General features: G+C 33.5%; 3 protein-coding genes and 1 long non-coding RNA gene across 5 annotated transcripts; all 4 read right to left on the reverse strand.

Annotated features, from left to right (window-relative positions):
- Nucleotides 1-233: 233 nt before the first annotated feature.
- LOC145303787 (uncharacterized) lies at nt 234-30,906 on the reverse strand. Its single transcript, XR_013873818.1, has 4 exons — nt 30,833-30,906; nt 26,543-26,604; nt 3,571-3,637; nt 234-294 (listed from the first exon to the last, which is right to left on the reverse strand). It is a non-coding gene; the product is annotated as an uncharacterized LOC145303787 (long non-coding RNA).
- A 13,490-nt stretch (nt 30,907-44,396) lies between these two features.
- Nucleotides 44,397-72,879, reverse strand: LOC145303876 (phospholipid scramblase 3-like). Its single transcript, XM_080145531.1, has 10 exons — nt 72,811-72,879; nt 72,268-72,339; nt 52,145-52,173; nt 51,500-51,551; nt 50,076-50,143; nt 49,650-49,722; nt 49,144-49,182; nt 48,018-48,069; nt 46,019-46,080; nt 44,397-45,055 (listed from the first exon to the last, which is right to left on the reverse strand). Exons 1-10 carry the CDS (start codon nt 72,856-72,858, stop codon nt 45,014-45,016), a joined length of 537 nt encoding a protein of 178 aa, XP_080001657.1. The 5' UTR covers nt 72,859-72,879; the 3' UTR covers nt 44,397-45,013.
- A 704-nt stretch (nt 72,880-73,583) lies between these two features.
- LOC145335226 (phospholipid scramblase 1-like) lies at nt 73,584-85,843 on the reverse strand. The gene is made up of 5 exons (XM_080180959.1): nt 85,791-85,843; nt 83,424-83,511; nt 77,835-77,873; nt 76,475-76,525; nt 73,584-73,695 (listed from the first exon to the last, which is right to left on the reverse strand). The coding sequence occupies exons 1-5, from the start codon at nt 85,831-85,833 to the stop codon at nt 73,584-73,586; spliced, it is 333 nt and encodes a 110-aa protein (XP_080037085.1). The 5' UTR covers nt 85,834-85,843.
- Nucleotides 85,844-97,090: 11,247 nt separating this feature from the next.
- On the reverse strand, nt 97,091-128,934 carry LOC145335026 (uncharacterized). Of its 2 annotated transcripts, none has more exons than XM_080180702.1 (35): nt 128,699-128,934; nt 126,648-126,685; nt 126,081-126,164; nt 125,720-125,785; nt 125,325-125,375; nt 124,987-125,047; nt 124,426-124,485; nt 124,128-124,171; nt 123,569-123,771; nt 122,283-122,335; nt 121,495-121,765; nt 121,091-121,150; nt 120,454-120,500; nt 119,590-119,675; nt 118,369-118,454; nt 117,491-117,588; nt 116,732-116,752; nt 113,060-113,103; nt 112,687-112,781; nt 112,000-112,108; nt 111,228-111,311; nt 110,151-110,300; nt 109,101-109,155; nt 108,350-108,428; nt 107,355-107,430; nt 106,996-107,044; nt 106,601-106,635; nt 105,842-106,058; nt 99,857-99,919; nt 99,348-99,511; nt 98,957-99,026; nt 98,660-98,829; nt 98,163-98,567; nt 97,811-97,862; nt 97,091-97,220 (listed from the first exon to the last, which is right to left on the reverse strand). In XM_080180702.1, the coding sequence occupies exons 1-35, from the start codon at nt 128,753-128,755 to the stop codon at nt 97,158-97,160; spliced, it is 3,366 nt and encodes a 1,121-aa protein (XP_080036828.1). In that variant the 5' UTR covers nt 128,756-128,934; the 3' UTR covers nt 97,091-97,157. The 2 variants fall into 2 exon arrangements, with proteins under 2 accessions (XP_080036828.1, XP_080036829.1); XM_080180703.1 differs by having other exon boundaries at nt 123,569-123,681; nt 128,699-128,813.
- Nucleotides 128,935-135,142: the final 6,208 nt, after the last annotated feature.

The raw sequence follows: 135,142 nt of genomic DNA on the forward strand, positions 1-135,142 counted from the left end.
CAATATTTACTACTAGCTAAAAAAATCAAAATTTTAATTTTGAATGTATAATGTATAAATCGTTTATACATTATATCGCTTTTCCCTTTGACAGGAGGTGTTGAAAATAGTTTTTGCAATAGTTGGGTTATCTGTTGTACAACTTCGGGAATTAGGGGAATATTGGGTAATCAATTTTCAGTTGATCCATTTAAACACATTTTATCTTTTTCTTGATTGATTGAATTAATTTCCTGAAAGCCACGAGGGTGTGTCCAGAAACCAGCAGAATTAATGTACATGAAGTTAGCATTCCTAAATATTCAATAATGTATTATAGAGGGGAGTGGCTAGAAACCAGCAAATTAATGTACATGAAGTTAGTATACCTAAATAATCAAATGATATTATAGAGGGGAGTGGCTAGAAACCAGCAGAATTAATGTACATAAAGTTAGTATACCTAAATAATCAAATGATATTATAGAGGGGAGTGCCTAGAAACCAGCAGAATTAATGTACACGAAGTTAGCATACCTAAATAATAAATATGATATTATAGAGGGGATTGGCTAAAAACCAGCAAATTAATGTACATAAAGTTAATATACCTAAATAATGAATATGATATTATAGAGGGGAGTGCCTAGAAATGTTGTGTGATATCCTAGACGCACTAACAACATTAAACCAGATATTTCTTTAACAACATATATTTACAATAACCACTCCAATACATGTAACGAATCAATGATGATGTTCATGGATCTAAAATAATGACAATTAGACTATTTAAAAGATAATTAGATCAAAATGAAATAAACCAAATTAAATAAAGAAACTCTTACTTTTTGGTGGGCTTCTAGTAAATTAACATATCACAAAGATATCACAAAATATATGTAGCTATGCACATTCAATTATAAATAATGTGTAACCTATATTTAAAATACCCTTTCCCTGTCTAATTCTGGGTTGATATATTTACCCCTGAAATAGACTGGATGAACGGCTATTCAGGTAGAGAATCCCTGAATATAAAAGCCTTAAACTATAATTAAGATATCAGACGAGATTCTGATAAAAGTAAATTGAGTGTGCATTCTACTCACTGGTACAAAAGAGTTAGCAACACTGATTTGAAGGTGGTGAACTGAAATTAGTTTCCGAATGTGAACACATTTTCCTAGGTGTTTCCCAATCCTATCTCAATATTTGCTACTAGCTAAAAAACCTTCAAACTTCCAAAAAAAAATCTAAATTTGAAAAATTAAAACTTTGAATGTATAATGTATAAATCGTTAATACATTCAAATTTTGATTTTTTTTGAAGTTTGAAGGTTTTTTAGCTAGTAGCAAATATTGAGATAGGATTGGGAAACACCTAGGAAAATGTGTTCACATTCGGAAACTAATTTCAGTTCATCTTGAAGGTGTGTACGATAGTACTTTATATAGCCAGCCAATGTTTTGATTAGAACTGGTTTTGAATAACTTAAATAAATAAATAAAATATTATAATCAAAATATGAAATATACATAAAATGATACACTGCAAATTACTTACAGTTTAAAGTAAAATGATGTTAAAATTACCTTTAAAATATATAAGTAATATGTACAATTTAATAGACTAAAATCATAGACAATGTATATGTAACATAGCTCGGAAATTGTACAACAAGAAACCAGCAAAATTAATATACATGAAGTTAGAATACCTAAATAATGAATATGATATTATAGAGGGGATTGGCTAGAAACCAGCAAATTAATGTACATAAAGTTAGCATACCTAAATAATCAAATAATATTATAGAGGAGTGTGTCCAGAAACCAGCAAATTAATGTACATGAAGTTAGCATACCTAAATAATAAACATTATAATATAGAGGGGAGTGGCTAGAAACCAGCAAATTAATGTACATGAAGTTAGCATACCTAAATAATCAATATGATATTATAGAGGGGAGTGGCTAGAAACCAGCAGAATTAATGTACATGAAGTTAGCATACCTAAATAATGAATAGGATATTATAGAGGGGAGTGGCGAGAAACCAGCAAATTAATGTACATGAAGTTAGCATACCTAAATACATAAACAATTTATATGAGGAGTGTAGCTTTTAAACTATATATAATAATTCATTCTAAAGATATTGCTACAAAATAGCAGAATTAATGTACATGGAGCATAAACAATAATCATACAAAATACTAATTATTCTAAAAACTATTATTATACGGATAGTACATTTTTGTTTTATAACCTCATGATTTGAACCTAAAACAGAATTTATTAAACAAATCATTCAGGCCTAACATTTAAACTAAATATCTAACAAAATTTTGAATTTTTTAACATCAACAATAATACAGTTTTCCAGAATAATTTTCTCTTTTTCATAACAGTACTTTTTTCTAGTCATATAACTTTTTGATTTAAATCTGAATATTGGGATGGTTTTAGTCTATTTTTCTACTTTCCTTCCCTTAGCTGATAGGGTCACTATAAAGTGCAAACGTACTTGTTAAAAGAAAGTTGTAATATGATTCCTGTAGATGTCTCATTGTCTATTGTTTCAAGTAATGGGATATGGAATTTCATTCCTACCATCAAGAGATTAGGGATATGGTTTCTGAAGAAAAAAATTACTAATTTCTAACATTGAATGAGAATCTTTAATAAACAATGGCTCTGCTTTTTTGTATTACAACAAGTTTTTAAGGCATAAATGGTTGAAGATTTTCAAAGCTCATGAAGAAATTAAGATTTTTTAGTATTTAAAGAAAGTGGGTTGAATTAAGCAATAATTCCTTTACAGCTCAACTTATAGGCAAAGACGTCCATGGATGGGGCAATCCCCTCACCCCTTCTTCAAGTTGAATGAGAATGGAAATTACTCTAAAAAAAAACTCATATGCAATTAGTACCACTTTTTTGTGCATTTAGTTTTTACAAATCATGTTACATTTCATGTACTGTAACCTTTATTTTGGTTTTTAACCCTACCGCCCCCCTTCCTCCACAAAAAATGCTCAGATGTCCTTGCCAATAGTTTAACCATTTTGAAAATCATTAGCTTATTATACAAATTCTAACTTAAAATAAGGTTGTTAATAAAATCTTTTAGGTTTACAATTATGTCTAAAAAAATGTTATTTAAAATGAATACACCAACTAATGAAAATAAATCTATTTTCTGTTAAAATGGAAATTAATAGCTTAACACAATTTTTCCATTGAAAAAAAGACAGAAAATGAATGAAATTTATACAGTTTTTAATAAATATAATTATAATATTTTATATAAAGGCTTTACAATGTATTACTAGCTTGAAAATTTTATGTCATTTGAGAGATGTCCTTTTGATTTCAAACTTTGCAAGATAATTCCTGAAACACTTCTTATTTGCACTTTATTCATATAGCGTAGTATAATCTATACTCTTTATGAAAAGTCCATATGCCCATTCAAAACATGTTGGTTAAAGCCTTTCTAAAGTCATGGTCGGTCAATCCATCAGTGAACAGTTGTCATAGTTTTCTATTGATGATTATGTATTTATTTTTATTTATTAAAATTACCTGCAAAAAAATTGACATCACCAAAGTATGGGATAAAAAAATAGCACCAAGTCAAACAGTCTTTTCCCTAGATAATTAAATAGATATATAGGTTTATAGATGGACAGATATTTAAATGTGTTGTTGTATAGATAGGCTTTAAGCTGAACTCATAGATAGATTGATTGATAGACTGGTTGAATGGATGAATGGATAGGATGGTTATATCTGATGGTTAGGAGAGGAATATAGATAGTTGAATTGATTCATCAATGGGTGAATAATAAATGCATGAACATGTAGTTAAATGGATAGATATGGATATATGAACAGTTAGTTAATGGATAAATGTTCACAACACATGGATGAATAGTTGGATGGCTAGATTGAAACAAAATTAATGGGTCTATAGAACATAGTTTTCTTTTTATGAATAGATAGATGAATAGTTAGATGGATGGATAGATTAATGAATAGATAGATATATATGTATATTGATAAATAAATAGATGAATAGATAGATAGATAGATAAATGTTTGGATTCATGAATAGATAGATGGATGGATATATAAATGGATAGATGAAGGATTAGATGAATGTAAAGATGAATTGGTACATGAATGGATAGATGAATTATTTGATATTATGATGCAGTGATCTATAGATTTATAGATATAATAAAGAGTTAGGTGAAAGGGTTGATAGATAAAGATATTTTTTTAATCAACAAGAATTATATTAATATTTTCACAAAGTTATATTTAAATTCTTTAGATTTGCTAAAATTATTTGATTAATTTTATACAGAAATTTTAAAGTTCTTATCAAATCCAAATATACTTTGTGGTACATAATCGGTTACATTTATGTAAATATATGCAAATGTGTAAATTGCATACAGGATTTCCACACTTGTACTTGTTGTGTTAGGTAATAAAACAATTCTAACAGGTTAATTTCATTGTAACAAAAAATATTGCTTTTAGAAATTTAGCATTTTAATAGTTAGTTTTTAGGGTTTTGGATTTGCTGAACTAATGATTTCAAACATTGAAAGCTTCAACGCTACTATACTTATGGATATAATTGTTCTTATTCAAATAGGCTAAAAAGATATTTGATATTTTTGTTTATTTATATGTGCTGTTCTTATATAACCTTAGAATTTTAAAGCTATATCATGCCATATATGCTTTAAATATTTGTATCAATTTTTTTACATGAATATTAGACAAATTATAACCTTACTAGTGGCTACACCCCTAGCTGCCTCTAGTGGTACTGTAAATTTTTTTTATAAATAATATATAATATTTCTATGTTGTGTTCAAGTCTCTACGAGGTACCACCACCCTTGTGTCATATATTTAAGTTGCAGACAAGTTTAAGTTTTTACTCTCAATTACTCTCAATTATTCTGGAAGAGTTAAGAGAACATTTATTAAAACAGTTGCAATTGAGAGTCCACACACAGAACACTTCTGGTTTGGGGTCGAGTCTTATTAGACCAATTCAGCTATTTACAGACATCTTACTACTTCAACGAGTTTGCACAGGCAGATATTCCACCTCTTCAAAGTGTATAGTTAATCAATACATTTGTATTAATTAAACAGACAGCCATCCTACTGCTTTGGTGTTCTTACACACAATCAGACATTCCGCTACTTCAGAACTTTCCAGCATATTAAATCAATAGTTTTGAATCATTTAATATATTTAACCATTGCTAAATAAAGTATACATATTTAATCATATTTACCCAAAACTGCATTTAATCCAATATAAATAAATACTTAAAAAATCTGTTTGTATTTTGAATTAAAGATTGAATCTACTCTATCGTTAACTTGTGTAAGTCTGTCTACATTTCATTTGGCGCAGTCTTATTGTGTTACGTGTTATTTAGACCAGCTGCCGGGTTAAAGGTGTTTGAAGTGGTGTTTAATTTGAATTCAATCACTTTTTGAGATTGTTTATCTCGGATTTTTCACAGTTTTGTTATATATTTTATATTTATAACTTGGTTTATATTTCAGGTTTCTGTGGAATTTCACTCTTTAACGTTTTCTGGTCTAAATTTCACAGCGAACCTAGTTTTGGTGCTTGGATATGGCTGATGAAAAAGGAGAGCGGGGCAAACGTGAGGGCAAGCGTGGACGGCGGCCTCGGGAGGCTGAAAGTCAGGATGACGATGGAACTCCCGACAATTGGGAGGAGGATGTCGATGCGGTTGATGATGTTGGTGGAGGTGCAGGTGCTACTGCAGATGTGGAGTCGGCGTTGGGCGACGTGGAGAATGATGCTGTGCCTGAAAGTATGAAGAAATATGTTAGGGCAATGATAAAGGAGCATACGTCTGTTAAGAGTCAAGTGGATAAGCTAACGGCGGCGAATAAACGGCTGGAGAGTAAAGTGAAAGAGTTCAAAAGTTCAGATAAGCATAAGAAGTTAGGTTATGATGTTGATTTGGCTACTATCAAGAAAAAGGTGGCGCAATTGCCACTGGACGGGGATATTAGCGGTTTTTTGTATGAGACAAGTTTGGGGGCTAGCGTTGCTACAGTCAAATTGATGGGGGATGATTCATTTAATGCATCTTTTATTAATTGATTGAGTGTGGAGGCTAAATTGGATTCCACTAATTTTGAGGCTAAGAGGGTAAAAAGTGCTCCTGGACATCTGAAGTTTTCGCAAATTGATTTTTTGGGTCCAGCCGGGAATGGAAATTGGATGAATGTACGTGAGGGTTGTTTGACCGAATATGAGAATCAGTTATTGGATATATTTCCTTTAATTGAGGAAAGGGCTGAAATGCTTAAGGCTTATAAAAAGGTGGCTGGTGGTAGTGTCAGTCAACAGACTGTAGAGGAACAGTTTAGGGAGTTTTGTCTGGTAAGAGGAGTCAAGTGGGATAGTGATTTTGTACGAGATGCTCCATTTTGGGATAGAAACATTGATTTTGAGGATTATTTCCTATCATTATGGAGGGTTTCTCGGTTCGCAAAATTGGAGGATCCCATGCTTTTCAAGGACGTTTTGTACAATAGGATTTTTGAGTGCAAAGGGAAGAAGATGGGGAGGCTTATTACGCCGGAAGCTAATGCTTCCCTAAGTGCTTTAGTTTATTACCTGTTGATAAGAAGGTTGGTGATACCCTTTGCGGATACTGAAACGGCGACGGAGTACTTCTATGCCCTGAAACAAAAGAATGGTCAAAATGTGGATGTGTTCTTCAATGCGAAGTTACGGTTGTTTAGGCTTATGCATCCTGGTCATATTTCTAGACAATCTTGGCGTGATTTCTATAATAATGTGGCTAAGAATTTGTTGTTTTCTGATCTAGCTAGGGATATGGCCAACTTCATTGAATCTATGCATTACCTGGAAGATTACAGCGCTTTCTTGACTTATTTGATTCGCAGAGGTCAGCATTACATCAGTTGGGCTCGTTCTGGACACATTTCACCTGAAAATGTAACGTCCTGTTATTCTCAGGCTATGGAAGGGTTGAAATTGGAAGAATCCAGGGAGGTAAAATCTAGGCCTGTGATCAGTGAGGTGCACGTATCTGATTTGGATGACAGAACTGAGATTGGCAATAATAATGCGTGGATTGAGGGTGATGACGACATTCCTTGGGATCAGGTTGAGAATGTGATTGGGGCTTTGAATTCGAAGGCTAAGAGTATGATCTGTTGGTATTGCGGGAAAAAAGGACATGTAGTAGCTAATTGCTGGCAGAAGAGGGACGGTAAGCCGCCTGCTCCTGATTCTCGCATAGAAAAGACCAAGGCTAGGTTTTTCCCGGCAAGTAACGAAAAAAGGGAGGGGCCTGGAGTGCCTAATAATAGGGTAATACCTGAGCAGTTTCTGAAGAAAACAGTCAATCAGGTGGGGCCTGTTGTGGATTCTGAAAAAAGCAGGGATGAAAAACAGTATGAGGCTATGATTGCTGACATAGCTAGGACCAATTTTCAGCAGTATCCTATGTAATAGTATGATGATTGATTCGATATATAAATTTCATTCTAGAATGAGATTTATATATCGTTTCCTTATTCGCATATATTATATAGGTTATAATTGTGTAATTGAGTTTTTTTTAGCTATGTGCAATTCAATATTTTTGCTGTCTTGTATTCAGATAATTGCTCTCAACTCTATAAAGTATTTCTGTCTCATTTCTTCTTCAGTCAATGTGTGGTCGTGCTAGTGGCTGTCAATGAAAAAAATATATATTGTATAATATATTTTTGGTAGGTACCTAAGTAAAGTTTTAATGAATATTAAAACTTTTGAGGGGTACTTACTTGTGTGACAAGGAGCTTGGTGTCTAGTTAAGAGATACTAGTGGTCTGCAGGCTGTGCAGGACTTCATAAATGGAACAGTATGCTGGCGGCTGATGGTTGGCGGAGGGCTGGCTGCTGCGTTGTAGAATGATGGCTTTATATCTGAAATTAGTTAATTAAGTATATACATTAATTATTTATAACACGACATTGAAATTTTAATCTGACGGAACGGTGGTAGAAGTTACTAGGGCTTTAAAGGGATCGTGAAGTTTTTGAAGATAAAGAAAGAAAAATGCCTATTTGCGCGGATTTAGAGTTTTTCGTACCAGGAGCTGATATTACAGTGGAGGAGCTAGGAATTATTGATACAGGAAATAATTTTAGTTCTTTAATATCTAGAGAAATCCTTGATAAACATTCGGTAGATTTAAAGAAAGTTAATATTATTGGATATGTTGAGTTGAAATTTAGATTTGCTGGAACTCAAGCTGTTTTTACAGAAATATTTTTGGTACGGATTAAGGACTTGGGCAAGCCTAGGACAGGAAAGGAGTTACAGAAGTTTTTGGGGTTTACCAATTACTACAGAGGATATTTTGCTGATTATGCTAAGAGGTCGTGTATGTTGGATAGTCACAGGAATGACACGATTATTAAATGGACAGAAGAACTGAATAAAGTATGGACTGAATTTTTGAACATGTTTAAGACTGATATGTGTAAGGGTTATCCTCAATGGGATAATCCTAATCTTTTTATTGTGGATGTAGATTATAGTTCTCAGTATTTTGCAGGAATTATTTCTCAAGAACAGGATGGTGTGGAAAGAGTATTTGGTGTCTGTAGTAAGAAATGTAATGCAGCTGAGCAAAACTATCCTTCTTATAAAGGAGAATTAGGGGCATTAGTATATGCACTAAAGAATTTTGTACACTTTTGCAGGTTTCGTGAATTCTTAGTGCGGACAGACAGTATTTCATTAGTGCATTACAAACGTTGGGCTAAGGGATCAATAAATGGCGTTACCTATCGCTGGATAACTTTCTTGCAAAGTTTTGACTTTGTAGTTATCCATCGACAGGGGACTAAACATGTGAACGTAGATCATTTGTCGAGATCTGAGTTAAATTGTAAAGAACATCAATTGAAGGATTGTCAGAAGTGTAAAGAGACAGATAATAAAATTTTGGATCCTTACCTGGATGATTCACCATTTCTGGACCAAATTTATACTATAATGCAGCTACATTCTGCAGATGATGAAGTGGATGTTGAGTTTGTCTGGCAACGCAGTCTTCAACAGAACGAGATCTTAAATGAAATAAGGTTATGGATATTGGAAAGGAGACAGTTGTCTTCTTATGAGAGGGCTGAGTTATCTGGCAGGAAGGAGTTGTTGTACAATCTTATTAGCCATATGTATGTATTAGAAGGGGTTGTAATTTTCAGACAGCCTCTGGCCGAAGGGGGTTTTGTCGAGAGACCTGTAGTGCCTCTTTCCTTATATAATGATATATTTGATTCAGCTCATGGTGGATATGGTTCTGGACATAGGGGTGTTCAAGAAATGGTGCGTAAGATAAATGAGAGATTTTTTATGCCTGGCGTGAACAAGTTTGTGAAATCAAGAATGCGGAGTTGTATTACATGTTTGAAAAAGGCTGGAAGTAATCCTAAACATGTTTCACCTATCACTCATTCTGTCCAAAGTAGCGAAGTTTTTGCTAATATGTCAGTGGACCTGGTTGGTCCTTGGACTCCGTGTTATCATCAGGGACAGACGGTTAAGTTTGTCTTAATCATGATTTGTTATTTTCCAGGTATGTATTTACATGTCCGTTGGTTGATGCTAAGACTGAAACAACTGTGAAAGCTATACTGGAGAATTTTGTACCTACCTATGGTTTGTTTCGGGCTTTGAGATCGGATAGAGGTACAAATTTTACAAGCAGTGTGTTTAAGGGGGGTGATGAAAGGATTGGGGGTGGACACAGTTTTGGTTCCTCCCAGGAATCCAAATTCGAATCCTGTGGAAAGACAGAATCAAAGTTTGTATGCAGCTTTAAAAGTAGATGAAAATTATGGAACTTAAGATTGGGCGAAAAAATTACCTTTGGCATCATTGGTGATTAACTGCTCCAAGAGTTCAAGGACCAGTTATTCCCCCTTTTTATCTGGTTTTTGGCAGACAGCCACGTATTCCCCTCGATTTTCTGTTGCCAGCTCCTCCTGTTGAATCTCCGCCATCTCGGTTGTACTTGGAATTTCTGAAACATATGGAGGATATAATTAAGAAAATTTCTACAAAATCTAAATTATATTTAGAGGTTCAAAACAAACACAGAGTACAGAAAGAGGAGTTGAGAATGACAGATGTCTGTTATGCTTTTTTCAATATTGTGAAGAGTGACGTGTCCAAAAAATTACAGTCTTTTTATGGTGGGCCTTTTATTGTGGTCAAGAAATTTTCAGATGCTTTGTATGAATTAGCACCTTTTGGGAATAATCCCATCAAGAAAAATCAGGTTGTGGCTAGAGATAAAATTCAAAAGATTCATGCTCGAACTGAGGTTTTGGGGGAGGAGGTTAATTTTAACGTCTTTCCTTTACCTGAGATCTGTCCTTCCGATGAGATATTTTTGGAGGTGGACAATATGCCTGTAGAGAGAGAGACTGTGGAGGAGAGAGAGGGTGAAGATGTGGTGTATTTGTCACCTGAAGACGATGGTTTTGAATTGGCAGAGGAAGGGGAGAGTGATGAGGTTCAACAGAAGGAGAGTGAGATTGCTGTTGATAGTGACAGAGTTTCAAGGGTAGGAGATGAGTTGGATAGTAATGACGAAAATATACCTGCAGGAGAGACGGATGAATCTGTAGTACCTGTTTCTGTAGCTGGGGAAAATTTTGATGAGGTTGATCTCCCATCAGAACAGTCGTTTTTGACCAGGGCTCCGCCGCAATCTTCGCCTGAAAAATTGGTGACAATTAAAAAAAGTGGGTCACGAGTGGCAAAATATTTGTGGGATACCGGGAGGAGATTAAGATCTCAGGTAGGGGGTCCTGTGGTACATGTACAGATAGGGACTTGAGGACGGAGAAAGTAGGGATAGGAGAACTGATAATAATAAATAATGTCGAGTTATAATAGTAAATCCAAATCAGGTAAATATTTTTACTTTTTCTTGATTTGGGGATTGAATTTAATATCCTTATGTGGGGCTGAAGTTATACCTGTGTTAGTGAAGGAGTGTGTTGGCGGCGGTCCTGAATTGAGAGCTTTGGAGTGTTCGGTGTTTGGACAGCATGAGTTTAATGGGACAGCTGGTGGCCACCTGTTAAAAAAAGTAGGTGTGAGAGTTTTGCCTTTGGTACAATGTCACGTCGACAGAATGGTTCATACATGGTATTGTGGTAAATATTCCCACATTCATTTAGGGGCACCAGCTGTGGTTAGTAGAGATGAACTTATTTCAAGAGAAAATTGTGAAAGGATGGAGGAGCAAAGGGTGTTAAACATAGATGGATGACAATTGCCTGTAGCCTTTTATGACCGTTCAATGACTTATTTTATAAATGGGACTATTTTGTATGATGACATGTTTACGTATGGAGTTGATTCCCAGTGCAGAGAAGACGGAATTTATTTAAATAATACGCTAGTGCCAAATAGTTTCCAGGAAATTCAAATTACATTTATTTGAAAAATGTGCAAATTACAATGTTACCTGATAATAGTTGTTATTTGGGGGATCAGTTTATTGGCGTTCACTGCTTGGAGTCCGAACTGCGGCTGGAGCTCGATCGAGTCATAGTTCACAACAAATCACAAGAGGATAGACGTCATTTTAGTAATTTTCGCACTGTAGAAATTGTAAATTTGACTTTGTTTACTATTTCCAATATGGCGTCTGATGCTAGTAGTCAGGGTGGCCAAAGTTGGCTGGCGATTTCTCCACATTTTTCGTTAGGATTGAAATTGGGGGAAAAAGCGGCATTTTCTGACTTTTTGACAGATTTGTATTATTTTCATACAAATGTTCCGGATGTATTTTTGTGGATTACAACAGCTAGGAAGAATTTTATCCCTTGGATGCATAAAAAGGAGGAGGATGGTGCTTTATTATTGCAGCTGACTTCTTCATATCATCAGGTGGAAAGGATTTTACAGGCAGAACAGGGATGTTGAGAAAATAATTTATTTCATTCCAACATAAAACAAGTCGGAAATTTGTTGGTACAACATCTGGGTGAAATGGAACTTGTGTCTGTGTGTAAAAAAAGATGGTTGAATGTGACTTTAGGAGTGAACCTGCCTTGCTATCTTGGTCATTTTTCTTTGTCAATGAATAATAGAATTGTTGCTGTAGAGCCGTTAACAAGATTGGTTAAAAATGTTTCATTGTTAACGGCAGTTGAGTGCAGGAAAAATCCAGTGTTTGTAAGGGTTAAAACCGGGTTTTACTTAGGCAACCAGGGGGCAGGGATGGAGCTGGTTCAGACCAAACAGTTGGAGGACAGTTTGTTGGAGGTACCGGTGAAATTTGAACATCTGTTGGACAAGGGGGAGATAGTACAGGTGTTGCAGTCTGTGGAAGAGGCTAAACTTTCGGAATTGGCTACTAATTCACATGCCTTTACTGTAGAGGTTACAGAAGATTGGTTTGTACATCTGTATAATGCATCTATTAATTGGTTGACTGATAGCTGGCAGCATTTTGTCATGGCAGTGATTGGCGCTGCAGGCATGATAGTTGGACTGATGTGTATTGGTTGTCTAGGGAAATTGTGTAACTGCGTGAAATTTTCCTGGTATCCTTCGGGGTGGCAGTAATTTTGAAATTTGGCATCCCTGACAACAATAATTTGGGTAATGTATTTTGTTTTGAATGTCGTCTTATATATGTAAAATGTTAAAATATTAAAATATTTAATTATTGATTATTATCAGGAAATGGTGATGATAACGAGAGACGATATCAGCGGGCGCCTGGGCAGCGGCGGGAAGAGCATGAAGTGTCTGTTGAGATGCTGGAGACTGATAAAGCCTGCCGGCGACAAGTTGTGTATAGAAAGGATGATAGAGTTGGTCCTCGTAGACGGCAGTATGAGGTGGAGTTGCCCAGGTATGAGCCTGAATCTGAGGATGATGCTGGCAACGAAGGTCTTGAGGTAGATCTTGATTCCAGGGACAGATTGCCTAGTGACCAGAGTGGTTCGGAGCTAGATAGTTGGACTGAACCTCCAACTGACAAGCCTGAGCAAAAGGTGGCAGATTCCAGTTCTGGAGATGGTCGGCGGAGATCTGGCAAGTCTGTCGGTGGAGGAGGTGAACGGCCAAAACAGAGTCATGCAGCTGTGTCGGTCAGGACTAAGGGGGCCAGCAAGAGTTATGAGGACGTAGGTGAAGGAAGTTCAAGAAGGGGTGTGGCCAAGCGTCCTGCTGTTGGGGCAGATACTTTGGGTCCTAAACAGAAAAAAGATTTACCAGACCTACGAGTAGAAGTGGAGCGGAATAGGGCTGAGCGCAAGAATGACAGACGTGGTGAGAGAGGTTTGGTTCTCAGTGATGAAGATATAGGTCGTCTTAGTGCCTCTGTTGCTTCGACTTTAAAGCCTATAGTCGAAGAAAAGATCCGAGAGGCTGTAAAAGGGATGATTACTGAGACCGTCAAAAGTCTGAACGTTGCACAAAGTCTGTGGCAGAAAGATGGCCAAAAACGTATTAAAGATATGTTGTCACAGCATAAGAAGGATCTGATGGAATGCATTAAGAATGTAGATACTGAAGTTCAGCAAATGGTAACTACAGGGACGGAGGGGATGCAACAGAAGGCTTCTTATCTTGTGCAGCGTATACAGACAGCGGTGGCTGATATTTGTGAAAGTGATGGTGGCTGTGGATGATGCTGCTGCAGTAAACAATGCTGTGATGGTGGCCGTAGATGATGCTGTGATGGCTGCTGTAGGCGTTCCAGCTGCTGCTGCAGTAAATAATGCGGTAATGGTGGCTGTAGATGATGCTGTGATGGTTGCTGTAGGTGTTCCAGCTGCTGCTGACGATGGGGAGCTGAACACTCCTCCTCTAGCGGGGGAGGGAGATGAAGGACTTGATGCAGGAGTTTTCCATGATGTGGGTTACCCCAGTATAGATGTTGATCCAAGTTTGTTGGATCAGCCTGAGTCATGGTGAAGCCTTGACGGCTTCAGAAGGGGGAAAATGTCATATATTTAAGTTGCAGACAAGTTTAAGTTTTTACTCTCAATTATTCTGAAAGAGTTAAGAGAACATTTATTAAAACAGTTGCAATTGAGAGTCCACACACAGAACACTTCTGGTTTGGGGTCGAGTCTTATTAGACCAATTCAGCTATTTACAGACATCTTACTACTTCAACGAGTTTGCACAGGCAGATATTCCACCTCTTCAAAGTGTATAGTTAATTAATACATTTGTATTAATTAAACAGACAGCCATCCTACTGCTTTGGTGTTCTTACACACAATCAGACATCCCACTACTTCAGAACTTTCCAGCATATTAAATCAATAGTTTTGAATCATTTAATATATTTAACCATTGCTAAATAAAGTATACATATTTAATCATATTTACCCAAAACTGCATTTAATCCAATATAAATAAATACTTAAAAAATCTGTTTGTATTTTGAATTAAATATTGAATCTACTCTATCGTTAACTTGTGTAAGTCTGTCTACATTTCACTTGATCTCAAAAGAGTTATAAACCTTCCTGGGACCTATGAGAGGCTCCCCTGTTCAGGAGAATCTGATTGGGTCAGCAGTTATCGAGATCCTTTGGTACAAACAAACAAACAGACAAACACACATCCTGTTACTTTATTATACGGATTCAGAATGTTAAATCTTAATATATTATGCACCATACCCAGTTTTATTTAATTTCATAATGCTAAAAAAAGCTTTAAAAGGTAGTTTAGATTTTGACATTGTGACTGATCAAATCATCAAAAGTAATTTTATTTTCTATTGCAATTGCAAAAAAAAGTATGAGTGCAAAGAATAATCAAATGTAGAGTCCTTTTTCTTTTCATCTTTCTAATCAGATTACATTTTTACACTATTAACAGGGACAATGGATATATAAATGGTTAAAAAAAAAATATCTTTAACCTTTGTCTCCTTTAAACATCTTTTTAACAAAATAATTAGTAGCTTTTTTGTATGATGTAGTAAATATCATGTTGCAAAACTTTGTTGCAATTTTAGCTCTGTACAATTTGAGGGGTTTATTTTCAAGACACGTCAAACTTTCATTAAATTACAGAAGCTGTTGCTAGTATCGACTAATGAGAAAATGATTTTGTGAACTTTTTTGTCTGATATTTATAATAAGCCTTTATTTCTATCAGGATACACCCGAAACTCCTTTATTCCTTGATAACATTTAAGAGCAAAATATGAAAAAGAACTAAATTACTTTGCCTTAATCCAACAAAGTTCTTGTACTTACAACATAAAGTGTAAAATCTAGAATAGCTTTGCACTTTTCTCTATTGTGTTTATTACAATATGAAAAAAGTAAAGGAAATAGGATTATAGAATTGTGTTCTATCAATTACAAGGATTAATATGTGATAATAATAGCAAAAGAGTACAAACATAGATTACTAAATTTTCTAAATTCTAAACATCAATTCTATAAATTAAAATAGCAAGGTTTTTTGTCAGAAGTTTAAAATCTCTGATGCTGGTCCTAATTTGTTGTGCTTTTCATGGAAGCTTTATAGATGCTTGATGTGGTTTTATGCTATTTACCTTACCTTGCCCATGTTGTTTACTATAGGCTAAAAACAAAGCAGCCAGTATAATAAAAAGAAACATGTGTTAATGGTATTTTGTCAATAAATCACTAAATATGACTTTATGTTGATTTTAAGTTTCAAAACTTTATAAAACCCTCAATAAACAAGGAGGTTACAAACTTTTTTTAGATTTGAATCCAAGACATTTTTAGAGTTTTAGTAGAAAATAATTATATGTCTCTCTATTTCTTACATATTTATTGTAAATAGCCAATTTAGATTTTCTTTGTCAATGTAACAGCTCTTCAAAAGAAGTGAGTATAAGCTTAAAGAATAAGGGAGAAGGATATGGCGTCTGAAGAAAACCTATTTTTGACCCCTTATAAATAATTTTTGAGAAAAAAATCATTTATACCCATCATTATAATTTTTGGTGCTTAGTGGACCAATTAAATGCCTTGTTGAGGTTTTTTAAATCTCCCCCCCCCCCCCACTTAAAAAAGAGGACTTGTACATCTTTGAGTACACTTTGCTTGGGATATGGTACTGGCCGGGGAGTAAACCCCTACTACTCCTTCCATGCGTTTGAGTACATATAAGTTTAGTATGCTGCTGAATTACATGAAGAATGACAATCAATTGTCAACATTTGTAGCTGGAAGAAAAGTTTGATTCAAAATAACCAAATCCCTGTCCAAATAAAATTGTACTGTCAAAAAAAGTGTAAAAAAAAGAAAAATAAATGATAATATATGTATAAATTGAGTCAAATGAATTAATCTTAGAGCTAAATAAACCATTATGTAATAAGGATGACAACATCCATAAAAGTAAAGCCTTAAAATAAAAAGTACAAACGACCATTAAAACTTGTAGAGTGTCAAACTGAATAATTAGAATATAAATGTATAAGTACAAACAAAATTGTAAGTAAATTTGTTGCAAAATTGCGCAAATACAGAATACTGTTTAAGTATTCAGTACTTAAATCTAAATCTACGCTAAATCTAAATCGCACCTAAATATTATAGGAATCACCATGCAAAGTTTGAAAACTATAGGACAATTCTAACCTGTCCAAATCAACGAAAAGAGCTAACCGTTCTGGACGGACTTACGGACTGACCTACCCTAATCATAGAAAAGCTATGCTTTTTAAATGTTCGCCTCTAGACTATAGACGAGAATATCTTTTTTTATTTCAAATGCATCAATAACATCATTCCTTTTTTTTGCTTGGGAGTAACTTAAAAACAAACACTACAGGACCAGTAGGTATATTCTCTGAAAAGCACAAGCTTGTCAAATCAGGCAGGCTCCGCAGCCTACGCCACTTTCAGCTGCAGAAAACTCACCATCAACTGTGAGTACCAAACCAGCCTTAGCCAGCCAGTCACGCAACTTTGTGGCAGCTGCAGCTACTCATGTACAAAACGCCTCTCTGTAATCATCCTGTAGCTGCAGCCGCAGCCGCAACAAGATCCTAAAATTTTTATTTCAAAATTTGTTCATTTAAAATAAAAGTGGACTTTTACCTATGACGGAAGTAAATTATCTTAAATAATGCATGTTTTATTTTCTTCGTATTTTGAGAAATGCACTTTCCGTAATTGGCAATATTTTATACAAACAAATCTATCTATATACTCTATATGCTCTATAGATAGATTATAATTTTGTCAGGTCCATAGAGATAAGCTTCACAAGGACAAGTTTGTTTACAAGTAGCGCAACCTTGGGAATGAAATCCAGCTAAACTGCATTAGACTGAAGAGGGTGTTCACCGAAATATATCCTTTCCTTATATATAATATTAAAGTTACAGGATGTCTGCCTGTCTGTTTGTCTGTACCGAAGGATCTAGCTAACCGCTGAACCGATCGGGTTCTCCTTAACAGGGTAGCTTCTCATAGGTCCTAAGAAGGTTTATAACTATTTTGGGGGAGGGTACCACCACCCTCCCAAGAGAAATCGCCCCAAGTTTATAAATAAATCTATTATCTACAATATTATGAGGAAGTTTCCCTCAACGTTCTAGTTGAACACAGAAAGTACCCACCATTTATAAAATTAAAGTGGAGGGGGGGGGGGGGAGCTCATGTAAACTTATTTACTTTAGGTTAGGCTATCTATAATACAAAGTAGAATGATGTCTATTCGTCTGTCTGTCCGTCCGTCCGTCCGTCCGTCCCTTAAGATCTCGGTAACCACTGAACCGATCGAATTCTACTCTTAAGGGAATATACCTACTGGTCCTGTGGTGGTGTTAGGCTATTTTCTTCGGGGGTGGGACACCCCCAACCCCCCAAAAACAAAAAAATCCCCCCCAAATTAAAAAAAAAGAATTTGCTGAAGATTTCCTTGGTCCTTTTACGAATTTCGCCTTAATTTTTTTTTGATCACCTCTTGGGGCAAAGCCTCTAGAGGCTGGGGGCGAAGCCGCTAGTGTTATATACAGGCATAGGACCCGCAGGATTAGTACGAGAAGAGAAAACTAAAAATATAGAGAGTTAGGGATGGGGGGTTAGTGGCTTGCTAGATACTTTGAGGTAAAGCACCCAGCTTTTTGTCAAAAAAACAGTAAATCGTAACAAAGTAATACAAATCTCGTCATATGAAATGATAGAATACGTCAAAAAAATAACACTAAATATGAAGTCTTTGCTTTAAGCAGAGTTTTTTACTTTTATCTAGCGCAGCATAGAGTAGCTGCGCAATCGCATTTACTAAGAGAAGTACGAGTAAAAGCACGAGGAAACGAAAGTAAAATATAGATGTTTTTTAAATAAAATATAATATGATTAAATGATTATTTAAAGCTTTTGATAAATGCGCCAATTCTCAATTACATACGACAATATTTGGATTATTTACATTGATACTCTTTGAAACAAATTAACAAAAAAAGCTTAACAATTGAGACAGACAAAAACGATCATTGATAATATTTCTAAAAAATCATATGTACGTTGTATTTTTGGCTTTGATATGCAGTTAGACCTCTACAAAGCGTTTGATAAACTCTCAATTCTTCCAACAATTAATTTTTATGTATTTTTCATGCATGATTCTTCTTTAGTAAAGTTACTTTTTAACTTAGAGAAATGTATATCAACAGATATTCAACTCTTTTGATGAAAAACTTTTTTAGGAACTAAAAACAATCCATTCATGAGTTGTACCTGTTTATGAGCAAAGGAATTCCCTGTACCTATACTATTGTCATCATACACTTGAGATAGCATCAGTAAATACAATTTTTAAAATCTCTAGTATGATACAGCCTCGACTCAAACACCTCTCCTATACCAATAGGGCTCAATCATGCTACTTGTTATTTTTATTTCTGCACTTAATAACCTATTTAAATAATTAGAGCATATGAAAACGTAATAAATAAGAAAATAGTGAATATAATAGAGGGAGAGAGAGAGAGAGAGAGAGAGGGAGAGAGAAAGAGAGAGAGAGAGAGAGAGAGAAGGAGAGAGAGAGAGAGAGAGAGAGAGAGAGAGAGAGAGAGAGAGAGAGAGAGAGAGAGAGAGAGAGAGAGAGAGAGAGAATGATTTATTCCATTAATAGTAAGCTGTTTGAAAGAAAAGAGCTAAACATAGAACCATTTTAATAACAGGATACTTCATAATTAGTAATTACATTTTTATGATAAATATGCTGCTCTTTTAAAAGTATTCCCAATCGTCTAAGAATTAATCCTAAGATAAATATTTTTATGACAATTATATCATAACACAAATTGCTGTCCAAAAAAAATTAAAAATCATCATAAATCAGATAAACATACCGATTTTTTGGTAATGTTTATAGAGTTGCTACTCTTTTTAAATATACAGGAATCATTCCGCAAAGTTTAAAAATTAATGTGACAATTTTAACTTGCTCATAATGACCATCATAGCTATCAAGATATGGACGGAAATATAGACGGACGGACCTATCCTAAATGTATAAAATCTTGGCAACAAAAAAAAGTACTTATTAAGCATGTGAATGTTGTATTCCCTGAGCTATTAAGCTAATCTGGTTAATCCCATACACTATACAAATCAGGAATCTTAAGGGATAAGACAATGGACGATAAAATATACATCCTAAATGATAATAATCAAAAATGTCCCTTCTGTGATTAAAAGTATCTCAATTTAATTTAAGAACCAACAAATCAAAATATAATAAAAGTACCTAAAGTTTTCAAGCCAAGGAATACGAAAATTGTAATCAATTTAGGTTGTTTATATAGTCCTTAGATATTGGTCAATATGTCTCTCCATAATTAGGGAAGGGGTAAAGTCATAAGTGGGGGATGGGTGGGGAGTGTTACATTAGCCGTATGAGAGAAACATTTTATCAGGGTATGCAAAAATCTCTCACAATATCCACGTATTCTATATCCATTAGTAGACCTTTTTTCATTCAAGATGAATATTTATTATGGTCAGAGAAAAATGTGGTAGACCAAGCAAACAAAAGCATCCAGAGGCTCTGTACCGAAGATTAAAGAAATAGACTAAAACCATCAAATTACTTAAATGTAATAATAAAATAGCTCGTTAACCAGTCTGGGACCTATGTGAAGCTTCCTCAAAATAGATTTAATCGGTTTAAAAGTTATCAAAATCTTGAGCTTCAGACACACCCCTCCTTAACCGAACTTTAGATTAAAAAAATTTCCCAAACATTCGGACAATTGGGCGTTCAAATAGGACCTTGTGGTAGTTAGAATCAGTTGAGAACGAAATCCTAGCCGTTCCTTCTTGCCGGATATGGCCATTTTAAGATTTCAAGTCAAATTACACTAAATAACCGGATACAAACTTCACTCTTCTTTCTTAATTTTAGTGTAATTGTAGTGGTACAGACCCAAAACAGAGTAGATTTGCTCCTCTGGCCAAAATGAGTGCCTGGAGTTACTGACAGAGAGTGGCTTAATGTGTTAACACATGTAGGGATTCGAATCCATTCCCAAAACTATTCAAAGTGTGGAATAACTGTACATTACAGCATGAGGTCAGTATTTTCATCACTGATTGATAGATGGCCAGCCAAGGCAATGCCTGTTCTAACCGGAAACCTGACATTCATACCCAGGCCTAAGTGGAGCACCTTGGAGGTGTGTTTCTGGGGTGTAGTCCACCCGCACCCAAGGATTGGGCAGGCCAAGACCCAATGGTGCCCTCAGACTCCCAGTAACCCTGCCACTTGTGGGTGTGGCTGCCCAACCATGAATGGCAACACATAGAAGTAGATGCCATGGTGGACTTTGGCAAACACACCCTGGTTCGTGCCCTGGGCAATGAGATGCTCCCCTGCCAATACCAGATCAGCACTGCTGCCATGGAAGGAGAGCTGCAGGTGGTGGTCCGTATATCTTCACTCAAGATGCAAGTTAGCCCTACCCTGATCTTGACCCTGCAGGAGATCATAGTTGAGTGCACTTTAACCCTTGCCCTGAACCTGGGAGGGTTCTTTAAGAGGGAGTTGGGGACACAGTTACTGTTTGACAGACCTGAGCTGATAGTATGGATCAGTTGAGAGAGTAGTAATAGTTCGCCCTCACTCCCATTACAGCCAAGCCTGGGGAAAGCCTAGGGCCCCTCCCACCACCAGTGACTGAAGCACTTTAGCCGTACAATCAACTGTCTGGCCAAGGCAGCTCTCATGGGGCCACAGCTCTTGCCCCCATTAAATTTCCGTGGTCAAAGAGCAACTGTTCAGAGCTGTCCGATGACCAGGATATGGGTAGCTTGTAGTTGCTGGCCATTCTCATCAGGGTGGGGGCCAAGGCCCCCCAGAAGAAGAAACTGGACATGGGCTTTTCTAAATTGTACACCCCCATGGTGTTCAAGGTGCCTCCAGGAGGCACAAACTGGATAGGGGTGGGGTTTCACATCAAACTGACCCTCAGAACAGAGATGGTGGTCAAGACCAGGCTAAACTCCCAGCCAATGGGCCTGAATGTGGGGAACCCTAGGTACAAGCCCAACACGAAGCTGACCCGGCTGATCACCAACAATACCCAGTGTATCCAGAGAGGCATGCATTGCCTGAGCCCAATATGTTGTTGTTGTAGCCCTGATTCCCTGAAGTTAAGATTCAGATGCACACAGAGATTGGATGTGAGAATCCTTGGACCAATCTTAGATTGGTAAGCTTTGCACACAGCTAATTGTAATCTGTGTTACATTACAAGCTGACCCACGATTCTCATGGAAGCTACTTCATTATTGCATCATCCTGGCCTAAAGTTTTGGCAGGTGTTCCATGGTAAGCCATCCTAATTTATGGCACTCTCATACAAGGAGCAGGGGTGAGGGAAAGCATGGTTAAAGCTGCTCAATTGGTAGAATCCTAACTTCCTACAAATATCCCGCCTTACAACCCTAGGGCATCTCAGGGAAGATTGCATTGTCATAATCTGACAAATTGCCACAACATTTGTCAACCATATGCAAAGTCTATGTTGGGACTTGAACATGGTTTCTCCCAACCACAGCATAGTGTGCTAACCACTAAACTATGGGAACCCTTCCTGAGCCCAATATACAAAATTCCTGTCATCTAGCTGTAATATACAGCTATTCCACACATTAGATAGTTTTGGGAATGGGTTCGAATCCCCACTTGTGTTAACATTATAAGGCACTTCCTGTTAGGAACTCCAGGCAGTATGTTTGGCAAGAGGAGCAAATTTACTCTGTTTTAGGTCTGTCCCACTACAATTACACTAAAATTTAGAAAGAAGAGTGAAGTTTGTATCCGGTTATTTAGTGTAATTTGACTTGAAATCTTAAAATGGCCATATCCGGCAAGAAGGAACGCCCAATTGTCCGAATGTTTGGGAAATTTTTTTAATCTAAAGTTCGGTTAAGGAGGGGTGTGCAGACAAAATAAAACCCTACAAATTTATATAATAGAATATACAATCTAAATATTTCAATGCTTTTTTAATTGTCCTTTTTGTGCAACATTTTCCTAGGTAAATTAAGGGCAATTTCGAGAATAGTTATTCATCGCATCGTATTATAGATAGCTTTTCGTAAATATTAAAATGAAAAGAAAAAAGCTTAATTTAGAAAGGTCGGGACAACCAAATTGGTATTGATTTTTATTTTATACTTCGTAGAAAATTTTTCTAATTATATACGATACATTATTTTTCAGTATGGCTAAGAATCAGTTCTAGTCAAGCGGATATTAATCGGTTTAGAAGCCATATTGGATTATTACAATAAAAAAATTCACCACAAATATCCTAATAGTTTTGATTTAATAATATTTAAATATTTTTAAACTGTGAAATATTAAATCTTATTATTCATGTTAATTTTGTTTATGTAAGTTACAAAATTCGGATTTAATTAAAAAATATGAAAGCTACAAGATTTAGAGGTTTAATTATTTTACCAACTAGTTCCACCCAGCCCTATTATATTTTTATAACAGTTATTTCTCGCACCTTCATATAAAAATGTAAATTATAAGATTAAAACCAGTTTTTTTAGCTCGAGATGTCGTTGGTAAATTTTTATATTTGTAGAAAACTGGATATAATACGATGCTAGACATAATTTTTCAGTATGGCTGACAACCGGTTTTCATACACCGGATATTTGTCCGTCTGTCTGTCTGTCTCAAGCTTAAGATCTCAGTAACCACACAACCGATTGGGCTTTAGTCATCAGGGAATATACCTACTGGTCCTGAGATGGTTTGAAGCTATTTTCTTGGGAGTGAGACACACCCAAACCCTCCCCCCCCCAAAAAAAAAAGAAATCCCCCCCCCCAAAAAAAAAATTCCCAACCCCAATTTTTTTTTACTTTTTGTTTTTAAATCTAAATAACACAAAAATAGTATGCTAAAACCTCTTGGGGCAAAGCCCATAGATGCTAGGGGCGAAGCTGCTAGTCTTAATACAGCATGACCCTCAAAAAAGTATTTTTAAGCATCTGCAGCCCTTATTTCTCAATGAATTATTAAAAAATGCATATGTCCTTGTTCTCCATAGTATTCCACGTAAGTAGATATAAAAATATTTTTTTTACCTCCATTAACACCGGAGATTTTTAGAGCTAAAGTTTTGAAAAAGTGACTGAGAAAAAGAATTTTTTTTTGTTTCTCTTATTTTTTGGATGGTTATATTATGTTTTTCTGGCAACTGAATAATGAGACACAAAGAAAAACAAGTTAACTAAATATTTCTTTTTTATTCCACTTAAAAATATAAATCTTTAATGGCAAAAAATACTACTGAATGAATTGATTATTTGCAAATTTTAGGTTATTTATTAACCCTTATTTATAGAAAAGGATTAATTATGACAGTTGCTCCGCCTACTTTTCTGACATCTCAATTATTTAATAGGGGGTATATTAAGCTTTTTAGACTAAAAAATCATTATGTTTATTTTTATTTTCTTTATAACTTTTTTGTTATTAAAGTTAGGATTGTGAAACAAAAACAATTTTCCTGCTATATTCATAGAGATTTATTTGGTTTTTTAATCTTAAACAATTTTGCCTCATAAGTAAGTTTTTCAAAATATCATTAAACTAAAAAGACTCAAAAAATATGTGTAAAAAAATGCTTTTTACTCAAAAACTAAATTTTGTATTTCATTTTTGTATAAAGTTTCTGCTAGTAACAAAAATAAAAGGATTTCTAGCTTAATTTTGCTAAAAAAGTCGTTTCATGTTAAAAGTTACTTTTTCCTCAGTCACTTTTTCAAAACTTTAGCACTAAAAATCTCCGGTGTTAATGGAGGTAAAAAAAATATTTTTATATCTACTTACGTGGAATACTATAGAGAACAAGGACATATGCATTTTTTAATAATTCATTGAGAAATAAGGGCTGCAGATGCTTAAAAATACTTTTTTGAGGGTCATGCTGTATATATATGAACATAGTCATATCCATAAGATCCTAGCAAATCTAAAACTAAAAAAAGGGTATAAAAATTTACTTGAAACCTCTATATCTAATAAATGTGTATAGAAATCATGTAAAGAATGTTTATTAAAACTTTTTACATACAAAAATAACACATACAACAATAAATATTATCAAATTTTAACTTTTTTATATTAATTGTCAAGTTAGTTATTCAAGATTGTAATAATACTTGAAAAAGATGTTTAGTGCGGGTTAGGTTAATCTCAAACCTATGATTTTTTCCTCCAGAAACAGAAACATGGATGACATCATCAATAGATAGCGAAGTAAACGATAGAATGTACCAGCGGACAAAGTGAGTTATAGAGCAGATGTACAGTTACCATAAGAAAGAAAATATGCAAGAATATGCAAAAACGTAAAAGAACGGTTTATGTCTTCAGAAGCATGACCGACAGACGGGCGGACAAAACAATGCAAATACTAGATGGACATATGTCTTAGGAATCTGACTGAAAATTTCATATGTCTATCTTCAATTGAAGCCGAGAAAATCACATTTCCCCTCCAAGCGTTACGGACTGACTGATCGATTGACGGACAATGTAAATTATAGAGTAGCTTCGCTTCTAAAAAGAGGAAAAATATATTTTTCCATAAATGCCGCCTTTAAGATCATAGCCTAACTAGTTTTTTTTAGGGATTGACCAAACAACTTTCAAAATTCCTAGGCAGAAAACACATATGGCTAAAACCATAATAGAAGCACTATGAAGATTCAATGAAAAGCAGAACCTATCGGTCTCTGATATCTTATGCTTTAAAAAAGCAAACGAACACACGGACAAACATGTGTTATAGTCAAAGAAAAAAGTTTTTCTGTGTTATTATACCGTAAAACATTTGTAACAAAAGTAAACTATATAACTTTTGCTATATAAATCCCATGGGTAAACTAACAGCAATGTCCCATACAAGTCCCCCCAACCCCAACCTAACGCTTATTCAAAACAAGGATGACAATATCCAATTAATGTAATGAGCAGAATATTGATTTGTTTATAGAGATGCACCGCTTAAAATATTGAACCATGTTGTCCTAGGAATCAATGTTCCAAAAATCATCTAGATAGGATAAAATATCATACACAAAATTGGTTTAAAAATTGTTAAAATCTGCATGTTTTAAATGGACGGACGGGCGGACGGACTTTCTAATAACTATTATAGTTTTGCTACCTTCGAACCTGTTACAAGTATAATCGTGAAAAGTTTTAAATTAATAGGACAATTCTAACTTACCTAACTTCAAGATAAGAGTTATCCATAACGTATTGACGGTCCGACCCTAATTATAGAAAGCTTCGCTATGGAGGCCTGTTAAAGAAATAGTAATTAGTTAAGCATTGGAATTGGATGTAATTAAAATCTTTCATTGCCCTAAAATCCACCACCTTTAAGCTTTTGTTAGAGGCTGGAAGGGATAGGGTTTCAGAGGTCCACTAACTTATTAAAGGAAATTACAGTTAGAACAATCGACATCAAGAATAGTTATTTCTCGCATCGTATTATAAACGGCTTTCCGCGGATATAGAATGTAAAATTATAAGATTAAAACTAGTTTTTTTAAGCCCCGATTTGCCGAAGGCACCGGCTAAAAAAACTGGTTTTGATCTTATGATTGTACATTTTTATATTCGTAGAAAGCTGGATATTATACGATGCTAAACAGAGTTTTTTCGTATGGATGAGAACCGGTTCCTATCCACCGGATTCGAATGAATACAAGAAAATAAAGTTTTTTGATTGTTGGATATAAGTAAAATAAATTGTGTTACAATTGAAATGGACACCTATTTGTCACAGCGAAGCTCCTTTAAATGTAAAGCCAAACTTTATGCATTTATAATGCACAGAAAATCTTGACATGCAGGGCTTTTGTTAGACTTACTTCACCTAACCTAATTAAAGAAGCATCACAATGATAATAAAAAATCTTACCTCAAGACCAGATAGATAGTTGATCATAGTGAGAATTGGTTTTACTAGCATCAATACTGTATCTAGATAGATAGATATATATTATAGTTAGTGCCGCTTAAAAGGAGCAGACAAAGCTTACAGATCATAATCTTTACATATATAAGCAGCAAATAAAGTTCAATAGAAACAAATTTCAAACCTCAATTTAAAACTGGTTGGTTACCAAAAAATTATTAATATTCTTATAGTATCAGTGGTAAAAAAATCTACTGTGATACTTCTATAATTAACCATTCTAATTAGGCCTAATTAACCCCTATTTTGGCAGTATTTTGAAAGAAATTAACTTGTTTAAAAGTCATATCTTTCAAGATAACTAATTTTAAATATTTTTCTATGAACCCTTTCTTATCTCTGATTATCCAAATCTAATAAATATTGCTTTAAATATTGCTGTATCTCTGACAGAACCCACACACCCAGCTACTACAGTTTCTAGCACATGTAGTTAGTACCAGGGATCTAAAGGGATAGGACAAAGGCCGAAACATTGATGTATACCCACACTGAAGATTTTTAAAATTACCCCTTCTGTATTTTTCAATTAGTGGTCGAAACGTTTGGGCACTTGGCGTAATGAACCAACCAATCAAAATTGATGCTGTGAGTATTGGTGCAAAAAATATGACGTAAAAAAAAAATTAGCCAATGAGAGTCCACTGTAAATTTTATCATTGGTCAATAACGGCCTCTTATTGGCTAATTTTTTTTGTTACGTCATATTTTTTGCACCAATACTCACAGCATCATCAAAATTAAATAAAAGTCCTCAAAGACAAGTTGTTAAGCCAACGAATAAGAAAACTAGTGTAATTACCAGCCCAATGACACCCCCCTCCATGAGTCAGTACGTGTGTAAGTAATAAAAGATATGATTAACAAAAGGTCAGAGTCTTGATCTAATAAAAAAGAATTACGGACAATCAGCCTCTCATAAACAGAAGAAATATTTGGAGATATTAATATTTGGACAGTACACACACAAAGAGGTGCTTTCCCTTATAGTAACTGTTGGGCACTGAAATAACCACCCCTCACTTTATTTAAAACTAGCGGCTTCGCCCGTAGAATCTAGGAGCTTTTCCCTATGAGGTGATTTTAAAAAAATCAGTACCACTGGTGCAACAACGTCCATCAAATTTTAAAAAAATGGGAGGGGGGGATTTTTTGTTTTTGGGGAGGTTGTGGGTGTCACCCCCCCCCCCCCCTCCAAGAAAATAGCCCAAAACCACCACAGGACCAGTAGGTATATTCCCTAAAGAGTAGAATACAATCGGTTCAGTGGTTACCAAGATCTTAAGGGACAGACAGACGGGCGGACAGACAGACGGACGGACAGACAGACGGACGGACGGACAGACATCAAGCTACTTTGTATTATAGATAAGTTGAAAATAATAAGAGGGAGGGGTGGGGTCGTGTGTTTGTTTAATATTCTAGTTCGGGTTGGGTTAGGTTATTTTGTGTCCTGGGTAGGCAGAGTAACAACCTTGCAGAGTTAAGGTTAGTCATAGGAAAGAAAACCCATTTATTTTTAATTTCGGGGGGAGGGGTTGTGAGTGATCGACGGGCATTCTGAAGAAAGGTAAAAAATCAGATCAAACTAGATTATAAACAAGAATTGACAACATCCATAAGTAGCGAAGCTCCAAATTTATTTATAGACATCAAATCTTTTGAGTATGTTAAAAAAAAGACATACATGAAATAAATCACGAAACCTTTTAAAAATGTATAATATCTTTTGAAGCATTAAGCTAAGAAGAAAAACATAAAATCTAAGAATTGATCTAGCACCCCAATCAATAGCAAGTCTTTATTAAACTTGGTGAAAATATGTTTAATATTGACTTATTTAATCCTTAAAAATTCCAGCTGTTTATCATGAAAAGGAGTTGAAAAAATCATGAAAACTTGAAAAACTAGGAATCGATCTAGCACCCCAACCAATTATCATATCTTTAAAAAAAAACTTTATAGAAATGTGTAGCATGTTGACTTAATTAGTCCCTAAAAATTCCAGCCGTTTATCTTGAACAGGAGTTGAGATATTAATGAAAACTTGAAAAACTAGGAATCGATCTAGCACCCCAATCAATATACAAATTTTAATGAAATGTAGTAAAAATATGAAGAATGCAAATTTACTTAATCCCTGAAAATTTCAGTCGTCTGTGTTGAAAAGGAGTTGAGAAAATTACGAAAACAAAAAATCTAGGAATCGATCTAGCACCCAATCAACAAACAGATGGACAAAACAATGTATAGATTAGATGCGCATATGTTATGGGAATCTTCACTAAAAATTTCAGCTTTCTATCTTTAATAAGAGCCGAAAAAATCACGTTACCCCCACTTTGTCTCAGACGGACGGACGGACATTTCGAATTATAAAGAGAAAGTGAAATGTTATCATAAACTTTATAAAGTCTAAATTAGCAGGGATCTAAAGGGATAAGACAATGGCTGATAAATTGATATACATCCCCAATGATGATACACAAAATTACCCCTCCTGTAGAATAAAATTGGTGGTTGAAACGTTTGAACACTCAACTTAATTAACCATAACCAACAAATCAAAATTCAATCCCCATAGTTTTTAAGCCAACGAATAAGAAAATGTTATTATAAAACAATTTATGGACTATTGTAAAAAATATCTCGTTGTCCCCTCTATCTCTGCTAAATAAGGCACTTTGAAGGAAAGCACCAGAGGTAAAAATCAGATAAAACTGGATTCACTGCAAATTCAAATGTTGTCATAATCTTTATAGAGTCAAAATAAGGCAAGCTTAATACATTAAACCTAATTTTATGATCTCTTTTAAGGGCATACATAACCTACAAACAGACTCACAGCCAAAATCAGTTGAGGAACGGCAGTCATAGAGAGAACATGTCTCTCTGTGCAAACATTAAAATAATTAAAAATGTGATACTAGTGCGTGACTAAATTAAACACATTTCAAAATGAAACTAAATTTTTTTGCTAACAATTGTAGCAAGTTTTTTTTTTCAAAAGTACTCAGATCAACTCACAAACACAAAAGGTAAAATTAGTAAAATAAACATAAAACAAAAATATTATGATATACAAACTGAAATAGTAAATCTAAACATATAAACACAATATGCCCAATCCGCTGCTAATCAGACTATCTACTCTTACTCTTACAAAATCAAACTTTTTAAAATTAGAACAATCCCAAAAAAGAATGTTAAAATTGTTAGGGATGCACATTATTTGTCTGCAGGACAAGCCTTGATTAGAAGCTCCAGAAGTAAGTAATCCTAACTTAAACATCAAAAGAGAAATGTATACACACAGAAAATAAAGATGTTTATGTAAAGCACATTCCTTAATAAAAATGTTAAATATTTCTTTATTTTCATATATAATAATTCATTTTAAATGAAATAACAACTTATTTCTTTCTTACGCAACAAGAATTTGCTCAATAAGCATATCAAATATAACATTCATAAATAAAAGTTTAACACTTAAAATTTTTTAAAATCCTCTCATTTATTTCAGGAAAAAAGACTTGTTATCATTTAAAAGACAAATTACTAAAAATACTAAAATTACTAAAATACACTAAAAAAAAACAAAAAACTAAACAAATACTTAAACTACAAAAAATGACAAACATAAAAATAAACACTAAAAAAAATACCTTACAAAAAAAAATTACACTTTAAAAATACACTATTAAAAAATACACTTTTAAAGTAAAAAATATGCAAAAATATAGACCTACATCAAAAAAACTTGACTTAACTAAAAAATACTCTAACACAATAAAAAAATGAAATTATCAGCAAAAGTAGGTTTATATCAGCCTTCCTTTTCTCATCTCATAGGAAGCCTGCTGGTTTTCTTAAGCTTGGTGTAGCTTTAAAGCACTTTAAACTGTAGCCCTGTAAATTCGAACCTGGTCAACTGTAAGACTCCACTGATTGAAGCATATCATAGGAGGGTGTTAACCATGGTCTGCATGTAATATAAATTATAAATTTTTATAAAATTGTAATCTTATTAAATGTAGATTCAAAAATATATATATATTCATATTACTATTGGCTACGCCCCTAGCAAAAACTGAAAACCATCCCAAGAATTAAATCTGAAAATAAAATATCCATAAACCATCATAGGAACCCAGTCATTTAAGTGGTTTTTGAGATATTTTGCTACAGACAAAATAAACCTTACTACTTTACATTATAGGATTCCATACATACCTTTAAACAATAATCTTTCTTAAGATTGATGCTTGTATTATATTATCATGAACAGATTTCATACATTAACTGAAACAAAAAAGATTTCTATCAAACATGTGTAGTGTGTACAGATTTTATTTTGAGCTTGCGTGAAGCGTACAGAAAATGTTTAAACATTACTTATACACCCCGCTATGACCCAATCTTACTTAAAATTTAAAATCACTATTAATTGGGAAGCAAATCTTTATAAAAATAAACTCTTTCCTCTTTTAACAGTACATTTTACCGCAATATTTTATTCATTGGCTTAAGCCAAATCTTGCGTGCTTCTATTGAATTTTAGTTAGTTAGTTCCAAAAAAAACCTTGGTTGCACTTATTATGGATAGACAATGGACACGGATATTTTTCTTTTCGTACTGTATAAGCATGAAGAAAAGTACATTTTACGATTAAAAAAATGTTTTTTTTCCGCAACTTTTTTGTTTGGTAATTTTGTATTGTATATTTCAATAAAGCAACAATAACATTGTTCGAATTTTGAGATAAAAATTTTCAAAAATTGATTTTGGCACGCCGCACACTTAATTAAGAAAAATTAATCAACTTCGTCTGTACGCCAGTAGCCCGTCTGTCTGTAACGCTATACAGAAATTTGATTTTCTTGGCTGCCACTCAAGATAGACGGCAAAACGTTTTCTAGTGATTTTTGTGTTTTGCTACTTATTGTTTCTGAACACAGTAATAGTGTCTGACTGATTATGACGTAACAAAAAAAATTAGCCAATGAGAGGCCGTTATTGACCAATGGTAAAATTTTTAGTGGCCTCTCATTGGCTAATTTTTTTTGTTACGTCATAATCAGTCAGACACTATTACTGTGTTCATTGTTTCTTTGTTTTTCTAATTAATTAATGTCACTGAAGAGTTATTTCATTAAATAAATGAAAGAAAGTCTTTGATCATATACATTAAGGATTTAGAGATAAGTGTTAACCAAAACTATTACCCCCAAAAAAGATTTTTGAAATCCTTAAAAAAAAATTCTTCAAATCCATAGTTTTTACAAATTAAGTAAATTTTTTACATTTAACACCACACAAGGTTATGAACTTTTTAAGAAGTAAACAAAATTCCAAGTACACTATTTTACCACCCCCCAAAACTATGATTACCCTGTCCTCTATTAATTTTTGTACCGCCCCGCTTCCCATAAAATAGCTTCCTAGTGCTATGCATGATTATTAAGAACATAATTGTCCTTTTTAAATCTTGTATGATATTATTTAAACCACCTCTTGTCCGAGAATAATACATTTATGTAACATTTTATATGAAAGAAATACCTTTGACATGGAACAACAAAAATGACTTAAAATAAGGGTAATAGCTTGCAAGTGGCCGGTTGAACACTAATAACCCCCCTTCCACCCTTTTTTTCAAAAAAATTAAATATAAGGGATGGGGGTATTATTTTCCCTTATGCCTAACCTAACAATCAATTAATCGGGATGTTTGTAAACCTATCTGTCTCTACTCTGTACATATAATAGAAAAGCCCCCTCCCCCCTGATTAAAAACCATTTTTAATTTCTTTAGTTATGACGCGGTGTAGGGGCCGAGATTCGAACCTATTACCTTCTCGATAACGTAGCTGCAGTATGCATAAAAATAATAATTACTGGGGGTAAAAATATCACTTTAAAAAATATCACAGTAAAGTTGTATAGCCAATAAAATGCGATCTAAGATCCATAAATTATATCTTAAAAAAGCATTCAACTCTGCATTTTGTAATTGCTAAATTATGAATATTTTGGAAAGTATAGGTTCCAGACTTATTTAACCGTCATTATCCTATCCCCTCCCCCTCCACCCGACCTCTCCTCTGCTTCAAATATTTCATTTAAAATTTAGAATAAGTGTATCTTTGACTTTCACAAAGTACTTGATAAACTCATAATTTAGGTTTCACATAAAAGACTCAGGAGCATAGAATAAGGAGGAATAGAAATGAAAACCCTAAATATTTCTGGGAAATTTGAAGGAATCTTTGACTTGCGCAGTAAAGACAATAATGATAAAGTACAAATCACAATGACTAGTTGGACAAAACTAGAAAAGTTTAATTTGTATCAACATCTAATATAAGAAACATAAGAGCGCAACTTAGTTTTATAATATAAATACTGAGACCAATATTTTTTTGTAGATTTTCTTACATAATTATTTTTTTAAGGCTTAATATGCACATTAAATTCATTTTTAATCCATTGTGAATAGGGAAGAGGAAGCTGGATTCTTGGCTACATGGCTTTTAGTAAATCATTGGAAAAGAAATTTATTTGAATATTTTTTTCTGAATAATTACTGAAATCATGTTATTTACTAACAGCCTTGTAGCCGTTTTGGTCTTTCAAAAGTTCCAATTTTACTTCAGGCTAGCCAGGCAGAATCTTCTACCTGGATTCTATTCTATACTTTATCTTCTTTGCTCAGGAGTCTAAAGGGATAAGACAATGGCCGATAAATTGATTTACATCACCAATGATTTTCTGTAGATTACAATTAGTGGTTGAAATGTTTGGATACTCAACTTAATGCACCAACCAATCAAAATACATTAAAAGCGCCTAAAGATTTAAAACCAACGAATAGGAAAACGTTTTTATAAAACTTTGGGGACTGGGGTAATAAACAGTCCGTTGCCCTTTTCCTTCCTGTAAAAGACTAAAGTAATACTAGTGGCTGCTAGAGGGTCTTTTTTCAGGGGGAATGGAAATGGACAGAAAATATCCTTAAAAACAAGGATGATAACATCCATAAGTAGCGAAGCTCAAAAATTATAATGGGATATCGAAAAAAAAATTTCCATAGAGTAGAGTCATACAATAAACATTAAAGTTGACAAAATGGGGAAATCACTAAACGTTTAAAATCATGAAACCTTTAAAATCACGAAAACTTAGAATCTAGAAATCGACCTAGCACCGCAATCAATAGACAAATCTTAATTAAATTTAATGAAAATATGTAGAATATGAGCATATTCAATCCATGATGATTTCAGCCGTCAATCCTGAATAGGAATAAAGAAAATTACGAAAACCTAAAAAAATCTAGGAATCGATCTAGCACCGGTGTCCTGGATAGAAAACATGTTTTTTTTGACATACGTCTCACAAGACCTATGTAGTCATGACCGGGAGACAATGACGGTTCAGTACATGACTTTCGTTAAATCACAGCTGATCATTTTTGTGGATTTTTTTGAAAATTACTATTTTATCCAAAATTTCATAGTTTTTCCCAAAAAAATCTCAATTTTCTCACATTTGCTGCTTAGTTAGCCTAAATTTACGCAAGAAAAGTATGATAAGTAACAGCTGTACTGAAGATTGTGCTATCTCCTATAACAAGATCTCTCAGAATCAATGGAATAAGATTTGTAGTCTAGCAATTGAGTAAGAGTAAATTATTTTGAATTAATGTGCAAAAATAAATTTGCACGTCAGAACTGCTTCTTGCCTCCATAGGCTTTCACCTGGCTTTAAAATGATTCAATCTATCTGACTTTGCCTTTGATTCCACAACATAAAGTTATTGCCCTCAAATTTCTTTCACTAAAACATTATCTCCTATCAATCCACATGTTAAACTTCTTGTTTAAAGACGATAAAGTTACCGTCCCTGTCCTTCAACTTTAACAAGTATGCCTCATAATACTTTCCACTAAACAGGGTACCTCTCTCCACCCTGGCATAGCCAGACCTCTATTCTAGCCAGCTGACATGTTTCACCCAGCCTATAAATCTTGATGGAAGTCAGTTTAGAATTCTGACCTTGTTTGTTAATCAACAATTTCACACACTTTTGACTCTTTCTTTATGGCACTTGTTTGCTATTGAACTTGTGGCTTGACTTTTGCCATATAAAGGGATAACCTCAAGATTCAGAATAAACTTTTAAGTATTCTTACTTTTTACTTCCTTTGGTTTCCTATGAACCAACTACTGTCATGAGAGATCTTTCCATGAATGAAAGCCAAGACTGTCATGCATCTAGCTACATGGTCTTTAAGACTCCCTTGCCTTAATTACTTCAGCTAAGAGCTCATATCCTCTCATTCTCTATTACTCAGAAATTCACCATGGTTTCCGCCTACTCTGCTGATTGAAAGTCAGTGGGTCTATGATTCCAAATTTAACACCACTTGATAGACAAACTGACCTTTATTTTTGCTTTGCTAATCCTACATTTTGGTCTTCCTGTTCAACACCTTCCTAGGTCCCTTTACTACTGGTAGCTTTTAGGAAGGGTAGTATTGATCTGCTTAGGACAAAGAACTTGCCTGTGTTTATTTTCAAATTGGATTTTAAAGTCGCCATTGGAAATCACACTTGAATAAAATACAGTTATGATCATGTAACCAGCATTCACATTCACTCTAGTAATAAGCTACTATTATTTTCTTCAAGCTATGAGCCAAGTGCTTTCCTGTTAGTTAGCTGCTCTTACACTATCTTGAAAACACTATCTTGCAAATTATTCATCCAGCTTAGAATCCAATATGTATCTATAATCATTCTGTAGGTTCACCTATGTAAAACCTTCCATGGTTCTCACTATGACATTTAATCAGTAGTAAAGACAAGCAGTGTATACAAAAGGCAGAGACTCTATCAAGACCAGCTATAGACTGGTCTTTACACGGATTCCAAGTTCATGTCAAACACTTACAAGTGATAATCCCACTTGTTAAAAATATTAACCTTCTACTAAGCTCTTTTGAACCAAGGACTGGTTGTATATTCTATTGTAGCCTGGTATATATGGTAATATAGGACTTTAAACAGGGCAACTGTGGTTGTGGATATATATGTTATACTCCAAGCAGATATTGTTTTGATGTTGAGACATCAAATCAGCCAGGAACCAATATTGAGCAGGATAACTTGTTAATATTTCAAGAAAACTTGTTTTAAAAATATAATATGCCATGAGGCATGCAACAGGGACATGAAATATTTTTTAAAAAGTTAAATACAAGAGTTGTTTAGACATCAATTCAAATATTTACTTCAAATAACTCTTATTTCATTTCTAGACACAAATCTTAGATTATTCAAGATTCTTAAAGATTTTGTTATTAATGATAACGCAGTTTTTTAGTTCAGCTGTATTTATTATACTTTTCTTGTGTAAATTTAAGTTAACTAAGCTGCAAATGTGAGAAAATTGTGATTTTTGAAGGAAAAACTATGAAAATTTGGGTATAAAAGTAATTTTCAAAAAAAGCCACAAAAATGATCAGCTGTGATTTAACGAAAGTCATGTACTGAACCGTTATTGTCTCCCGGTCATGACTACATAGGTCTTGTGAGACGTATGTCAAAAAAAACCTGTTTCCTATCCAGGACACCAGTGCTAGCACCCTAAATAATAGACAAATCTAAAAAAAACTAACAATACTAAGACTAAAATTCTATGTAAAAAAAAATCCTGATACCTATTATAAGATTCTCAAAAATTGGGTATTATTAGTTGGTGAAATCTTAACGGACAACCAAACATTATTTCTTTATATAATAGGATATTTTTTTTTCATGTTAAAAATAAATATTATTCAATAATTATTTTTAATATGTTATAAAACTATATGAGATTTAATTAATTTTGTGCATCGCTGTGGTTTTGTGGTTAGTTTATACAAGGGCGTTACATGAAATAATTTTTAGGGGAGTTTTTGTAACTGATCTACTTTATATATCGTTTGATTTTTGTCCTGTATATATGACTTTTAACGTAAAAAAAGTGCCTAACAGATTTTTATATTAACCTTACCAATACTAACACATATCATTTAAGGGGGAAATATTTTAAGATTGTTGTTTTTTTTGTAGGGGGGGGGGGAGGGGGTGAATACTAATAGCCTCATAAAGATAGGATCGAAAAAAAACACCTCAGGACCAGTAGGTATCTTCAATGAAAAGCTTCAGATAGACGAAAAGACATTGTGCTATTTTTCAGTTGGGGAGGGGTCGAATTCACACCACCTCTTAAGTACGCTCTTGTAATGAAACATTTATTTTCATCTAAAATTTAATCAAACTTCAACTCAGCTCTCTAATAATTTTATAATTTAAATCTAATAAATGAGTTTTTAAAATATAATGAAATTATTCAGTATTTTTGCAATTTATGATGATAAAAAACAACTTTACAAAGTACTCTTTTTTAAAGCTAAGCTTTTCTAAATTTAGGGATGGTCCATCTGTACATCTGTAACGGATAGCTTTGAGTGTCAGAATAAGCAAATTAAGATAGAATTATCATATCATTGCGTGATGATTCATTTAACTGTTGTTTGTAATGTAAAAAAGCATAGCAAAATTTACTTTATTTTGTTATTGATGATTCATAGATCTTTTAGGCTAAAGGTTATAAGCAAATAATCTATTAACAAAGTAGTAATATAAGTAGGTTTATTTAAAAAATTCACAACTTTATCATCGAATTCTTGCTTTAAATTATAATAATTTGTATTAGTGTTTAGACGATTTAAAAGTTTTAAGAATAAAATTATTTTATGCATTTTTACAATCAAATTTTAGAGTATCTTTGCTTCACAAAAGTGTCCAATAACCTATTATACACAAATTAATACCTTTCACACACACCACACAAACACACACACAAACACATGTACCCCAACACTTATTCAGGAATCATTATGTTTTTCTTGGAAAGAAAAGTAATTTTGCTAAAAAAAACGTGTTTGAAGCTCAGGGTTAAAAATATAGGTAAATGAATCCAAGTTCCAAAGAAAAACTTCCATAATAACGAAGCTCTGAAATGGTAGGACAAACGAACATTATCACTTGTAGAGTGTCAAAACTAATCATCAGAATATAGATTTTATAGGTCTAAAATAAATTGTCGGTAGATCTATTGCAAAATTGCCTAAATTCAGGATACTGTTTAAGATAGGGAAATACTTACATTTTAAGGACTTTAATATTTAGGACAGAATAATAGAATAGTTAAATCGTATAAAATTATGAAATTGGAAAGAATCGACTACTCTTCTTTATTCGTAGAAAATAATCAATTTATGTTTATTTATATTTTCTTTTATTCCTGAGATATATCAGTCAGCAGATTTTTGTCCTAATTATTACAGCGAAGCTACTCTATTTGTTGGTTAGTAGGGTTGGGCCGGATATCCGGTCTGGCCGGTAATCAGGTCATTTTCAATATCCGGCCGGATACCGGATATTAAAACTATCCGGTTACATGATATCCGGCTGATTTTTAATGCCGGATATCCGGTTATCCGGCCAGATATCCGGTAATTTGCCGGATATCGAACGTTGGCCAGATATCCGGCCGGAACCGGATATCCGGCATTAGAAATCAGCCGAATATCCGGTGTCCGGTATCCGGCCAAAAAAGTATCCAGCCCAACCCTATTGGTAAGTACCTTTTATTCAACACATGAAGCGTCATTAAAATGACTGAACGCTATTGCCAGGAATACTTTTTGGCATGTAAAATTTCAAGATCTAAGGTTTATATTTCTGAAAATATTTTTATATGAAGGTTGTTTGTCTTAAAATCAAATAGCAACTACTATTATGATTGAGCTAAAAACATAACTAACACCATTTATCGGCGAAAAAAATATTTTTGGTAAATAGCTGATTCAAAAGTAGATTTAAAAGAAACAATTTTATTTGTCCCTAGAGGTCTCTAGGGGCGTAGCCGCTAGTAATGACATATAGCATTTGAATATTCACCTTTTAGAAAGCTTTTAAATGACAAATTTCGTATTTTTAAAAACAATGCAATATTCAATTTTCCCGTGTTCATTCGAAACTGATTTTATCCGATAGATTAGAACAGTTTCTCAGCCATACGGAAAAATTGTGTCACCCTATAATATCCAGTTTTCTACGAATATAAAAATGTACAATTAAAACATTAAAACCAGTCTTAATCTTATAATTATACATTTTTATATCCGCGGAAAGCTGTTTATATATGATAAATAACTTTTATTATATTTTAAACGATAACGAATTAAAAATAGTTATTTCTCGCATCGTATTATAAACAGCTTTCCGCGGATATAGAATGTACAATTAAAAGATTAAAACTAGTTATTTTAGCCGCTAAAAAACTGGTTTTAATCTTTTGATTGTACATTTTTATATTCGTAGAAAGCTGGATATAATATGATGCTAGACATAGTTTTTTCGTATGGATGAGAACCGGTTCCTATCCACCGGATTCGAATGAATACGAGAAAATACATTAACGCTCAATACACAACAGAATAAGCTAATGTATTTTTATCCCAGCTACAATTTTAACAAAATTAGTCTGAACTTTAAAAAATTCTTAGATCACCCAGTTTTCTTACTTTAGAGAGTCAAATAAAAACTCTATGTTTAAAAATATTTTATGGGATTAATCTTTTTTTTAAACATTTGTTATCAGAGATCTATTGGGATAGTACAATGTCCAATGAATTGGTGTACACCCCCAATGATGATACACAAAATTACCCCTTCTACAGATTAAAACTTTTGGTTGAAACATTTGAACACTCAAATTAATGAATTGAACAATTAAAAATCACTAAAGTGCCCAAATTTTTATCAATTGCTTTGCTAAGGTCACGGAAATTCAGCCTTAAATAAATCATATATAGAGAGGTTTTATGACTGACTTTATAAAAGCAAAGTTGTCCAAAATTTTAAATAAATAATCTTTGCTTTTCTTGTCATGATTATGCAGTTACTTCTAATGGGTGAAAATTGAACTTGAAATTTTTAAATCTAATTTTCTCAAAAACCACTGCATTTTAGATTTTATTGAAAAGTGAAATGAAGTTACCTAACCTAGGGTAATGAAATGCACTATGTCCCAATTTAGGTTCTGTCAATAAAGTCAAAGCACCTTCGAAGGCACTGTGTTTAGTCTTTAAATAACTGACCGAGAATAATTTTGTTTAGCAGAGCAATATTTAGCCTAACTTAAATTATGATGTGAATATAAAACTAATATAACTAAAAATCATAAAAATTGTCATCTAAATGCTTTTTATTTGCACGTACATTAATGTTAAGAGATATACGCCTCCACAAGCTAGTAACCTGACTTTAACTGGGCGCAAGGATTTATTAATACGGGACTCTACCACTTTCACAGAGCAGTTCGGTATAGAGAGAATATTTACGAGATAATAGGAGAGATAGAGAGAGAGAGAAATAGATAGATAGAGAAATAGAGTGGAAAATAATACTAAAACAGAGGGGGGAATGGGAAGAGGGGACGCAGATATATAGCAATAGAAAAGAACAACTACATATCCGCGACATTTTAAATGACTCAAAAGTTATAAAGCAGTTTGTTATTATAGCTTTTGCAATGGCCATACCAGGTTATGAAACTACAAAATAAGGCATGTAATGTATTAATAATAAAATTTGGAATGGTTCTGTTGAAGTACATATATTTTTCTATCTATTTAAAGAAATCTGACAGTTACCCAACTTACCTAAAAATATTGACTTTGCTGATTACAAAACAAATATTAAAAACTTATTATCCTTGTTGTAGCCATTTTATCATTAAAGTTTACAAGAGTAGAGAATCAGACAATAGACCGAGAACTTATCACATCAAAGTTTTTGAAAAACTTTTGTATTTTCTTTCATTATAGTTATAAAATTGCCTTTATTTAGATTAAATTAAAAATTCTACAGGGATGAAAAATGCGAACCTGGACATGTTTTGAGAAATTTTGTTTACCAAAAGTCAATTTAAAACTATTATCTGCAATGTTTGGTTAAACACTTTTGCAAAGAAATATTGCACAGAATATAATTTATTTCAAAACTAAACTAATTTTAAGAAAAGAACATTTTTGGGCTGTTTTATATATATATATATATATATTGGCCATTTCAGGTCATTTTTATGATTTCTTCTTACTCCTCTGAAAAGGGATGCTAGTATACAATAAATCAAGATAAGCAAACTATTATAAATAGTTTAGCTTGCCAATAAAAGGGATTTTTGCAGTGAAAGCCATGTTTACTATAGTGTAAATAGCAAAGTAAATTGATGTTTCAATGACAAAATAGTTTTATTTATTCTACATAATTACATTTTATTGTTAAATTATTTGTAAAAATCTTTAGGAAAAAGAAATAAATACTTTACTAATAATTTTGTTAACATTTTTTTGCAAGAAATTTATTTGGCATTGAATATACTGTAAAATGGAATAACATACTGTGAACAGAAATATTATAAATAAATTTGTAGCAAGGATGACAACATCAAATAAATCAAAGATCAATATAGGACAAAGTGACAAACAAACATAATGACTGATAATGTTTTTTTTATAATGAACTAATAAGCAATTAATAGTTTAAAAGTTTTTTAAAAAAATTCTTTTTTCTTCAGTAAATTCCCAGCTGTTATAAGAATCACTTTATATGTTATCAACTTTAAGTTTATTAAACAACATTAGGTTTTAAAACAAGGATGCTAATGACTAAATCGATATGAAATATATAACATGATTGAATTAGTGATCAAAGAAATTTAGCAGTTCTAACAAATAAAATTGAACAAATCCGAATTGTAGAAAAGTTTTGTTATTGAAAAAACTGTTTATATTTTCTGCTGAGGCGTTGTCAAAGTGTACTGTTTACATTTATTACTTTTATGTAAAAGGTTTTTTATCTAAATTTAAAAGGCACTAAAACTTTTGCTGATATAAAATTCCTGCACATAAGAAAAAAGTTTTCCTTCATCCTACTAATACACTGTAAAAACATTACTTTGTATTAGTTTCTTATTTATATGGTATTCAAGTAACCATTATGTTCTTATTATAAGAAACTTTTCAGACAGCAACAACATGTTTTTCATATTAAAAATGCATTTTGTGATATAAATAGTTTAAAATATAGATATTATTCCAAAATGAATCTTGATTACTATGTAAATAATTTATCTTGTAAATTATGCTTGTGTTTGCTTAATAATTGATAAGGTTAAAGTGGCTAGTCTGCCAAAAGGAAGTGTCTATAATGTCAATTATACAAACAACAAAAAATGATTATTAGTTTACACTTACATGTTTACTCAAAGGAAAACTCTTATATTTATTAAATTAGAAATGACAAAATAATTCTAGATTAAAAATAAATTGATTGCACATTATAATCCTAAAAGAATTGGCTGTAGTCTAAAAGGAATAATACATGTTTTGAAAATACAGTTTTAAATAAATAATAACATCACATCTTTATGAGTGTATCTTTTAAAGTAAATGCATTCTAGCTCAATAATAAACAAGGAAAAGGTGCATGATGCTTATTCAAACTGAAAGGATTTCTTTGCAAGAACAAATTTATTTTCTTTCTATAAATTTTAGTATATTTAACAGATAAAGTAAGACATGGATATATGTTTTGTTTCTTTTAAACAGGTTTAGATATTATACTCTTCTTTACCAATAATTTATAAAATAATAACTTATAAAACTTTTTTTCATAACTCTTTGGATAATTCACTCAATGACTTATGTATTGTATATTGTAGGTAAACCTTTCCATAAAAAATCAAACTCATTTTTTCTCAGAAAGTTGTGACTGCATACAACAGAAATTATTTCTTATACAAAAAATATAAAGATTAAAAATATATTTATTGAGTAGTTAGGTTAGTAACGATTTTTTACTTTGTGAGTTTGCTTTTTTGTGAGTCTCTTTATTTTGAAATGTCATTAATTTGTCTTTGAAGAAGCTTCATAATTACTGTTTTTCATTTTCCTCATACTTATATAGAAACCATGGTTGTCAATGTAACACATTTCTGTTCAATTCAGTTGAGTAGAATTAATTAACTTTTTACTTTAGCAAAATATCTCAGACTTTGGTTATTTCAATGAATTTTACATGCATAACGCATATAGATTTGGATGTTATTAAAACATCCCACAACCTTCATAAGCAAAGCCCTGAATGTTAGGGACATACCTACAAGTCTACATTATAAAGTTTCAGGGTTGTTGTTTATTTGAGGTAAAGAACAGTTAGATTTATTGAACTTTTCTTTTATAGAAAGCACATTACTTTTATGGTATTCATATAAAATATCTGTACTTAAATGAATCTGGCAACATATCTGCCAACTAAGTAATAATGTTCAGGATTATAAGTTACCTTTATATTTGAAATGTTAATGATGTTAATAATGTGTATTAATTTTGAAAGGATATATAACACAACAAAAAAAAGTGTTTGGGCTATAAAAGTTAATTTCTTTTTTTTATCCCAATTACTTGTTATATAAAAGATTCTTAAACCTTTTCCCTGACAATTTTCTTTACCATTTTAGAGTATTTACTTTAGATCTTTAATTGAAATGTCTAAAACACATTTATCCTTCAAACTGTTACATACACACACATGAATCTTTAAACAAATGCAAAGACAACTTATTATAGTAACCAGACTTTTAATTTTATTTACCTTTTAGTTTTTGCTTGTATTCAAGTGAATCTTATTTCAGAGGTACTTATTCCTGAAAACTCACATGATTTTAAATTGGTTTAAACTGAATTAAAGATTATTTATCAAAGATATTGAAGTTCATTATGATTTCTAAGTTATATTTTTTCTGGTGGGGGGGGGGGGGGGGGGGGGTAGGGACCTGTCTTGGATTATACAATTTTTGTACAATAATTTCTCACTTCAGCATTTAAGACTTCTCTGGCACATGCATACCCAACTGTTTTAGTTTATACTGACAGCAGTGCCCCAAGCATCTAGGGCAAAAAAATAGTCTAAATCCATACCCAGACTTTTTATAAAATGTAGTGTAAAACTATCTTGGGATCTCATGAAGCTTCAATATAAAGGAGGACCATAACTGTTCAGCAGTTTGCTAGATCCTTCACTACAGACAAAAAAAACTAAGTACTTTATATAATAGGATGATATAGTTTGTATTACAATTTTTATTGAAAGTAAAAAAAACATTCTTTTGACACATTTATTTTACACAAATAAAAAATATTGAGATTGATACACAAATAACACCAAGAAATTCTAAAATGATTATATAATGAAATTGTTTTCATACCAATTATAGAAATCTTAGAGATATGGTTTTTGATGAAATATTTATATCACATATTTTATTATACACATATAGAAATAATATTTTTAAATAAAAGTACTTGATGTTTTGAAAATTTCCTCATAAAAAAATATTTCTGTTGTTAATTTTTTTGCTTAGCAACTAAAATTTGAAATCGAAAGATAGTTTTACCTTGTTAATTTTTCTAATTAAGAAAACTTTTCAAATTTGCAACAGGAAAAGTTTTTAAAAAGGAAAAGAAAGTCAAACACAGATATAAATGAAAAAAACTTTTATGGACAATATATATAATAATAGTACAAAATAGATAGTTTATTAAATTACATCAATTTAACATAATCAAAAATAGATTTAAATGCTTAAAACAGGTTTTATCATTAAAAAGGATTAATAACAAAAAATATAAAAATTTGTCTGTTGTGAATTAAAGGATATAAGAACTAATGATTTTGGTCTTTTTTATTTGGAGTCAAATTTAGTTGCGCTAAGAAAATGGTAGATTAAAAAAAGAGGTAGGCTATTTCTTCAATTGATTTCTGTTAGTAAATTTTACTATTCATACAAAAATAGTGCAATTTACAATAAAAAATTGGCTTATTTGTTTTAACAAATCAAAAATATATACTTTTGAAGTATAAAAATATTATTAATGATTATGAAGAAATTATACAAAAATAGATCAATGTAAGACAAAATTTAATCTGTCCTTAGAACTTACATTTTATTTGAAAGGAGATTCGGGTAAAGCTTTAAGTTTTTATTTTTAAGGCCTCCCCCCTTTTAAAAATACATTTGTTTTCTTACATATACACTTTGACCATGTCAATTACATTATTTGTCAATTTTCAACAAATAAAAACATTGGTAAAGGTATATTTTTGGCATTGAGTAAGTAAAAAAAATTGCCAATTATACACCAAATAATCAAATTGACAAAAAAATCCCACTTTTTGTCAAAAACATACTTTTGCTAGTTGTATAAGGGGCAGCACCCTACAAGAAAGGTTTAGTAGTCATTGTCTTCTGTATTTTCATCTCCAGGATCAGCCTAAATAAATCATAAAAAAATCATAAAATGACTTTTCCATTGCAAAAATTCAGCTCTTTTTTGCAAGCTCTTTTTGTCTAGTAATGCACAAAATGTATTGCACATGGCCAATGTATTTTCCCAAACTTTTTTTGGTGAAAAATTTTATCATCCTTGTTATGACTCAATTCTTAGCAGAGAATTTACTCTAAAATTAATCATGTCCGTTTGTCTTTTCTTCCTTCTGCCTGACAGTCTGTAATGCTAATTTCTATACAGTTCTCTCGCCCTGACATTTTAATTTAGTTAATTACTCTATGCTTCTTTCTTTTCCTTATTTATTTCTTTCTCAATCTATTTCATTGATATTTCAAACAGCTTTCTACTATTTTATGTAATCAGCATAGTTATACAAATCAATAATAATCAATAAAGATTTATAATTTTTTACTGTTTAGACATACTATCATGAACGTAATACTTTTTTGCTGACGAAATAACTACGCATTTTATACATATTACACATAAATAAATCCAAAAAGGAAAATATATAAAGACAGGAAAGATTACTTAGACGCAAGTAATTACAAAATAAATAGCTTTTTTTCTTTGCCACTTTTTTTGTGAGAAAAAATACAAATATTTCTAAGACATAGTTTTAAGTTAATGCATATATAAAAGTAACATGTGTGTATTTAGCGAAGGATCTCGTTAACCGCTGAACCGATATGGTTCCCCTTTTCCGTAAAGCTTCTCAGTAAAGGTCCAGGTAAGGTTTATAACTATTTTAATAGAAAGTTACTTTTGTTTGTCAGGTGGATACTTTTAATTAAAAATACCTTTCAGAGAAATTATAAAGTACAGAGCTATTTATAGAGTTGATATGCTATTTTATTTCTATACAGGACGTGTATACTGTATATACATAAGATCCTTCCGCACAGACACAAAGACATCCTGTTACTTTTATATAAGGATACAAACCTCAAAGTGTAGATAGTCTATTAAGAAGGTGGCAGCGATAAGGGTTGCTTTCATACCAAGATCTAAATAAAACAAAGATATTCGTGTCAGTTTTTTTACTCCGGGCATTCGGTCCCAACAAAACTTGAATTAATCATATATGTATTTTTTAATTTACTATCCGCAGAGACCTGTCTATAATATGATGTGATGAATACATATCTAATGCATTAATTATGGAATTGCTTTGTAAGGATGATTGGCTAATTCAGGGCCCGATTTTGTACAGTATATTTTCTCGAGTTACACAGATATCCTAATACTAAAGAAACAGGATGTCTGTTTGTGTGTCTGTGTGATTGTACCGAAGGATATCGCTGACCGCTAAACCGATCGGGTTCTCCTTAACAGGGTATCTTCTCATAGGTCCCGGGAAGGTTTATAACTATTTTGGGGGAGGGTACCACCACCCTCCCAAGAGAAATCACAATAAATCGAATTTTTTTTCTCTCGAATACAGACTCCTACGTAACATTGCACGGTATCGTAGAATATTGATAGAGACTCCTACGTAACATTGCAAGGTATCGTATTATTTTTTAAAAAAAAACATTTAAAGTGCCACTAGATGCCTCTAGGGGCGTAGCCGCTAGTTTTTTACTAAAGTATAAAAAAAACATTTTTTCTTATAGAAACAGTATTTTAGTTGTTAAATGCTTTTGTACTTTAAGCTTTTGGAACTTTCGTACTTTCTCGGTCTCCTGTGTATCTGTCATTCCAGAAATGTGTCTGTGAGGAGTTTGTTTGTATTAGGGTCTATCTGTCTGTCTGTTATTCTATATATCAATCTTGATATCTATAGGTCAAATTTAAAGAATGTTTGTATGCCTGTTTTTTTTCTATCTATCTATAAAGGGAGGATGGGGTTAAAGGGATGTTTACAACATTAAAAATGTAAAATCCCTCATTTTATCCCCCTCAAAATTTTAAAATCCATTAGCTTACCCCACTAAAATTTTGAAACAAAAAAAACTTGAACGTTCTTTTATCTATTTATCTATTGTATTTTGTGTGTACTGTACATATATCCTCCTTCTTTCTATCTATCTACTTTTTCTGTATTATCTTTTCTCTCACTCTTTTTTATGGAAATTTCTCTGTTTATAGAGTCAATCATAGAGCTCACCATTTATTTACTTAATCTACCTACTTGTCAATAATATAGTTAGTATAGTGGCTATGCCCCTAGCATCTGTATAAAAAAAAGGAAAGAAAATAAGCCTTACATTTAGAAACTAAAAACATCCCCGGACCTGTATTGAGCTTCAATAAGATATCTAAACTCGAAAGTACATATGTAAATGTTAAAGTAAAATATAATCCTTTAAATATTTCTTTAACTAATTTAAAATTAAATTTTTTTATTCTTTATCAAGTTTTGGGCAATTAAAAATAATGCAATTTATTTTTTAACAAAAGTTATTTTCTTTATCTATAATACAAAGTAGAATGATGTCCTTCTGTCCGTCTGACCGTCAATCTGTCTGTCCGTCCTTTCGTCTGTCCCTTAAGATCTCGGTAACCACTAAAATGATTGCTCCTGTGGTGGTTTTAGACTATTTTCTTGGGGGGTGGGACACCCACAACCTTATCAAAAACCAAAAAAAATCCCCCACCATTTTTTTTAGGCAGATATTATAAAATAAGTGGCAGCACCAGAAGTATTTTTTTTAAATCCCCCCCCCCCCCCTATTTTTTAAGGTAGTTATTTTGAAATAAGTGGCAGCACCAGAAGTACTTATTTTTTTTAATTACCTCTTGGGGCAAAGTCCCTAGAGGCTAGGGGCGAAGCCGCTAGTATATTAATAAACTACGTCAAGTTTTATATGCAAGAATATTCTATAATATTTGCACGTCCGCCCGTCTAATATATCTACACTTTGACAAGAATTTAAACAGACGAACAAAATTACAAAATAGATTAAACCACGTGACGCCGCTACTCTATAAGAATTGTTACCTATATCCATTGGAAAATCCAGACTGAATCTGTCACCCTTAGTTACTACATCCTAAAAATAAATATTTGTAAATCAAGGTTATAATACAGGTCCAATAGATTTGTTACCCTAGATGTGCTGGCAGACACAATAATAAGAATTTATAGGAGACAAAGATTTTGAATTTTTTGTCACATATGATTTATTATAATAATAATACGAGCGATGAAATTTATGGACTATATATTATTTCCCGAAATCTTGCTTTACACTAAGAAAGTTCAACTATTTACGGCTGACATGAAAAGAAAAAAAATAACTCATAGTCGTATCAAAGTGTGTACACGTTCTAACCAAAAATATGACCAGATTGTTCCTACACTTATTAGTCGAAATCCTTGATTAGGGATCTAGATCTACTATAAGTAAAAATAAGGATTTTTTTGTCTGAACTATAAGATCCCATTAACTACTGAACTGATTGTGTATTCTGTTTCAAGTAAGCATCATATAGGTCCTGTGATGGTTCTAGGCTATTTCATTTTTAAAGTAAGTATTGGATTTCAATTTTTCTAGCCCCATTCTGTCCCTTTGTACACAGAGCCCCTATAATCTAGGGGCGCAGCTGCTAGTTAAAGATATATAATAAGAAGATACACAAAACTAAAAAAAAACTACAAGTCACTACTTATTACTTTTCTCAGTTCATAGAAAATTATTGCGATAGAGCTTTTCTGCGGATTATTAGTGTGTCAGTCTGTAACAATATTATATGTGTTTTATGTTTCAATTTGGGGGGCTTGAATTTTAGAGGGATTTTTTATTGAAAATTATCAAAAACCTCTCCTGATCCTATAAGAAGCTTCACTGTAAGTAGAACCATATCAGTTCAGCGGTTGCAAGATCCGCTTCAGACACACAGAGACAGAAATCAACCTGGTACTTTTATACAAGGTTTGTTTATTCTCTTTTTTACTTTATCTATTCTCCCCTCCCCCCCCCCATTAAATTCAAATTTTTAACCCATCACTTTCCAACATCCTAATTGAACTTTACATTCAGTTTAATTATAAGATTATCTTTCCAAAGAATAATAATTGCAAGAGTAACTACCTAAACATTGCTCTATAGTAATATATTTCTTACCCTTAATACTCCATTCCACTCTTTGTTGATACTGCCAACCTAAATAAACAGAACTGTTATATACTAATATGTAAGTACTTGTACTTTTTAATCTTAACTGTTAGTAAACTTTATAACATGTTTTCTTGTATGTAGCATTTACAGCATGTTTTATATGTTCCCTGACTTTTCTTCGTACACAAATGCATAACATGTTTTTTTCCGCACTCTTTGTTGCATAAAAAAATTCTTAACATGTTTCACTGCTTCACTTGACATCAGTGATACCAAAGACGACATTTATTTGTACACAAATGCGTAACATGTTTCACCTGTTTACATGGCTCGACATAAGTGATACTAAATATGCCATTTCTTTGTACACAAAAACATAACATTTTCTTTTATTACATAAAACATGTTTTACCTGTCTGCCTGACTTGTAATAAATTATATTAAATACGATATTTCTTTGTACATAAAGCACAACATGTTTTTGTATACTTTCATTTTACAACATGTTTTACCTGTCTGCCTGACTTGACATCAGTTATACCAAAGACGACATTTCTTTGTACACAACAACCACAGCAACAGGATCTGAAATAGAGTTTCGCAATGAAAATGGTGTAGAATAGTAATAAGTTACTACTACTGCTATGTCAGATGCACAACTCAGGTAGTAAGAGAAGCGGAATGCTTTAGCCCAAGACAGATGCAACTTATTTCTATTCACAATTATAAATCTCAGACAAAGGTTGTGCAATTAAAGAGCTTAATGATTGGTTTATCCTGTCCTAGGTTATCCAATCCAGGTTAACTTCTCTCTTTTAAAATGTCTAATCGTCTTAAGAATCACTACTTTAAGTAGATTTAACCATTATTTCTAATGATCATTGGAGTAGTCTCACTTGTAAAAATGAAAAACCTAAACTTTTTGGAAAAAACTTTACTTGCAAGGACTGCAGCAATTTGAAGGTCCATCAATCTCAAACACAACCTCACCATTGCTATCCAGAACCTGAAATAAATTATTGAGTTTTTACACCATTCTTACACAGTTTAACCTCCTTCCCCCATCTCCTTAAATAGGTATTAAACCAGGCTGTGAAAATATTTATATAAGGTGTGCATTAATAACATAAATACAACAAGGATGACAACATCCATAAAAGCCAAGCTCTGAAACGGTAGGACAGACTAACACTAATTCTTGTAGAGTGTCAGAACTTAATATGCAAAATATAAATATAAAAGTTTTGACAAAATTATACGTAAATTTGTTGCAAAACTTCTCAAACACAGTATACTGTTTAAGGATATACTTACATTTTTAAGAATTGATTGTAGAGATACTTTGCTTATAATATTTTATCTTGTTGTATTAGGAATCAGTACTCCAAAATACATATTAATCGGATTATTAGATCACATAAAAATTAGTTGATAAAAAAGTTAAAAATCAACATGTTTAGAATAGACGTACGGATATTCTGGAAACGATTATAGAGTACCTACGCTTTCTAAATTGCACCTAACTAGTACAGGAATCATCATGCAAAATTTGAAATCTACAGGACAATTCTAACCTGCCTAGATTAACGAAAAAGGCTATCAGTTCCAGACTTACGGACGGACAGACCGACCCTAATTATAGAAAAGCTTCGCTGTTAAAAAGAGTGAGAGAAAAGATAATAGGTAGAGAGAAAGTAGATAGATAGAAAGAAGGGATATATACACAAAAATAGAGTAGATAAATAGATAAAAAAAAGAACGTTCAAGCTTTTTTGCGATGGGAAGAGAGGGGCTTAAAAAATGTTAGGGGGATAAGATAATGTATTTTATAAAAGTTTGTGGGGGATAAGTATCGTAAGTTTAACCCCCCTTTGACGTCTATATATTTATATATAGATATTACAGATGATAAATCGAAATCGATAGGACAATTCTAACATGCCTAAATTAACGAAAAAAGCTATCCGTAACGGTATGACGTGCGGACGGACCGACCCTAATTAAAGAAAAGCTTCGCTTTTAAAAATTAAGGATGAGCTTCCTCACCCCTTGGTGTTTCTACACCTCATTCCACAAATCATTTTTTTCTTTAAACATAAGGTTTTCCTATGATTAACCCCTGTGAGGGGCCCTAACCCTGCTGGGTCTAAACCTGAGTTGCCCTAACTCTTCGGTGACTTAATTCTGCTGGATATATATACGTACGGTGGCCTTACCCTCTGGTGTTACCTAGTACCATTGCTCAAAAAGATACTTTTAAAAATGTAAAAACGCTGGAAATTAAATTAAAGTAGTCATTGATCTTACCCTTAATGTAGGACAGCTTTGCATTTGAAAAGAAATCAAAAGTATAAATATTAACCTGATAACTAGGGGCAAACAAAGTCAATTTCTGTTCAACTCTTCCAACTACATTTCCTGAATCCAAATCATATGATACTTATTCATATTTTTTTGCCATCATATATGTCTTATTTGTCAAAAAAGTTACATAATTACTGTGTCATAGATGTGTGCCGAACTTCAATCCCCCTCCCCCCTCATGCTTAAATGCGCCCCTAGAGGCCTTTAAGTGTCTAGACGAATATTAAAATATCTTAAATTATATATAACACAAATGGCAAAACTTGATAAGACTTATAACAAGGACAACTAAGTTTGATTCAGTGAAACTTTTTTTTTGAAAAAAACAAGGAGCTTAATATCCTTAAGTAGAGCAGCATCGAAAGTTGCGCAATATTTTAGATAAGAATGAAGAGAGAGAGAGAGAGAGAGAGAGAGAGAGAGAGAGAGAGAGAGAGAGAGAGAGAGAGAGAGAGAGGGAGAGAAATAAACAAAGAAAAAAAGAAGAGAAATAGAAACATGTACTGGCAAAAACACACACACATGCACTATTTCTCATTAAAGCTTCCATGTAAAAAATATCTTTAGTTGTGACATTGAAGAAATGACCGAAAATCTCATTTTAGAGTAGATTTGCAGCTAAAAACTTCAGTATCATAAATATTTTCCTAGTGGATACTCAATCTCCATGCTCTGAAATTTATAAATATTTTTACATAATTTAATAACACAGTGAAAACAATATATATTCATATAAAAACAAGACCGAAAACGGTCATAAATGTCTAGATGTTAATATATTTTACATGATTTGACCTAGAATACACAAATAGCATAAATATCATTTATACAGAAAAAGAGAAATAGAGATTAGTATAATTCTCATTGTCCTTCAACTCCTTAGAAATTTGAAAAACTAAAAGGGGGTCGAAAATTGAAAAAAAGATTTTAGTGTACAAGTAAACTTATTTTGTCACTATTATAAAATGTGAAAGGAATATTAAAAATTGGGCAACTCAAAAAAAAAATAAATAAAAAGGAATGTTATTAAACAATTACACTAATTATTCTTTGACTGTGGGGGAAAATTTTCCCCATATTTTCCATAAAGTTGTATGTAATCGTTTAGTCAAATGCGCTTATTAAGTCAAATTGTTTCTAATTGTGACCACTTTATGTATGTACGAAATGGTCAAAATTAAAAACAGTTTGACTTACACTCAAAAATACACTCAAAAAATTACCCTCTTTATAATACTTTTATTAAATGAGTCTGCGAGGAGAGCAGATACCTAGAGAGATGCTACTCAACTAATAACAAGATATAATCCATTTAATTATACGATATAAATAATGTTCGAGTATCATTTTTGGACATATAATCTTAAAAGCGCTATTACTCTAATTTTGCTCGTTTTTCTAACAATCCAATTTGCTGAGCTTCGCTTTTACAGATGTTATCATGTTTGTTTTATTAGCATGTTGTTGATTATAATTGTCTAATTATATGCAGGTCTAAAAAGTGCTTACACGTGAGGATCTCATAAACTAAGGGATATAGTATCAGAAACAAAATTAAAATATAAAAAAATCTTTTAAAATGATGAAAATCATAGAAACATAAATTTACATTTTCCTAGGTGATATAACCTATAAATTTCTTCAATTATTTTTATAGAATCAAAAAGCTACAAGCATAAGGTATCAATAGAGAGTTATAAGCATAATTTTTTATATGGATTTTTTTTTTTGGGGGGGGGGGAAGGCCTTAAGCATTATCCCTTTGTATCTGATCCATCTAAAAGTGCTTACATAATAGATCAAGGGGAATATGTTTCTAAAAATAGCATTAGAAAATTATCTACTTTATGTTATTGTTCCTTTTTAGTAAGAAGTTTAACAATTTGAAATAGCTGTTCGTATGAAAGAAATTATATTCTCTAAAGCAAGCCTTCAGTCACCCGTTTTAGAGGGTGACCACGAGTGCAGCTTCTTTCTTAAGCGGAGCGAGTAAGGGCTCCCTCTAAAACGGTTGCAACTGAAGGCACTTCAGAGATTGAAATGGTTTTGGATGGATGCCTTCCTTTACCCTGTCAACGAGGTGGTTTAGCTGGGTTTTCAGTACTGGTGACACTGACACGTTATGGCTTATCTACGGGGCCTTCTACCTTGCTATCTCCCCTTACTATCACGCCTCGCTTCGCTCGGGTTTCAAGGAAATTATCTCGGCTACTATTTAAGGTAGATGGAATTATTTGAAGATATTCTAGAACAAGGAGCTTTAACGATAGATGTGAAACCTATGAAAGACCAATACATTCATAATAATATATGAAGAAAAGTCGGATATACTACAGTTCACGGTAAAATATTGCTGGTAAGCACTATTTTTTTTTTAAAATCTATGAATTTTAAAGGTTGCTAGCTGCAAAACGGCTGAACGTACAGATCATGCCCGCACGCTGTTTTAAGCGGCATAAGAAGGCCTACAAATAATCTGAAATAGCCATAAATCAGTAATGCATAATTATCTCGCAGTGCAGAGAAATGCGCGAAAAAGACCTATTTTACGCGTTTTTTTCTTCAGTGAAGCTTTCCCTGTGCATAATTGGATCTTGGCTATTCCAGATTATTTGTAGGCCTTCTTATGCCGCTTAAAAAAGGTGGCCGTTTGGCAGCTAGCAGCCTTTAAAATTCTTAGATTTTTGGAAATATTGCTTACCAGCAATATTTTACCGTGAACTGCAGTAGATAAAATAAAAATAAAAAACCACTCGAGCTAAAAATATACATTGTTTGTATATTGATGCTTTCATAATAAAAAACAATAATAATTTTAAACAATTAAAAATCTAAGTAATATCTTAATAATTTTCTATTTATTAGATTTAGAAAACATCTTCCCCTCCTTCAAAATAATAAGATTGTAGTTTTTTTATTATTATTTTTGCGTGTATGTCAGAAAATCCAAAGCGGTCTTAACTGACACCCTGTCGACATAATACTATACCATTTTTTGTCTGATTTTTGTCAAGATTTTAACTTTAGTTTGTAATTTTGTTAATTAAAGGTTAAATGAGTACACTAAATTGATTTTGAAATGCGAAGTAAAATACTCTAAGTATCTGTTGTATTTTTTTATTGAAAAATTATTGAATATCATAATGGAAAAATTTCAGTATCGAAACAATGAAAAAAATATTTATTTAACATCTTTCTTTAGTACATTTGTAGATAAATTATTATTGATGATTTAACTTTTTTGTAGGGAAGCTATTCTATAATTCAATTTGGTTGTCCCATTGTCATTCCATGACGCATTGCTTTTCTGTTCGGCTATTTAAGCTTAATGATTTTTTGAAAGATAATTTTTTCCAGAGAGCATCCTCTATACAACTTATTTTGGCTGTCGGTTTGTCGGTCATGCAATAAATAAATTATTATATATGTCTTTTATTAGGGTTTCCTGATATTTCGTATTCTTCTGTTATCCCTTATTGATCGGAAGGGGGGGGGGGGGAGTTTCAGGATTAGATTTATAGGATTTTTTTATGTTAAAAAGACTTAGAAATAAGGGTTGCAAAATATGAGGGGTAAGGAAGTTATAGTCTTAACTTCTATATAACAAAAACAAACTGCACAAAAAATGTTTGGCTTTCTAGCTCAAGTAGAAGTTGTTTAAATAGGGGTTAGAAAAGGTGACTGAAAACGCCCCCCCGATAGATCGATTAAGAACTCGTAGATGGTCAGAACATTAAAGGATCTCTTTTTTGTGACCACTGAACAATTGCTCTACATTTCACTTTGTCCGTTTGTCAATCCATGATTATTTGTGCTGCGCTTTTGATGAATGTTGTCATACTTATATTTTTTTGAAAATAAAAGGAATAAAATATTTGTCAGTGTATCTATTGAAAACTTTAGAAAATATAAATTTTGAAAAATATAAAAAGATCTTGTTTTCTTTAAGTGTCGGTTATTTGATTTTAGAAATCCCCTATAAGCATAAGATCTCAATAACTGAACAGATTGTGTTTTCTATCTAAGGTAAGCTTCACATAGGTCCTGTGATAATTTTAGGTTATTTTGATTTTAGATAGTTTTAATTTATTTTTCTAAACTCTAGATGCTAGGGTCGGAGCCGTTAATTTACATTATATAGTGTACGTACTTCGTACAGACATACATAAATATTTCTAACATAATATGCCAAAAAACGAAAGATAAAAAAGTATGAGTACAATATATTATTTATTTTTGATGTGTAGTACACAATTTGATTGTTTATTGCCAATCAACATAATAACAAAAAGCCTAGTCAATGGACAGAGAAATAGCTTCTCTAAACAGGAATAGTTATTTCTTTCATCGTATTATAAACGGCTTTCCGCGGATATAGAAAGTACAATTATAAGATTAAAACCAGTTTTTTAGCCCCGAGGTGCCGAAGACACGGGCTAAAAAACTGGTTTTAATCTTATGATTGTACATTTTTATATTCGTAGAAAGCTGGATATAATACGATGCTAGACATAGTTTTTTCGTATTGATGAGAACCGGTTCCTATCCACCGGATTCGAATGAATACGAGAAAATAAATGCTCCATCGAAAAGTGTCATGTGTGACAGAATAAAAATACGTATATTATCTAATCCATTTTTAGGGGTTTCCTTTTCTAATTCTACTCTCATTCTTCCTTTTTAGACGTATATTTTTAAGGTGAATTTTTAAATACATAGATATTTTAACTCCAGACAAACATGTATGCCTTAATGTTCAAGAAATCCTCATTTTGCAGAAAAGTTTTTAAAGAGCTTTGTGCTTTCTCATGAAAAGTACCAAGCTTACGCTTAATAATCTATGAAAGCACAATTATCGGGTATAGTCCTTTCCATGACATCGCTCCATATGGGGCGATGATTTTAATTGATCGCCTCTTATGACAAGGGGCGATGTATTGGCTCCTTGAAAGGAGCGATTTAATAGCCCCTTATAACAAGAGGCGATGTTATGACTCCTTGAAAGGAGCGATTTGATAGCCCCTTGCCCTAAGAGGCGATTAAATGATCCTTTATCGCTCTTTTATCGCCCCTTCTAAAGAGGAGATGATATGTGCTCTTATCCCAAGGGGCTATTTAATTAAATATCGCCTCTTCATGGCCCCTTCACTATTATATATATCTTAGTCCCTTGATGGCCCCTACATCGCTCCTACATCGCCCCTTCATCGCTCCTCCATCGCTCCTTCTCCAAATTTATATTACATTGTACTTTGATGGCCCCTACATCGCCCCTCCATCGCTCCTACATCACCCCTTCATCGCTTCTTCTTCAAATTTATATTACATTGTACTTTGATGGCCCCTACATCGCCCCTCCATCGCTCCTACATCGCCCCTTCATCGCTCCTTCTTCAAATTTATATTACATTGTACTGTGATGGCCCCTACATCGCTCCTACATCGCTCCTTCATCGCTCCTACATCGCCCCTTCATCGCTCCTTCTCCAAATTTATATTACATTGCAACTTGATGGCCCCTACATCGCTCCTACATCGCTCCTCCATCGCCCCTTCATCGCTCCTTCTCCAAATTTATATAACATTGCAACTTGATGGCCCCTACATCGCTGCTACATCGCTCCTCCATCGCTCCTCCATCGCTCCTACATCGCCCCTTCATCGCTCCTTCCACAAATTTATATTACATTGTACTTTGATGGCCCCTACATCTCTCCTCCATCGCTCCTCCATCGCCCCATCGCCCCTTAATAGCCCCTTACCTTAATTTATATAAAAAAGCCCCTACATAGCCTCTCCATCGCCCCTTAATAGCTCCTTACCTTAATTTTTATAACATAGCCCCTACATAGCCTCTCCATCGCCCCTTAATAGCCCCTTATCTTAATTTATATAACAAAGCCCCTACATAGCCTCTCCATCGCCCCTAATAGCCCCTTACCTTTATTTATATAACAAAGCTCCTACATAGCCTCTCCATTGCCCCTTAATAGTCCCTTACCTTAATTTATATAACATAGCTCCTACATAGCCTCTCCATCGCCCCTTAAAAGCCCATTACCTTAATTTATATAACATAGCCCCTACATAGCCTCTCCATCGCCCCTTACCTTAATTTATATAACATAGCCCCTACATAGCCTCTCCATCGCCCCTTAATAGCTCCTTACCTTAATTTATATAACATAGCCCCTACATAGCCTCTCCATCGCCCCTTAATAGCCCCTTACCTTAATTTATATAACATAGCCTCTACATAGCCTCTCCATCGCCCCTTAATAGCCCCTTACCTTAATTTATATAACATAGCCCTACATAGCCTCTCCATCGCCCCTTAATAGCCCCTTACCTTAATTTATATAGCATAGCCCCTACATAGCCTCTCCATCGCCCCTTAATAGCCTCTTACCTTAATTTATATAATCCTTACCTTAATATATATAACATAGCCCCTACATAGCCTCTCCATCGCCCCTAAATAGCCCCTTACCCTAATTTATATAACATAGCCCCTACATAGCCTCTCCATCGCCCCTTAATAGCTCCTTACCTTAATTTATATAACATAGCCCCTACATAGCCTCTCCATCGCCCCTTAATAGCCCCTTACCTTAATTTATATAACATAGCCCTACATAGCCTCTCCATCGCCCCTTAATAGCCCCTTACCTTAATTTATATAGCATAGCCCCTACATAGCCTCTCCATCGCCCCTTAATAGCCTCTTACCTTAATTTATATAATCCTTACCTTAATATATATAACATAGCCCCTACATAGCCTCTCCATCGCCCCTAAATAGCCCCTTACCCTAATTTATATAACATAGCCCCTACATAGCCTCTCCATCGCCCCTTAATAGCCCCTTACCTTAATTTATATAACATAGCCTCTACATAGCCTCTCCATCGCCCCTTAATAGCCCCTTACCTTAATTTATATAACATAGCCCTACATAGCCTCTCCATCGCCCCTTAATAGCCCCTTACCTTAATTTATATAGCATAGCCCCTACATAGCCTCTCCATCGCCCCTTAATAGCCTCTTACCTTAATTTATATAATCCTTACCTTAATATATATAACATAGCCCCTACATAGCCTCTCCATCGCCCCTGAATAGCCCCTTACCCTAATTTATATAACATAGCCCCTACATAGCCTCTCCATCGCCCCTTAATAGCTCCTTACCTTAATTTATATAACATAGCCCCTACATAGCCTCTCCATCGCCCCTTAATAGCCCCTTACCTTAATTTATATAACATAGCCTCTACATAGCCTCTCCATCGCCCCTTAATAGCCCCTTACCTTAATTTATATAACATAGCCCTACATAGCCTCTCCATCGCCCCTTAATAGCCCCTTACCTTAATTTATATAGCATAGCCCCTACATAGCCTCTCCATCGCCCCTTAATAGCCTCTTACCTTAATTTATATAATCCTTACCTTAATATATATAACATAGCCCCTACATAGCCTCTCCATCGCCCCTAAATAGCCCCTTACCCTAATTTATATAACATAGCCCCTACATAGCCTCTCCATCGCCCCTTAATAGCCCCTTACCTTAATTTATATAACATAGCCTCTACATAGCCTCTCCATCGCCCCTTAATAGCCCCTTACCTTAATTTATATAACATAGCCCTACATAGCCTCTCCATCGCCCCTTAATAGCCCCTTACCTTAATTTATATAGCATAGCCCCTACATAGCCTCTCCATCGCCCCTTAATAGCCTCTTACCTTAATTTATATAATCCTTACCTTAATATATATAACATAGCCCCTACATAGCCTCTCCATCGCCCCTGAATAGCCCCTTACCCTAATTTATATAACATAGCCCCTACATAGCCTCTCCATCGCCCCTTAATAGCTCCTTACCTTAATTTATATAACATAGCCCCTACATAGCCTCTCCATCGCCCCTTAATAGCCCCTTACCTTAATTTATATAACATAGCCTCTACATAGCCTCTCCATCGCCCCTTAATAGCCCCTTACCTTAATTTATATAACATAGCCCTACATAGCCTCTCCATCGCCCCTTAATAGCCCCTTACCTTAATTTATATAGCATAGCCCCTACATAGCCTCTCCATCGCCCCTTAATAGCCTCTTACCTTAATTTATATAATCCTTACCTTAATATATATAACATAGCCCCTACATAGCCTCTCCATCGCCCCTAAATAGCCCCTTACCCTAATTTATATAACATAGCCCCTACATAGCCTCTCCATCGCCCCTTAATAGCTCCTTACCTTAATTTATATAACATAGCCCCTACATAGCCTCTCCATCGCCCCTTAATAGCCCCTTACCTTAATTTATATAACATAGCCCTACATAGCCTCTCCATCGCCCCTTAATAGCCCCTTACCTTAATTTATATAGCATAGCCCCTACATAGCCTCTCCATCGCCCCTTAATAGCCTCTTACCTTAATTTATATAATCCTTACCTTAATATATATAACATAGCCCCTACATAGCCTCTCCATCGCCCCTAAATAGCCCCTTACCCTAATTTATATAACATAGCCCCTACATAGCCTCTCCATCGCCCCTTAATAGCCCCTTACCTTAATTTATATAACATAGCCTCTACATAGCCTCTCCATCGCCCCTTAATAGCCCCTTACCTTAATTTATATAACATAGCCCTACATAGCCTCTCCATCGCCCCTTAATAGCCCCTTACCTTAATTTATATAGCATAGCCCCTACATAGCCTCTCCATCGCCCCTTAATAGCCTCTTACCTTAATTTATATAATCCTTACCTTAATATATATAACATAGCCCCTACATAGCCTCTCCATCGCCCCTGAATAGCCCCTTACCCTAATTTATATAACATAGCCCCTACATAGCCTCTCCATCGCCCCTTGATAGCTCCTTACCTTAATTTATATAACATAGCCCCTACATAGCCTCTCCATCGCCCCTGAATAGCCCCTTACCCTAATTTATATAACATAGCCCCTACATAGCCTCTCCATCGCCCCTTAATAGCTCCTTACCTTAATTTATATAACATAGCCCCTACATAGCCTCTCCATCGCCCCTTAATAGCCCCTTACCTTAATTTATATAACATAGCCCTACATAGCCTCTCCATCGCCCCTTAATAGCCCCTTACCTTAATTTATATAGCATAGCCCCTACATAGCCTCTCCATCGCCCCTTAATAGCCTCTTACCTTAATTTATATAATCCTTACCTTAATATATATAACATAGCCCCTACATAGCCTCTTCATCGCCCCTAAATAGCCCCTTACCCTAATTTATATAACATAGCCCCTACATAGCCTCTCCATCGCCCCTTAATAGCTCCTTACCTTAATTTATATAACATAGCCCCTACATAGCCTCTCCATCGCCCCTTAATAGCCCCTTACCTTAATTTATATAACATAGCCCTACATAGCCTCTCCATCGCCCCTTAATAGCCCCTTACCTTAATTTATATAGCATAGCCCCTACATAGCCTCTCCATCGCCCCTTAATAGCCTCTTACCTTAATTTATATAATCCTTACCTTAATATATATAACATAGCCCCTACATAGCCTCTCCATCGCCCCTAAATAGCCCCTTACCCTAATTTATATAACATAGCCCCTACATAGCCTCTCCATCGCCCCTTAATAGCCCCTTACCTTAATTTATATAACATAGCCTCTACATAGCCTCTCCATCGCCCCTTAATAGCCCCTTACCTTAATTTATATAACATAGCCCTACATAGCCTCTCCATCGCCCCTTAATAGCCCCTTACCTTAATTTATATAGCATAGCCCCTACATAGCCTCTCCATCGCCCCTTAATAGCCTCTTACCTTAATTTATATAATCCTTACCTTAATATATATAACATAGCCCCTACATAGCCTCTCCATCGCCCCTGAATAGCCCCTTACCCTAATTTATATAACATAGCCCCTACATAGCCTCTCCATCGCCCCTTGATAGCTCCTTACCTTAATTTATATAACATAGCCCCTACATAGCCTCTCCATCGCCCCTGAATAGCCCCTTACCCTAATTTATATAACATAGCCCCTACATAGCCTCTCCATCGCCCCTTAATAGCTCCTTACCTTAATTTATATAACATAGCCCCTACATAGCCTCTCCATCGCCCCTTAATAGCCCCTTACCTTAATTTATATAACATAGCCCTACATAGCCTCTCCATCGCCCCTTAATAGCCCCTTACCTTAATTTATATAGCATAGCCCCTACATAGCCTCTCCATCGCCCCTTAATAGCCTCTTACCTTAATTTATATAATCCTTACCTTAATATATATAACATAGCCCCTACATAGCCTCTTCATCGCCCCTAAATAGCCCCTTACCCTAATTTATATAACATAGCCCCTACATAGCCTCTCCATCGCCCCTTAATAGCCCCTTACCTTAATTTATATAACATAGCCTCTACATAGCCTCTACATAGCCTCTCCATCGCCCCTTAATAGCCCCTTACCTTAATTTATATAACATAGCCCTACATAGCCTCTCCATCGCCCCTTAATAGCCCCTTACCTTAATTTATATAGCATAGCCCCTACATAGCCTCTCCATCGCCCCTTAATAGCCTCTTACCTTAATTTATATAATCCTTACCTTAATATATGTAACATAGCCCCTACATAGCCTCTCCATCGCCCCTGAATAGCCCCTTACCCTAATTTATATAACATAGCCCCTACATAGCCTCTCCATCGCCCCTTAATAGCCCCTTACCTTAATTTATATAACATAGCCCTACATAGCCTCTCCATCGCCCCTTAATAGCCCCTTACCTTAATTTATATAGCATAGCCCCTACATAGCCTCTCCATCGCCCCTTAATAGCCTCTTACCTTAATTTATATAATCCTTACCTTAATATATATAACATAGCCCCTACATAGCCTCTCCATCGCCCCTAAATAGCCCCTTACCCTAATTTATATAACATAGCCCCTACATAGCCTCTCCATCGCCCCTTAATAGCCCCTTACCTTAATTTATATAACATAGCCTCTACATAGCCTCTCCATCGCCCCTTAATAGCCCCTTACCTTAATTTATATAACATAGCCCTACATAGCCTCTCCATCGCCCCTTAATAGCCCCTTACCTTAATTTATATAGCATAGCCCCTACATAGCCTCTCCATCGCCCCTTAATAGCCTCTTACCTTAATTTATATAATCCTTACCTTAATATATATAACATAGCCCCTACATAGCCTCTCCATCGCCCCTAAATAGCCCCTTACCCTAATTTATATAACATAGCCCCTACATAGCCTCTCCATCGCCCCTTAATAGCCTCTTACCTTAATTTATATAACATAGGCCCTACAAAGCATCTCCATCGCCCCTTAATAGCCCCTTACCTTAATTATATAACATAGCCCCTACATAGCCTCTCCATCGCCCCTTAATAGCCTCTTACCTTAATTTATATAACATAGCCCCTTCATAGCCTCTTCATCGCCCCTTACCTTAATTTATATAACATAGGCCCTTTATGGCTCCTGTACAGCCTCTGTAATTGTATTGCCCCTTCATTATAGAAGGTAGTGCATTAAGGTAAGGAAGGAATGTGACCCTCTACAGTTTTAAATTTAAGTTTTAAAAGGATGACAAGGATGACAACATTTATAAAAGCAAAGCTCTGAAACGGTAGAAAAAAGTTTAAAGGAAGCCTGCAAGAAATACCACGCTTTAACTGCTGAAAGACTGCCACAAGTAGACCAAATACCCCAAATTTGAAGCCTTCAGCTTCTATAACAAAAAAGTTCTAGGCATTTTAAAATGACATTTTATGTACAATGGAAATTTTGAAAGAATTGCAATGCTCATGTTGAAAACTTTAAAATTAAACTACGTGGCCTAGAAACAAAATTATAAGCTTATTTTTTTTGTCATAAATTTAGGTTTCCAGTAACTAATTATATTTTTACAATAAAAGTACCCATTTTTATAGTCAAAATCATTAAAAAAAAATAAGTTTTACTTGCGTTGTACCGAATGTACTGTAGCCAATCAGAAGGCTGAATCAGCTTAACAACCAATCACAGCTAAGCTTGTATTAGTTTACCCCTTTGTTTCCGCTATGATTTTTGTTTAAAAATGCAATTTAAATCGATTTTTTTTCATAGATTTTGACTATGAAATGTGGTGTTTTTATTGTAAAAATGTAATCAGTTACAGGCAATCTAAGTTTCTGACAAAGATAAGGTTATAATTTTATGTCTAGGCAACGTAATTTAATATTGTTTTTTCTTTTATGAGCATTGGAAATCTTTCAAAAATTCCATTGTACATAAAATGCTATTTTGAAATGCCTAGAACTTTTTTGTTATTGAAGCTGAAGGCTTATAATTTGGGGTATTGGGTCTTCTTGTGGCAGTCTTTTAGCAGTTAAAGCGTGTTATTTCTTGCAGGCGTCCTTTAATGAACATTAATAATGTAGAGTGTCAGAACTGAATAGTCAGAACATAAATTTAAAATTCGAAACAAAATTGTAAGTAAATTTATTGAGAAATTGCTTACATGCAGGAAAATGCTTAAGGACGTACTCACATTTTTTGGACTTGATTATAGATATGATTCGCTTATAACATTCTATTTTGTTGTCCTAGAAATCAGTATCCCAGAAATCAGATTAATCGGATAATTTTGATACATAAAAATTTGTTGTAAGTTAATAATTAGTATGCTTAAAATGGACGTATGGATATTCTGATAATGATTATAGACTTTCTAAATCGTACCTTTCTACTACAGGAATCACATGCCTAAATTAACGAAAATAGCTAACCGTTACGGACGTACGGACTGATCCTTAATATAGAAAAGCTTTGCTTTTAAAAAGTTAAAAAGATTTTTTGTGGGGATGGGGTAATATTTTTCTTGGGGTGAATTTTCTGGGAGGGTGGAGATACCCTCCCTCGAAATAATTATAAACCCTCTATGAACTTAAAAGAAGCTTCACTGTAAAGGAGAACCATATAGGTTCAGCGGTTAGCTTTTCTACAGACAAAAAAAAGATTACTACTTTATATAATAGGTTATGAAAAAGGAAAAAAAAGCAAGATAACAAGGATAACAACATTCACAAAAGCAAAGCTCTAAAATCAGGAGGTCAAACATAAATTTTGTTAAAATTAGCGTAAATCTATAATACAAAGTAGAATGATGTCTGTCCATCCGTCTGTCTGTCTGTCCGTCTGTCTGTCCGTCTGTCTGTCCGTCTGTCAGTCCCTTAAGATCTCGGTAACCACTGGACCGATTATATTCTACTATTCAGGGAATATACCTACTGGTCCTGTGGTGGTTTTAGGCTATTTTCTTGGGGGGTGGGATACCCCCAACCCCCCCAAAAACAAAAAAATCCCCCCCCATTTGATATGATATGATGTATGTCTGTCTGTCTATACCGTAGGATCTTGCTAACCGCTGAGTACTGAGATGATTTTAAGATAGTTTATTTTTTTTCCTTATAATAAAATAACAGGATATTTGTCCATAAAAAGCGAAGCAATATCTTAATTTTTGTTGTTGGAACTGTTATTCAGTTGATTATACCAAGGATCTAAAGGAATAAGACAATGGCCGATAAATTTTTATCCATCCCTAATAACGATACACAAAATTGCAACACTACAACCAAAATATGACAAAAGTCCCCAAAGTTTTGAGCCAACGAATAAGAAAACTTCATTATAAAACTTTGGAGACTATTGTAAAAATTGCCTAATGTTTCCTTTATCCCTGAGATTATACAGACTATCCTTAAACTAATATTTACATTAAAGTAACAGGATGTTTATCAGTATCAACTGAACCGATATGCTTCTCCTTTACATTGAAGCTTATTTTACTCGCAGGAAAAGTTTTCATTTTGGGGAGGGGACTAACACTTTCAGCCCCCGGAAGGTATCACTTCCCTTAAATTCTTAACCTTCCCCCTCCCCCCCCTCTCCACCACATCTATTCATTAAAGTACTCCTAGGGTCATCTATGGGATTAGCCGTTAGTGACTTAAAAATAATTCAAGTGCAATGATATATTTACCAAATTAATACGATAATTTTGTATACATTTTTTATGAAAAAAAATTATTTTGCCAAAGGCAGCCAAAAAATAAGCAGCAAATATTTCAAAAATGCTCTGATAATCAGAGATCTACAGGGATAAGACGATTGTCGATAAAATGATATATATACATATATACAGTGTGTTTTTTTATGAGAACTTTTTTGAAAGCAATTTTACCTTACTTATAGTTATTAGAATTTAATGATTAATGGCTTATTCTCTTCTTTTTTATAACCTTTAATAGAAAAGCAAAAAATATTTCAGTTTTTATTCAAAAAGTACAGTAAATTAAAAAATTTAAAACTTAGGTGTCAACATCTAAAAATGGTTTTAGTGCATTTTTCTTATAATCTACCTTTGCAAGAATGGCTGCAAAACGCTTCAAAGTTGAGATATTGAGCTAAAAATTTATATAGATACTACTTGTGACATGTACTAGAACATTTTGAAATTTGAAGGCCATATCTCAACCAGGGAGGGAATACTGGCCCCCCAATGTACTCCCTCCATTCTTGGAAAGGGTAGAAGATTTGAGCATAAGAAAAATGCGCTAAAACCATTTCTCGTATTCATTTGAATCCTGTGGATAGGAACCGGTTCTCATCCATACGAAAAAACTATGTCTAGCATCGTATTATATCCAGCTTTCTACGAATATAGATATGTACAATCATAAGATTAAACCCAGTTTTTTTAGCCGGTGCCTTCTGCACCTCGGGGCTAAAAAAACTAGTTTTAATCTCATAATTGTACTTTCTATATCCGCGGAAAGCCGTTTATAATACGATGCGAGAAATAACTATTTTAGATGTTGACACCCATGTTTTGAAATTTTGAATTTACTGTACTTTTTAAATAAAAACTGAAATATTTTTTTGCTTTTCTGTTAATGGTTATAAAAAACGAAGAGAATAAGCCATTAATCATTAAATTCTGATAACTATAAGTAGGGTAAAATTGCTTTCAAAAATGCTCTCATAAAAAAAAACACTGTATATATATGTATGTTTATATATTAATTATTCCCATTGATGATTCACAAAATTACCCCTTCTTTAGTTTAGAATTAGTGGTTGAAACATTTAGACACTCAACTTAATGAACTAAACAATCACAAAACAATAAAAAGTCCCCAAGGTTGTTAATCTAACGAATAAGAAAACGGTATTATAAAACTTTGGAGACTAGACAGCACTCTTGGATAAGCCAACTTATAACACTTTGGGAACTATCCTAATCCTCCCTGGCGAAATGACAATGAGATTTTTTGGTAAATTTGTGGCAAACTTTATTCTTAATAAATTAGCACTTGGCAAAATTATACTGGAGAGATATTTCATTGAAGAATAAATTTTTTTTTTGCCCAAACTTTTCGTCAGCCAATAATAACAGATAAGTTAAACATTGTAAAAATAATATAGTAACTTAACTCGAGTTGTCAACGGCAGAAATTAGGTCCTGAGATGGTTTTAGGCCTGGAAAGGTTTATAACAATTTTATCTGTATTTCTTAAAATAAATTAACAGAATCTTTGTCTGTATGTATGAATGTCTGTCTGTACCGAAGGATCTTGCTAACCGCTGAACCAATATGGTTCTCCTTTACAGTGAAGATTCCTATAGGTCCTGAGATCGTTCTCCTTAATAGGGTAGCTTCTCATAGGTCCTGGGGAGGTTAATAACTATTTTATTTTAATCCTTATAATAAAGTAACAGGATCTTTGTCTGTATGTATGTCTGTCTGTACCTTGCTAACCACTAAACCGACATGGTTCTCCTTTACAGTGAAGCTTCCTATGGGTAATGAGATGGCTTTAGGCCATTTTATTTTTAATCCTTATAAAAAGTAACAGGATCATTGTCTGTATGTATCAAAGAAGATCGCTAACTGCAGAACCAATATGGTTCTCCTTTATAGGGTAGCTTCCAATAGATCCTGGGAAGGTGTATAACTGTTTTGAAGGAGGATATAAGGGGCTATTAAGGGGCGATGGAGAGGCTATGTAGAGGCTATGTTATATAAATTAAGGTAAGGGGCTTTTAAGTGGCGATGGAGGGCTATTAAGGGGCGATGGAGAGGCTATGTTATATAAATTAAGGTAAGGAGCTATTAAGGGGCGATGGAGAGGCTATGTAGCGGCTATGTTATATAAATTGGCTATTAAGGGGCGATGGAGAGGCTATATAGGGGCTATTTTATATAAATTAAGGTAAAGGACTATTAAGGGGCGATGGAGAGGCTATGTAGGGGCTATGTTATATAAATTAAGGTAAGGGGCTATTAAGGGGCGATGGAGAGGCTATTTAGGGGCTATGTTATATAAAATCGGGTAAGGGGCTATTAAGGGGCGATGGGGAGGCTATGTAGGAGCTATGTTATATAATTAAGGTAAGGGGATATTAAGGGGCGATGGAGAGGCTATGTAGGGGCTATGTTACATAATTAAGGTAAGAGGCTATTAAGGGGCGATGGAGAGGCTATGTAGGGGCTATGCTATATAAATTAAGGTAAGGGGCTATTAAGGGGCGATGGAGAGGCTATGTAGGGCTATGTTATATAAATTAAGGTAAGGGGCTATCAAGGGGCGATGGAGAGGCTATGTAGGGGCTATGTTATATAAATTAAGGTAAGAGGCTATTAAGGGGCGATTGAGAGGCTATGTAGGGGCTATGTTACATAATTAAGGTAAGGGGCTATTAAGGGGCGATGGAGAGGCTATATAGGAGCTTTGTTATATAAATTTAGGTAAGGGGCTATTAAGGGGCGATGGAGAGGCTATGTAGGGGCAATGTTATATAATTAAATTAAGTGGCTATTAAGGGGCGATAGAGAGGCCATATAGGAGCTTTGTTATATAAATTAGGGTAAGGGGCTATTTAGGGGCGATGGAGAGGCTATGTAGGGGCTATGCTATATATATTAAGGTAAGGATTATATAAATTAAGGTAAGAGGCTATTAAGGGGCGATGGAGAGGCTATGTAGGGGCTATGCTATATAAATTAAGGTAAGGGGCTATTAAGGGGCGATGGAGAGGCTATGTAGGGCTATGTTATATAAATTAAGGTAAGGGGCTATTAAGGGGCGATGGAGAGGCTATGTAGGGGCTATGTTATATAAATTAAGGTAAGGAGCTATTAAGGGGCGATGGAGAGGCTATGTAGGGGCTATGTTATATAAATTAGGGTAAGGGGCTATTTAGGGGCGATGGAGAGGCTATGTAGGGGCTATGTTATATATATTAAGGTAAGGATTATATAAATTAAGGTAAGAGGCTATTAAGGGGCGATGGAGAGGCTATGTAGGGGCTATGTTATATAAATTAAGGTAAGGGGCTATTAAGGGGCGATGGAGAGGCTATGTAGAGGCTATGTTATATAAATTAAGGTAAGGGGCTATTAAGGGGCGATGGAGAGGCTATGTAGGGGCTATGTTATATAAATTAAGGTAAGGAGCTATTAAGGGGCGATGGAGAGGCTATGTAGGGGCTATGTTATATAAATTAGGGTAAGGGGCTATTCAGGGGCGATGGAGAGGCTATGTAGGGGCTATGTTATATATATTAAGGTAAGGATTATATAAATTAAGGTAAGAGGCTATTAAGGGGCGATGGAGAGGCTATGTAGGGGCTATGCTATATAAATTAAGGTAAGGGGCTATTAAGGGGCGATGGAGAGGCTATGTAGGGCTATGTTATATAAATTAAGGTAAGGGGCTATTAAGGGGCGATGGAGAGGCTATGTAGAGGCTATGTTATATAAATTAAGGTAAGGGGCTATTAAGGGGCGATGGAGAGGCTATGTAGGGGCTATGTTATATAAATTAGGGTAAGGGGCTATTTAGGGGCGATGGAGAGGCTATGTAGGGGCTATGTTATATATATTAAGGTAAGGATTATATAAATTAAGGTAAGAGGCTATTAAGGGGCGATGGAGAGGCTATGTAGGGGCTATGCTATATAAATTAAGGTAAGGGGCTATTAAGGGGCGATGGAGAGGCTATGTAGGGCTATGTTATATAAATTAAGGTAAGGGGCTATTAAGGGGCGATGGAGAGGCTATGTAGGGGCTATGTTATATAAATTAAGGTAAGAGGCTATTAAGGGGCGATTGAGAGGCTATGTAGGGGCTATGTTACATGATTAAGGTAAGGGGCTATTAAGGGGCGATGGAGAGGCTATATAGGAGCTTTGTTATATAAATTTAGGTAAGGGGCTATTAAGGGGCGATGGAGAGGCTATGTAGGGGCAATGTTATATAATTAAATTAAGTGGCTATTAAGGGGCGATAGAGAGGCCATATAAGAGCTTTGTTATATAAATTAAGGTAAGGGGCTATTAAGGGGCGATGGAGGAGCGATGTAGGGGCCATCAAGTTGCAATGTAATATAAATTTGGAGAAGGAGCGATGAAGGGGCGATGTAGGAGCGATGAAGGAGCGATGGAGGAGCGATGGAGGAGCTATGTAGGAGCGATGTAGGGGCCATCAAGTTGCAATGTAATATAAATTTGGAGAAGGAGCGATGAAGGGGCGATGTAGGAGCAATGAAGGAGCGATGTAGGAGCGATGTAGGGGCCATCACAGTACAATTTAATATAAATTTGGAGAAGGAGCGATGAAGGAGCGATGTAGGAGCGATGGAGGGGCGATGTAGGGGCCATCAAAGTACAATGTAATATAAATTTGGAGAAGGAGCGATGAAGGGGCGATGTAGGAGCGATGAAGGAGCGATGTAGGAGCGATGTAGGAGTGATGTAGGAGCGATGTAGGGGCCATCACAGTACAATTTAATATAAATTTGGAGAAGGAGCGATGTAGGAGCGATGGAGGGGCGATGTAGGAGCCATCAAAGTACAATGTAATATAAATTTGGAGAAGGAGCGATGAAGGAGCAATGGAGGGGCGATGTAGGAGCGATGGAGGGGCAATGGAGGGGCGATGTAGGGGCCATCAAAGTACAATGTAATATAAATTTGGAGAAGGAGCGATGAAGGGGCGATGTAGGAGCGATGAAGGAGCGATGTAGGAGCGATGTAGGGGCCATCACAGTACAATTTAATATAAATTTGGAGAAGGAGCGATGTAGGAGCGATGGAGGGGCGATGTAGGAGCGATGAAGGAGCGATGTAGCAGTGATGTAGGGGCCATCAAGTTGCAATGTAATATAAATTTGGAGAAGGAGCGATGAAGGGGCGATGTAGGAGCGATGAAGGAGCGATGTAGGAGCGATGTAGGGGCCATCACAGTACAATTTAATATAAATTTGGAGAAGGAGCGATGTAGGAGCGATGTAGGGGCCATCACAGTACAATTTAATATAAATTTGGAGAAGGAGCGATGAAGGAGCGATGTAGGAGCGATGAAGGGGCGATGTAGGAGCGATGTAGGGGCCATCAAAGTACAATGTAATATAAATTTGGAGAAGGGGCGATGGAGGAGCGATGTAGGGGCCATCAAGTGGGTTGTTATATAAATTAAGGTAAGGGACTACGGAGGGGCGATGGAGAGGCTATAAAGGAGCCATCATGGGGCTATAGCATAGCCTCTTATCATAAGAGGCGATATGAACGCCCCTTTAAAGGAGCTATTAAGAGGCCATGAAGGAGCTATAGCATAGCCTCTTATCATAAGGGGCGATATGAACGCTCCTTAAAAGGGGCTATCACATCGCTCCATATGATAAGAGGCTATGCTATAGCTCCTTGAAGGAGCTATAGAAAATCATCGCCCCATATGGAGCGATGTCATGGAAAGGACTATACCCCAATTATCTATATAACGTTTGTCTTTATTATGATCATGTCCAACATAATACCGACAAATCGACAGATCAATAACATTATATTTTTTTTAATATTTTTGTCTCTGTAAATAAGGCTTATATTACCAGACATTTTGACTATTTTTACTCACTTTACATTCCATAAAAGGTATATGAATTGTCTTTCTTCTTGTAGCACATAAGAAAATATTTAATTTTCTTTCTTATTGGTTATTGTTAAAATCGAGGCTCGGCAGCTGCGCTGCGACTAAGCCCCAAATTTAATCCATTTGGATGCTTTCAAATTTTTATTGAAATATCGTTTTTTTTTATTGTAAAAGGTTGATTTACCTGAGGCTTACAGGCGTTTAGCGCACGGCTGCCTAGACCTAGCTATAATTGACAATTTTAGGGAAAGCTTATTATTAGTTTAAGGCTCTTTGCAGGCTTTTTTACCTAAATTTTTCTTTCATATGAACTATAAACAAACTATGAACTATTGAGGGTTATGAATCATAAGTTATGGGAGCCCCAAGGTCGTGATAGATCCCCACAGTGCAGTTTTAGAGATCCTTGCAGGAGCTAAAAACATGTTTTTTCTTTTAAATGTTAAAATTCTTAAAAAATCAGGAAGGGATTGGACATTGACTGTAAAATATACTAGTGCCCAAAGTTTATAACCACAACTACTTTTATCATACTTTTATCATATTTTCATTGGTTGTTTCAAGACAAGTAGTGTCCAAACCTTTCTACCAATAATCTTAAAATACAAATGGTGTTATTTTGTTGCCATGAATTGGGATGTACATAAATTTATCATCCATTGTCATATCCCTTAAGATCCCAGAGTAAAAATAAATATTCTAACTAAATATAATTATGAGAGAAGCCAACCTGAGTCATACAGGGGCAAAGGATACAGTTATCACATCTGAATGGTCGTGTTATTCTCACATTGTCTTTTCCCTGAAACAAAACAAATATCTTATAGATCGAGACACAAAAAATCGTGGATGGACAAACGGACAAAGTGAATTATAGAGTGGTCAAAAAAGGAAATAAAGAAAGAGGAAGAAGAGTTTAAGAGGTATGATAAAAATGTTTATGTCTTTTTTGCTGTTGGAAAGTGCTTTATTAACAAAAAATCAGCAATCTAACTTTAATAGCACCGAGAAAATATAAATTATAAATATACATGGTAAATGATTGAGTATTTTCGCTATTGAAAAGTAGAAAATCAATTACTCCTCCCCAAACTCGGTATCATTAGCACTTATGCCTATGACGCTTTTGCTCTTTCTAAATGCATGGCATTAAATCATAAATTTTGATGGAACGGTTCTTGTATATGTTGGTTATATAAGCTAATACTATGACGCAGTATGTAAGAATCCTTAACATCTTGCGAACATGTCAACACATTCAAAGAAAACATACCTGTCTATCTGAGAGCATCAGATCAAAGGATCTGTTTAAGTCAAACATACATTAATTATCAATTATAATGGTAGGGTTGATTATTCTAGAAAGTATGTATTTAAAAACAGGTATAAGAAATCCCCATTGTAATTAATAATAAGTTTTATTTCTAAAGTAGTTTCTTAGCCCCTAGCATTAAGGGCTTTTTATTTCAAGGCGAAAAGAGGAGGGAAAAAGCTGTACCAAGTCCTTAATTCAATATAAAACTTCCTTAAACTAACCCAGAAATTATGTAAAGCTTCACTTTAATAGATTGGTGATTAATGATTGGCAGGATTAGGGCCCCCCAAAGGTATTATACAAGATATGCAAGACCACGCGATAAGTTTATTTTTATTCATTGGAAAAAATTAAAAATTAAATATAGCTAAATAAATTGTGGAAGAAAATTGAAAGGTATCCTAGATGACAAACATTAATTTAGACATGTCAAGGCTATCTATATTACAATTTTTAATATATTTTTTCAAAATAAAATAGTTATACTTAAATAAGCTTGATCGTTCTTTGGATAATACATTTTTTTATGTTCGGGAATAAATATACTTAACCCAAAATTAAAGGAATAAAGCCCTGCAATTAAATTATTAATGAAAAATACAAAAGCAGCAAACACTCGACTATTCAATTTCTCATCTTAGGAAAGCTGAATGGTATTCTTTTGGAATTTGTTTTAGAAATTTATGCGCCATATCTAAGTCTTATAGGATTGTTTTATGATATTTCTAATTTCAAAATTCAAAATATTCAAAATTAATTGTATCTAAGTTCCTTAATGAGTTGCAGCACTGACGCGAACAACAGTTCGAGTCCTCTTGTCCATACAGAATCTGATGCCCAAACCTACGAAAAAATGTAATATTGAAGCAATGAAATAATTTCGAAGATATGCTAAAATATCCTATTCAAGGTGAAAAATGTTAAGCAAAACTTTGAAAATAGACTAATGACATGTAGCCCAAGCATCTTATAAAGGAATAAGACAAAGGCCGATTAATTGATGTACAACCCCAATTATGATACTCAAAATTACCCCTTCAGTAGATTACAACTAATAAAAGAAACGTTTTCACACCACACATACTGAACCAACCATTTAAAATTTGATTAAAGTTCCCACAGTTGTTAAGCCAACGAAAAAGAAAACGCTAATATAAAATATATTTTTTTCAAGTTTTCAAAGTGCTTATATTGATTAAAGATAAATGTTTTTATTAAGTCTGAAGATAAAATGTTAGAAGTTGAAAAAAAAGAATATCATTGTTGAAAATTGTCTGGCTGGAAAAATTAATTTACAGGATATTGGGGAGACAATAGACTTTTGTCGGTTAGAGTGACCTCAGATATTTTTAAAAGACTGCTTATGGTCATTAAACTTAATAATTAAGTGAAAACAAAATATATTTATATATATTTCATTTAATACATTATTACTTGAATAAAAGTCTTAATTCTAATTTCAGAATGAAAGGTTGCAACAAAAGGGTAGGTATGGGAAATTCCAAATTAATACCAAGAAAATTAAGGTCACATTTGGTCAAGTTTAAATGGATTCATAAAATTATTTGCAAACATGTTAAAGATATATATACATTTATTAATACTAAAATCTCAGCCAAAACTAGACACCATAAATTTTGTACCTATTGCTATTATGTCAGATGCGGGATATCAATGAAAGAGAATTAAGGGGAAAATCCTTGGGTTAAGATGTGCACCACATTTTATGCACAATTAGTACGTTCAGACAAACGGTCGTGCAATGGAAGGGTTGGTTGTCTATAACAACTTATTTTATAAAACTCTATATCCCGAACATTTTACTATAGTTTATTATGATTTATTTAGGGTTAAGTCTAAAGTAACTCTAATGTCAATATGTTCTTTTTATAAATTGATAAATGGTCAATGAATTTGCTTTTTAAGATCCGTTATAAAATAATACAGAGGTGGATTCTTTAAAAAAAATTGGATCGCTGCATGCTAGTGAGGCAAAATTAGACATTTTTATAGGATTTTATTTGATTTTTGTAGATTGTTTATGTGATTTTGAGGTTTTTTCACAAAAACAATTTTGCCTCACTGGCGAGCAGCGACCCCAATTCTTTTTTAAGAATCCACCTCAGGCTATTCTAGTAGAGGCGAAGCTTTTTTAAACAAATAAGCTAACAACTAAAAAATTTGATTAATAATCAAAGTTTTAGTTATGTTTATCTAGCAACGAACAAAAATTTTGAACTTGAAGGACATTATTGCAGCTGATATGAAATTACTTTTGTAGTAATGCCACAAATTCCTTAAGATTTACTCAACCAGAATTTCTAAAAAGATGTGTGATTGTGTTATTTGAAAATTCAGAAAAGTTTGTACCTATACTTTTAACGCAATTATAATTTTCTATCAAAAATAATGGGATAATTCCTTCATCTCATTTCCCAAATAAGATTTAAAGAAACAAAAAAGATCAAAAAGCAAACATTGATAATAATAAAAAACAGTGTTATTGCATGGCTTGTAGTAAAATTTTGAAGTTTATATCAACCAACCTGACGATAATTTCAAACTATGGCTTGTGGTAAAATTATAAAGTTTATATCAATCTGTCAGTAATATAAAAACTATGGCTTGTAGTAAATTTATAAAGTTTATATTAACCTGTCGGTAATTTAATCTATGGCTGTTAGTAAAATTATAAAGTTTAGATTGACATGTAAGTAATTACAAAGTTTGGCTTGTAGTATATTTATAAAGTTTATATTAACCTGTCAGTAATTACAAACTATGGCTTGTAATAAATTTATAAAGTTTAGATTGACCTGTCAGTAATTACAAACTTTGGCTTGTAGTAAATTTATAAAGTTTATATTAACCTGTCAGTAATTACAAACTATGGCTTGTAGTAAATTTATAAAGTTTAGATTGACCTGTCAGTAATTACAAACTTTGGCTTGTAGTAAATTTATAAAGTTTAGATTGACCTGTCAGTAATTACAAACTTTGGCTTGTAGTAAATTTATAAAGTTTATATTACCCTGTCAGTAATTTTAAACTTTGGCTTGTAGTAAAATTATAAAGTTTAAATTAACCTGTCAGTAATAACAAACTATGGCTTGTAGTAAATTTATAAAGTTTATATTTACCTGCCAGTAATTTGAAACTATGGTTTGTAGTAAATTCATAAAGTTTATATTAACCTGTCAGTAATTTCAAAATATGGCTTGTAGTAAAATTATAAAGTTTATATCAATCTTTCAGTAATATAAATCTATGGCTTGTCAAAAATTAAAATTTATATTAATCTGTCAGTAATAACAAACTTCGGCTTGTAGTAAATTTATAAAGTTTATATTTACCTGCCAGTAATTTCAAACTATGGCTTGTAGTAAAATTATAAAGTTTATATCAATCCGTCAGTAATAACAACCTATGGCTTGTATTAAATTCATAAAATTTATATTGACCTTTCAGTAATTTCAAACTATGGCTTGTAGTAAATTTATAAAGTTTATATTAACCTGTCAGTAATTTTAAACTATGGCTGTTAGTAAAATTATAAATTTAGATTGACCTGTCAGTAATTACAAACTTTGGCTTGTAGTAAATTTATAAAGTTTATATTAACCTGTCAGTAATTTCAAACTCGTTTTCGCCTTCATAACAGTCACAGGAGCATCTTAAATTTAAGAATTGAGATTGATCTTGAACCCCTTTTTTTTCTTCGATATGTTACTTTACCAGCCCATAAACGAGAAATGCTTTACAAATATTTCATTTTATTAAACGAGGTTTAAAATAGAACTAATTAAAAAATGATTAAGCTAGTGTTGTTGGTTTAATTTAACAATAAACATTACAAAATATAAACTTACAAAATAATATAATTTGCGACTACGCCCCATAGATGTCTCTAGGGGCACTTAATTGTAGGTTGGGAGCGGGGTAGGGAGTGTTGACGCTTCAATTTAAATTTTAGTTTAAAAATTAAAAAATGAAAGAAATAGTTAATATCCTTCCCTTAACCGATAAGAAGTTTCACTGCAAAGGAAAATTATATCGGTTAAGTGGTCAGCGAGATCCTTTCTACACACATACACACACACACATAGGTATCCTGTCACTTTTATATAAGGATTTCCCTGTCCCTGTAGTGAGTTAGACACACATGGGTTAAAATATTCAAACTAAAAATCTAAGTATTCGCAGAATCATTTTTAATTCTCTCTTTTTCCCAAAATTTTTGTTGTATTAGATCTTTTCTCACTATCCACTTTTAAGGATAGACAATAGATTTATAACCCTAGATGGGCAATCAGAAACTATAATCCGTCAAATTTTAGTAAGTTACTCTTAGCAGACAAACATTTTCATTTTTTAGTGACTGAATATTAATTCAATAATAAACTTGACGAAATTTTTTTCACATAAGCTCAATCACTTTTTATGATCGTAGAAATACATATTTCATACAATAATTGAACCAATCTAGCTTTGTCTCCAAAAGTTCAACTATTTACAGCTAACTTATTATATAACAAACTAGCGGCTAAGCCCCCTAGAAGCCTCTAGGGGCACTTAAGGTAGGAGGGGGAAAAGTCGACCTCATCCCATTTTAAATTTGAGTTTCAAAAGAGTTTTTGGGAGGGGAGGGGTGAAGACTCCCTCCCCAAAAATAGTTTAAAACCTTCTCAGGACCTATAAGAAACTTCACTGTAAAGGAGAACAATATCGGTTCGGCGGTTAGCGAGATCCTTCGGGACAGACAAAAAACGCTTACTACTTTATATAATAGGATAGAAAAATACTGAAATTGCGAACCAAAATCTGTACATTTTCTAAACCAATAATATGGTCAAATTGTTTCTCGATACAATAACATCAGTATAAAATTTTTGCAGGTAGTCTTAGACAGATAGAAACAACAAATACAAACAAACAATCACCCTAATGGTCTTTTATTGACAGGATAGATTTTAAAAGTTTACCTGGCTTCGGAAAATTCATTCAACTGTTGGACTATAATCCTAAAATTAAATAGAAAAGTTAAAATGTTTCATTTTGATAGTGGATTAACTTAGAGAGAGAGAGAGAGAGGGGACAATGGGCTGTTTATTACAGTAGCCCCCAAAGTTTTATAATAACGTTTTCTTATTCGTTACCTTAACAACTTTGGGGATTTTAGTGAATTTTGATTGGTTGATTCATTAATTTGAGTGTTCAAACGTTTCAACAACAAATTTTAATCTACAGAAGCGGTAAGTTTGAGTATTATCATTGGGGAACTACATCAGTTTATCGGCTATTATCTTGTCCCTTTAGATCCCTGGTAAAATCTTCCCTACCCCTTCATTTTCATGATGGTATAGCGGCTGAAACCCTTGTTCAAGGTTTAATTTTTCTTGGAGAATGAGGCTACTCCCACAAAAAAATAAAAAATACATACAAATGGTAATTGAGATCTTATGGTACAAACAGAGACACAGATAGACATCCTATCTTCTTTGAATTGGGGGGGGGGGGGGTAGGGGTCAGTAATATCATCATTATGGGAAAGTGACATTCTTTTAAAGGTTCAGCTGATAGTATTTCACAGGAAAACAAATCTTTTAGAAAGTTTTTTTCTAGATTGACGAATTTACATTAGACAGTGAAAAATTTGTATCTTAAGAAAGAAAGAAAAAGAAAAATTAAAATTAAAAATTAAGGTAATAAAAATGTAAGTGCATAAACAAAATCTACTTTTAGTTTTTTTTTAAATTTAATTGGCTTACAATTTTTACTGATTGTTATTGCTAATTTACATTATGATTTGATTAATATTGAATTGAGAGTGAATTGCATAAAAATATTTTTCTCGTATTCATTTGAAACCGATTAATATCCGGTCGATTAGAACCGGTTTTCATCCATACGAAAAAAAACTATGTATAGCATCTTATTATATCTAGTTTTCTATGAATATAAAAATTTACAATCATAAGATTGTAACCAGTTTTTTTAACCCGTGCCATCAGCATCTCGGGATTAAAAAAAACTTGTTTTAATCTTATAATTGTACATTTTATATCCGCGGAAAGCTGTTTATAATACGATGCGAGAAATAACTAAATACGCATTTATATGCGCTGCTAGAACTATAGAAGATTTCATATAAATGTGTTAAACACCGTACTAAAGTCAAAGGGACAATTATTTACAAAATATATAACATCAATAATTTAATATAGAATAAATACGGAACAATGCAAATTGATTCTTAAGTTGAAATAAGATATATTGGTGTTTTCACTCAAAGTATCTGTTGAACACTGTTACCCCCCCCCCCCCCCCACTCTCGCTTTTCAAATAAATTGAAGAAAGAGGGGATGGGGATGGTTTCTATGCCTAACCTGTGATAAATGTCCTAACCCTACAGAACCTATAACTGCGGTGCCCTAACCGTGCGGGGCTAGCTGCTACCAAATATAACCTAACTTAACCTTACCTAAAAGAAACACTACAAATCTCTCTTATTTACAATTTAAAGAATTAATGGATCAATACTTAACAAGGCAATTTGTGTAAAAGCAATGCTTTTTAGAAGAAAAAAAAAGGAAAAAATAGTGAATTTATAGGGTAAGAACAGCTAAGCTGTACTTGGATGTTTAGCTTGTTTTAACAATAAAATCTCCTAAAAAATCTATTTGTATTAAAGCTATAATCTTGATAAAAGATAAAATTAATGAAAAATTATAACATTATCTGCTGAAAATCAAAATTATTTGAGAATTTCGAGGAAAGGTTGTGTGATTTTTCAACTTTTAGTTTTTGTAGAATCCTTGTATAAAAAAAAATGTCTGTTTGTGTGTGTGCTTTTCTATCTCTATTTGTCCTTGTTTCTCTCTGTGTGTTGATTTAGATCTCGCTAATCGCTCTCCTTTACCAATAGGTTCTTATTTGCAAAGGACCTATTTTTGGGGTTTGCAACATCACTCTCTCTGGTCTACTCAACCCCCCCCCCTCCCCTACTTCCTCTTCTTTTTCCCTAAAAAAGCATCTAGTTATAATATAAAAGATTTTTAGAACCATTCTCAAAATTAGAGAAGAAAAAACATCATTAATTTTCTAGCATATAATGTTCCAATTAACTATTGTAGATATAATTATCAATGATTCAATAAATTAGGCAAATTATTTTTAATCAATTTGATCGATTATTCATTTCCAGTAGCGCAGATACTTTACAACTATAATCAGTCTGTAAGTCGCTTCTTCACTTAGTCATAACATAAATTACTTTAAATCCAATTAGATATCTAATTCATATATTTACGATACCTGTTATTAATTATTAATTTAGTCTAAAAAAATAGATTACAACTGGCCTTTTTTACATTGATAATTCCGTCCCTTATATTTAAAAGGAAAATAAAGGGGGGGGGGGGGTCTTACGCCTAATCCCTGAAGGAGGACCTAACCTTGTGGGGCCTATACCTGCGGTGCCCAAACCATGCGGAGCTGCCCAATACCCAGTGTAACATAACCTAACCTAATCAAACAAATGAAAAACTACCCCATCCCATTATTTTTTTTATATTTTAAAATAAGGAGAGGTGAGGGTTAAAGAGAGTACTTTGTGTGTTTGCGCCTATAACTTTAACTTAAAGCTTGGGGTATAGTCCCTTTCGTGGCAGCGCCTCTTAAGGGGCATTTCGTCGTATTTTCAGGTTAGTTAGGTTAGGTTAACTTGGGGTAGTTGATTGCCCCTAAGGGTTAGGCAATTGGTAAGAGCCCCCCACAGGGGCTAGAAATAGGGGAAAACTACTGTTAAAATACGACAAAACGTCCCTTAAGAGGCGTTGCCACGAAAGGGACTATACCCAAAGCTTGTTATTGCTGCATTACTAATAGAAATATTAGTTCTTGTTATTTATGAGATAGAGAGCATTAGAAAGTCTGAAATAAATAAAATATATTAAAAGTAATACTAACATTTGATAAGAAAAAATTAGCATTCATAAAATAGAGTTAATTGAATATAATTATTTGGCAACGAAAATACTTACAAAATTTGGCATTAGAAATACTGGATTAAATTGTCATAAAAATATAATAAGGTCGTAAAACAAATATTGCATTGAACAATTGCCCGCATAGTTATTACAATCTAAAAATAGCTATTGCTTTTTTGCTAAACAATATTTTGAAATTGAATGTATTTAATTCAATTCAAAGTAATTTCATTAGTTGAAATAAACATAACTATAAAGTAAAAATTGACTTTAATCGTTGTAAGAAAATTAAATTTTTACCTCAAAAGGCATTTTAAAATGTTTTAAATTTTTATTTGTCTACATATAATTCTATGTAATTGTCCTTAATTACATTAATTTGGCATGAAATAAGTTGAATTTAACATTAATGAACTTGAAATTGCTTTTAATTTCTGTGAAAAAAATTTAATTTTTTTTACTTGTTTCTTTATATTTGTTCTAAATTGCATTAATTTTGCATAATTATTTGCCTAAAATGCAGGGACGTCTAATTTTTTATTTGGAGGGGTTAAAATGTGGAGTTTAAAAAATTTGAGGGGGGTAATCTCATGTATTTTAAAAAAAATATAGGGTTAAAATGAGGAGTTTCAAAGCTTGAAACACCCCTTTACCCTTTTAATCTTAAACTTTTAAAAGTTTAATCGCAAATATGGTTGCAAATGCAAGCAATGCAGGCCCCGAGCAGACAATCTTCTGCAACGCTAACACAACAGTAGCAGCAAAACAGACAGTTTTCATTCTCATTGACATTTCCAGGTGCAGGGCGTGATGCAGGATTATGCCTGTGGTACATGCCAGGGTGTAAATGGATAAGTTACTGGATATCTGGCACTTTCCCACTATGTCTGAACTGAACACCCCCCCCCCCCTCCTATTTTATAAAAAACTTGTTTATTACTTTAAGTAAGGTTAGGTCATTTTATTTCTATCGGGTACATAGAAGCCCCAGAGGTTTATGGCCCCCGCCAGGATTAGGGCTAGGAAAAAAACTAACCCCTCCCACCCTTATTTTCAATGAATTTTAATAGTAATGTTAAGCAATTTGTGGGAAAAAAGAAACTTAATTTTCGAGATAATTTTTTTTATGTAATATAAAAAACAAATTCTTAAAATCCCTTCACTTATCCATTTATCCCTGGATGCTTGGTTATGCTGCATTGGTTGACTGTGATAGAAAGACTGCGAGGGTCCTGCAGGCCCATGTATGTAAGCCCTAATAAGTATATCAACAAGGATGACAACAGTCATAAGTAGCAAAAGTAGTCTTGAAATATATATGTAAGTAAGAAGAACAGCCAAGCAGATAGATAGCATCTTACTATAAGGAAATTTAATAGTATTTATTCGTAATTCATTTTTAAATAAAGGAAGTTTAGAAAATAGAATTTTAGTTTTAGTTAATTTTCAGTATAATGTTAATTATTTAGCAGTTTTTCTCGTGAAAATGGAGTAAATGACTGAACCACCCCCTATTTTTTTCTTTTGAATATTATGCTGTGGGCTTTAATCCTGAAAGGTAATGTCCCTGCAGGGCACATTTAACCGTTACCTAACCTAACCTAAAACAAGCATTAATATGCGGTACTTTTTATAAAGTTTGTTTGTAGCAATATATAATACTAGCGGCTACGCCCCCTAGAAGCCTCTAGGGGCACCTAAGGTAGGAGGGGGAGAAGTCGACCTCATCCCATTTTAATTTTGAGTTTCAAAAAAGTACCTAAAAAATATTTTTTTTTTTTTTTGGGGGGGGGGGGGGTAAAAACACCCTCTCCAAAAATAGTTTAAAACATTCTCATGACCTATAAGAAGCTTCACTATAAAGTAGAACAATATCGGTTCAGCGGTTAGCGAGATCCTTCAAGACAGACAAAAAATGCTTAATACTTTATATAATAGGACTAGCGGCTACGCCCCTAGAGGCCTCTAGGGGCACTTGAGGAGGAGAGAGTCGAATTTGATAATTCAATTTCTTATTTTAGATTTTAAAAGAAAAATTTACGTTTGATGTTTATTTTTCGTTGAACTCTCTTTCTAAAATTGGTAAATTTTTAAAAAATTTAATTTCTCTAGGGAGGGTGGTGGTACCCTCCCCCAAAATAGTTATAAACCTTCCCGGGACATATGAGAATCTACCCTGTTAAGGAGAACCCAATCGGTTCAGCGGTTAGCGAGATCCTTCGGTACACACAGACAGACACACAGACAGACAGACAGACACACAGACAGACAAACATCCTGTTACTTTAGTATAAGGATATGTAATAACTTGGATGTTGCAACAGATTTTCATGTGCTCTTTTAAAATGATACTCGTAGATGGCTAAAATAACAATACCCCTTATCCACCTATTTTACCCAATACCCCTTCCCTCCTACTGGATAAACGAACTGATCAATAAATGAGTTCCGTATTAGCAACCTAAATTGGACGACAGATTTTACTCTGTAAATAAATACATAATCATATTCTGTATCCATTTTAGTGGCGCATTTACGCAATGAGGAAAACAACCGACAATGCAAATATCAAATATGCCTTACTTGTCAGTTTTGGCTAATTCCTCCATTCCAACTAACCCATTGGGCTTCGTCTCTGCCCCACCCCCGCGGGGCTGCTGCTGGATAACATCTAAAATAACCCAATTAAAATATATAAAAATAAATTCAAAATTTAAATGTAAATTATACTCGTCCCCAAAGTTTTATAGGGTAAGGGGGGGGGAAATTTCGGTAATTTTTCGGTTTTTTTGAAAAAAAATGGGGTAAATATTAATATTTTCAAATGAAACCAAGACCGGTAGAAAGCTTATGGAAAGGACTATCAGGTCCTAAAAGGACGTTATCCTAGGACTTTTAGAAGTTTGCCGAAATTGACCGCAAAAAAGTTACCGAAAATTCCCCACTAGCGGGGGAATTTTCGGTAATTTTTTTCAACCTAAAAAAAATCGATGAAAAACGGCCAAACGGCCAGTCGAACATAAATAATCATAATTGGTATAGGTTATAGGGATTATCCACAAAAAAATTCATAATGATCGGACTATTCCTTCTATGTTAAAAATGAATTTTTTTGAAAGACGCGAATTTTCGATTTTTGTTTTCGAAAAAATTTTTTTTTAAACTTAAAATTAATATAAGAAAAAAACGTATTTTATTACTTTTTAGGCCTGATCCTAAAAAAAGCTCACATTGAACTATAGATTTAGACCAAAAAACATGAAAATTGATTAAAAATTGACCTCAATAATCGAATTTGAAGCAAAAGTGTCATCTTTGCAAAAAATCTTGACTACATTTTAACCTTAAAAAAATCGATGAAAAAAGGCCAAACGACCAAACAAGCGTAATAAATCATAATTAGTATAGGTTATTGGGATTAACCACAAAAAAATTCATAAAGATCGGACTATTCCTCCTATGTTAAAAATATTTTTTTTCAAAGGACCAGAAATTTTGATTTTTTCCTCGCAAAAATTTGCTTCAAAAATTAAATTAATTTTTTTTTGTTTTTTATCTGTTTTATTCATTTTTAGGCCTAATTCTTAAAAAGTCCATATGGAATAATAGATTTGACAAAAGAAAACATGAAAACATGACCTTAAAAGTTGAATTTTAATTTCTTTTGAAATTACCGAAATTTCCCCAGCACCAACTTTGGTCATTTTTGAAAAAAATATTACCCCGATTTTAAAGCTCTCAACAGATTTGGAAAGAGCGGGCAATTCTTAGTTCAAAAGGTTTTTACGGATCAGCTCTAGGTCTTACCAATTTTTGTGTACGTCGATCTTTACACACATACTAAAAAATTTTTGAAAAAAAAAAAATTTTTCGTCCGACTTTGAGACCCAATAAGTACCCTTAATATTCATCATCATTTTGTAGGCAATTTAATAAGGAACAAATTTGCTTTTATGTTTTTTTCTGTCATTTGAAAGAAACATGGAGAAAAAGGTCATTTAATGAAGGTAGGTCGAAATTACCGAAAATAGCCCCTTACCGAAACTTCCCCCGCCTTACCCTAACAACTTTATAAGCCTAACAACTTTTTGTTTGTTTTAAATCTTGATTTTAAAACAGCTCTAGAGCGGCCAATTTTGCAGCTAGGATAACTTTTTCTGATCATCACCGAAAAACGGCAAATAACGGAAACCGCCATTTTCGGCGGTTACGGCGGTAAAATGGCGGTTGGCGGCGCCAATTAATATTTTTATCTGTTTATTGTTGCTCAAGGATTTGCCAAAAAAAATATAGGTCTCTAGCTGTAATAAAAGCCACGATATTCATGATATATGTCTATAGTAAAAGCCGGACAAAAAACCGGTCATAAAGTCGGTCTTGGAGCGATCAAACGGTCATAACACCACGTCTCTCAGAAGGTCATTGATATCTAAGTATTCACAAAAAAAAAATTAGGTTTCTACCTTATACACAAAAGTCATAATGTAGAAATTAAGATTTATTTAGAATTTTTTCTAATTTTGGTGCTACCCAACCGAGTTTGACCGGACACCACGACCGACACAGACCAGATATCCTAATAAAATCAACTCTTGCCGACGTATAATTACTAAACTTAAAAAGTCATGAAGTCACAGCTCTCCATCTTACCTACAAAAAAAATGAGATTGAAAAAACTAGAGGGGATGGGGGGCTCTTGGAGAACCCCCCCCCCCCCAATCTGTAAGGGTTAAATGAAAATCATATATTAGAAATCTTAAAAATTACTCTTAGTGGCGGCAGCTGTACTTGGCAGCTGCCGCAGCCGGCAGTCGACAGCTAAATGGCAGTTGATTTTTATGAAGAATTTTTTTGCTACTTCAATATCCGGTTATCCGGCATTAAAAATCAGCTGGATATCCGGTATCCGGCCAAAATAGTATCCGACCCAACTCTAATTAAAATGCTTACCAGTTTTTTCTCCAATATCAGTAGTTCCTGGCAAATCAGACATTGTCCTGTCTACACCTGAAACCCGGGAATAAGGTATATATAACCCATAAGCAAAATACATATAAAATCAAATTGGGGGGGAGGGGGGCAGAAAAAAAGTTCATCTTTAATACGATATGCAGTCCCAAAATCACGAAAAAGTGAGCTGTAATTGTTAGTTTTCCTTTAGTTTTTAAAATAATTTAGTTGTTGGTTACTAAGAGATATAAGTTTTCCGGAATTGTAATGTAGGGAGTAGATTTGAAATCTGCATCAAATTTTAAGGATTTTTTATAAAATTCGTTTTTTGTATAATTCTTTATCTAAAAGCGGAAATACAAATTAAGTTAATTAATTTTGGTATCTGTGATTGGTGGATTTAAAAAATCTGCGCTCTGATTGGATGTTGTACATCATTCAACCAATTAGAGCGCAGGTAGTTTAAAATCCACCTATCCTATTGGTCAAAATTAATTAACTTAAAATGTATTTTCGCTTTTAGATAAAGAATTTTACAAAAAACGAATTTTATAAAAAATCCTTAAAATTTGATGCAGATTTCAAATCTACTCCCTACATTAAAATTCCGGAAAACTTATATCTCTTAATGGTTACAGGCTACAGCCGCCTGAAACAACCCCTCTATCCATCCACTCTTTATGAAATTACCCCCATACGGACCATAAGGAACGTATTGGCCGATATCTTATACCTATATTAGCACCCTAAATTTTAAACAAAAATCTCCCTGTCTCAATATCCAAGTATTCTATAACCATTATAACAGCTGATTAAATATGTACTGATTTACAATGGTTTCTGAATCTCAGATATTTTTTGCTAACATTACCAAGTACTATTTTTAAAAACTTATTGGACAAAATGATTTTAGACTGATCCTTTTAATTGAATTTTAAAAGTTACACCTATAAGTCAACGCTTCACTTTTAATTTTAGTTTTAAAAGAAAGAAATATTTTTTGGGGGAGGGGTGGGTTACAGGGGAGGTTTCCTTTAGAAGGATGGAGGTACTTTCCTCAAAAAGTTATAAAACTTTCCTAGACATAAGAGAAGCTTTGCTTTTGCTATAAATGGGAACCTTTTCGGTTCAGTGGCTATTAAGAAACATCGCAATAAACAGACACACACACAGACATCCTATTACTTTACCATGAGGATTATTAACAATAATTTCTTTTTTGCTAGAAATGCAAAAGAAAAATTTCCAAAAACTTGTAGCGACGATTAAATTAAATGTACAGATTGATTTCTAAATAATGCCTACTAGAATGTAACATTTTTTTGCAGAACAAACTGTGGAGAAGAAAAGGTTTCATACGCTTCTAAATTACTCTAATATCAGTTTTTTGTTGACATTTCATCATGTCATGAAATAGAGTTTTCTAGGAAGGGGGGATAATTAAACTGAAAAGTATATATTATTTATTTGTGCTTTCCATTAAATCAAGTTTTGATCACCTAAAACCCCTATCCCCCTAGCTTAAATAAAGACACGTCAGTCTAAACCCACAAACACGATTACTTTTGCAAATTGTCTAAACGCCTTTTTTTTCATTTCTAAAAATTATTTTTCAGGAAAGCTTCTAATATGTCAAGAAAATTATTTAGATTTTTTGGGGAGTGTGGTTTAATAAGCAAATAAATAATCAAAAGTTTTGCTTAAATCAAAACAACATAAATTGTTCCAAATATTTTTATACTAAAACCAAACATCATGATTTACAAGTTTAGTTTTTAGCTTAGATCTTCCAATAAAAAGGGGGATCAACTGCAGTTCATAGGCGTCCAAGGGGGGGGGTAATGGGCCATTTGGCACCCCCAAACGATTTTGGGGGTGCCGTAGGCACCCCCAAAATTTTTTGAACAATACCCCCCCAAAAAAAAAATTACCCCTACCTTGGGGGTGCCGTAGGCACCCCCAACGATTTTGGGGGGGGTATTTACCCCCCCTGAACCATTTTTGGGGGGGGTAATTACCCCCCCCAAAATAAATGTTCTTTAAAAAAAAATTTTAATGTTCTTAAAAAAAAATTTTACTGAAATTTTTTTTTGTGGGGGGGGAGGGAGTAATTCCCGCCCCCCCCCCCCCCCTAAAAAAAGTCATAGTGTGACTCGAGCCTTGAGGTGTAATATATTTTATTAATATATATATTTAAACCGGCTTCCAAAAAACAGGTTTCTTACGAATACGTTCATAGCAGACAGATTGTTATTGTTTACAAATTTCATCATACACGCTAAACGAGAATAAAAAAGTGAAGTTATATTTTAATTGAAAAAAAAGATTTAAAGTTATTTTGGTGAACTGTGTTACCAAAAATAAAATAAGTAGTACATTAGTCGTTGAAATATCAAGCTTTATATCATTGCAAACTGTCAGTCAGTCATAAAATCTTTAGGGTAGGGCAGGGCCAAGTCAGTTGCTAGGCGAAATCATTATTATTTTGACATATCTTCATTAAATGACATTTATCTCCATGTTCTAATCGATTGACAGAAAATTACATGAAACATAAGTTGTTTGTTGTTAAATTGTTTCTCTCTCTTTTTATTGTCTTTTACATAATTTGCATCGTGGCAACGCCCCTTAAGGGGCAATTCGTCGTATTTTTAAAATGGCTTTTGATAGTTTATTTTAGGATAGGTTATATTGGTTTAGGTGATTGCCCCACATGGTTAAGCAATTGGCCCCCCGCAGGGGCTAGAAATAGGAGAGAAGCTTGTGTGAAAAAAACGAAGAAACGCCCCTTAAAGAGCGTTGCCACAAAAGGGACTATACCCCAATATAGTCCAACCAGTTAAAACAGTTCTTAACCATGATAACAAAAAATTTAATATTTTGATCATGTTTTATTTGCTTGGGCCTTTATAAGGGCTAAAACCATCCCGGGGATCTATGATGTAATTGTAAAGCACTGAACCATAAAATAGATACCTAACTAAATTAAATATTTCATTAAATAATGAAAAAGAATTTCTATAGGCGATTTCTTTTGGGAGGATGTCAGGGTGTCTCAAAACTAGTTATAAAACTTACCAGGACCTATAAGACGCTTCACTTTAAAGTATAATCATATTGGTTCATTGGTTAGTGAGTTAATTATTGTATTTTTATGTTCTAAAGAATGAGATACTACTATATGAATAGTAGTGGCGCCCTTAGCATCTAAGAACTCGTGTTTTCTAAAGGGTAAAAAGGGAGGAGAAAAATAGCCTAAAACCACTCAAAGGATTGACCTATAATAGTGTGGAACCATCATGGGATCTATGTGAAGCTTTCCTAAAAAGGAGAACTCAGTATTAAAAGTAATGAAATCTGAAGCTATAGTCAAATAAACCTTACTTACTACTTTATGTTATAGGATAGTACTTATTAACTTAATAGATTAGGTAGGTGCTTTTTTTACATAATTAAATTACCCCCCCCAAAAATTTTACCCCAGGGGTAAATTAGTTTGGGGGGGGTAATTACCCCCCCCAACAGATTAGGGGGGAGTATTTACCCCCCCCAACAGACTTTAGGGGGGGTAATTACCCCCCCCAATAAAATTTTACCCCCGGGGTAAAAATTTTGGGGGGGGTAAAAAAAAATTTCGGCGCGCTTCGCGCGCCATTTTACCCCCCCCAAACACGAATTACCCCCCCCCCCCCAAAAAAAAAAGCTTGGACGCCCCTGCTGCAGTTGACGGTAAAATATTCCTGGTAATGAATATTTCCAAAAATCTATGAATTGGCTGCTAGCTGCCAAACGGCTGAACGTACAGATCATTCCTGCTCACCGTTTTAAGAGGAATAAGAAGCCCTACAAATTATCTGGAATAGCCAAGATCCAATGATGCACAGGGAAAGCTTCACTGAAGAAAAAACGTGTGCATTATTGATTTATGGCTATTCCAGATTATTTGTAAATATTCGTTACCAGGAATATTTTACCATCAACTGCAGTTGATCCAAAAAAGGAAATACTATTTTAGTAGCATAGCTACTCTAAAACTCGAATTGTCTTCCGTTTGTAAGTCCGTCTACAACGTTATAGAGAAAATACTAGATTTACTTGGCTGGTATTACAGATAGCCATCTGTTTTAATCCATCTGTAGTTCGATATTAGGTTATTAAGATCTATGAGCTTCAACTCTAAAGATTTTTTGTCCGTTGGTCGATTTTAATATTAAAGATGTAATTTACTCTGCTTTTAATAAAGATGTCTGTTTAATCGTTGCGATTCGCAAAGAATAAAAGATATATATTATCCTGGTTCAAAAAGAATTTCTCCTCATTTTAAACCAAAATAAATTTTGCATAGACGAACTTACACACATCTACTTAATAAAATCTTTGCTTTCGGCAACAGTTTTCAAAACAACTAAATGAAATAAATACAATAATTATAAATTGAAATAATATTATTAAGTTGTCAGACTGCACTATATTGTAGAATTTATAAATAACCTTGTTACACCACGTAGCCTAACTACAAAGTTAGAGCGTAAAAACCATTTAACTAAAAATCCAATAATGAAGAGTGGGCTGGTGGGGTAAACAACTATGTGCTTGGTATATACAGAGAGAAATAGTTTAATATTTTTATATATTAATAACGTTTTTTATGCGTTCCCACCTTCAAATTATACTTTTACATGTAAAGAATAAAAATGACAAACATTTTTGACCAGGGATCCAAAGGGATAATGAAATGACCGATAAATTGATGTTCATCTCAAATGATAATACACAAAGTCCCCTAAGTTGTTAAACCAACGAATAAGAAAAGGGTATCATTAAACCTTGGGGACTAGTGTAATAAAGATTCCTCCTTGTATTTTTTTAACACATGCAAAACTTGAAAATCACATTAAGATATCAAAATATCATTAGCCGATTGTATAGAATTGAAAACATATTATTTATTTTTTTATTTTTACATTAATTCTTTGGAGTTTCAATTTAAAGATGTGCAATTAATTCATTTATTATAAGTTATTTCTAAATTTCAGCTCTTTGCATTATGTTTACGCAAATATCAGAAAATAAATACTACATTATGCTTACTGAGGGAGTGGTTACAAAACCGTGAAAAACAAAACCGCGAATGTTACAAAACCACAAAAATACAAAACCGCGAATGTTACAAAATTGAGAAATTACAAAACCGCGAATATTACAAAACCGCAAAATTACAAAACAGCGACTGTTACAAAAATATAACTATGTTGGAATCTTTTAAAATTTACTATTCAAACAAAGAGAAAACAAATTATACATTAAATCAATGAACAATACCCTTCCTCAATGGGTTAGGATTGGTGGCATGCCCAGTAGAAACTGAGTAGATAGAGTGGTTTGATATTCTTTATATATAAAATTATAAAAATTGGAAGATTTTCATTTAAAAGAAGGCGTCTAAACTTTTTTGCTTTTTATTTAGAATAGCTAGCCGGTGCTTTTAGTACGTAGTAGATGTAAAATTTTCCATAGAATTCAGATATGCAATCGGTTTTTGTAGACCTCTTATTTTTGAAGTAATTTAAGTTTTTCTAAAAAATAATTAAGTCGGTTTTAAGGTACTAAAACACAACAAAATAAAAAAAGAAAATTGCCAGTATGAACAAAAATAGTAAGATCTTTAATTTGACACCTTACTTTTTAAGTTCTGTTGAGTAATTATGGAAATAATCTATTTTTTTTTAACCTTGGTTTAATAAAACCTTTAAACTTAAATATTTTATCACACAGACATAAAAAATATGGGTTCATATATACCTTTAGAATCAGAAAAATTTTACAAATCCATTCTAAGCAAAATTGAAAAAAATGACCTAAAATATTATACTTTTACAGGCAACACTTAATTGTAACTATTAAACTAGCCAATCAAAAATCTCAAAAATTGACAAATCAAGAAACTTCAACTCAAATCCAATAGAATTGACAAAAAAAAGGATAATGTTCATACAATATATACAATAGATACTACAATAAAAATAGTGATACTTACATAACATGTAAAGAATGAAAAATTATGAACAAATATGCTTCAATCTGTTTATAAACTTCAAAACAATGCAGTTAAAAATGCATTATTGTTTCTTGTGTTTAAAAAATATCTGTTACAGTGTATGTACATTTGTTTAGGTTTTGTTCAGGTTTTGTTCAAGTCAACCCTTTAAAGCCGAAAATTATAATTCTTAAAATAAACTTATATTTCTTGTTATAATTTTATAAAACTTTTTCAATTTTGCTTAGAATGGATTTGTAATATTTTTCTCATTCTAAAGTCATATATAAACACATATTTTTTATGCCTGTGAGAGAAAATATTTAGGTTTAAAGTTTTGATTAAAACGAGGTTAAAAAAATAGATTTTTTCAATAATTACTCAACAGAATTTAAAAAGTAAGGTGTCAAATTAAAGATCTTACTATTTTTGTTCATACTTGCAATTTTCTTCTTTTATTTTGTTGCGTTTTAGTACCTTAAAACCGACTTAATTATTTTTTTTAAAACTTAAATTACTTCAAAAATAAGAGGTCTACAAAAAAAAACGATTGCATATCTGAATTCTATGGAAAATTTTACATCTACTACATACTAAAAGCACTGGCTAGCTATTCTAAATAAAAAGCAAAAATGTTAAGACGCCTTCTTTAGAACATTTATTTTCTATTTTTTATTGTAAATTTTTTTATATTATATATAAAGTATATAATTTTTTGCTGTTTTTCTGCTGTTTTGTTAATTCTCTTTTTTGTAATTTTGCGGTTTTGAAATTTTGCGGTTTTGTAATATTCGCGGTTTTGTAATTTGGCGGTTTTGTAATATTCGCGGTTTTGTAACATTCGCTGTAATGTTTTTCGCGGTTTTGTATCCACTCCTAACTGAGGTCTTATGATGAAAACAAACAGACAAACATCCTATCAAGAATATGTTCAAAACTGAGACATATTTTTCTGCCCACAATTACAAATTGTATTTGTTGGCCAAACTAAGTATGTTATATTCGATTCTAATTATTTACCATTCATACGGGGAAGGTCTAGGCTCTTGTGTGTTCATAGGAGGACACTCACAAACTTCATTTTTTATTATTTTTATAATAACTCCTTTTCACAATAAAAAACCTTAGGTTTCTTTTAATCAAAACGTTCGGGGTAAACCAAAAGCAGTATAAACTATTTATGCTCCTGTGGAAGTTTCTTAAATGTTTTTCTCGTATTCATTCGAATCCGGTGGATAGGAACCGGTTCTCATCCATACGAAAAACCTATGTCTAGCATCGTATTATATCCAGTTTTCTACGAATATAGAAATGTACAATCATAAGATTAAAACTAGTTTTAATCTTATAATTGTACATTCTATATCCGCGGAAAGCCGTTTATAATACGATACGAGAAATAACTATTCTCGTATTCATTCGAAACCGACTAAAATCCGGTGGGTTAGAACCAGTTCTCATCCGTACGAAAATATTATGATAGCATCGTATTAAATCCAATAATTGTACATTTTATATCCACAGAAAGGTGTTTATAATACGATGCGTGAAATAACTATTTTAAAGTTACTTTTTTGGTTGATTGTGTTATTTAAGAAACTAAAAAAAGTCTGACCATGATAATTTTTAAAAGAAAAAGTAAAATTATGAAAAAACGTAATTAATTGAGAAAATCTATAAAGCTTAAGCATTAAATAAGATCTATTACTAAAATGCGAAAATGAAAAATTCAAAAATAATCTTTTAAAAATTCGGATCTACTGCAGTTCACGGTAAAATATTGCTGGTAACGAATATTGCCAAAAATCTATGAATTTTAAAGGCTGCTAGCTGCCAAACGGCTGAACATACAGATCATTCCCGCACATTGTTTTAAGCGGCATAAGAAGGCCTACAAATAATCTGGAATAGTTAAGATCAAATGATGCACAGGGAAAGCTTCACTGAAGAAAAACCGCGTAAAATAGGTCTTTTTCGTGCATTTCTCTGCACTGCGAGATAATTATGCATTATTGATGTATGGCTATTCCAGATTATTTGTAGGCCTTCTTATGCCGCTTAAAACAGTGTGCGGGCATGATCTGTACGTTCAGCTGTTTGACAGCTAGCAACCTTTAAATTTCATAGATTTTTGGCAATATTTGTTACCAGCAATATTTTACCGTGAACTGCAGTAGATCCAAAAATTCTTTTCAAGGGGGAGGGGTTGGGTCTTGGGGTCTTCCCTCCATGGAGTGTTACACATTATTAACCATGATTTTGACATCATTTTATTTTGAACACAATATCCTAAGGAATTTTATGTAATATGCAAAAAAGTATTTAACTTTTTTGTATAACCACCTCGTACCTTGCTAAAATATCATGCTAGGTGAGAGGGGTAAAATACAAATTTTCATATAAACATAAATATAAAATAGAGTTAGTCTTTACTAAAATAGTATTAATTAAAGTAATTGTATGCAAAAATAATTTAAAATATTTTTGCAAAGTTTATACTTTATTGTGCAGTCAGGCTAAACCTGTGTGCAAGACAAAAGAGAGAGTGGGGGGGGGGGTAAGTAGGGAGGGTTAGGGAGTGAACCAGGATCTTGCCATGAAAAGAATGCCAGGGAGAGTCTAGGCCTAACTTTCAAAGAGATCAGACATGCCTAGTACTCTCTACTTACTGCATGATTTAGGCTAAACTTTTAAGCTTAAATATGTTGCTGTATGTAATTGAACTTATATTCTTATATCAATACTTTAAAAATAAAATTCTGAAATAATCATACATCTAGTGTTCAATAAGTAAGTCTTTAGGGTGATAGAAAAATCAAACATTTAAATAGGCAGTTAGGCAGTTGAACACAGGCCTTTAAACTACACACTCCAACCTAAAAATGTCTTAAAGAAAATACACTTGAAATTAAATATTCAATGTAATCCATTAGATAGAAAATAGGAGAAGGTTAATATTTTAGTTAATACTCTTTAAAGGTTTAATCTTAAAGATGTGTTAACTCTATTCAATATTCATAATGATTTAAATAATCAAGGTATTGAATACTGTTAGGAATTATTTTAGTTGGTTATCTTTTGGATTTTAAAAGTCCAAAAGAGATATCAACTTTGAATTATAAGCAAGTGTATAAAAAACCTAGTTTGTATTTCATATTGTTGTACATATTTTAGTTGATTATCTTTTGGATTTAAAAGGTCCAAAAGAGATATCAACTTTGAATTATAATCTAGTGTCCAAAAAACCTAGATTGTATATTCATATTATTGTATATATTTTAGTTGGTTATCTTTTGGATTTAAAAGGTCCAAAAGAGATATTAACTCTGTTTTTATTTGTATAATCTTAGATAAATGACATATTATATCTAATAGATATGTTATTTGATCTAAATGTATAACCCCTGTTGAATATTCATTGATAAACTATTAATTTTTAGTATAATATACTACATTTTACCCTGACTTGACAAAAAAGTTAGATGACTGGCTAAGGCTAGGGGGAGTGATTATATACAGCTCCCTTTTTAGAGTGATTAACTGATAATCAAAATATTAATAATAAATCCAATAACTTACCCCTTACACACCCCCCCCCCCGTCCTATCCTAGAAAGGCTGTCCATATTTTTATTATGGAGGCTTATGGGTAGGGTGGAGGTTGTATTTTTATGTGAGGAGGGGGTTAAGTTTAGTTGGAATATGAGTGTAAGATTTTACCAGAATCATTACTAAGTTACTTGTAAAAATATTGGACTGAAAATATCTAGCCATTTAAGAGAACTTACTTGACAATGACAAATAAACATTTATCCACATACATCCAACTACTTCAATACATTTATTTTAAGCATATTTTCAATAGCACCAACTGCCTTAGTTACAAGTGTAACCCACTTTCCACGGGTAACTATAAACATTACATTTTAAACATTATTACATGCCCATTATATTTTTACCAATAATTTCCTAGTTAAGGAGAATAGGACCCCTTTTTAGTGAAATAATAAAAAATCGACGATAAATGTCTGTACATCCCCAATTATGGTTTCCCCTATCTGTAGACTAAAACTATTGGTTAAAAAGTTTGAAACTGCTAGTCTGGAACCAGGCATTTTAAATTCAACACATGTGCCTATAGTATTGAGCCGACTATTAGAAAACTTTGGGTACCAGTGTTATTTGCAGACCAATGTCCCCTCCTTGACAAACAATAACAAAATAATAAACATATAAAGTCTAGATGACAAACTCCTCCACACCAATAGAAAGTTAGAAAAACATAGTCCTCAGGAATAAGGTATAACCAAGAAGCGAAATAAATCTAAAATAATATTTGGGGGGCAAATGGAGAGGTCGTCAATTTTAAGATGTGTTGCCCCCCAACAACAGCTGAAAAACACGTATAGGTTTCGTGACTTTTTCTGAATCAATTCCATTGTTGGTAGAAGCTGCAAAGTCCTACTCATGCATAATCATATAAATCAGTTCATATATTTACTAGCTGCTACGTTCCTTTTGAGGGGGTTGAGTAATTTTTTCTAGAGGTACCCTCTCATAAAATAGTTATAAACCTTTTCAGGAATAATGAGAAGCTACATTGTTTAGGAGGACCATTCCGGTTCAGCGGCTAGCAAGATCCTTTAGTAAAGACGGACAAACACCCATCCTGTTACTTTTATACCAGGATATAGAGGACACATCGTAAAAAGTGAAAGAAAAATACAATATAATTCTGAATGCTAGCGGACGATTTAATTTTACACTATGTACTCCATAATACATATTTCTAATAGGTCGTCTTGACTTAATCATAATTTTAGCACGTAAAACGTATTCTATAAAGTTTTTTTTCAGATACTACAACTTTTGTACGTAAATGTATTGATAATATTACAAATCCATTTCAAAATTTAATTGTTGCACATTATCTTTGATCTTAAGTTAGGATTTGTTAGAACCGTCCTATCTATGTCAAACTTTGCATTATGATAATTAATTAGATCACACAATATCAGCCATAAAATGTAAAATTACATAGAAATAAAAGAGTATTTGATGAAATCACCACCACCAACGTCCTCATCCTCCAAATCCCCATGGGCCGTATCCGCCACATCCACCCATTCCCCTGGGCCGTATCCGTCCCATCCGCCTTATCCACCCCATCCACCCCAAGGACCGAAACCGCCGTGGCCACCTTTTCCATAGCCACCGCCGTATCCGCCGATAATTAAAACAGTTAAAAATTTAAAGTTAAGAAAAAGAAACTCTACAATTATTAACAATTTATAAAATTTATTAAGTATAAAATATATATAAGAAGTAATATTAAAGATTAATTTTTCTGTTCATCATAATAACAGATCTTCTCTGTGGTTGGCTCGGGTTATTCTGAAATAAACAAGGATAATCATATCGATAATAACAAGTACAATGATAATTACACAGAGTAATCAATATATTTAAAATATGTGTATAATGTGACAGGGGAATTCAGGTCCTTAATTTAGAGAGCTAATAAAGTTCTTATAAATTGGTCAATACGTTCCTCTATGTTTAAAGGAGGGGAAAAGTCATAAAGGGAGAAGGCATCGATATATGGGTAACTTTGAATAAATTAAATTAGGGCATACATGCGATTTTAGATGAAGTGGGCTAAATCTATAAGTTTAAAAATTCCCCCCCCCCCCTTCCCCTCCCTAAACAAAATTTTCCAGGAGTGTTAACACCCCACATGCATTGATTTATAAAGTGCGAAGAGTCTATTTTCTTGTAGTGATTGACGGTCAGAACTATTACTAAAAAGTAGATGAACTAAAAAAATTCCAGAGAAGTTTCTTTTTTTTAAAATTAAGCTATCAAGAGCGGCAAGTCTTGTTTTACACCAAAAAATAAACAATCTCTCGGGGCGAAACAGATGGAGACTAGGGGCGGAGAAACTAGTTGTAAAAATAATATAATTATGGTAATACAAATATTACCTTATTTGAAATAGTTAATTGAACATGATCAGATTCCTCTGTACCTTCATTCCTAGAAAGGTTTTGTAAGAATAATACATTAACAGGAATGACAACAACCATAAGAAGCGAAGCACAAAAAGATCATGAAATAAAAAAAACGGACAAAGTGAGCTAAAGGGCAGATGTAAAGTTGTCATAAAGAAGAAAAAATTTAAAAACTAAAACCACAAAACCTTCCATTGAAACAGAACTTTAACAAATAAAATAAATAAAAAATATCTAATACAATTTTTGATAATTTTTTTAAAAATAAACCCTGTTTTTCATCAAATAACAAAGTTTTGTCAACAAATCAAAAAAATAAACTTACTTTGTAACTAATGGAGTCAACATATGGGGTTTCAAGATAGGCACACTCTCGGGTGGGTCACCATCCAAATTATCATCATCAACTTCCATTCCCTCGCCTCCAAATGGATCCTCCCCATCCAGGCTTTCCAAAAAGTTGGACGCCATCTTGTTTTCATCCGTGCCAATATTTTTTGGCGCAAATGGATCAGCTGGTAGTGTCGGCAAATTGTCTGCTGGTGAAAAAACAGCTGATTGTTGTTGTGTCATATAATTTAGAGGTGGATAACTTTCAGATGAATTTGAATAGTAATAGCTGTTGGCTGTTGTATTTGGAATTAAATAAGCTGTGGATGGACCAGCAGCTGACATTTGAAACCAATCCTTTATGTTCTGACCGCCATCGCCATCTCCAGATACTGTGTAACTAAAACGGGAAAAATTCAATAATTAGAATGGACAAATAACTATTAAAAGATCGCATTCTTACTCATGGAAAAGTTAAAGGCTGAACTATACCTTTGTCCTGTAATATCGCTGTAAAAGTGTTGAGAAGCTGACTTGGTCTGTTGATCAGCAGCAACAGCAGTAATAGTATTGTCCACAGCAGCAGACATATAAACTGTGTTATACTGTGATGTAGCAGTTGAGTAGTTGACGTTTGAAGCTGTAGTTCCCTTTAGTTTTATCTTAATAAGAAGAAAAATTTAGCACAAAAGAAGGTATGTTTAACAGTATAAGAAATGTACAATTGACCTACAGACAACTCTTGAATGCCCATTACAACCATAGAGAGAAAAAGTTGTATCTTTCTACCTGATTTATGTAATATGAGGGAACAGTTGGAGGTGGTTGTTCATAGCTCTGACTTGTGTACACTGGTGTACTGAAATATTAACAGCTGATTATGCATTCAACGTCGCCATTTTGTTTTTTTTGATTGCAGGAGTGAGAAGAGAGATAGAAGGAGATAAAGGAAAAGAGAAGAAAGGAGAAAAAGTGAGAGAGAAGGAAGGGCATAAAGGAAGAAAGAAGGAAGGAGAGAGAGGAGAGAAAGAAAAAAAGAGAAGAAAAGAAAGAGATCTTCGTGATTCATATACAAATACATTGGTCTATTTTAAATGTTTGATACCAAAGTCCAAGCGAAGTCGTACAGACAGACACAAACACTTATAGAGTAGCTTCCTCGCTATAAAAAGATACAAACCTGATAGAATCTGATGATAAATTGGGTACAGAATTTCCAGACATTTGAGCAATAGGCACAGTCATACTAGAAACAGTTGTAACAGACATTCGGGGTAGAGGTAGAAGTCCCTCTCCTTCTCTGCTGCCGGCAACTCCAAGAACATCCAGGCTGGCTTGTGATGTCTAGAATTGTTTTTGAATCAATTTACCTCTTTTATATATCTATAAACTTGTAGCTATGCCTCTAGAGGCCTCAAGGGTTTTGGAGTATAGGGGTGAATCGACCATCCCCCAAATTAAAAAGGAAAAAGTTATAAAAAAAAACATTTATGCGGTCATTCTTTTATAGGGGCTATTTCTCTTAGTTTCTCAGGACCTATGAGAAACTACGTTGCACAGGAGACCAATATCAGTTCAGCGGTTAGCGAGATCCTTTAGTACAGAGAGACATTCTGTTACTTTGCTACTTCGTTTCCTTTCTATGGTCCAATGCTTTTATCTGTCCATTCAACTTTACTCTATTTATACCTGATTAGGATAAAGTGGCCAATTTGGTTTAGAAGCTAGAGTTTCATCTGCCATATAAGATCTCTGTACAATTTTATATTTTTGTTTTTCAGAAGTTTTTTGTGTGTCACTAAAAATCTAAATATAGGTAAATTTGGTTTTATAATTGTTAGAATACGTGAATATTGTAGCAGGGGAATTTTTGTCGTCAACTTAGGTTGCTAAAATAGTCCTTAGATATTAGTTCACTGTGAGCTACAATTGAATCAAGACAAAAGTAAGTGCCGAGCCCTGGGACCTATGTAGGGTGAAAATAGACATAAATCCTTGATGATTCCAGGTGGAGACAAAATATTTCAGCGGGGTCTTTTTTTTTTTTTAATTTTAAGTTCTGAAAAAAAATTGAAAAAAATATAAAAATCTTTAATAAAAAACAAACAAAAAATAATTTTCAATATTTTTTTTTATTAAAAGATACAAACAACTTATATAAATACTCTAAGCTTTAAAAAATTACAATTTTTAAATTTAGACTTTCAATATAAAGATTTTTAGAAAAAACCTAACAACAAATTCTAACATATTTCTGATCAGCATAGCAATAAAACGTCTTTTGCAAAATATTTATCATCAAAAATAAATAGCACTTACTAAAGGTTTTTTTTCATTTAAACTTATACTTATCACATTAATTAACTTTAAAGATTGATTTTTTTTAAAAGAAAGGTTGCGTGATTTTTTTCTTCATAATTAATTGCCTAATTTTAAGATTCAGACAAAAAACCTTACTACTTTATATTAAGGGATAATCTACCAGTAGCGGCTACGCCTCTAGAGGCGTATGAGGCCCTTGGGTTGGGGGGGAAGTCGAACCCCCCCCTTACAATTACAGTTTTTTTAATGAAAAAGTTAAAAACATTTATTTTGGAGAGTTAATTCTCTTGGGATAGTGGTGGTACTTTTCCCAAAATAGTTATAAACCTTACCAGGACATATGAGAAGCTACCATGTAAAGGAGAAACATATCGTTTCAGTGGTTAGTGAGATCCCTTGGTGCACAAAGACTCTCATAGAACCTGTTACTTTATCATAAAGATACATATATACACAGAAAAACATTTATTTTGGAGAGTTAATTCTCTTGGGATAGTGGTGGTACCCTTCCCAAAATAGTTATAAACCTTACCAGGACATATGAGAAGCTACCATGTAAAGGAGAACCATATCGTTTCAGTGGTTAGTGAGATCCCTTGGTGCACAAAAACTCACATAGAACCTGTTACTTTATTATAAAGATACATATATACACAGAAACTCTACAATCAGAGTATGTCTGTTTGTTCATCCGTCTGTATAAAAACAATACAGAATATATTTATTTGGTACTAGCAGCTACACCCATAGAGGCCTTTAGGGGCACTTAAGAGGGGAAGAAGGGGTTGAATTCAACAACTATATTTTTATTTTAGGCTTAAAAAGAAAAAGGTTTTTTTTATGTGTTGTGGGGTCCTTTTTTAAGGAGCGATTTCTCTTAGGGAGGTAGAGGTACCATCCCAAAAGAAGTTATAAACCTTCCAAGGACCAATAAGAAGCTACATAGTAAAGTAAAAACAGAACCATATCAGTTCTTAAGCGTCAGAAAGATGGACAAACAGACATCAATATATTTTGTATCATAAATAGTGCTTTAAAGCAGGGAAAGAAATATCATCTAAAAAAATTTTTTGCTATTGTTTAAAGTTATATCTCTGTATAAAAAAGATAGGATGTCCATGTGTTTTATTCTGTCTGTGCCTAAAGTTCTTGCTAACCGCTGGACCAATTTGGTTCTTCTTTATTGACCTATCTTTTAGACTGATAATAGGATTAACATATAAAGGAGTAGTTTAGTGTCTATTAATCCTTATATAAAAATAACAGTTTCTGTGTCTGTCTGTTTGTGTGTATATGTGTGTCGGTGTCTGTTGGTACCTAAGATTCTTTATAACCGCTTAACTTTTGGTTCCAGCTTTTCATGGTCCTGAGAAGTTTTGAGTTTAGAAAAAAAATGAGTTCCTACCCAACATTTAAAAAAAACTGAAAGTAGGGGGGGTCAACTTCCCCCCACTTATCAAGGGCCCCTAGATGCCTCTAGGGGCAAAACCGCTAGTGATAAAATAATTTTTATCTTGAATTATGATTAAAGTGTTCTTTTTCCATTTTATAAAACATAATTGTAATTATCAACCTCAAAAGAATACAAATAAAGAAAATAGCAAGTGTAACATACAGATGCAAAGATATATTAATCAGAGCAAGATGGGACAATGGGCTGTTTATTAGACTAGTTCCCATAGTTTAATATAGCAATTTGTTATTCGTTGGCTTAACTACTTAGGGGACTTGTTGCGATTTTTGTTTGGTTGGTTCATTAAATTAAGTGCCCAACATTTCAACCATTAACTGAAACATAAAGAAGGGTTATCCATGTATCATATTTCGGAATGTAAATCAATTTAGCGGTCATTGTCTTATACCTTTAGATCCCTGAATAGTATGTAACAATTATCAATGGTTCTTTTTTTTCTATGTAGCTTCTCATTGGTCCTTGGAAGGTTTATAACTTTTTTAGGAGGATACCTCCACCATCCTAGGAGAAATCACCCCCTAAAAAAGGACCCCATTACACACACAAAAATAACTTTTTCTTTTTAAGCCCAAAATAAAAATCTAATTGTAGAATTCAACCACTTCTTCCCCTCTCAAGTGCCCCTAAAGGCCTCTAGGGGCGTAGCCACTAGTACCAAATAAATATATTCTGTATTGTTTTTATACAGACTGATGTACAAACAGACATACTCTGATTGTAGAGCTTCTGTGTATATATGTATCTTTATAATAAAGTAACATGTTCTATGAGAGTCTTTGTGCACCAAAGGATCTCACTAACCACTGAAACGATATGGTTCTCCTTTACATGGTAGCTTCTCATATGTCCTGGTAAGGTTTATAACTATTTTAGGGAAGGTTACCATCACCATCCCAAGAAAATTAACTCTCCAAAATAAATATTTTTAACTTTTTCTTTAAAAAAACTGTAATTGTAAGGGAGGTTCGACTTCCCCCCCAACCCAAGGGCCCCTATATGCCTCTAGAGGCATAGCCGCTGCTAGTAGAGTATTACCTGATATAAAGCAGTAAGGTTTTTGTCTGAATCTCAAAATTGGGCAATGAATTATGAATAAAAAATCACGCAACCTTTTTTTTTTTTTTAAATCAATCTTTATAGTTGATTAATGCAAAAAGTATAAGTTTAAATGAAAAAAAGTCTTTAGTAAGTGCTATTTAGTTTTGATGATAAAAATTTTGCAAAAGACGTTTTATTGCTATGCTGATCAGAAATATGTTAGAATTTGTTGTTAGGTTTTTTCTAAAAATCTTTATATTGAAGGTCTAAATTTGAAAATTGTGATTTTTTTAAAGCTTATAGTATTTATATAAATTGTTTGTATCTTTTAATAAAAAAAAATATTGAAATTTATTTTTTGTTTGTTTTTTATTAAAGATTTTCATATTTTTTTCAATTTTTTTTCAGAACTTAAAATTGAAAAAAAACCAAAAGACCCCGCTGAAATATTTTGTCTCCACCTGGAACCATCAAGGATTTATGTCTATTTTCACCCTACATAGATCCAGTGGCGTGCGAACCGAAGGGGGCATTTGGGGCAATCGCCCCCCCCCCCTAGCGACCAAAACGCCCCCCCTGCCCCCCCCTAGCAACCGCCCCCCCTGCCCCCCCCTAAATGTTAAAAAATGCCCCATTTTGCCCCCCCCTGGTCAACAAAAATGCCCCTTTTTGCCCCCTATTCTACAAAAAGCAAAACTATCCCAGTTTCAAAAAAAAAGATCAAGAAATACTCCAAAAAAAAATTTTGGCGCTTCGCGCCAAACAGACAGTTACTATTCATTTAACCTTACCAAATTTTTTAATTAGTGTAGAAATTAGGTTATAATCTTTTTTCACTGAACATAACAAACCAGGTTATAGGAAGTATTTTATTTAGTATAATATAAACTTTTTACCAAAGAAATTTTGTACATCCCAAATGATGATACACAAAATTACCTTATATAGATTACAATTAGTGGATGAAATGTATGGAAACTCGACTTAATTAACCAACCAATCAAAATTCCATTAAAGTCCCCAAAGTTGTTGAGCCAACAAATAAGAAAATTTTATATGAAATATTGGGGACTAGTGTAATAAATAGCCCAAAAACCCCTCCCTCCCTGCATATTTGAAGAAAAAAATTTGCACTTCGCTCCCTTCCAAATGGTTTCTGCTATAAAATATTGGGGACTAGTGTAATAAATAGCCCAAAAACCCCTCCCTCCCTGCATATTTGAAAAAAAAAATTTGCGCTTCGCTCCCTTCCAAATGGTTTCTGCTATAAAATATTGGGGACTAGTGTAATAAATATCCCAAAAATCCCTCCCTCCCTGCATATTTGAAGAAAAAAATTTGTGCTTCGCGCCCTTCCAAATGGTTTTTGCTATGAAATATTAGGGACTAGTGTAATAAATAGCCCAAAAACCCCTCCCTCCCTGCATATTTGAAGAAAAAAATTTGCGCTTCGCGCCCTTCCAAATGGTTTCTGCTATGAAATATTGGGGACTAGTGTAGTAAATAGCCCAAAAACCCCTCCCTCCCTGCATATTTGAAAAAAAAAAATTGCGCTTTGCTCCCTTCCAAATGGTTTCTGCTATAAAATATTGGGGACTAGTGTAATAAATATCCCAAAAATCCCTCCCTCCCTGCATATTTGAAGAAAAAAATTTGTGCTTCGCGCCCTTCCAAATGGTTTTTGCTATGAAATATTAGGGACTAGTGTAATAAATAGCCCAAAAACCCCTCACAATTTTTTTTACACAATTCATTATATCTTTGGTTTTTATGGTACAATAGATTTTTTTGTGGAATATAATATTTGAAAAAAATAAAATTTCTCGTTGTTTCGAGCATCCAGTATGTAATTTACTTTGACTGTCATCACACAACATACAGGAAAAAGGATTTGGGACTTTTTCTACCTAAAATACATATTTATTTCAACAGATGCTCTTTAAATCTACTTGTCTGTATTCTTATTAATGATTTTTTGTGCTTTGCTACTTAAAGATGTTGTCATCCTTGTTGTCAAACAATAAAGAAATATTTAATATCATTTTCTCATATTAGGTTAATTTTTGGTAAATTATTTCCAAAATGAGTGTTTTTATCTTCCCCCCCCCCCCAATTTTTTTTAATGGGGTTATTCATCCTTCCTGCTGAGATTTTATAACATCCCCTTCCACCCATTAAAAATGTTTTGTGGTGGGGGGGGGGGGGTGTGAAAGGTTAATTTATCTTCTGTACTATTTTTTCGAAGATGCTTTCTAGCTCCCTTCCCTTCGGTCATTGCAGGGTGGGGAGAAGGGATGGGGGAGAAGAGATGGGGGAGGGAGATGAGGGGGGGAAGAGGTGGGGGATATAAATGGGAAATAGGGATGGGGGAAGGGATGGGGAAGAAGGGATAAGGACTAGGAGGCCCATAATCAAATAATCCCACCCCTTAAAACGCCCTTATTTAAAATTAGTATATATAATCAAAATGCCCCCTCCTAAAGCAAAGTGCCCCCCCGGGGCACTTTGATTTAGGGGGGGCAAAATTTTACAAAATCTTCAAAATGCCCCCCCCTAGACAAAGTGCTTTGCACGCCACTGCATAGATCCCAGGGCTCGGCACTTACTTTTGTCTTGATTCAATTGTAGCTCACAGTGAGTTAATACGTCTCTCTATGGTAAAGTCATAAGGGGGGTATCGTTATATTAGCTAGCTAGGAGAAACATTTTATCATGGTATGCGAGAATCCCTCCAATATCCAAGTATTATAAATCCATTGATAATATAAAGATCGAAAAAAAAGCTTCATATTGGTCCTCTAAATTCTTGACATGACATTTTTATATGAAAAATATTTTTCCTCGGTTGAAAAGTGCTGTGTAGATAAAGAAACCGGGGGATGAGTGCTCACGGCTGTGTGATGGCTGGCAGCTGCCGCCTGTGCCACCAGCTGGCTAACCGGCGCAGCTAGCGGCAAATTAGCAGTTTGTGAAACTGGTTGTGGCCCGACAGATGAAAACAGTGGAAGGTTGTTGAGAGAATGTGGCAAAATGTAGTGATGCTCCTCTTCTTTTACCCTAAATTAAAGTTATTTTTCTAGACAGCTTTCCGCGTATAGTAAAACAAAAATTATAAGAAAAAATCGAGTTTTGTTAGCCAACGAACCTGGCATTGATTTTATGATTTTTATTTTATTATTCGTGGAAATTTTCTAAAATAAGATACATGATTTTCATCATAAATGGAAACCTGTTCTAATCCAGTAGCCAATTTACTCTTTACTCTTTACTCAGGAACTGTCCGTACGGCCGTCCAACCGTATGTGATAAATTTTTAAATTCTGGTATAGTCCCTTTCGTGGCAATGCACCTTAAGGGGCAATTCTACGTATTTTCACAGTAGCTTTTCTCCTATTTATAGCCCCCGTGGGGGGCTCTCACCCTACGGGGCCAATTGCCTAACCCTGTGCGACAATCACCTATTCCAATATAACCTAACCTAAAACAACTATAAAAAGCCATTTTAAAAATATGACGAATCGCCCCTTAAGGGGCGTTGCCACGAAAGGGACTATTTCCATTAATTCTATATATTAATAAAAAAAAATATTTTTTTTTACCTTGACATAGGTTTTTCATAATTTTGTTCACAATTCTAAAAGATTAGAATAGTTATTTCTCGTATCGTATTATAAACGGCTTTCCGCGGATATAGAATGTACAATTATAAGATTAAAGCTAGTTTTTTTAGCCCCGAGGTGCCGGAGGCTATGCCCAATGTTCTTTAGCAAATAGCAATAGTAGACTTATATAAAGGTTTAAAATAAGATTAACAGACATATTTTTGGAAAAATTGTAAACTTTTAAACCTTTTGATATTTATTTCCTTGTATTTTCAACTACATAAAAAGAAAATCTTACAAAATGGCTTCTAGAACATATTAAACTACGTGAGACACGAGGGACTTCAACTCACCACTGAGTAAAATTAGAATTTACAAATTGTCAAAATTACCATTTTGGAGACAGGTACTGATACTTCTTTATCACTCGGAACTTTGGGTCTGAAAATTTTTAAAAATGTTAATGAATTATATTATCCCAAAATCATGATAAGACAAATATACAATCCCTAAATACAATTTTATGAAATTAATAAAGCCTTATAGGAAATCAACATGTTGTCTGCGTGTCTTTTAGTCTACTCTGTGTGTAGCGAAGGATTTCGCAAACCTGTAAACGCTCCTTTACAGTGAAGCTTACCATTTAACTTTTTAAAACTAAAATTCATAGTGCCCCTAGAGGCCTGTAGGGGGCGTAGCAGCAAGTGCTTTATAAAGCCTTGGGGTCATCTCCAAAACACAACAACATTACCTGTGTGCCTTTAGTTTGTGTACTTTCAGACCATCCTCCCGTTTGAAAATCCTACTGCACATATCACAAGGAAATCCTGCGTTGTTCAGGAATAAAGGGATAAATTTATGACGATTATGTAATCATTGGAAGCATAACTACTCTATGACTAGGGTATGTCTGTCTGTTTGTCAAGAATAAAGGGATATATTTATGACGATTATGTCATCATTTGAAGCATAACTACTCTGTATGTCTGTCCGTCTGTCAAGAATAAAGGAATACATTTATGACGATTATGATATTATTGGTAGATCAGCTACTCTATGACTAGAGTATGTCTGTCTGTTTGTCATGAATAAAGGAATATATTTATGACGATTATGATATTATTGGTAGATCAGCTACTCTATAACTAGGGTATGTCTGTCCGTTTGTCAAGAATAAAGGGATATTTATGACGATTATGTCATCATTGGAAGCATAACTACTCAATAATTAGAGTATGCCTGTCTGTTTGTCAAGTACTTTAGATAACAAAGTTTCGTGATTTTTATTATTGTTTTCATTTACAGTTTATAGGATTCTACTTTATTTTATTAATTTTAGACCATACTTATTTCATATTTGTTCTTTTTATAGAAGCTATTGTCAACTTTAAATGTTGCAAATAATTGTTCATCTAATATTAAAATGCATGGCTTAGGTATCTTATACTTTTTAATAGGTGAAAATCAAGGACATCCAAGCTTTTTTTGAGAGAGAGAGGTTAAGGGGGGGGGGGGCGGGGGGGGGGTAGATGAGGATTATCAAATGTTTAGGGTGGTAGTTAAATGTTTTTTTTTATTTTTTAGGTGCCCCTTTTCCTACGGAAACAAGAATTTGTTTTTGGGGGTGGGGGGAGGTGAACAACCCTTTATCCCCCCTTAGTAGAAAAAATTATTATTGTAATTTTATTTTAATTTCATTGCCCTCAGCTGATATAATAAAGTATTAATAATCCTTTATTCTCCTGCCTTTGGAAGTATGAAGATTTCTGTGTCTTTTTAGGTGATATCTCCGTCCAAATCTCTGCCCGCAAATGTCACAGGCAAACTAAAAATATAGGGAATAGTCCCTTTCGTGGCAACGCCCCTTAAGGGGGGATTCGTCGTATTTTTAAAATGGCTTTATAGGTTATTTTAGGTCAGGTTAGTTTATATTGGGTTAGTTGATTGCCTCACAGGGTTAGGCAATTGGCCCCGCAGGGTTAGAGCCCCCGCAGGAGCTAGTAATAGGAGAAAAGCTACTGTAAAAAATACGATGAATAGCGTTGCCACGAAAGGGACTATACCCAAAAATATAAAAATTCTCAAAATGGCGTAAAAACAGATCAATATCCACTGGATTAGAACCGGATAACAGCATACTAAAAAGTCATGCATAGCATCGAAGTAGAGACAATTTTCCACGAGAAATCAAAAATCAATACCGTTTTGTTAGCCAGAGCCTATGGCCTTTCGGGGCTGATACAACTGGTTTTAATTTCTAATTTTTATTTTAATATTCGCGGAAATCTGTTTATAATGCAAGTTAATATAACAAAATATTTTCTTCTTTCTGAGGTTGGAAGGGGGTCATATTTATCAGAAAAGATTTCTCCTAGTAGGGTGTAGCTTCCCTTCCCCAAAATGTTTAGAAAAAACCTTCCTATAACCTATGAACGAAAACCCAAGCCCGGTGGTTGATTTTTTTAGAAAGAGCAAAATTACTCTACAATAATCTTACCTTTGGTGAGTCTGTATGGCACTTCTCATAATGTTGTTTGTAGAGTTCTCTGCTTCTAAAATAAGTTTGAAATAATTATAAGTCGATGTTTTATAATAAGTCTAACAGTTAAGTTTAAAACAGTTTTTTTTTAAGTTATTGGTATTTTCATAGGACCAGGAAGGTAGAGGGTATATTCTGATGATCTGAAATTTTATTTTCGAATGTGTACACAGTTTCCTCGGTGTTTCCTCATCCTATATCAATATTTACTACTAGATAAAAAACTTCAACCTTCAAAAAAAAAATAAAATTAGAATGAATACACGATTTGATTTTTTTGAAGTTTGAAGTTTTTAAAATTGAGATAGGATGAGGAAACACCGAGGAAACTGTGTACACATTCGAAAATTAAATTTCTGTTCATCTATATTCTCTCATTTGTTAGCTTAAAACCTTTGGGGACTTTTATTATTTATGATTGGTTTATAAATTTACATACTTATAGTGTCCAAATTATTCAACCAATATTAGATCATGATTGATGGTGTAAATCGTACATTGTCTTTTGACATTTTTACAAACAAAAACAACTTTTACAAATACAATAACATTTAAAAATAATCTAGGTAATACAAAAAAAAATGCTTCTTGTCTTTTCTTCTATAAATTTAATGGAAACATCCAATACAGCAAAATTGCCCCTTAACACTTTCCTTCCAAATGCGCAAAAAGTTAGTTAAATTTAATTTTACAATGTTATTTTTCATTTATTTATAACTTTTTAAAGGCTTATCAATCGTGTTTTGGACGTCTATTGTCTAAACAATCTCATCTAAATATTTTTTTGGACATTTTTGAAAAAAAAAACGAACTTTTGGTCGATATCTTGTTTAAACTTAGGATATATCACAGCCATCCAATAATTAACACGATTGCGCAGCCTCCCTTAGCAATATAACTAACTTTCCGAAATTTTGTTCTAGCGATCATCTGCAACACACGAACACTGAGCAGACAAACAAACATCCAGATACTTTAATCTACAATATTGAGTATAAAATTTCTTACCTGAAGTGGTTATGACAAACGTCACAAATAACATTTTCATCCAGTGAAGTTGAGTGGATCACTTTCTTGTGTGTCTTCAGGCTACACACATTTATGAAGCTCAAATCACAACTATCACACGAGATTGGACAGTTTTCATAGGCGGAAGCTCTAAACAGAAGACATAAGAATCAGTTTTTAAAAAGCGAAGCTTTTCTATAATTATGGTCGGTCCATACGTCAGTCCGTACGTCCGTCACCGACGGATAGCTTTTTCGTTAATTTAGGAATGTAAGAATTGTCCTACCGATTTCAAACTTGTTAAGAATTGGTTCTTTGATAACTACTTTAAGAGTCTACAAGTCTTGTTTGTCTATAATATGTGTTAAAGTAAGCAAACGTTTAGATAACCAATAATTGTTTCAAAACAATAACTATTGGATTATAACTATAAACAAGGATGACAACATTCAGTAGTAACGAAGCAAGATATTGTTTTTAACATGACTGACAGTCCGACGGACCAAGTAAATTATATAATGGTTGCTTATTGGTATAAAGAAACTTCACAAAAGCAGCCGAGAAAATCGCATTTCCTCCATAGCGTTGTAGACGGACTTACAAACTGACAAGACAAATTAAATTGTAGAGTTGCTTTGCTACTAGATAAAAAAAAATAATGAAAAACCAGCGTTTCATGTTATCCTACCAATTCTAAGAATTAGAACATTGCGTGTTTAAAATTTTAATTGAGGTAAGGTGTTTTTAAATATACTTTTTGGTTTTTTTTTTGAGCGAGAGAAGGTTATTTCGTTCTAGGGGCGATTTCTCTTGGTGGATAGTGGTAGCTTCCCACAAAATAGTTTTACACATTTTCAGGACGTGTGAGAAGCTACACTATTCTGCATATGAGAACCATATCGGTTCAGCGGTCAGCAATATCCTGATCCTTCGGGACAGACAGACAGACAAGCAGACATACAGGGAGACACAGATCCTGTTACTTTTATATTAAGATATGGTGTTGCTAACTTTTAAACAATAAAACTCCTTTGCAAATAATTTAATTGTCGGTCCATAAATTAACACTGGCGTTACCTTTGATTAATTTGAAGGTGTTCCCTCAAACTAACATTATCTGGAAACTCTTGATGACATTCCTCACAACTATTTGTATTCTCACTAAATAATACAGACTTTATAATTAAATTGATATAGAATACGTGGATATTGTGACAGGGTAATTTTTGTTGTCGAATTAGGTTGCTAACATAGTCCCTAGATATTACTTTCTTTTAGTCAGGGGAGGGTATGGGATGAAGTCATAAGGGGGGGGGTGTATCGTTACATTAGTCAGCTAGGAGAAACATTTTCACAGCTAGGAAAAAATATTGATATTCTCTCTCATAATATCTACGTATATTATATCCATTATTATATACTTTTTAACACGCAATGCGTGTTCTTTAAAGTCTTGCCGCCTCTTTTTCCGTATGTCTGTCTGTCTTTCTGTTTGACTGTAACGCTTAATATTGAATATCTCCTTTGTGTTATGTCATGCTGAAAATCTAAAGCTAGCTCATAGAATTATGTAATCATAGCAAAATATATAATGAATATATTATTTATACATCGCTATTTGTATCTCAGTACTTAATGAGATTATAAAATATTAAGTATGAATATTATCAGGAAAGGAGGAGACATTGGTCTGTAAAAAAAACTTGTACCCAAAGTTTAATAACCAAGTTAACCTATTTAAAGTCTAGAAAGCTTGGGTAGTTTTGTTGAATTATAATTGGTTGGTTTCAAACTAGTAGTGTCCATTTATTGTCCATTGTCTATCTCTGAAAATTATTGAATATAAAACCTGTAGTGAGAAAGATGATGTATTTTCAGGTCCTCTTTTTTCAAGAATTGTACATCACATTTATGACAGGAATATGCGTGTTTCTTCTTCAAATGCAGGTTCAATTTATCTAAAAACAAAATATAATTAATGAAGGATAAACATAATTTTTAAGATATATATATTATAATTCTAAATGGATGTCTTTTAAAATCTATCTATGAGTTTTGTAGGGGTTTACAATCACCCCCTATCTCTAATACATAGGAAAGGTTAGCAATTATTTTTCATTTTTTAAATTGCAAAAATGTTTGCTTGTCTGAAGTATAGCGCTTTTTTATCGAATGCTTTGCTAGGACTACGATAATTTAGTGAATCTAAATTCGATCCGAAATTTTGAAAAAAATTTAAATAGCTCCGTTAAAATATTTTCAATTGACATTAACTTTTACTACATCATGAGTCATAGTTGAAATAACCAAACCATCTATAATAAAAAGTAGCTTGATGACTGTCCGTCTGCCCGTCCGTCCGTCCGTCTGTCTGTCTGCAGTAGGCAGCCTGTAGCAGTGCCTATTTTTTAAAACAAATTCTATACAGAAGGGTTGACTTACCCTTACCTCATAGAATCCCTTAGAGGCTAGGAGCGGAGCCGCTAGTTTCAAAAAAAGTATCAATTTTAAAATGATCATAAAAAAAACAGCTTACCTCTGCTGAAAAATTTAGCATTGCAAATTTTACAAGAGACTGTGATGGAATTTTTTGATTCATGTTTTGTAACATGGGCCAACATGCTCTGTGCTCTGTAGATAAACTTTAGTCTAACCTTGCTCCTTGACTGCTTATTTTAGCTGCTGAAATATATGATTTAACCTGAAAGGACTTTTTTTTGCGGGAATCTTAAGAAATGAGACAATGCATTATTGAGTGATGTACATTGTACATCCTAAATTACCAGAAAGAAAATATAGATTAAAATTATTTGTAAAAAACAACTTTTTAAACCACCATTAATAAAATTTTGGGTACTAATACAATTTATGTGTTTGTATGTGCTTTAAAAATATTTATCTAAGTTTTCCTTGTATATGTCTTGTTGCAGTAAGGACAGGCACTCTCCAAAACCTAGAAAAAATAACATTTAATTTTTCTAAACCAATTTATTTGTTAGGGTAGTAATGGACAAGTACAACACGCAGTTTAGAGTAGCTACGCTCCGCCAGCGTATTCTATTGACGTCCGCCGCAACAACTCTGTAACCTACGGCTCGGGTTACCAGCATAATAGATGCATTTATCAGGAACACATAACATATTCAAATCAGTGACGTCACGTGCACAACGATTTAAAAGGGGGATGTGAAATTGTTAGGGAGTAAAAACGGGGAAGGCAGTAAACCCCCCTACCACACGTCAATATTTTAAATTATGCAAATTTATGGTCCAGATATTATAATATATTTAATTAAGAAATTCGGTTGATAGATCTTAATCTCACTTGGGGGGGGGGGGGTACCTTAATCGCCCCAAAAATAATTTCCTTCACTCAAATTTTTTTTACTTTTTCTGCATAAAACTAAAATTGAAGGAAGAGTGTTGCCACTTGTAATGCCACTTGTAATGGTTTAAATCGTGTAAACTCGTAAAACTTAAATTATACCTTATGCAAGTTAATGAAAAATTTAATTTAAAACATTTGCTGTTTAAAAAAAACGCTAAAATTACAGAACAAACTTGAGATACAACAACAACACGATAATTTTATAGTAAGATCAATTCCTAGACAATAAAATCGTTACCATTAAAAATAACATCATAGTGATTGTTTAAAAATTTGAAGTGGAAAATAACTAAAAACTTACCCAAATCCAGATTAAGCGTTTAAATATATTTAAGTGAAATTTATTTAGTCATTTAAGGTATCTAAAATGGTAAAATTACTACATTTTAATGCTTTGGCAGGGGGGGGTGGAAATTCACTATTTCAAATTGGAGCACATCTTAATAACATAACGCCAAGAATGATCCAATATGGCTTCGAAACCGATTAATATCCGCTGGATTAGAACCGGTTCTGAACCATTCTGAAAAAATAATGTATCGGATTATAGACAATTTTCCACGCTAGATGAAATAAAAAACTTTAAATTATTACCAGTTTTCATTACCCGAGCTTTCAACACGGGACAACAAAACCGGAGTAAATATTAGTTAATATTTATATTACTAACAGCGGAAAGCTGACTAAAATATAATGTGATAATAAACTAGCCGTCAAAGCAATGTAGAAAAAATAGAATAATTCGTAAGCTATGTATTGTATATAAACTAGCGGCTTCGCCCCTAGCCTATAGGGGCTTTGCCCCAAGAGATATAATTACATCTAGCTTCTATTACTTACCCAGCAGAACGGATCGCAAATTTTCGCACCTACCCAGCAGGAAAACATTTTCTCGATTAAATAACGAATTCGCAAAATTCGTAAAAAAAAAATAGTCTAATGTGTTCTCAAGAAAATTACTACTGGCGCTGCTTATAGTCTAATGTGTTCTCAAGAAAATTATTTTTTTTTTGGAGGGGGGGGGGGATTTTCATTTTTGGTGGGGGTTAGGTGTGTCCCACCCACCCCAGAAGATAGCTTAAAATCACAACAGGACCAATAGGTAGATACCCTGAAGAGTAGAATCCGATCGGTTCAGTGGTTACCAAGATCTTAAGGGACAGACGGACAGACGGACAGACAGACAGAAAGCTACTTTGTATTATTGATAAACAGAACAGACCGAAATAAAAACATGGGTTGAATTATAGACGAAGGTACTACAAAAATTTATATTTATAGTAACACATTATACTACAAAACAACCCCTATTATTTTATATTGTTGCCACAAAAAAACACTAAAAATTATGGTTTATGTTTACTTAAATTTTATGTAAAAGTCGATACAACAACAATATACACAATCTATAATACAAAGTAGAACGATGTCTGTCTGTCTATACCGAAGGATCTCGATAACCGCTGAACTGAGCGGGTTCTTCTAAACAGGTTAGCTTTTCATAGGTCCCCGAAAGGTTTATAACTATTTTGGGGGAGGGTACCACCACCTTCCCAAGAGAAATCATAAAAAATCGTAAAAAAATAAATATTTAAGAGACTTGAACACAACATACCTAAAGAGGTATCGTAGAGACTTAAACAAAACAAAAAACTAGTGCCACTAGAGACATCTAGGGGCGTAGCCGATAGTTGCCCTATATAAAATAACAATAAAATTGATTTATCTCAAATATACTTAGTAAATGACTAGGATTTTTGTAAAAAATAATAAGATATGTCTGCGTCAAACGTCTGTTCGTCAAAAATATTCAGACATGAAGAAAATTTACAGAATTGTAAAATGTTTAATAGTCTCGCTCCTTAAAATATTTAGAAGTATTTTCTTATGGAAAGAAACTAAAAAATACAAAAGAGAAAGGTCGATTTTTACGTAACCATCTAAAAAAATGGCCTCATTTTAGAAAATTGATAAAAACTAGTTTTATTAAATAGTTATATAAGCGTGCATCTACATAGGTTTTCTCTAATATCTATAACAAGTTTGCCTTTTTTTAGATAAAACAAGGATGACAACATCCATAAGTAGCGAAGCACAAAATCTATTGTGAAATAGACAAACGGACAAAGTGAGTTATAGAGCAGATTATCTGTTATCATAATAAAGAAAAGAAAAGGGGAAAAAATGCAAAAACATTAAAAAGGGTTCTTTATTTGAAAGTTGTAGATAGAAAAGCAGCTAAAAAGCTGCTTAAAAGCATTCAGACTACCATAGATTTTTTATTTTAATTAAAGTTCATAATAAAGTGAATATTTGCAAAAAGTTTCAGCCGTGTATCTTTTGTAAGAGCTGAAAAAATATGTTGTAAAAAGTAAAAGCTGCTTAAAAGCAGCCCAACCGCTACGGATGTTTTATACTTAATTTTGCTCCATATTTGTGCGAATAGTGGCAACTTATGTAACTGGGGGGAAGTGGGTAAGAAGGGGGGGTGAGGGAGAAATAAGGGAAGGGGGTTGTGGGGGGAAATTTTCACTTAGAATATCCCTTTAGGAAGGGAGAATAGTGTTCATTAGTACCGAAATAACTTTCCCGATTAGTTTTCGAAAAAACGTTAGACACGTCATCCCCACTCTCAAACAAAAAAAAATCTGCAAACATGTGCAAATATGTGCAATTTAAAAAAACAAATGTGCAAAATTACATTTGAGGAAAAATGTGTTTTTATGTCTATATTTCAAAATATTAATTGCAAATAAGAAACATGGACGGAAAAATAACAAGAATGACAATATCCATGTGAAGCTCTAAAATCAGACGGAAGGACAAACGAACAGTAAAAATTATGGTATGTCAGAACTCAATAAGCAGACTAAAATATAGGATTAATAAGAATTATAAAATTGTCATGTTTTAAATGGACCTAGGGACTATAACAGGGTTGCTACGATTTCTAAAATAAATAATCATTCAAAGTTTTAAATCGATAGTACTGTTCTAACATGCCCAAATCAACGATACAGACGAACATATGGACCAACGTACAGGCTCTAATTATAGAAAAAAAGCAAAATATACACAAACAAGACCAGTTACCGCCTTAATATCAATTCTAAAGGATGTTTTAAAATGAACTTTATTAAAATACTTGTAGAATAGCGACGCTATTAACAAAAATTTATGAAATAGTACTCACCCCATGAGTTGTTTTCAAGTGCCTAAATTATTTTTGTCTATGATTTAATGTTTTTAAAGAAATCCTTTCATTTTAATATTCATCATATAATGTTCTGAAGGAAGGACGGAACGGGGTACAATATCACAATTGCCAAGGACGTCCAAGGGGGTGGGTAAAGGGGTAATTACCCCCCCCCCCCCCAAAAAAAGAAACGAATTTGGGGGTGCCGTAAAATATTTTTCAATTTACACCTCCATTTAAAATTTAACCCTATCCCGGGTAAATTTTGGGTGGGTAATTACCCCCCCCCCCAGCAAATTTTACCCCCGGGTTAAAAAAAAAAAAATTTTTGGGGGGGGGGGGGGGGGTAAAAAAATTCTCCTTGGTTGGTCAAAAATTAGCCCAAAACATCTTTGGGACTTGTATGAAAGGATTAAAATTAATCTGGCTATATTTATGTTTTCTTTAAAGCTATACATACCTACATCATTCACATAAAAACTAGCGGAAGCGGCACTAGCCCGAAAGAGTATATTTGATGGAAGGGGAAACTCTAGGGCAGCCGAGATAATTTTAAAAAATTATGGAGGCTATTTCTCCAAAATAGTTATATAAACCTTTCCAGAACCTATGAGAAGCTTCTCTATTAAGGAGAAAAATATCGGTTTTGCACACACACTGCACACACAAATAAACAGACAGACAGGCATTATGTTACTTTTATAATGATATACATACATAAATAAGAAAATGTCATGACAAATCCTAGACAAATTTCCTGTAAAGTGTCTTGACAAAGGCAAACTTGACAGAACATTTACTGCATGACCAAGGCTTATGAGTAGGATGGTCGCGGTTCATGTGATCTATCAGTCCTGAAATCAAATTAATCCTGTTAAAAGTAAAGTAACAGGATGATTGTCTGTGTGTAGCGAAGGATCTTGCTGACCGATAAACCGATACAGTTCTCCATTAAAGTGAAGCTGCTTATAGATCCAGGGAAGGTTCATAACTATTTGGGGATTGTAAGTAAATAAAAAAGACGGACGGACGGACATACGGACAGACGATAAATTCAAATTATAGAGTAGCCTCGCTAAAAATGTTTTTCTTTTTAAAAACGGAATCTGTACTGGTACCCTCAGTTTTAAAAACACACAATCGTTTATTCCAGTAGCATCCAAACTTTTCCATCAATAATTTTAATCTGCAGAAGCAGATATTCAAATAAATAGATTGCTGACTTAGACTTGTAGAATAGAGTTACTCAAGAGACACATTGACGGATTCCGCCTTTATAGGAGAACATTATAGGAAAAAAGGGCGAAATTTTTTCATCTCGTTCGTTTAGGAGTCAGCTACAAATTGTCGAATATCTTAGGAATAAGCCTGTCCTGGGTAAATTAATTCGCTTAAAAAATTCTTCCCTCGTATAAGACAAAATATATATTAGTTAGTTATACAATTCTTTTAATAAAGTTAGCTTTCTAAAAATTATATCGTTGATAATTTCGTTTCAAATTTCGTCGCCCTTATCTAGTATATAACAAAATATAAACAATAATTTTTACGAAAAATGGGGTCATTTGGATTATCTAGATATACTATGTCTATTACTTGTAGTGAAGTTTTTAAATAAAAAAAATGATGCATACCTCTAAAACCTTTACACTGTAAATTACAGACTTTACATATGCTGAATATTTTACTGTTCTCTGATATTTTCTTCTTGGTAGATTCACTAAATAAATAGGTATTAGGTAAATATTTATAATCTAGCATAAAAGTTATTTAACAAAAGTGATCCATTGATCCAAATAGATAACAATGAATGTTGAATTGATGTACATCTTCAATGATGATACACATGATGAACCCTTCTGTAGATTACAATTAGTGGTTGAATGTTTAGACATCAAAATCAATGAACCAACCAATCAAAATTCAATAAAGGTCCCTAAGTTTTTAAGCCAACTAATAAGCAAACGTTATTCTATATCTTTTGGGACTAGTATAATAAACAGAACAATCCACCCCCCCCCCCTCTCTTCCTGTCAAAAGCAAGTTTTTAGTCTATATGATCTCAAAATGTTGATGTACGTTTATTTATCTATCCTTTACTTATAAACCAGGGCTTGATCTTTAAATCGTTTTTATGCCGCGCTGAATCGGGGCGATTCAGAGGTGAACCGTAGGCGCGCTGGTGGTAAGCCACAGCGCACCTGATTTTTAAAAGATTTTCGGCGCGGTGTTGTTAAATCGCTTGCGCACTCACTAAAATATCGATCCGCGCCAGTACAACTTTATTACTTAAGCAGTGCCAGTAAGGTATTTTATATAAAATACCGTGTCAGTATGGTATTTTATATAAAACATTAATATATAATTTATTTTAAAAATAACTATAAAAATGTTTTCACGATAGTTTTGCAATAAAATATTAAAGTAATTAAAAAAATATCCATTTATTACATATGCAATGGGTCTTTCGTTGGGGCTCAGTGCATGATTCACCCCGATTTAAACCGGCAATGTCACTCGGTGAGTGCCATTGCCGCGCCGGGCCCGCGCCACTGCCCGATTCAAATCGCCCATGCAAATTCGATTTAAAGATTGATATTAATAATTTGATGGTGCGCCAAATGAATCGCCCCGGTTTAAATCACCTATAAACGATTTAAAGATCGAGCTCAGTATAAATACCAATTTGGTTCATAAGCGTACTAAAGTTTTGCATGAAATCACCTCTCTAGTGGTCAATAATACACCTCTTTTTTTGTTTTGCTTTTACAGGGGTTATCAACATTTTCAGGTGAGCTTCGCACACTCTACTGGCAAAACTCAATGCACGCCACTGATGAAAAATACGAATTTACCTTAATTTTCTCCTGTTCTTTAATTTATCTTCAGGTATAATCTTTCTTGGCCTCCCCCGCTTCTTCTTCTCACATTTTAATTTTGTCTGAATATAAAAATAAATAAACAGGAGGATGTAAATTATGGCTTTGTCTTTTCCCTAAGAAATTAGGAGAAATGGTACAATTTTTACCCCTTTTAAGGTAAATCAAGAAACCTCTAGGGCCTCTTGGGAAAGGGCGGGGGGGGGGGATTTTTTTCTAGTGGCGATTTCTCTTGTTAGGGTGGTACCCTCACCTGAAATAGTTATAAACCTTTCTAGGACCTATGAGAATCTACCCTATAAGGAGGACCATATCGTTTTATACCTATATGAAGCTTCTATAAAATGAAGAACTCAATCGGTTCAGCTGTTATTGAAACTTTAAGCTACAGACAAAAAAAATACTTTTTACATCTACTTTGTAATTGCAAATATCTTATAGAGATTATATGCAATGATATCCATAGCTTGCGGAGGGGGGGGGGGTGTCAACGACAACAACCCTCTTAAAATTGAAATTTGGAAGACCTACTCATATTTCAAGAAAAACACCACCCTGACAAAAATCTGTGCACGCCACATAGGATTTATTTTTTTCAATTTTGAAAATTTTTGTACCACCTCCCCATTGCCTGCCTAGCTGCGGGCGCTCGGCCCCTTAGCCTATAACCTAAACTAACCTAATTGTAAAAAAATATCGTTCTATTCCAGAGTCATAGTTCTGTCGGGAGAAGGGGGGGGGGAGGGTACAAAAATTTTCAAGAAATTCAAGAGGATAACGCCATACTACCAAGAACGATAATATCAATAAGAAGCGCAGCAAAATATTAAATAGTTTTACCTTTTGTAGATTTGATCTTGCTGGAATAATTTTCATGTCATCACAATCTTAATATCAACAAAAAAGTATTTTTTACAACAGCAAATAAAAATCTAGAGTAACGAGTTAGGGAGATAAAGGGGTAGTTGCACGAAGTGCCTTTAAACTTGAATTTAATGAACTGCATATTTGTTTTCTGTCCAATAGTTTAAATTACATCTATAGAACGTATATTTGAAAGAATTTCAATTTTCTGCCGGGTAGTTTTAAATATCAAGACTTGAAAATCATATTTTTTGGATATATGCAACATAAATATCTGTCCTGTTTTCACAAAAAAGCAAGATTTTGCCAAATTGATTGCTTCTTATTTTAATAAAAAAATATTTATGTTAGATGGTATTCTGGTACCTTATATGCTTGCAATTAAACTTGTTAAATGTACTTCATGCAACAATCCCTTTAAATGTCAGTGGTCTGCAAGTCAGTAATGTAAACAGAATGTTTGTCGCTTAACCGGTATGGTTCTCCTTTAAATATTTAAGCTAAAATCTGAAAGTGTAGGGTCGACTCCCATTCCCCCTTCCTCAAGGCCCATAGGGGCGGAACCGCTAGTTATAAAAAAGGATCAAAAGTTGTAAAATCTAAGAATCTATACCTGACCCGTAAACTTTCTCGTTTGTATCTGCTTCTTCTTCTTTTGCTTCAAAACTTACATCTACAAATAAAACAAATGATTTACAACATGTTAATACCAAGTTACTTATAGACATAAATGTTTACAGAGTGAGAGAAGCAAAAACCAGCTTGTAATAAAAATTCATATTTTCAGTTCAGGGATCTGAAGGGATAAGCCAATGGCCGATAAATTGATGTTCATACCCGATGATGAAACACAAAATTACTCCTTCTGTAGATTTTAATTAGTGGTTATAACGTTTGGACAATCATTTTTATACACCATTCATTCAAATTTCAATATCAGTCAAACAAACAAACAAAAAACAGCCCAATGTCCCCTCTTTCCCTAAAATTAAATGCACGCCTACCAAAATTTTTTACCTGTAGACTTGACCAAGCTGCCACCAGCATCCGTAGTTACCGGGGCTCCCGCCAAAACATCTACCAGCTCCATCAGCTTGATATTTACACTAGCACCCCCATTATCATTCTCCTCCCCACTGTCCGCCGCCGCAGAGAAGGGGATGTTAAATTTGGCGGATTTTTCCCCAATTGTATCATGCTCTTCGTCAAGGTTGATTTTAAGGTCACCAGTGTCGGGGAAGTTTTCTGAGCAAAGGTTGAGCTGTGATTTGAGTGGTGTCAGTGAGGCCTTCAGGCATACATTACTATAGATGCTAACAAATCTTTAATTGGTCAACTTTGTGTTAAAATTACAAGTCATTATAAAGTTATTAGTCTGACATAGCAGCAGTAGAAAATACATTTTTAGCGTCTTCATTACCTAGTCCGTCAACTAAAATAATTTTGTAATGATTATCCTGATTAATAAGTTATAACTGTACAAAAGGACGTCCAGGTAGGGATAAAGGGGTGTTAAGTGTTTACCCCCCAAAATTAATAAAAATACCCCCCCCCCACACACAAAAAAGCTTGGACGTCTTTTACTGTACAATTCACTTTGTCTATCTGTAACGTTTTCTTATTCGTTGGGCTAAAACCTTTAATTAGTTTTATTAAATATTTATATTAGTTAGTTCTTTAACTAACAGTGTTCGAATGTATCAACCAATAATTTTATTTACAGTAAGGGTAATTTTAATTATAGAGAAACCTAATATTTCTTAAAATTGGTATATTTTACTTAGAAAATCAATAGTTTAGTATGCCTTGATTTGGTCTAAAGGTACATCTTCGCATTTTTCTTTGTCACTTCCTGAAACTAACGATTTTGTCCAATAGTATCGTAGCTGTAGAACACATAATGTATGGTCAACCATAGAAAGTGTTAGAAAAAAGTTAAAAATAAAGAGGAAATAATATTAGAACACATATCATTGGTCTATATGTATAAACATGTAAAATGTTTATTAAGAGCGAATTATTCATAGGGTAACAACGCAAGAATATAAAGCTACTGCATTTTGCTCGTCTAATCCCATTTAATGTACATTCATCAGCTTCTTCATAGAAAAAGAAATAAGCAAACGAGGGAAGTAAAAACGGACTAACAAAAAATAATCATATTTCTCGTATTCATTAGAATCCGGTGGATAGGAACCGGTTCTCATCCATACGAAAAAACTATGTCTAGCATCGTATTATATCCAGCTTTCTACGAATATAAAAATGTACACTGTGGGCTAGAATTGAATCAAGACAAAAGTAAGTGCCGAGCCCTGGGACCTATGTATGGTGAAAATAGACATAAAACTATGATGATTCCAGGTAAAACCAAAATATTTCAGCGGGGGCTTTTTGAGAAAATTAGATTTGAAAATTTTAAGTTCAATTTTCATTCCCTAGGTGATGCCGCATAATCATGACAAGAAAAGCAAATATTATTTATTTTAAATTTTGAACAACTTTGCTTTTGTAAAGTTCTTCATAAAACCACTCATGAAGGGAGTTAATAAATGGCCATTTTTATCACTTGCTTTGCAAAGGTCACGAAAATTCAGCCTAAAATAAATCATACATAGAGAGGTTTTAAGAAGTACTTCATAAAAGCAAAGTTGTTCAAAATTTAAAATAAATAATATTTGCTTTTCTTGTCATGATTATGCGGCAACTCCTAGCGGGTGAAAATTGAACTTGAAATTTTTAAATCTAATTTCCTCAAAAAGCCCCCGCTGAAATATTTTGGTTTTACCTGGAATCATCATAGTTTTATGTCTATTTTCACCATACATAGGTCCCAGGGCTCGGCACTTACTTTTGTCTTGATTCAATTCTAGCCAACAGTGTGTACAATCATAAGATTAAAACCAGTTTTTTTAGCCCTTGCCTTCGGCACCTAGGGGCTAAAAAACTGGTTTTAATCTTACAATTTTACATTCTATATCCGCGGAAAGCCGTTTATAATACGATGCGAGAAATAACTATTAATATTTTGAGGCTACAAATGGCAAAATATTGCATATGGTAAGATTAGGGAGGCTTAAAATAATTTTACCTTCAGTAAGTAAGTCACAACTCTGCACAATCTGGGCCAAGTCATCAATCTTCTTCACATCTGCTTTACCATTATCTTGGCCAGTAGCAGAGGTAGCAACAGGGCCAACAAAACTTAGATTACCAAGAGGAGATTCAAGATTTGGTTTCTTGAAGGGTTGATATGGGGACTTGGATGGAGTTTCATCTTGTGTCGGTTTTGAGCTAAAAAATCTGGAATTATTCTTAATTACTCTTTAAAGAGCGCGTGCACAGGAAAATATTACACTTAATAAAAAGAAGATTAAGGAGGTTCATGATTAATATTTGTGGGGTAAATTAAGGACTATTATAGGGGTGAAAGAGAAAAACAGATTGAAGTGATGTAGGCGTGATGAGGTTGGGGGGTGAAACTACATCTTCCTTATTTCAGTCAAAGGGTGATGACACTAATTTTAAATACAACAATTAAGATGAAATATAATTATATCTAAAGGTTTATTTTTTACTATTTAATCTTGAATTTTTAATTTTACTTTCCGCTGAAAACTGTCTATAATACGATGTGATAAAACCATTACCTATCTTCAGTTTCAGAGGAGGTATTTCGGTTTTCATTATTTTTCTAAAAAAGAACACTTAGAAATTTATATGAGTGTTGAAAAAAATTTTTTTTTATGTTTTTTAAGATATTTAAATGGTTCAGCCTACGGATGCCGTTGGGAGAGGTTAACTCAAATTTTATTTCAAGAGCCATTTTTGTGGAGTGAGGGTGTCCCAAAGTCAAAAAGAGGCAGCGGTTTCAGAGATCTTAAGCTTCATATTCTACGTACTTTGTATTTTAGTAACAATTGGTAAAAATAACGAAGAAAAATTTACCTGGTTTGAGCAAAAGTTACATTTACCAAAACTCGTTGACATAGATTTTCCATTTTCATCCTAAGACAAATATTCGCCTTTTAAAAAAGTAATAGAAATTTAAACTCGCTTTGTTAAAACTTTAGGTCGTGGAATCAAAAATTTTGTCGTTTGTAACTGTACTAATGTAACCAAGTTGTAAAAATCAAATTATTCAACCCAGAAACAATTTCGAGATATAATGCTAAACAGATTTACACACAGACAGACATAGTAAGGGCCGCTAAGCTTTTTGGAACACAAAAGTATAGAATTGTTTTATATCAAATAGTCAAATCACCCCATCTTCATTTTCAGTTTATAAAGGAAATGGTAAAAAGATATTTTTTTGAGGGGTTGGTAATTTTTTTCTAGTGGTGATTTCTTTTGGGGGGTTGTGGTATCCTCCCCGAAAATAGTTACAAACCTTCCCGGAACCAATACATAGTTACATAGTAAAAAAAACCATCCTTTGGTATAGACAAACACAGACAGACATCCTGTTACTTTTATATAAGTTTTATAGGGAATAATTGTTTTCACCTTTGAATACAGACAACATTCATCATATGCACTTGTTTCTTTTTGGAGAAAATCTGAGTATCTAAAAAAATTAATAAAAATAGAATATTTCAAAAATGTTGTGGCTATTAATTATCATGGATCTAAAGGGATAGGACAATAGGCGAATAATTTGATGTATATCCCCAATGATGATACACAAAATTACCCCTTCTGTAGATAACATCTGGACACTCAACTTAATGAATCAATTAATAATGTTTGAATAAAAGGCCCCAAAGTTGTATGCTAATTTTAATTTTTTGTCTAATTCTAATGAATTTACCTAATGACTGTAAATTTTTTTTACAAAACCTTACCTTGAATTTTTGGCATAGTTTCCACAAATAACAGTTGCCCAAAACTCATCACTATTAAAAAATATATTTATGAATTTAAGATATAAGAATGGATTTATTATTACTTAGATCTTTCACACCATTTCTTATATGTTCGATCATAAAGTGAATTCTGTAGCGGGCTATAATAATGATCTCCCCCATCCCACTCCTTTACCCTATCCCCTCCTCTCCGACTGGATAAACGGCCCGACCAATAAATGAGAGGGGATATTGCAACCTAAATTGAAGACAACTTTTCTCCTGTCATGATATCCACTTAATATTCTACATCCATTGATATAAGTTAAAAAATAAAATAAGGAGAGGGGGATCTTTGCTCAAAAGCACTTTAAGGAAAAGTACAAAATACTTACACAAGAACAACTTTTAAATCATTGATATCTCTTATTCTTCCCTTACAAACTGTCTTCTCCAAAGCTCTAAAATATAAAATATGATTTAGTTATTAACCAACCCAGGGATCTAAAGGGATAAGACAATGACCGATTAATTGATGTATATCCCAAATGATGGTACCAAAAATTACCACTCCTGTAGATTACAATTAGTGGTTTAAACGTTCGGACACTAAACTTAATGAACCAATCAATCAAAATTCAATAAGATCCCCTTAGTTGTAAGCCAACAAACAAGAAAATATTATTATAAAAAAGACTTCGGGGACTAGTGTAATAAACAGTCCAATTTCCGCTCCCTCCCTAGATATGAACCAACCTGATGATATAAGCTCCTCTGGCAAGGTTGAAAAGCATGTATTTGGGAACCCGAGGCTCATTGCAAATATCCAGCAATCTACCACTGAAAATTATTAAATCATTCAATTTTAATAGAGCTAAATAGCAATGTTAGTTCGTCCGACTGTATGACTGTCTCCTGCTGTAGCTTATACATATAATTGTTTATTTTTTAATTGTTTAAGCAAGTTATTGAAATCAATCTTATTATATGAAGTAATAAAGTTTTTTGTCTTTCACTAAGGTAAGTTAAAAAAATAAACGTTTAATTGTCCTTTATAAAAGTAACAGGATGTCTATCTGTCTTTGTTTACAAAAGGTTCTCGCTAACCATTGAACCTATATGGTTCTCCTTTATAATATAGCTTCTTGGGATGGTCATGGGATGATTTATAACTATTTGGGGGAAGGGTATCACCAACCTCCAAATAAAAATCTCCACTATACAAAAACGACGCCCTCATTATTTAAACCAAAACTGAAACTGGAAAAGTTTCAAGTACCTATATGGGCGTAGTCGCTAGTTTCAAAATTAAAGTAATTTTACCTGTGAATTAAAAGCCACTTTTCCCTGCCAAACAAACACTAAATAAACACACATTAATTGTTAAACTGTTTTTAACCTATTTTTAAAACGTATATAAAAAATATACTATGACACCAGTAAAATCAGACTGCAGAGCCTAAATTTGAATTAGGTCCCCAATAAACTTTTTTTGGGGGATTTAAATATTAATTTTTACTGTTGCCGTGGTCATTTTGACCCAAGCAAAAGGTCTTTTTTTATTTGGGTAAAATTCGTAGCTTTTAGAGTGTTTTGCTTCATAAATATTGTATTCTGGTATAGAGTAAAATTAGGCCTTATGATTTTACTATGAAAATTCACTAAAAAGTTAAATCTTTACAATATACCAATGAATTAACATTGACATGTTTGTGTTCGTTCACCTATTTTAAACACATAAAAATTGGCTGTAAAGGGTTAAATTTGATGACAAGATGACATGATGTCAACAAATGTTTGTGCAATACAACAAAATTATTTTTGACACATATACAAATATGATATAAAATAAGATTATTCAAACTTATTTTTTTTAAATATTTTTAAAAAGTATGTATCTTTTAGGTGTATAGTTTTCATTCTTTTCATTTTAATTAAATAAAAATTATTTAACTACATTGTAAATAAGTCACTTTGTGAAAACACTCTTTCGGAAATTATGAATTATTGAAATGAAACAAGAAATCTTATTGGTTTAACTTTAGCATTATGTGTTTTATTGTATTATGTTACATTTTTTACTTAAATTGATTGTTTTAGAAAAAAATTATTTCCATCGAACAGAGTAGAGTTTTTTTTATTATTGTATTGATATAAACTGAATCATATAAAATTGTTCTGTAAGAAACAATTTAACCCCAAACTAAAAGTTGCTTTTGCTTCCGTCAAAATGATCACAACAACATATAAAATTAATTTTTAAATCCCCAAAAAAAAGTTTATTGGGGACTTAATTCAAATTTGGGCTCTGCAGTCTGATTCTACTGGTGTCATAGTATATTTTTGATATATGATTAAAAAATAGGTTAAAAACAGTTTAATAATGGATATAGAATACGTGGATATTGTGACAGGGGAAGGTTGCTAATATAGTCCTCAATTTTTTGATAATATGTTCCTCCATGATCGGGGGAGGGGATAGGAAAAGTCATAAGGAGGAGGGGATAAAGGGTAATAGAAGGGAGAAAATTTGGGTATAGTCCTTTCCACGACATCCCTCCATAAGGAGCGATTCTTCGTATTTTTAAAATGGCTTTTTATAGGTTATTTTAGGTTAGGTTAGGTTATATTGGGTTAGGTGATTGCCCCACAGGGTTAGGTAATTGGCCCCGCAGGGTTAGAGCCCCCCAAGGGGCTAGAAATAGGAGATAAGCTACTGTGAAAAATACGAAGAATCGCTCCTTATGGAGGAATGTCGTGGAAAGGACTATACCCGAAAATTTTATCAGAGCATGCGAGAATATCTCGCAATATCCAGGTATTCTATATCCTTTTAGATAATGAACTTGAAAATGAAACAATAATTTGTAAAAATAAGTCTTTGTTTGTGGCTAATTTAATTGAAATTGGTTAAACCATTTAAAAGGAAAACATAAATAATATAACTCTGAAAAAAATATGCAGATTAAAAAAAAAATTATTGGGAGCTTTCCCACAAAGTAACTTTTAAGCACTAGTAAACCCCCCCCCTTCATTATATTTAAAGTGAGGGTTAGGACATTTCTGGTAAAAGCACTGATAGTTTAGGGCCCCCAGATGGGATAGACACAAGAATAAACTACCCCATATGAAAAGTAAGGGGATAGGGGTCTTAACAGTGCTCAACAGGCAATTTAAATGAATGTACCATATTTTCTAAAGAGATCTTTTGGTAATGGACGTCCTTAATTCTCGAATACTCTACTACGACAAGTGTCCCTATTTTTAATTTCTTAAAATTTAAAAATCGCGCAACAAGCATTATAACACTGACTTTCCCACACTCTCTAATATTTCCCCTTACAACAAAAATGCGCCAAGAAATAATGACATACCTCTGAAAATTGTAGTTCATTACTTCTGATTATAGTCTTCCAGGTTTCAGACAACATGTTCACAAGCACAACATTTTTTGAGCAAATATCTGAAATTTAACATTTTAAAATCTTGTATTCTTTATTAAAATGGCTGCTTTGCCCCTGGAGGGTGGTGTGGGAGGGTAGGAAAATATCCCAGAACCACCTCGTATTAATAAAGCTTCCCTGAAAAGTACAACATATTCGGACCAGCACTATCCAATAGATTCAGCTTCAGATAAAAGATCCTTTCTACTTTATATTATAGGATTTTATACATAAGCATCTTTTATTTTTCAAAATATCAGAAAAATTACAGGCCCAATCTTAAACTTCACTTTGTTCGTCTGTCTGTAACGCTATGGAGAAAATGTGATTTTCTTGGCTACTATTCATGATAGACAGCCAAATTTGTTTGTGAAGATTTCCTATGCCGATGAGCATTCGGTATATAAGGGGGGGGGGGGCGGGGGGTAATGGAACCATCTCGTAATCAATGTATAAATGGCACTGAGAATTCAAATTTCGATCTGAAATTTTGTATGAGTAATCCTTGGTAGGTCTATTTTCCCTAAATCGAACAAAAAGTTGAAAAAGTAACGGCTAACGACTCAGCTGTTTAGCCGGTTTTTTTTGGCTATTTTTAGAGCAAATTTATCATAAAATTACGTAGATATAAACTTTTTGAAACATATTTTTGCTTAAAATCATGTGAAATGATACAAAAAAACATTTTTAGATTTCTAGTACCAGCAACTACCGGCTAGAACCGTTTGAAAACGTTTTGAAGCAGCAAAGAGTATTATGTGGAGATAGGTTTCGTGATGATTTGCCTCGAAAATAGCCAAAAAATGGCTAAACGGCTGAGCCGCCAGACGTTAGGCGTTACTTTTCCAACTTTTTGTTCGATTTAGGGAAAATAAACCTACCAAGGATTACTCATGCAAAATTTCAGATTGAAATTCGAATTCTAAGTGCCATATGCTCACTGATTACGAGATGGTTGCATTAACCCCCCCCCCCCCCCCCCTTAGCCCCACAAAACGTTTAAGTTAATTAGAAAAAAAGATCATGGAAAGAAAACGAAGTAGTGGGTTTCATCGCATTCTCACAGTAGCTTTGATAGGTTAGGTTAGGTAAATGTTAATGATTGCCCCGCAGGGTTAGGAAATTGCCCCGCAAGGGGCTAGAAATAGGAGAAAAGCTACTGTGAAATATGTACGTCGAAACCTGCTACTTCGTTTTATTTCTATGGTCCAAAAAAAATATGTAAATTAGTTTTCAATGGCTAATTTTAAAAAAATATTTAAAAATTGCAATAAAAAAAAGGAAATTTCTTTAATACTTGTATTACTATACAACCTATTAAAACCGTATTGTAGTAGCTGCGCTAATATGGTACCATAAAAATTGTAAGGCATACTATGTAAAAGGTTATATGGTACTATGTTTAATTTTTAGTGAGGGGGCCTTTTTTTTGTTGGAAACAGGTTTTTAAATTGCTCCTACATGTATGTTCTTATTTTACAACCAAAAAAAATTGAAATATTTTTTAAAAAAGTTTTGTGTTGATCCAGGGCTGGTTTTAGCCTATTTGGCAAGTGGAAAGAAGGTTTTTTCAACCACCACTTTCATGTTACCCTTAAACTTAAATAATTTAAACAATTTTTAAAAAAATAAATATATGATTGATGAAAGTTGTTATTCAAAAAAATATATGAACATCCCAATTTGATTTGGTTTTAAAACTTTTATTAGCTATATTCTTATAATAAAGTAACAGGATGTCTGTTTGCCTGTCTGTCTGTCTGTTTGTGTGTACCGAAGGATCTGGCTAACCGCTGAACCGATCATAGGTCACGGGAAGGTTTATAAATATTTGGGGGGAGGGTACCACCACCCTCCCAAGAGAAATCACAAAAAATAAAAAATAAAATTTTCGCCTAGAGTCTTCAACACAACATAAGGAGGTATCGTTTAGACTTGATCGCAAAATAGATAGGAATCGTAGAGACCTAAACCAAAAAAAAACATTATTGTGCCACTAGAGGCCTCAATGGGCGTAACCGCTAGCAACATATATATTACGTTATGATAAAACTATTTATGATTTCTTAAGCTTTGCTAATTTAAATATCAATTTATTTGTAGTCTGTAGATGCATTTAACACTTAGAACGTCATGGCCAAAATATACTATCCCTCTTATACAGGAGGGGGGGGGGGGGAGATTTATATAAAACTAGAAAATATGCAGTTAGGGAAATTGGACCTTAACTAGAACTGGTCCCGAAATTTTTAACATGTTCTCTCATTCGTAGGTTCTTGGTCCATTGTCTTATTCCTTAAGATACCTGAGATCTATTTTTTCGTTTTCTTCCTATTTTATGACCAATAAAAATCTGCTTCTTTCCATGTTTTTTTTTGTGCTTCGCTACTTATGTTATCATCCTTGTTTTAAAACATAACTGAATTGCGGTGTGGATTCTTATATTTTTTCAAAGGGGTAATTGCACGAAATGCATTTAAACTTGAATTTTGTGAACTGCATATTTTTTCCTGGTTAATGGTTTGAACTACATCTATAGAGCATATATTAGAAAAAATATCAAGACTTGAAAATCGTATTCTTGTGATGTATGCAATTTATATAGCTGGCTTATTTTGATGGTGTATTAGTAACTTATGCTTGAAATCGTTTTTCTGAAATTTACTTCATGCAACTATCCCTTTTATTAGAAAGCAGTGGTGTGCACAGTGATCCACTAAGGGTTGTAAAACTATTAGGTGATGAAAAAAGGAAAGGCAGGCATTCCAAATTCTAAATTGAAGGGAGGCATCGACAGGAACTGTAATAGAAAGATTAATAAGAAGGTAAATTGTACAAAACATTTAAAAAAATATTAAGTAAACTTGTTTTGCCCTTATACTTTTTCAATGCGGACTGCTTAGTATATTCTACACTCATACCCAGCAAAATATTTCGCCATAGGTGGTAATTCATAAGGTACCATTTGAGATATCGAACAACGTAGCATGCTACCTTTTTTAAAAAAAAAGTTTCGCTGGGATACCTTTCAAAGGGTACCTTTCATTCTTTCAAAAAATAATCATTGATGGGCCCATAAAGGGAACCAATGCAATAAAGGGGGGAGGCGGATGTGCCACTTTATGAAACCAAAAGTAAAACGTGCATGATCTCAGCCCATAAAAGAGTTATAATTCTAAAATTCGGCACAGCAGTTGCTTTTGTGAAGAGACAACGATGGCGGAACTGCCGCTCCCGCCGAAAACCGCCGTTTCCCGCCGAATTTTGTTTGCTTTTTTTCGCCAAATTAGACAGTTCTAAATCATCTGAGATAAACTTTTTTTCTCATAAAAATTTCCCTTATATTTTCACGTGACACTTGTAATATTTCAAACATGTCAATATTTAAAAAAATGTAAAATCTTACAAGTGTCAAGTGAAAAAAAGCGAAATTGTCATGAAAAAAAAAGTTTATCTCAGATGATTGTAAATTGTCTATTATGGTAAGAAAAGGCAAAAAAAAAATACAGCGGTTTTCGGCGGGAGCGGCGCTTCCGCTGCCATTTCTTCACTGTTAATCCATATTGTTCACCACAAAAGCAACTGCTGTGCAGAATTTTAAAGCTGTAACTCTTTTATGGGCTGAGATCATGCACGTTTTACTTTTGGTTTCAAAATGTGGCACATCCGCCTCCCCCCTTTTAATCCCTCTAACTAATGTTAAGATTATTGGGCTAGCAGAACAAATAAGATAAACTAATCTACTCAAAATTAATTACAAATAATACAAAAATTAAAATATTTTTGAGATACATTGTAGTTGAATTCTATTGACCTTTCCATTTACTGTAGTCTAGTTGTAATCATTGTGATGACAAGCAAATTCAGGGTCTGATTTTGTACAGTATTATTCTGTACATATGATCTTCTCTTAGAGTGAGAAGGGACAATGGGCTGTTTTTGTATTACACTAGCATCAATTGTCTTATTCGTTGGCTTCAAAAAATTGGGGACTTAACTGAATTATGATTGGTTAACTCATTAAGTTGAGTGTTCAAACATTTCAACCACTAATCTTAATCTAAAGTAGGGGTAATTTTGTGTATCATCATTGGGGATGTTTATCAATTTATCGGTTATTGTCTTTTCCCTTCATAACCCTGGTTTTCTCTACCCAAGTTTTAAAACATTTTTTTAAAGGTCTCATAATTCATTACAGCTAAATATATAGAAAAATATCAGAATATGTGTTATTGTAGATTCCTTTTTTATAAGCGAAGTTTTTCTTAATGGGATTCGTCCGTCAGTCGATAACGGATAGCTTTTTTCGTTAATTTAGGCATGTTAAAATTGTCCTATCGATTTTAAACTTTGTAGGATAATTTCTGCAATAGTTAGGTACAATTTAGACAGCATAGCAACTATATAATCGTTACTAGAATGTCCGTTAGTCCATTATAAACATGTTGATTTTTAACTTTTTTAGCAACAATTTTTTATGTGATATAATCATCCGATTGGTCTGATTTTTGGAATATTGATACATATTACAATAAGGTACAATATCATAAGCGAAGCATCTCTATAATAAAATCCTAAAAATGTCAGTATTTCCTTAAACAGTATTCTGCATTTAAGAAGTTTTGCAATAAATTTACGTATAATTTGTCAAAACTGATATATTTATATTTTGTATATTCAGTCCTGACACTCTACAAGAGTTAATATTCGTCTGTTATACCGTTTCAGAGCTTCACTTTTATGGATGTTGTCATCCTTGTTTAGTGTACCTTTCAAACTATAAAAACAACATTCCATAGGCCCCTAAAGAGAGAGAACAAGGCAATAAATTTAAATCCCTGTAACTAATAATATGTCGCGGCATGGATATAGAAAGCTTGGATATCAGGAGATATTTCTGCCAACTGGACATAGACGTCCAAGAGGGGGGGTAAAATTTACCCCTACCCTGGGGGTGCCGTAGGCACCCCCAACCATTTAGGAGGGGGCATTTACCCCCCCCCCCCCCCAAAAAAAAAAAAATCTCTAACATAAAATTTTTTATATAATATTTAAGAAAATTTAAATTCCTCCCCCCCCCCCAGGGGTAAATTGGGGGGGGGGGGGTAATTACCCCCCCCCCCCCAAGCAAAAAGCTTGGACGTCTATGCAACTTGGATATTATAAAAATGCCCCCCTCCGGTCCCCCTCATCAATCATTACAACAACTCATCCTCTCCCCTGACCATGGAGTAACGTATTGACCAATACCTGAGGACTGTATTAGCAACCTAAATAAGACGACAAAATTCACCTGTCACCATTTCTAATTACTCTATAGAGAAAATGGAACTAGCAAAAGGAGTAAGATAAATTAGTCTTAACTAAGTATTTATAACAAATAAAAAAAATTTTTAACCTAAAAATTTTAAGTATATAAGTTAACTTCTACTAACTTATCCATTTAGCTCTGTATGTCTGATTTATTTTTTTTAATGACAGGAAAATTTATAACCCAATTTTGTACAGTATATGATTTGTACATATACGTTTCTCTTAGTGTACCTTTCAACCTTTAAAAAACACATTTGACAGGTCCATGATGGGGTAACGAATCAGTAATTTTAATACTTTTAAATCATGTTATGTCTCGGTATTTTTATTTATCAAGATTCCGGGGGGGGGGGGGGGGGCATGCAGAACAAATAAAGAGCAAGTGATTCTAAGCATCTTCCAGCATTGACCAATAGTATTTTTTTAGTGAATATACTAGGTTTATGTTTAATATTTGCTTTATCGACTAAAAAGTTAGGTTTTACCATGGTTTTATATGAAAAAAACTTTGAAATGTAAATCAATTTTTAAAGCAATATCATCAAATGCTTTGTTGAGTTCAAAGGACAAAATAAATTGACACTGCAGAAAAGCATCAAATGTTGTAAATTGCAAAAGTACATTAATTAAACTGTTTACAAGTTACCAACCCTTATTCTAAATATACATTTTTAATCACAATAATATACTTTTGTGTCAAAGATTTTAAACAACAGTTTGAACTCATCAAAACATTCGATGATATTGCACCAAACAATGCTTAACATTTCAAAGTTTTTTTCATATAAAACCATGGTGAAACCTAACTTTTTAGTCGAAAAAGCAAATATTAAACATAAACCTAGTATATTTACTAAAAAAATACTATGGGACAATGCTGGAAGATGCTTAGAATCACTTTCTCTTGTTCGTGGATAGTCCTCTTTTAAATAAAAAAAAATTCTCTGAAGCTATTGGAAGCTTCACTGTAAAGAAAAGGAGTACCACATTACTTCAGCGGTTAGCAAGATCCTTCGGTACAGACACCCAGTTATGTATAAGAAAAAAATACTCAAATAAAAT

The sequence above is a fragment of the Acartia tonsa genome, chromosome 13 (genome assembly GCF_053477335.1).
Source record: "Acartia tonsa isolate MP-2025a chromosome 13, ASM5347733v1, whole genome shotgun sequence".
Lineage (NCBI taxonomy): Eukaryota > Metazoa > Arthropoda > Copepoda > Calanoida > Acartiidae > Acartia > Acartia tonsa.

Bases quoted from the DNA above. Each gene is read 5' to 3' on its own strand.
- LOC145303876 (XM_080145531.1), bottom strand. From the start codon at position 72,858: ATGTTTGACTTAAACAGATCCTTTGATCTGATGCTCTCAGATAGACAG. The intron at 49,723-50,075 runs GTAAAGTTTTTT...ACTCTATTTCAG, and splicing joins AATTGCTGCAGTCCTTGCAA to ATCCTGTTGCTGTGGTTGTT. The intron at 45,056-46,018 runs GTTTGTATCCTT...TGATTTATTTAG, and splicing joins TAGACTATCTACACTTTGAG to GCTGATCCTGGAGATGAAAA.
- LOC145335226 (XM_080180959.1), bottom strand. From the start codon at position 85,833: ATGTCTGATTTGCCAGGAACTACTGATATTGGAGAAAAAACTG. The intron at 76,526-77,834 runs GTAAACTTTTAA...CTTAAATTTAAG, and splicing joins AATGAATTTTCCGAAGCCAG to ATGCTCCTGTGACTGTTATG. The intron at 73,696-76,474 runs GTTAATATAAAC...ATTTTTTCGTAG, and splicing joins GAGTTTGAAATTACTGACAG to GTTTGGGCATCAGATTCTGT.
- LOC145335026 (XM_080180702.1), bottom strand. From the start codon at position 128,755: ATGTTGTCTGAAACCTGGAAGACTATAATCAGAAGTAATGAACTACAA. The intron at 125,786-126,080 runs GTTGGTTCATAT...TTTATATTTTAG, and splicing joins AGAGGAGCTTATATCATCAG to AGCTTTGGAGAAGACAGTTT. The intron at 97,221-97,810 runs GTAATATTTGTA...TGTTTATTTCAG, and splicing joins AATTAACTATTTCAAATAAG to AATAACCCGAGCCAACCACA.